The sequence below is a fragment of the Adiantum capillus-veneris genome, chromosome 19 (assembly GCF_014529385.1).
Source record: "Adiantum capillus-veneris isolate H3 chromosome 19, ASM1452938v2, whole genome shotgun sequence".
NCBI lineage: Eukaryota > Viridiplantae > Streptophyta > Polypodiopsida > Polypodiales > Pteridaceae > Adiantum > Adiantum capillus-veneris.
In genome coordinates, this window is record NC_140949.1 from 65,834,507 (window position 1) to 65,978,685 (window position 144,179).

The window sequence follows — 144,179 nt, forward strand, 5'->3', positions numbered from 1 at the left end:
TTTCTTGCATTTGAGGGTCATTCACGACCATAGTAACCTTCTTGCCTACATCCATCTTACTAACATCATCATCTTTGACACAAAGGGTGACATCAAACTGCTTAAACAACAAAGATGACATACAATGAGTATTGTTCTTGATCTTACTATGAATGTAACATTCTTCTTTCACATTATCAAGAGAATGAGAAACACGGAGGTCTTCATTGCATACATTGTCCATATTTATATATAAAACATGAGATACATTTTCCTTCACATCTTGTTGCAATTCAAATTGCCTCACTCTCTCTAGCTTCCCTTCCTTATGCTTTGTAACCTTTACCGCATCCTCAAAAGTCTTTGTCCTTTTGAGCTCAACCTTCAACCTCAAATTAGACCTTAAGTTGTTACATAAGCTTCTAGTGATGGTGTTGACCTAAGTTGCTAGGAGGGAATGTCATAAGCATAATCACTATCGTTGCTATCCTCAGTAAGGTTGCATTCTAGCACTTTCCCTTTGTGGCTTGACTGGTTATGGAAAGTTACTGTTTTCTTGCTCTTGGGTTTTTGTTTCTGGGATGACTTTTCTATCCACTTGATTAGCATGTTGTTAGCTCGTTGACATGGTTGTGTTCTTCTTGGTTGAGTTTTTTCTTCATATATAGGAGCCACATATGAGAATTCTTGTTGCAATTGTGTTTCCACCGAGGATTTGAAGTACTTTTGATGCACTTTATTTTTGTAGCGATGGCATTGGTTCCTGGGTCTTTGATCTGGACAATCATAAAACCATGCATTTGTTAAAGTGTTGTTCAAGTCACCTGATGGGTTGTATGGATTTCCATTGTCGGCATCTTCTTGAAGTTCCAAGTGTTCTATGAATCATAGAACTTGTCTTCTTCTTCGGCTTACACTCACTGCAAAATGAGGAAGGACATCATAGCCATCTTTATCAACTTTTCTGTTGGACCGTCTTGAATACCACACACATCTAGAGTAGCCGAGATGAGTTCCCATTCAAGTGGCTCTAATGCTTCCTCAAGAAAGGGTTCTGGGATATAATCCTTATCTTCAATTTCCCTTTCTAGGATGTATTTCTCTCACTTTAAGCTTTTGCATTGCAAAGATCCACACATCCACATTTCTTTAGGCTTACCCAACCATGTTGGAAGTTATGATCCTGCTACAATAGCAAAATCAAACTCCTCCATAGGTGTTCTCATCACATCCTTGTAACTATGGTCCTTCAAGTTTATCCTTGTCATGGTTTCCATATTTCTCAGGTAGATATGGTCATAACCCAGTCCTGAACCATTTTCAATTGTCGTATGAATAGTCTTCCTAGAATGATATCATAGTTGTTCTTCTTATCAAAGTTAACAATAGCAAAGGTTTTCTCATATTCAATGCCACAAGGAGTAACAACTACTTTTTCTAGCAGTCCCCTGGGCCTTTCCATGTGTCCATCTACAAGCTACACTTTCATATTAGTAGCCCTCACTACTGGTTTTCTCCATTTTTTTCCAGATCTCTTTTGTTGCAATGGCAACGCCAGCTTCGCCGTCAAAGATTATGGTTTTTACACCTTGGGATTCCATTCTCAGCAACTCGGCTAACGTTATCGTACAAGTGAATGATGTTGACAAAATGTCTATCAATCCTTTTGAATCAATGACCTTGTTGAAAGACAGTCTCTGTGATGGGACTGGAATGACATCTAACTTGGCCTCGTGCTCTCCCGTATAGGACGGTAGTGTTCTTAGTGAATGAGGTTGACTGTCCATAGAATGTATAGATCCTTTGTCTCCCCAATATGATTCCACTTTTAGATTCATTTGAGATCTGGCCTCAAATTCCTCTATTGCTGGAAGAGAATCTCCTCTTCCATCACTATTTTGGTTTACTCGTCTACTTAGCTCACTCGCTTCATTGGCCTATGTGACGTGTTTCCACAATTTGTCAAGACCATCTATTTCTTTACAACTCTTATGTATAGCTAGGTTAAATCCCTTGGAAGAGTTATCTGTGGTATTCAACACTATCCTTGGCTCTAGTGAGGGGCCCTTGAGCTTTGGTCTGTGATCGTGACTGGAATCTAGCTCTTTTCATTTCTGGTTTGGTGAAACTACTGGTGTAGGTGGGACAAGGATCACGCAATTTTTCCAACTGGTGGTTCTAGTAAAACTTGGGATGTTTAAATCATTTTTTGGCACATTTCAAACATGTCGTTTTCTAGTTCCGCTTATGGATATTTCATCCACCTCTATTCTTGTGTTTGTTTGTTTTTGAGTCGTGTTTCATAGGCTTTTAGGAGGGTGTCTAATGGCTCATTAACCTTATTGACCAACATTGATCCTCCTGAACTAGCACTTCTTGGTTTCTCATCTGTGGATGTTTCTTTTGGCGGTTGAGACATCTGCATAAGAGAAGGTGCAACCTTTCCTCATGTTGTCTTATCTCCTCTTTAGCTTGGGTAAGATAGACTCAGCTAGGGTTTCTGCTCTTGTTCCCTACGTGCTTTCATCCTAGCATTTTTATATTTCCAACTATTCCAATTGCTCTTAGGGTTTTTGACTAGGTGCATCAGTCTTTGGTTCACTCGTCTCTAGACTCACATCGATTTCCATTTTCTCCGTCTCTATATTCTCATCAGCTTCCTTTTGAGCTTGCACTCTCGTAACTACTTGAGCTGGTACGACATTTTCATTTTCCAAGCTACTGGGCAGCTGAATGATTTTTGAGACATTTGTTGTGATATGTAAAACTTGGTTTGGGTTTTTTGGACAGTTGGGGATCAAGTGAATGATGCCACATTCAATAGAAATTTACTTGTGTAATCTCCGTTTGAGGACATTGTTTGACCAAGTGGTTTCCATGACTTTTGTGATAGTCTATCTTTGGTTGAGAGCTTCTTCTGCAGTTCCTCTTGGCTATAATAGGCTCTGGCTTAGCTAAGCCTCTACTCACAATAAACCGCAATGTCCTTCCGTCCATCTCATACCTTCTTTCTTCATGTCAAAATGCAAGAGGTGGAGGTTGTACCGGCCTCACCACTCCATTTTTTTCTCTCATCTTATGTCGCTTTGAAGGGAAATACATGCTTTGGTTGTTATAATACATTGCAATTGGTACTATTTCTTGTTTATTAGATGCTTCCATCATTGGCATGTATCTCATGTCTACAAGCATTCTAGCACCTGGCAGCAAAGGTTGTTGTCCTAAGGCTGTGGCCTTGAGACTCCTCCTGGTCCTGGTGCACTCCACATAGCGTATCTAGGGGGAGTAGGTGCTACTAAAACAGGTTATACATACCTTTTCCTAGCATATTCCATGCCATAGTAACACTCTTCTCTCGTATGGTTTGTCCATTTTCTCTCAATTTTGCACCACTTAAGCTCCCTTAGATCATCATTTACAAGAGGAGCTAACCTCTTGACCATTTCGTCAATAAATGTTTCTTGATCGATAGGTGCCGCTAGTTTTGCAATGGACTCACTCATTCGTGAATCACTATGCTGAGAGGATGTGTTGTCCTCTTGACTCTTACAATCATTTCTTTATATTTCTCACAGTTATCCACCAAATAAAGATCTTCTTTGACCAATTCAATAAGTGTCAAGCTCCTTATCATCTGCATATCCTTCTAAAGACTCACATGCCTCATTCCCTGGGTAAAGATTAACATCAACCATGCTTGCGTAGGTAGTTCAGCTCTTGGATAGAACTTGACATGTCTTTTGAGCCGTAATTCCACTTTGCGAACTGATTCATCCTCTTTTTGTTTGAATCTTGCATTTGTGAGACCGTATTGTGAGATGTGCCAGTCTGCAAGAATTCTTCGATGAACTCCTCAAACAGATCATCTAAAGTCTGAAAATCCCGTCTTTCCCCTAAGTCAAACCATGTAGCCGTGTCATCTTCAAGATTTAGTCCGAATCTAGTAAATTGTGTTGCAAAATCCAAAACTTCCTCTGATATAACTACTCTTTTAAAATCCGCTACATTATCTCTCGGATCTTTATCTTCGGTTTATTTTTTGTTTACCCATTTTTGGATCTGGGATGGTCTAACTGGCCGATTGTTTACAAATCTAACCATAGACTATCCCAATCCTTCTCTTGCTTCAGTTATTCTACTATGCTTAGGTTCTTCTTCAAAGGGATTAGTCATTATGTTGGAGATTGGTCCTTGAGAAAAAGGCATGTCTTCCATCTTTGTAATCACTTCATCTCTCATAATCGCTTTGAAATCTAGGTGGCTCCCTTTTTGGAATTTGCGTAGGATTTCTCATGTTTGGTGGAGGTATTTATGGTCCTTTATTGACCAAATATCCACCTATTTCTAATGTAGTCCGTGGGTTTGTGCTTTCTATAGCTCTGTATTCTCGTCCATACTTGTCAACAACTATAGACTTCCATTGATGGTCGACTTCGTATGTATACACATAGAAGATCTTGTAATTTGTCAGCTCTTCTAGGTATGACTCTAAGCACCTTTAAAGGTTGACCTCACTATCGAAATGGCCAAGAATGTCAACTCACAATGGCCTAGCACTATCACCAAAGTCATCCACCACACTATGGTTGCTTCAAGGATCAATTTCTAACAAGGAGTGAGAAGAAATTTCAAGCCCATGGAAAACAAGGATCAAAATGAAGCTAAAGGGAAGAGCAATGCTCACAACTCTTCCCAAGGCAACACCAACACCAACAACAACAAGGCCAAGGATAAAGGAGCTTACAGAGATAAAAATAAGCTCTCTCCCAAAGAATTAGAGGTTTTTTTTTGTAAAGACCATAAATGCTTTAAGTGTGGGGAGCAAGAACATGGTTATCGTTCTTGCCCCAAAATAAATGTACACAATGACACTCCGAGAGCTTCCATGGTTGAAGCTCCAAAAGAAGATGCTCATTGCAAAGGCTCATCACTCTCCTATGCTTCGGAAAAAGGGAGCATGATGCCTTAATCTTGTTTGACCCTGGCTCTACTCACAACTTCATATCAACAGAGTTGGCCACCAAGTTGGGCATTCAAGATTTTGAGATGGGAGATACTGTAATTGCTTACTCAACTTTCAAGGGATAGCAAGCCTCTGTTACTCCCTTGATTGGGAATTTGAGGCTTCATGTCCAAATCTACGTCAACAAAGAAGATGTTTTTTTTTAAATATCTCTCCTCTCAACATGAGGATGTTATCCTAGGGGCACCATGGTTCAATTGCATGGTTGCCAACATGAAGTCCCTTGAAAGGAGAATCTATTTCACCTACAAGGAAAAAAGCATGTACATAGATGCTAATGATTCGGGAAACACTATATCCTTGGTAAATAGGCTTGCTTTTGATAAGTCAATAAAAAGCCCTATTTTTGCCTATATGATTTTTGTTAGAGAATCTGTAAATGATTCTAATTTTTTCACAAGTATTGATAAAGGGAATCAAGAGGAATTAGAGTTGTCTAATTTCCTAAATGGATTCCAAGATGTTTTCATTGATGACATCCCTAGTGAGCTACCTCCAAAACGAGGGGATGATGACCATGCAATAGAGCTTCTACTAGGAAGCTCACCTCCTAATAAACCTTATTATTGAGTTTCACAAGCTCAACAAGAGGAGATCATGAGGCAAGTACATGAATTGGTGGAAAAACAAATGGGGAGGCCTATCTCCTCTCCATTCTGTTCACCAGTACTTTTAGTGCAAAAGAAAGATGACACATATCACGTGTGTTGACTATAGAGCACTAAATACGATCACTGACAAATGCTCCAGCTGCATTCACACTTACGATGGACAAAAATCTTTAGGCCACTCAAATTCTCTTGAGGAGTACAAGTGACACCTCCAGGTAATCTTTCAAGTTGTGAGAGAGAATACGCTTTTCATTATCAAAAGAAAAGTGAATTTTTCCTACAAGAGATTCAATATTTAGGTCGCATTCTTTCTCAAGATGGTATATGTATGAATCCATAAAAGTTGGCCTAATCCAAGGAATCTACATGAGCTAAGGATTTTTGTTGGTATGTGTGAATACTATAGACGCTTCATAGCATGATTCTCTCAAATAGCAGGAGCATTGCATGAATTAACAAGGAAGAACGTTAAGTACTCATGGATTGCTAAAGAAAAAAAATGCTTTTGACAAGCTCAAAGAGAAGCTTACCTCTCAACCATTCCTTATGCTTTCGGATCTCTCAAAGACATTTGAGGTCCAATGTGATGCTTGTGGTGATTGCCTTGGAGCAGTTTTGGAAGGGCATGCCATAGCATATGAGAGTCAAAGGCTCAATGTGAATAAACGGGTCTTGGGTATATACGAAAAAGAGCTTTTACCTGTTCGACTACATGCCCTAGACACATGGAGGCACTATCTCTTCGGGGATATATTCATCCTACGAATGGATCACAAAGTCTCAAGAACTTCATGACAAAAACCAAGCTTTTCGACAAACCAATGAAGTGGGCAAATTTTCTTTTGCAATTTAAATTTCATATTGCTCACATTGTTGGCAAGCACAATCAAGTGGTCGATGCACTTTTACAACAGCCAAGGGTAAATGTGGTGTCTATAGAAACTCACAATGATCTATCTTTTATGATAGATGAGTATGCTACTGACCAAAGTTTAAGTAGATAATTATAGCCTTTTTATTAGGGAACAAAAAAATAACTATTCACCTTGAAGGATGGCTATCTTCCAAACGGCAATAGGCTATGTGCTACTCACCCATACAATAAGAAAGTCATGTATGAATCCCATGCTTCTTCTTATATGGGGCAAAGAAGGATTCCATAATCTACTCTTCGAGGAGTAGAAATGTATTTCTGCTGGTCTACCATGAAAATTAAACATACAAGAGTATGTTTCAATATGTGTGGTATACCAAAAATTGAACTTTGATCAAGGGAAGCAAATTGGATTATTTTAGTGGACAGGCTTAGCAAGAAAACAGACTCTATGCCTGTCAGAAAGACTATTAAGGCACATCAAATGGTAACCCTCTCTAGATATCAATTTTTTCAAGTATCATGGCTTGCCAATATACATAGTTTCAGAAAACTTTCCTAGAATGACCAGTAATTTCTAGAAGGGTCTCTTTGAGAATCTAGGAAGTAGATTAAATTTCTCTTTCGGCCTATAATCCACAAACGGATGACCAAAGTGAAAAAACTAACGATTCTTGAATCTACTGAGGGCAAGCTTTTTGAAATGGGGCCTCTAAACCCAAACCAATATGCCTTCCCTCACAAAATGTTCGTAAAGAGGTACGCACACTACTTGGGGCACCAGCTTCTTTTGGGAGTGGAGAAGGAAACCAATCAAAATAACACTTGCACTCACCCACTCAAGCAGCACACTTTGAAAACCCCCTTAATCTATATACACTTTGGACACTTGAACACCATCAACGATTATGCAACCCAATGCCGTGCATCAAAATGAAATATGCAATTTGTGGAATAGCATTCACCTTCTCCCCATAAGAATACCCTTAATACATCCAAACTCTTCCTCTCTCAAGCACTCATCAAAAAAATCATGCGCACAAGACTTGCCTCTCAAACACACAAGAGAATCACTTACATCAAACTAACACACTTTGCATAGAGAGCTCATCTCCATCTATGCAATGCCGTGACACAAATAAAATCACCATGAGAGGTAGCCGCATGCATATGTAATGAAGCAAAAGAGAGTTGGAGTGAGAAATTTCTTTAGACCAATTGAATAAGTGTGGAGAAACAAACCAATGGTAAATTGAGAATAGAACACTTACTTGATTTCTCGCACACCTTTTAAGGGAAGGACAGACGCTGGCTAACCATCACGAATTGCGACACTTGAAAGTTTTGAAGATGATTTCATGATCATTAACATAACCATCAACGAGATCATGATGTATTTACAAGTTATTGAGGTGCTACAAATGATTTATTGGGTTGATGGAGTAAGAGATGGTAGAATGGAAAGAGTGGAGAATAGAGTTGCACTTCCTCCAAAGAGGAGGGTTAGGAGGGAGGATGTGAAAGAGGGAGAGTTGGGGTTTTCTCTACTATTGATCAAGAAACAACATGAAGTTGAAAATATAGGTGTGTGTCCTTGAGTCTCTCCAAGGGGGGCTATTTATAGTTGTGTAGGAGTGGGATTATGCTACACTTAATTAGAGTAAGTGATTAGACCTAATTAAGTGTCCTTTGACCACTCATTGAATTTTGGACATAAAAGGGACTATTTATTCACCAAAAATATCATTTTAGACCGTGAAGGCTCCATAGGGGTGCATAATGTAGGTGGGCCCCACCATGAGGCCCTACGGATGGCTCCTGCGGGGTATCTCAACTTGTCTGTCTTGGCATTTAGAAAGCATCTTTAGGTTGGTCCCATCACATGCAAGTGACCTTGAACACTCATTGCTATTCTAGAAGATGAGTCGGGGAAAAATAGGATCTCACCCTCTTGATTTACTTGATTTACAGTTCCCTTTTGCTGCGAATCTGACAGATTTACACTATTTTGACCATAACTTTTTACCTGTAGCTCGGAATGACATGCTTCAAAAGGCAAAATTGACCTTCTCAATATGTTTGATATGAATTTGGACTATTCTTCATGCCCATGCACCAAGGAATTCGGTTTGGAAGGTCCACACTAGGCTAGGGGACCTTTTGCTTCCAAGTCTTCTTGTATGGGCCCTTTGCTTGTATGCATCCAACGGGAATCATGCTTTTTCAAAAGGCTATGATGCTTAAAAAAATAGAGGAGGGCCCAATATTATTTGCTTGTGAAAATAATATACAATTGGAGTCGTTTTGAAAGGAGAGAAACTATATGTATATTCTTAAGAGATATTGGGCCACCTATGTAGGGGGCATAGAAGACTTGTAGAGAGGGACCATAATCTTTGGTAAAGACAAGTGGAGAGTTGATTTCCATGGGAATTTATCTATATGGGGTGGAAGATGGATATATTATTTTTCTACTACTAATTCACAAGAGGTAAGAAAGTTTGGGGGTATATAGTTGGTTATTGTATGCTTATTCTATTTACAAAGCAAAAAAGAAAAGGGTGGTAATATAAATATATGACTAAGGTGACATTTCTGGGAAGATTATAATGTATGTGTCGCCACAAAGGTTAAACGAAGAGGGGAAATTTACTCTAGATAACTTAATAGAGTAGAAAAATATATACACATATGAAGAAGAGGACGTTGAGTAGGCTGACAAATGTTGCAAAAAGATGGTTACCATTTTATGCCACTCATATTAGCCCTCCCCCAAGCCTAGAGATATTCATATCTTTAGGAGGACGGTGTTGCTTCTTTTTCTTCTTTTTTTTTCTCTTTTTTTTGTCATTTTTCCTTTTCCACTTTTTTTTTTCAATAGGAGGAGTGTCATGCACTCTTTTACTCCATTAGACCTGCTTTTCATTACCTCAATCCCATAAATCGGAGATGGGAGGGTTGCCTTGGGTATGTTCAGATTCCAAGGCTGGTTCTTCTTTGCATATCAAAGCTTTAAAAATAGGTGGAGCATTTGCCAAGCCGAAGGGAGCCATGTCAATTTGGAGCTTAGACGATGTAGGCAGGTGACTGCCTATCAACGGATTGATACGTTGAAAGTAGGGCTTTAATCTCCATCCATTGACTCTGGTCTTGTGAAGTTTTCCTGATAAATCTGCTAATTTGTAACTACCATTCCCAAACTTTGTTTTTATCATGAAAGGTCCCTCCCATCTTTGCAAAAACGTTTTTGTCAAGTCGAGTATCAAGTCGGTTATCATAGCGAAGAACCAACATACCTTCCTTCAATCCTTTCCCCTTGAGCTTCTTGTTGATTTTATCCCTTTGGCTTGTCGCTTTGGTGATGTAGTGATCAATGGACTCGTCTCTATCTAGCTCAAGTCGTTGGAGATCTAAGATCCTTTCATGTAGAACCTCTTTTGGTTTTTTTGCCACTCTTGCAAGAACGCGCAAGCTTGAGAGCTCTACCTCAATGGGGAGAAGTGCTTCCTGTCCATAAACTAGATGAAAAGGGGTGAATTGGGTAGATACCATGAAAGCTGTCCTATACGCCCAAAGAGCAGCCGTCAATGGCAATCCCAATCATTAGGCCGGTCCACAAACTGCTTAGAAATGATCTTACATATCATTCCATTCACTTTTTCCACCAATCCATTGCATTGAGGATAGTAGGGTGTGGAATGCAGGTGTTTCATTTTTAACCTCCTCAAGACATCATTCAGAAGGTCAGCCCTAAAACCCGGGCCTCGATCTGATAAGATTTCTAGGGGTGTTACAAGCCTACTACAAATATGATCAAAAATAAACTTTGATACCTCTTCAGCTGTGATTCGGGTTGTGCTTGTTGCTTCCGCCCATCGTGTCATGTAGTCAACACCCATGATGATGAAAACCTTCCCTGTAGAAGTACGAGGTAGGGGACCTATTGCATCCACACCCCACTTTTCAAAAGGGCCATAAGATATTATTGGGACTCGAGGCTCATATGTTAGTCGTCTATCCCCAGCAATTTGGCATGGCTTACATGCCTTACACCAATATTGGACATCACGATGTAAGCTCGGCCAAATAAACCCTGCTTGTAAAATCTTCCTACTTGTAATATCTTGAGAAAAGTGACCACCACAGACATCATCATGACATGAAAGAAGAATTTTCTCTGTCTCTTGCACACTTGGTACTCTCCTCAAGACCAAATCTTTCCCTTTGTGATATAAGTCATCCCCGATCAACTGGTAAGGTGTGGCCTTCTTAACTAGTCTATGTCTTTGCACCTTGTCTAAGTGTTTGGGACACTCACCTGCTTGTAGAGAGAAGATAATGTCTTTTAGCTCCTCTTGACCTTGGTATTTGGGTTCATATAGTTTCACACCTCCTACCGCCATTTGAAGCTTTTCATTTGCGAGTAAGTTTGCTTCCTTGTTATGAGTTCTCACAATGTGTTGTACCTGTGTTGCTTTAAAACCCTTCATCAAAGCTCTTACACTACCAATCCACTCAAACAATGTACGATTCTTGCACCTCCAAGTCCCTTGGATTTGCCTGACCACTAGCAAAGAATCACCTTTTATAATAAGTCTTTGTATGCCTAATTCTTTGCATTCTTCTAACCCAAGGGTTAGAGCAGCATACTCAGCCTCATTGTTAGAGTGAACACTGGGTAGAGTGATACCTTTTCTAACCATTACCTCCTTTTGTGGGTTCAAAATGATGATTCCCCCTGCTGCTTTGTCTTGTTGGCGTTGATAAGCTCCGTCAAAGCATAAAGTATGGGCATTATCAATCTCCTTTACTTTGAACTGTTTTGAGCCTTCCTCTCTTTGTAGTCATGATCCTTCCCTTTCTCTCACTTTGTAGGTGAGAATGTGTGCAAGTCCTGCTCTTGTGCTATCTTCTACAAGGAAAGTGTATTCAAATTCTTGGAGTTTAAGCACCCACTTTGCTATTCTAGATGAGAGGCTCATGTGTTGTACTACATATGGTAGATTGTGCTCTAAGGTGAGAAAAACAAATGGCATAGGGAGAAGATACGATCGAAACTTCCTTACCGCAAACAAGATTGCAAAGACCACTTTCTCCATTTCAGTGTATCCCTTCTCGGCCGGAGTCGTCACCTTGCTTGCAAAATAGATCGGCCTCATGTATGATGTTTTAGGATCTTTTTGCATCAAAACAACACCAATTGCTTCGAAACCTACACTTGGAGTGACATAGTAGGTCTCCTTTGGATCTAGTTGCATTAGGATTGGGAGAGAGCTAAGAATGCCCTTCACTTCCTCAAAACATTTTGCATGTTCCCTCCCCCATTCAAATGTAGATTGGCTTGCCAACCTATGCAAAGGGGCGATAGATTCTGCTAGGAGATGGATGAAGCGAGACATGTACCTCACTTTGTGGTTGAAGGTCATTAGCTCCTTAGTTGTTGTTGGTGGAGATAATGACAAAAGGGCCTCTACTTTAGAGGGATCCACTTGAATTCCTTGTGAAGAAACCACATGGCCTAGCAAAACCACCTGAGATTCATCGATATGACACTTCTCTGGGTTGAGTTGTCCCCCAAATTGATGGAGCCTCTTAAGCCCCTCTTCAACCTTTTGGCAATGAAGTGATCTACAACTATAAATACAGAAATCATCCATAAAGACTCTTATCGATTTTCCAAAGAATGGCTGAAATACAAATATTTTGAATCTCATGAAGGTGCTAGGAGCATTGGTGAGCCCAAAAGGCATTACTCTGAATGCAAAACATCCCCAAGGTGTGATGAAGGTGGTTTTTGGCTGGTCTTCTTCTGCTATTCTAATTTGAAAATATCTTGAATACCCATCACACACCGTGTAGCATTCATGACCTGCTACTTCATTCAAAATTTCATCTTGGAAAGGGAGAGGGAAGTGGCCCCTCTTTGTTGTAGCGTTGAGGGGTTTGTAATCCACGCAGACCCTCCACTTACCATTTTTCTTGGGAGTGACTACAATAGGTGATACCCATTCGGAGTTGGATACTGGATAGATGAAGCCAGCCTTCAAGAGTCGATTCAGTTCCTGTAGGAGAGCCTTTTGTTACACAGATCCTAGTCGCCTTAACTTTTGAGCCATGGGTTTGGTCCCTAGTTTCAATTCAATTCGATGCTCTATTACATCTACACCTCTTATTTGTGAGTAGTCAGTGATAAACAAATTGGGATACCTCCTTAACATATTGATGTAGGACCTCTTCTCCTCACAAGTAAGATCTTTTGCAAGCATCTTCTCAACTCCTTCTTCAAGGTGGTGGCATCTTTCATCCCCTCATGTGTGATTGTCTATTGGCTTTTCTTCTACTGGAACATCTTGAGTGTTGGCGTTGAATACAATTCCCATTACCTCCAAAGAAGACTCCGCTTCACTGGTTGATGCACTGGTTGATGCTTCCTCGTCACTTGAGTAAGGACTCTCCTCCTCGCTCTCTTCATCTTCCGTGGTTTCATAGTTGATATCTAGTTGCTTTCCTTCTCGCCAATCATACACCACCGGTTGACCCTTCTTAAGAATCAAACGACCACTTCCCCATTTTTGATCTGCATTCACAGCAATGAGCCAAGGCCTCCCTAGGATGATGGGATAGCCCTCCCCCTTAGCTGGCATGACATACATATCCACTCGTGCATCTATGTTACATACAGATACTTTTACATTTTCAATGATCCCCAAACACTTCACACTTGAGTTGTTGGCTAGCCTAGCTTGACAATTAGAGGACTTTGTAATTTCAAGCCCTAACCTGTTCATTGATTTTTCCGTGATCACACACATTTGAGCTCCACCATCAACATATACATTAAACACCTGTTTACCCCTTATGTAAGCATCCACAATGGGTTCCACATCTTTTTGTAGCTTTGAGGCCACAACCTTAATGGAAAGATTTGCTTTCTTTTTTGGAATTCTTGTACTTACCAACTTTGGCCATTGCCTTCTTACTTTGGCTGACAGGTGTAGAAGTTGAGGCCATGAAATGTTTGGCTTTTGGGTTTGTAAATCCTCCAGGATGTTGTAGGGCTCTAGCTCCTTTCCCAATGGGAAGTTGTTGATACCAATTTCCCTTCCCCTTGATCTTTTCTTCCTGCTACTTTCAGCTTCTTCCATCTTTGACTTCTTCTTCTTGTCCCTTCTGGCTGAATTTGTTCCTTCACTTCTCATGTCTTCATCCTTATCATGTGCTCTTGTGCGTTTTTCTGCCGGCATAACATCAAAGTTTAGAGTATGCTCATCTATTACCTCTTCTAGCTTGATGATGTTGACTCCTCTTTCTTCTTCCTCATGTGGGACGGGAGGTATATTTGTTGGTGGTGGTGGTCGACGAAGGATTTGTGGACCTTGAGCTTGTTCTTGCTGCACAGTGAGAGGAGGCGGTCTGGGGGGATATATGTCTCCCGAAAGTCGCCTTGGATGTGGACAATTGTACATGCCATGGCCCATTTCATTGCAATTCCAACATCGCAACTCTTGAGCTTGTCTTCGTTGATTTCGATTCCCTTCTCTTGGTTGTCGTTGTTGAGGTAGGCCTTGTACTAGATTCAGAGTGAGGTTCTCAAGCTGTTGAGTTGGCCTTTGTAAAACCTCTTGTTGAGAGTTATCTCCTATTTGTGAAGATTGTGCAAGAGGGGCCCTAATTGGTGCTTCCATGGTTTATGAAGACTCCCTCTCACTCGCTTCATTCAAACCCCTTGCTCTATGTGCTTGGAAGTGTAGTTTTCTAAACTTGATGATGGCTACCTCACGTGCTTCTTCGAAGGTGGATGGGAATTTTAGCTCTACTTTAGCCTTTAAAAGTGGATACAAGCCAACCATGAATCTCTCTTTTTTTAGAAAGTTAGGTGCACCACCATGATTTTCTAATGTAGCCTCCCACCTACCCCATAGATTGACAAAGGTTGCTTCATAAGAGGGATAGTCTTCAAGTGATACCTGCTTATGTCCAATAAGACATTTCCATAGTCCTTCAGAAGTATCACCTTGCCCGAACTTGGAGAGGAAGCTTGCTCGCAGTCTCTCCCAATTGGACTTGATTTGGGGTTGCAAGGTCTCATACCATGCTTTAGCTTCTACTTTTAGAACCAACGGGAAGGCTCGTAGCTTTACTTCCTCTTCATCTCTCCCAGATATGAGATGTGCCATCTCCAAGTTGTCAAGAAACTCTTGCGCATCTTCCCCACTTCTTGCATAGAACGTGGGAAAAGAACTTGACATTTTGTTTAGACTTTTTGAAATCTCTTTTTTTAAAAGAAACTTTTCTCTTACGGGCCGCACAAGATTATTGACACTATAAATCTAATTACATTAAAATGAAGATGTACACATCCATTGTTAATTCGTACTTTATCATAGGTAGAATAAATGGATTAATTGAAGCATTGATTTCATTGAGGCGAGTGGATCCAAATATCCTCCTTATGATAGATTGAAACATAAACTTAGTTGCAATGATTATATGAATGGATTGCCGAGCAATAGGCCTAAAAGGCTTGAGGTGATTTTTATGCTTAAATGACTAATTTTTTGAGATGTTAAATTTAAAGATAAATTCTCAAGAGGCATGAACTTTCCATGCCTTATTGACTAAGGCTTGAAGTATTCAATTCAAAACAAATGGCTTAAGAAGCATAAAAGACACATACTTCATGGATTGACTAAGTCCTTGAAGCATTTAATTCAACCAAATGACTTAATAAGCATAAAAGACACAGGTTCAAATGATCCTCCACATATGGCCCTCATGATGTGCTTGAATGCTATTAGATAGGTTTTTAAGGGGTCAAATGAGAATTTACACACATAAAAATAAATAATTAAGTTCTTTCTCTCAAAGAGAAAAAAGAGGACACATGTCCAAATGAAATAATAAGAGAAAGAGAGAGAGAGAGAGAGAGAGAGAGAGAGAGAGAGAGAGAGAGGTGGACCAAGCATGAGAGGGGGTTATACTCTCCCACACACACACATTCTCTCATTGTGTTGAGTGCAAAGGAAAGAGCTCCATCTCCTTCTCAAGCTTGTTGAGAAGTGGAGAGCTTACACCAACACTCTTGGCTATGGAATGCAAATCCAACCAAGAGCCATGCTTCAATGCTTAATCTTGCGATCTTCTTCATCTTCATTACTATGCTATTATGCTACACTAAGCAAGAAAAGTGATGATAAGTGAGAAACTATTTCTTTCTCCTATGGAATGTTTCTTCTTCCTCTTCCCTACCCTCATTCCCCGCTAGCTCTCTCCACCTTCAAAGGTGTTTGAGGCCTTGGGACTGAGGCTTGGGATAGTTAATGTTTTTTGCAAAGTTTATGTTAAGCTCGTGATGCATGAAGCTTTCCATATTCATAGCATCACCAAGATCACAAGGAACACAAAGATTGTATTGTAACAAATTCCCTTTCTTGATAGGAGAATCTATAATACAAACGTCTTTTGGAGGGGGGACCGGATCCAAGTAAATCTGGTCCTCAACTATTGTCATGTTCTCTAATACTCTCTCTCTCTCTCTCTCTTGCAAAAGTGTTGTTCCTTCCAAGTTAATTAAGTACTATGTTTATGTTGCTACCATCAATTAAGTTCACCCTCTATGTTCTCAAAGTAAACTCAAAAAAATGCTCACTCTAATTCTCTTAATTCCGTTATTCTCAAAGTTCATAGGCCATTTCCATTTCATAATATAACAAAGAAAACATAAAAATGGGTCCCTAAAGCTTCTTTAGCGGCCATTTTTGACACTAAAGAACAAAAGCCTTGTAAGAGACACCCCACTCGCTCCAAGAAATGTAAGAAAACATTGCGTTGGATTCCTAAATGACTATGGAATCCCAAGGCTACTATGAAGGGAATGATCAAATCTGGGTGCCTAAATGTAAATTGTGTTCTTACATGTCACCTATAAACCATGTGAGTCAAATCTTGTAACGATAAAGCCGATTGAAGATCGTGGGAAGGGAAAGATCATAGAATACTATACGTCCAATCTAGAGCTAGTTTGGATACCCAAGCAAGAACAAATTGTATCGCTCGGCTCAAACATAGAAAAAACAAATGAAGCTTCTTACTCTTCATGTAGTCCTTCTACAGAAACACAAACCTCTTCACATCCTCCACCTACCACCAAAAATGTACAAAAAACAAGGAAAGAATAGCACCTCCCATTGAAAATTCATCACCTAAAACAACGTTTCAAGTAAAATCATGGGAGAGTATCTTACCACCCTTGCAACTAGATGAAACTCCTAGGGTGGTGAAAAACTATTGGTCAAAGTCTTCACCCATTACAACTTGGAACAATTGGTTTCAAAAGGTGACGACATCATTCCAAAAGGTATGATCTACCCAAGGAAGGGGGGACTGTTTGCTGACATCCATCATTCACTTGCTTCCCTCTTAACCTTCCTCCCTGATCTCTCAATCTCCCAATCTTAGAAAATGTATACATATAGCCCTATACGCAAGAAAACAAAAATAAAAAAGTAAAAGAGCAAGAGACACCAAACAAAAATCTTGAAACCTACAACTTCTAGTACATGACCCAAAATCATAATAACACATTATGCACAAGGACACGATATTTTGACATGACCCTTATAATATTTTTACACTAGCCAAAATCTATTTGTGTGTACAGATATGGCTAGTATGCTAGAGTCATCCACTCCTACCTTGGGTGAGAGGTACCCTCTTTATTTTTCACGAGTATTTCACATAGTCTACTCGGTGCTTGTATGTGAAGGGGACTTGGTAGATACACTAGCGTGTGAGAAAATTTTTGAGGAATTAGAAGGGCCGATATGTCTCTTGACCACGACTGATCCCTGCTTAGTAGAGAACGTCTCTCTGCTTGCACAAGCTTACCCTTTTAAGCAAGATGACTATATACGCCTAGTGACATTCTTAGTGAACATATGTGCATCTAATGATGAGGAAGATTTACATGATTACATGGATGGCACGTATGGTCTCACTGATGATGACTTTATTTTTCTTGATGATGACGGGGATAGGGATTTAGACTTAGAGCTACCTGCCCATCTATGCAATATCCTATTCCCTTAACCCTCTAGGAGGGTTCAAATACTTAGGATAGGGTTTTTTATGTTGTTTTGATTGTGTTCAATAAAGGTTGGTTCCTCTTCCCACTGATCTGCCTCTTAGAGGTCTTCATTGTGTTTTCTAGTGTGTACATGAACGCATTGTAGTTGTTGGAATTTTGAACTTCATGCAATCGTTGTCTAGTTCACTCTTCGAATCGAGCGCGATCATCAACACGAATAGGTGTTTCTTGTCCATTATCATTGCCTCTTGTCTTTTTTAGCATCTGTTGTCTGCTTGAACTGTGATTGGTAGCACACTATTCAACACATTTTCTTAGTATTAAACATTAGATTCAATATAATTTTATGTCATAGTCCCTTGTCTAGTATGACTAAGCTAGTTTGACCAAGATAGACATTAGAGATATTCTGTTAATACTATGGGAAATGATTTCCTAATTGTCAATGGTTACTTAGGTTCTTAATTCGATATTCTAAAGCATTGTGTCCAATATACTAGTGCTTTCTAGTGGGCTTAATCCCTCTTGACCTTAAGCTTAAGTATTATAAAGTTAGTTTACTATTGTGATGAGCCTGGGGAGGGTAACAATGTCTATATGATCCTCCAAAATTACAAAATTGAAATATAGTGAAAAAAAAAGTGCCAAAAATGTAAAATCTTAAGTTGGAAGAGAAATCCCAGCTTGATTTGGTACTTCACTCACATGTATTGCCTATGGTACTAGAGCCCTAAAGGTTCCTAGTGTGAGCGCTTTTCCTTCAAAAGAAAAAAGCCCAAGGAATACAAAATAAGTGCACATGTCAAAAATCAAATCAATGTGGAAAACACTTTGGGGGATCAAAGAAGGGAATAATTCAGGTGATGATTTCATATGCAATTCCTTTTATTGTAGCTTAACTAGAAGGTCTTCTAGGTATAGCCTCTCGTCAGCCCTCGAACATGAAATACTTTGCTCTCACGATTAAACAGCTTAATTGACCAGAGAGAATTGAGAAGCTTGCGCATGGTATTAATAGTTACCTCTAGTGCCTCTCCATCGTTAAATTAGCGACCCTAGATTTGTCTTTTTTTTAACCTTTACAAATGCTTATGCGTTTGATTATATTATAGTTTAATGTTTACTACTAAAAATTTATTTAATATTCTTTTACCAATCAGTCTATGTGCCTATTCATTGCATATGATTTTTAATTATATAGGTTCTATGAGAATGTAATTGTTGTGCCATTTTTTGTTTATTTTGTAGTGTTTGAAGAAAGCTAAAGAGATTCAATCTCATATGCTCTTCCACCTCCAAGAACGGGCTTCACCGCACTAGCTTCAGAGGACGGAATCTACATCAGGAAGGGGGGCATGTTAACCGCTTAGGAACACCCTATCACCTTTGATAGACACCTTATCATTTGAGTCATGGACCGGGCTTGTCGATCGTGTAAGTGAGTAGGTGATCGTTGATGAGAGGTGCACCACTTCTCATTTTTACATTATTTTTGCTATGACCGACCACTATGGGCGCCCATGTGTGAATGGGTCATATTCATATAAAAGATCCATTTTGACCTAAAATCCTCATTCTTGAGGTGCATTCTAAAGAAGTGCTCTTGCTCTACCTCTACCTTCTTCTCCATCGTGTTCTCACACACGTGTGTGTGTGTGCTCACACACGTGTATGTGTGTGTGTGCTTGAGAGAGAGAGAGAGAGAGAGAGAGAGAGAGAGAGAGAGAGAGAGAGAGAGAGAGAGAGCATTGTGGCAGCATTAGCGACGAAGGCTCCCTCTTCTTTGCGGCACGGAATCCTTCATGACGGAAAGCATAGAGCGGTGAGTGGCACACCCTTTCCCCCTTTGAGCTTACTAGGATAGTCTGGTTGTGTGCTTACAGCCATTCGTGGCTCGCACACAGTGTTCGGCAAGTCCCCAATCTCCGACACCTACAGTAGAAGCACACATCGCTCATTTAGTGAAGAGAGAAAAAATCCTTAACACTTGCTCCAAATAGGTAACTTCTCTAGACACTTAGCATAAGATTAGCAAAGCAGCTTGCTAAGCCTCAAAATATGGACACCTAAAAAATAAAAAGGGATATTTACAAAATTAATGAACCTAGTAATAACTAAATGAGACTTACAATAAGCTCTGACACAACTTTGTTAAGGATAAATTAAGCAAATAATTATGAGTAAAAGACTTTGTTAAGCTCTGACACCACTTTGTTAAGGATAAATTAAGCAAATAATTATGAGTAAAATTTATACTAACTAGCAATAAAGTCAATTAATACCAAATCAAGAGTGAACACCAAAGGATTTACAAAAGATACAAATAGATTAGATTCATGAGGTGTGAAAATTGTACAATGATATGTGACTATATAGCACTATGGGATGTGGGTGGCACAGTGTAGCATCAAGCCTAGATTATTTAGGTGGCACACATATAGGATAGGATGTAGGTGGAACATTGATAGGATGCAAGGTGTAGAGGGGTTTTACGTAGGTGAAGGTAGGGTTAGACCTAACAAGCAAAGCCACTACAAAAGATAGCAAGGCCAATGGGCAACCTTGGAGAACTAATCTAAAGAGATTAAAGGGATCTAAGATCAATCCGTTCAAGGTTCTCCTTACTCTAGAATTGCCTAAAAGTGTTTTGATCATTCTCAAAAGTCTTTGCCTAAACCCCATGGCTTCGGGAAGGGCCACTCCATTCAATTGTATGCTTTGTTGAAGTTGACTTACAAATTTTATCTTGTCAAAAATAAAATCTTGACCAAATTCCTGAGCATGTTCTATTCCCTCCCATATGGATATGATCACCTTCATAAGTTTTCTTTCATTGAGAAAACCCTTCTACTCCAAAGAGATCCAATGCATGAGGTGGGTGGAGATTCTATTGGTTATAGATTTGGAAAAGATTTTGTATCTAGTATGTAGCATTGTGAGTCATCTCCAAATGTTTCCGTCACCTTTTGCCCCTTTTTGTGAAGGATTTTGATAGTTTCCATGTTGATATCAAAAGAGAGGACTCCACGAAAGAACTACTCCTCCCACATTTTGACAAGGAAGGGAATAAGGGTGTCTACAAAAAAACTGGAAGAACTCATCTTAGAGGCCATCAAGATCTGAGGCCTTCTTGGACTTCAACCATTCTGGCAATTTTGATGCCAAATTCAACCCGAGTGATAACCTCTCAAGTAATTACACTTATCCTTGCTTCCATAACCACTTGCCTATTTTTGGGGGAATGACCCGTGATTAGTTCAAGAGGGCTAAACATTGCGAGTCAAAGTTCTCTTTGACATGTTTTAGATTTTTATTGAGTGGGCCTAGCCCTAAGGAATCTAGAAGAGGGGGTCTATTCCCAAACATTTTTCTTTCTTAGCAACAAAACATGTCTTTACTAGGGCAATCAATCTTTCCCGCCCGTCACTTTGCTCATGATGCCCCCAACCTTAGTTTTTCTCACCAAGGTGCCAACAGTTTGTCATGAATCCCTATTTCCTTCCAAGGGCCCCATTGAGAGGAGAGCTTTGATTTGGTAATCATGTACCCTACCATAATGGCCCACGCCTAGTCTTGTTTGGCTTGTGCAACCAAAAATTTAGCACATTAATCCTTAACATGCACTTCAAGCAAGGATTTCATCTTCACGTGATCCCGTGTTTTTTTTTGTGATCACACTGTTAATTAACAAAAATCTCAATTCACAAGTCTTCACATTCACAGAAAATGACATGGTGACTTGAAGGGAGCCTGGGGGGCCGACGGCATTCGCCCACCGGGCGACATGCCTAGCCCAACAGGCCGCTGCCGAGCAGGCCCAATGCGTAGACCGGTGAGCCGCTTAGGAATATATATATATATATATATATATATATATATATATATATATATATATATAGGGTCCCTAGGGACCCCCATTTTCTTCACAATTCCCTTGCCCTCCTTCTCACAGCTTCCTAGGTATCCTAAGATCTTCCAAGCTTTCCAAAGCCCTCACAAGCAAGGCAAAAATTTACAGTATAAAATGTTAGCCTAATCTCATAAGTTCTTTATTTTCTTTGTATTTAAGTTGGTATTCTCTTTTTTAATAATTTTTTTTCTAGATTTACAAGTATGCAGATCTTATTTTTCACATCAACATCAGTCCTATTATTGGACTGGAAGTGTCGTTGTGAAATGCTAGACTAGCAGGCATTGTTTTACAACGTGCTTACTATGCTCATTTTGGTATCGGTTCTATTTTGCACCAAAAGTGTCATTGTTGAACATGGTTGGTTATATTCAATCTATAAGTAGCTCTATTAGTCTTATCTTCAGCATCATCAGTTCTATTATTGGACTTGGAGTGTCATTGTCCAAGTTAGTAGGCTACTTTCTATGTTTTGTGTGTTATATACATGCTTTTAGGCTAGTTTGGTGTTGCTTTCGGCATCAACTCTACTATTGGGGTGGAGGTGTTGTTAGTTTCATCGAATGATTTCCTAGTTTTTAGGCTGGTTCAATGTTGCTTTCAACATCAACTCTACTATTGGGTTGGAGATGTCATTAGTCTCATTGAATGATGCTCTACTTTTTAGGCTAGTTTGGTGTTGCTTTCAGTATCAGGTCTACCATTGGGCTAGAGGTGTCGTTAGTTTCATCAAATGATGTCTTTCTTTTTTGGCTTAGTTCAGTGTTGCTATCGGCATCAACTCTACTATTGGCTGGAGGAGTTGTTAGTTGCATCAAATGAGGCCCTGCCTTTTTAGGCTAGTTCAGTGGTGCTCTTGGGCATCAACTCTACTACTAGGCTGAAGGTGTCGTTAGTCCCATCGAATGATGCTCTACTCTTTAAGCTAGTGTTGTAATTAGTTTCAATGAATGAAGTTTATATTTGATATAAAATTTCAAGTTATGTTGTCTTTATTAATCAAAAAATATGTTATCATTGTAGTATAGATGGATCTTGTGGAAACAAAGCAGTTAGAAACAAAGATCATAACTCTCATGGTCACATATATATGCCCTAGCCATGAAGGAGATCACCTCTACATTGGAGAGTGAGACACGAAGAGAGTGTTTCCTTGATGTCATAATTGAAGCAGTTTGGATACACTTCTCATATTACAATCCAAAGGCTGTCCATAGGCTAATGGGTAGTGTTGTGGGCAATATGACATAGTGATTAAGAGACTTGGGTTTTGATGTATCATCTGATGCAGATCCATCAAAGCTACAACATTTGACTAATGTATGGCATGAAAAGAGAATCCAATATTGATGTGCAAGATGCCCATAGTCACAAAGCTAGAACCATGTGTTTTTTGGCAGCTCCTCTCAAGATGCAATAGTGGGAAGGTTTGGTGCACAAGCTGGGGTGGACCACGAGCATTTAGTGTGCACCCTCTTTATGTACCAGTGTGCCATTGATGTTTACCTCACACCCAAAGCTATCAAGCGTGGTACAAATCTCAGTAAAGGATGATACAAATTTGTGTCACAGTGCACCATCAAAGGAGTGTTGGACGGATACGCCGCGACGGACGTCAGCACAGAGAGAACTCACCTAACATGTAATGTAAGCTAAGGACGAAGCTCAAACCGCAAGCGCGTGGAAGCAAGCATAAGGTGTCAACCTACACTCGACCGACTCCTAACCAATTCCTACAGAGGTCTCTACCAATTGTCTAAGTCACAACCTTTAAGAGTGCAAAAGAGGAAACTTCCTACAACGCTTTCTAGAGCCGAATACCCATCAAACAATCTCGAAACACCATAGACTTTGAAGGAGACCCTACTAATACCAATAGGCGCAAAATCACGACCCAAAACACCCGGTGCAGAAACACGTAGGATGTCAGGCCGAAATCTGCAGGTCTTCGTTTTCGAAATCTAAAGTGCCTAATGTGTAGTTCTACTCAATGTGAACACGTGGATATGCTGGAATGCAAAATCGGACAACGTATGCTCACCCAAACAACTGATGAAGCTCGTAGAAGGAGCTCACAAAGCCTGACCGTACACGTGCAATGTTGGTATCGGTGTTTAGCTCTAGTCGGGGGCGACACGCTGCACTTCTCCGCACTCGATTCTGACCACCGTAGCACACGTAGCGTCAAGATGAAGCTCACACTCTCTCTCTCGTACACAGTACGCTCACTCACAGACTTCAAACTTGTTTTAAAATGACAAAAGGTTTTTCATTAAGGTCAAAAAGTGGTATATATACCTTACAATTTCTCAAACCCTAAAGTTCCAAAATCAACCATCTACTCAATCTAACTATCAAAACTGGGATACAATCTGGAAACTTCTGTAAGTCCCAATATTTACAAGGTGAAAAATCGGGTTTTCCTCAATGAATGAATAATTACAAAAATAATAGTCCTCCGAGTAGTTAGATACCGTAGGGTGTGTCCAGCTTCTAACCCCCCCCCCCCCCTCCTTGTTCATGTCGTTCCCGACATGACCTTGATCAGCTGTGTCATCTTATCGTTTCTCACATCTTTAGCAGTGATTCGTACCTGGCATGTAGGTTCAGCATTGTTGGGCCAAAGATATCTGTATTCATGGTGAAGAACCCCGTATAGAATGCCTCTTCAAAAGCCTGGAGGTGATATGATGGTAGAAACATGATTCTTTGATACAGCGCATGTATCACCTCCTTGGAAGGCTGACCTGACAGATCATAAGCACATCTGTATGTATCTTTGAAGTAGAATATGCTGTCATTCACCTGGCCTGGCTTGAAGGTCTCGAACACTGCTAGGATGGTTCTGCAGATTTTTCTCATCATAATGCATGTAAGGTCAGGTGAGCCAGTGAACAACTTTATGGCGCCCTTTAGGGTTTTCACCATGTATTGGACACTTATTCTCTCACCTGCCTTCACGCCCGGCAGCTTTGGGTAATTCAGTCAAGTGGGTTGGATTCTTTGAAAAATTTCTTGTGCCTTCCATGTCCTAACCCTTGGTAGAGGACAGAAGCTGAGGTTGTCCCGGATATGTTTAGGTGCTTCTACCAAGTGGATTAGGTATTGTGGGTACTTGGTAAGCCAAGCCTTCCTCCACTTTGGTTGAGAATCCACTATGAGCTTAACTCCTTCTGGCCTCGAGGTGTCTGCATTGTAGAGAGGTTCCGTTGGCTCTTCTCTGATCTGCTTGTTGATTGTTGCTACCTAATATTTCAGCAATGGATATGGGAGAGAGGGTTGAAGCCACTCACGCCTAAGATTGCTAGCGTCGATCTTCTGAATTGTCATAGATTTGAAGACACTCTGCTCCCATTCCAAGGCTTCCTTTGTGCTTTCTCTTAGCTCTGACTCTATTGCCTTACTCAATTTTTCCTCCTCTTCTTGTGTTAGATCCTGCGGCTCTTGAGAGGATCCTGCTATGCTTTCCTCTTGCATGGGTGTGTCCACAGGATCTGCCATGTTTTTGAGGTCAATGCCCTCATTTGCGGCTAGCCCTGAGCTATCTGCCTCTGCTTTTTGCTGGTCTTTTAACTCCTCAATTTTCCTGAGGAGTGTTTGCTTTTCCGCTTCAGCTTCTCCGCTCATATTTACGAGAAGGTCATTAAGTTCAACATTTACTATTTCCGCCTCCTCGAGCTTTTTCTTTATGCTCTCCACTTCTTCTTGTAGGGCTTTTTGGCTGTCCTCCATTCTGGTTTGCATTACGATAGAACCTTCAGCCATCATTAACCTCTACTTTTTCTCGAGATTCGGCTCCTTCTGAAGTTCCTACATTTGCTCTTCATATATCTGACTCTCAGAAATGATTTGAGTCGAGCTCGTAGCTCTAACTCTAGCAGGTGATTCTCGTAGCCTCTGGATGGTTTGATCTTTGACTTTTAATTGGTCCTTGAGCTCAAGGACTTCATCCAAGCTTGCTTCTTGTTCTATCTCCGCTTTTTCCTTGGCATTTCTCATGGCCTCTACTTCTTTTGATTCTTCGGCCAGCTGTAGTGTTAGATTATCCCTTTCTCTTTCGGCATCTCGCAATGACTTATTGTGAGCTGCAGACACTCTTCTTCCGCTGCTTGTATTCTTGTTGATGCTGCCTCATTTGCTTCTTCCATTGCTTGGAAGTTTTGTAGAGCCATTGCCAAGCCGGCCTGCAGGTCATCTTCTCTCTTTTTTTGCCTTTGGCTTTGTGCCTGCAGAGAATCCACTTCCTTTTTTATATGTTCTTTAGTGGCTTTGAGAGTCATCATTTCCTCTTCTGAAGCCATGGATTGTGCTCGCAACTTGGCTAGCTTTGTCATTACCACGTCCTATTCATTAGAGGGCGGGTGCACGTCTACAGTGTCTGTAGCAATTTCTTTAAGTTCCACTAGCCGGATGCCTTGCATCTGTTCTTTATGCCCTGTCCTCGCCAAGTCGAATGCGACTATGGCGGCTTCTTCCTTTGTGTAGCCTGCAGCTAGCAGGTCCAAAAATGCATAATAGGCCAATCTAATCCTTTTTGCTCAGACACAGGCTTGGCCTCTTCCTTTGGCTCAGGTTCCTGCCTTTGCTCTTTATTCTCAGCTTGCCTTTCGTCTTGTTTCTCCTCAGCCTCTTTATCTTCTGGTGGAGGGCTGGTAGGAGGTGGTGATGGTTGCGGGCTAGGTTTAGGGCTATTTGGTAAAGCTGCCGGTTTGCCCTTTAGGTCCCTGTGTGCTTTTGTTTTCCTTTCCCTTTCTTGGCTTTCTTGTTCATCTAGCAGTGTCTGCCTTATCTGCTCCACTTCCTCCTCGGTGAAAGGGACATGGGGAATGTTTTCCGCTGTAGCATCAAGAATCTCAAAATCCTTGATATAATCTTCAAAGCTGTCCCTTTGCATTCTTCTGGATGATCCGGACATAGACTCGAGAGATGGCTTCCAGAGTTCGTTTAAATCACCCTTGAGGGCTCTTTCTGCTCGGAAACTCTCCATCAGCCTCTCGAGTCTTGCCGCTTTCTGAGACCTGGTTTCTCTGGCCGGCACTTGAGCAAACTCTTTCTTTCCTTTCTTCTGCTCGGGTTGCTCCTCTTCAACTGGCTCTAGCCGTCTCTTCAACCTCGTAGCCACCCTTGGTGCTCTTTGTGGCTCATCTTCCTTCTCTTCTTTTACCCTTAGCCAATCATTCTGAGATGGGGAGTCAGGCCACCTTCCTTTAGCGTGTAGTGCTACATAAACCACCTTGGTTATCAGTTCTCCTGGCACTATGTAGGTTGGCTTTTTGTTGCCCATCTTTAACAAGCTGTCATGTATGTATGCCGCATAGTTGATTATCTTTTGGGTGCCTGCTGTCATTGCCCAAGTAAACGTTGTGGCAATTGCACCTGGCGGCATCCTGTACTTCTGTGGCCTCTTCGTGCACATGTGGAAGTATTGGTTGTACAATTGGCACATAATTGCCACTTTTGGGTTGGCAATAGTCTTCAAAGGTGTAATTGGCCTTCTTCTCCTTGTACACCTTGACTTCGTCCCTTCTTTTTGTTACACTGTCTCCTTGATTGGAGAGGTCTAGTGCATGGGCTACAACCCGCTCCGTGATTATGATCTCTGTATCTAGTCTGCCCTGTAAATCTGTCACATTGGCCACTCCATCCTCTTTGATGCTTGTTACAAACTCCCATACTCTTTTGATGTCCACCCCTGCTGGTATTGCTTCGAAGTAGTTATGGAGGTCAATTTTCTCCAAGTAGCTGACCATTTTGCTTCGTACAAATTCATTGAGCTCTCTTGGCAGCATTGGTAGCTCTATTACACTGCCTTCATTGTCCTTAAACACTCCCTGGTAGATCTTTAGGTCATTGGACTCTAACAGATCCTCTTGTATCCAGGTGCTGGTGGTCTTTAATATTCCTTCTGGAATGACAAAGGGTTCCACCTTGTCCAGATAATCTTTGATTGTCATTCTTTTCTTCTTTGCCGGTGACTTCGAGGTTGCCATAGATCCTGTTGCACTCAGTAGTCAAAGTTAGCGTTTTTTTTCATATTAGCTGCGAAAATGAGTTTTACTTATCCAAATGACTTGAAAATTGAAATTAAAGCTTAAAAGGAACTTGTGAAGCTGTGCATGTGCTCATAGTATAGATCTGGCCAAAAATTTCCATCTAGACATCCTACGCGTAGGATGTCTTTTTCATCAGAATTGGTTCATACTTGACATGCAGGTAGGGTAAGGCTCATGGAACATAGCTATATGCTTGGATTTGAATTTGGATATCAAAAAGTGGATTTTTGGGCTGATTCAGGCTTTAGGTCACAATTTGGGTAGAATGTCCATCATAGGTAGCAATTGATGTCCAAATGGGTTGAAAATTGGTATATGGGCTCAATGCACCATGGTATTGGCTCCCATGATGTCATTCCTTGCACAAAAGGCTAAATTTATGTTGGAGACATCCTACGCGTAGGATGTCTTTTTCATCAGAATGACATGAAACTTGTTCTGTGGGTTGTCCTTGGCCTATGGAACATGGCCATGTTCTTGGATTTGAATTTGGACAAGATTTGATGCTTGTAGGACTCTACGAGGTGTTTTAGGGCTTAAAAAGTGTATCTTGAAGGTGTTGGGGGTCAAAAGTGATTAGAATGGCTTCAAACTTGACATATGGGCTCTTGATGATGAGGTAATTAGATTTGGAATGATAAAACATCCCTTCCATGTCAAAAAGGTCCATTAGACATCCTATGCGTAGGATGTCTATTTCATCCTTTTTCCTCCCTGACAACACAGATTGTTTGCTGATGTGTTGGTGAAAGCAAGTTTCATGGGATTTGGATAAGATTTGGTAGGTATTTGGTCCATTATTGCCTCTATGTTGTAACTTTGCGTTTTTCCATGCATATGAGGTCAAATCTGGTCCAAATGTGATGAAACTTGGTGTATGGCTTGTAAATATCATTCAGAACATGTGCATGACAAAAAATGTTGAGGTTTGTGCCAAAAAGTGCCCTTGAGACATCCTACGTGTAGGATGTCTATTGGTGATTTTTTCAGTGCTAGTGCTTCCAGTGCTTGCCCTTTGCCCCCCTAAGTCCCTTTTGAGCCTAATTTCAACAAAAAAATCAAATGGATAGAGTATAACTCCCTATGTGGACTTCAGAGCCTCTGAGCTGTTTTCTGACTGTTGGAGTGCTTTTCGGCGATGAAATTTCTCGATGTTGGTCTCCATAGCTTCCCAATCCCTTGGGGATCCTTGCCGTATGGTTTTTGTTGATTTTGGCTTCACCGGAGCTCCATTTGGCAATTTGTCGCTCTAGAAGCACCCTTGGTTGCGTTTACATACCTTTGATGATTTGTGGTGGTCTACCACCATAGGACTTGGTTGTTGATGGTTTAGGAAAGCCGCTCCTGAAGTTTGGTGGCAAACGGACTTGCGGTTTGGCCGCAAGTGCATTTTGACGCTTTGTGTGTCTGATGCCATTTCCGAGTTTTAGTGCTGCTTCGGGTCACTTTTTGGTTATGCGGGTCATATAGACTTGTCGAACATGTCGAGATGCTCCTACCCATGAATTTTGGTAGCATTTGGTCGCCGTTTCGCCGATTTCCCATTGGGTGGCCTCTTGCGGGTTTCTAGGAATTAGGGTTTTTTTCGATGGTTTCCCGCTGCCTTTGTTTATCCAGGACTGGTCTTCTAGACTAGTGTAAGCTTCCGATGAAGTCTTGTTGCTTTCGGGTTAGCCGTTAGGCCGCCGTCTCTACTTGCAGGTCTCTACCACTCGCTTTGTGTGTGACCCATACGCTAGTTTTCGCGACATACTGACAAACATGCGCGAAAAACTCAAGGTGGTGAGCCTACCTCTCATGTCTGGAGCTGGTGGGGTAGTCGTGCGCATCGTAGAAGCTGCTGGAAGGTCGATCCGCTTTAGGTGGCAGAAGCTCTCTCCACAAGGTCAATAGTGAAAATGAGTTAAACATGGGGTGAAAATTTCTTATAATGGAGGTCCCCAAACCACTTTTCAAGAAATTTGACATGTGCTCCTATCTTCTTGTGAGATGCGGTTTAGGCTCAAAAATTGCTTGATTTGGACTCCATTTGCTCTGTTTACCAGAAATTTGGCATTTTGGTCAAAACCTCGCCAAAACACGCTTTTCGCTCCAGTCTCATAATTGCACCCCTACTGTACCATAGGTTGTCCTTTAGTCACTAGTCATCCCCATATTTTTTGTTTCTCATTACGACTGTTTTTCACCTGCTTTTTGTATTTTTGAAGTTTTTCTGCCGAAAATTAGCAAAATTAAAAGGAAAATAGCAAATCAAACCCAAAAAATCCCCAAAAATCAGAATAGATCACAAACATCGCCGCAACACATTATATACACTCACATGCAATTTTAATGGCTCGATTTCTCCATTTTACCAATATTTTGCCTGAAAAATGGCTATTTCTACTTATGTACACACACCTAGGGGCTTGATTTGGCGTTTGGCCCCATATACTTGTAGATTCATGCTGTATAAGGACATATGTATTTGGGTTACTCCAGAAAATTTCGCAATCAAACAACAACCCTTAAAATAGTCGAAAATCATGCCCTTTTTTGCTGTTTTCTGTCATTGGTTCCACATTTGAGAGTGCCTCTAGAATGCTTCCCCCCCTCCTAGCCGGAGTCCTCCCGGACGACAAGGTTTCTCCTCGGAGTATGTGATGTGAATAGGTTGAAAAAGTTGTGATAATGCCTGGCCGATTAATGTGGCCCTATTTTATGCATACTCGGTCAATGCATGGCAAAATTAATGATGTGCAAGAGAAGGGTATAAGCAAGATGCTTATTGGCATTTGCCGTCAAGGTTTCCTTCTTTCTTTGCAAGTAACATCTGTAACTCTACTGCTCTCTGTTTAATTGTCTTTTTGGCAAGAAGCAATTGCTTTGCCGACACTGTTGATGGAGTCGTAGTTATGTCTAAGGATAGAATTGGTGGGGATGTAATGGCTATGGGCCTTATGACCTTGGCTATCCATTGGTATTTTGTTGCTTCTTTTTTGTGTAGATGTTTTGGCTCTTTCTTTTTTGCCACTGGTTTGTCTTTCATCATCCTCCACATATGTCGGTTCTCCTTTTTGAAATGCAGTTGTCTGCTATCCATTGGTGCTTGTACTATAGGTAGTTGCTTTTGCTTTGGTATCCAAATGTGAGTGACATTTGTTTTATGGCTAAGGATTTTCTTTGGGATCCACATTCGTTTTATGCCCTTGGTTTGGGGTTGAACCGTTTGCTTTGTTGGAATCCGTTTGTTACATTGTTGTTTTTCCGCCATTGCATTTCTATCCTTCCGCATCCATACTTGTTTACCTTGTTTTGGTAGCCTAGATTTTTGCATTGTGGCCGGTGACTTCATCTGTCTGTAATTAGCATGGTTGGCTTTTACCTGATTGTTGGTCTTGGATTTCTTGTTGTTCTTTGATGGAATTTGTGCTTTTGGCTTTGTTTCCAGTGATTGCATAGCTTGCAATTGATCATGAAGGTATTGCTGAGCAAAATCTATCACCTGTTGGTTGTGTTCATGTTGAATTTTGACCGCCTTTGCTTTCCAATCTATCTGCACATTGTATGCTTTTTGCCAAGGTTGCCCTAGCATCATTGGGTGTTGTGTGCTTTCATCTGTCACCAGATAGAATTTGTGTGGATAAATATATTGATGTATCTGTACATGCAATACAGTCCATCCCAATGTTTTTAATGGGTGTGATGTGCTACTTTCCAACACTTGGGGAGTAGGATGAAGTTGATCTGTGACTTTGAGCTCTTGGTATAATCCGTAAGAGATCAAATTTGCTTGAGCACCCGAATCAAGCAATGCTGTTGATTCAACTTGATTGCTGCCCACTTTGACTGTAATTATTGGCCCCACTGTTTCCTCTTCCAACAATGTCAGTCGAATGGCATTGATTCTCAATGGTGGTCCACTTTGTTGTTGTTGTTGCAGGAGCCTTCTTTTTGCAATGCGTTCTTGTGCTTCGGCTTGAGCTTCCTCCCGTACTCTCTGTTTTTCCTTCATTCTTTGTTTTCCTTGATGAATTTGTTGGAGCATCTCCTGTGTGAGTGGTAGATGATACCTCCTCAATTGACATCCACTAATCCAGTTTGGCATTTCTTCACCTGCTAATGTAGCAAGCTTGACAACTCCACTTTGTGATAGATCACTAATCACAAATGGTCCCATCCCTCGCTTTTTAAATTTCTTGGCATGTTGCTTCAAGGTATAGACAAGTACGTAATCACCTGTTTTAAACTCTTTGATACGCACATGTTTGTCAAAAAATTCCTTTTGTCTTCTCTTTTTAGCATAGATTGAAGCAACACCTCGAAAGCGGAGTTCATCTAGCTTTTCAAGATCATCAATCCTTGAAGAGAGTTCATGCCCTGTCCATTCCAAACTTGTTGCTACTTGTAGAGTTGGGATTAAAAACTCTATGGGTAGTATAGCATGTAGCCCAAATACCATGTTGTATGGTGTTGTTCCTATTGATGTTTTGTAAGCTACCCTGTATGCCCATAGTGTTGAGTGTAGCTGCTAATCCCAATCTGTTTGTGATTCTGACACTATTTTAGTGAGAACCGTTGGTGCAGCCAAAGTATGTCGACTCTAGAAGGTGACATGGGCAGGTGTATACAGGCAAGCAGGTGCATGGCAAAGGGATGGAGCAGCTAGGAAGGTCACGGGATGACAGGTAGCAGCGGAAGTGTATGCATGATGCGGCTTATAGGCCAAGAAAGGATACATAAGGGGCTAATTGAGGTAGCAGGTGAAAGAGATGCAAAGTGCAGCCTTAGGGTCCAGAAATGAAGAGCTTGGAGTGCTGAAGGAGCAGGTCTAGACGGCTCATCAAACCGAGCTACGGAGCCCAAGTTATTGAAGGTTAAAGTTTTGGCGGTTTACAGATTCTTGCCGGACAGGGCAGCTGGAGACAGGTGGTTCAAGTGGAGCTTCAGGTACAGGTGTGTAGAGCTCGATTTATGGAGCCTACCCGTCTTTTCGGATGGTGGATCGGAGCCACGATTTGCAAGATATGATCATTTGAAGTTTTTTCGGGGGCCGGGTCTTAGCCCACTTGGCCGACATGGAATGACATCACATTTTTTCTTTTTTGAGATTTCTAGACACACCCCTATAAAAGGGTGTTTATGTTCATTTTTGAGGGTCTTTTGGGACCAGTGTCTTTTGACCAAGGAGGATTTTTTGGCCAAGGCTTTTGGAGCTCTTGTTTTGTTTGCGGAGGTTCATGCCGCAGTGTGTTGGTTGTACATGACATTGCCTATGCTAGAAGACTATTCCCTACGGTTCCAGGCATCATTCCCCCTTCTCTTCTCTGCTTGTGTGCATGTGTTTCCCGGCGTGTGTAGGCGTGTGTGCCCCCCGAGGTTGGTCGTGCAAAGAGAGATAGAGATAGGTTGACTGAGTGTGGAAGGCTGTGAATTGAGCGGAGCAGAGTGGTTGAGTCTGTCTGATGCATTGCAGGGCATATGTGCGTATGGTTGTGTGAAATCAATGGTTTGCTTGTGGATAGTTTTGAGTTTTGAAGGTGAACTCTAGTGGATTCGGGCGCTGTGTATACCTTGGGCTATAGTGAGGCATTGTGTTGTGTGCTGGGTGTGTTCCCCTTTCCCCCTCTCCATCTTCTGGTGCACCCACTGAGGAGCTATCTGATGCTCCAATGCGATTGAAAGTGGTGTTTTTTAGCCAACGAAGCGGTTGGCTGTTGGTCGAGATGTTTGATGGTCAAGGTTGAAGCTCATAGAGATGGTGGAGCCAGGTTTTGGCTCCATATTTACGGGCGTCGAAGATCCCGAGGATTGGTTAGCAGATTTTGAATTATGGTTGCTATCGATGCGTATGTCGATGGATGCACAAAGATTACAGACGGTGCCGTTGTTGATACGAGGGCAAGCCAAGGTGTGGTTTGATGGTTTAGAGAGCAGTGATCGAGAAACATGGCAAAGGTTGCAGAGTGTGTTTCTGGAGCGGTTTCGAGAGGAGATTACGACGGAGAAAGCTGGTGCAAGGCTGAAGGCAGTACGCCAGGATGTATGTAAAGATTTCTCTCTTTTCATTGAGCAGTTTGAAGCTTGTTGGAAGCAGTTAGAGATTGCGACTGGGGTCAAAAGCAATCAATCTTTGAAGTTGTCAAAGCTGTTAGAGTGCTTGCATCCGAGGATTAGAGAAAAGGTCGAAGATGGTGCCGACACCTATGAAGACATGGTCTATTTGGCAAAGATAAAGAGCAGAAAGGTGAAGCGGAAGTTGGAATTGGGAATGCTAAAGCCAGGCGATTATATGCCGGTTGTTGCGGAGGTGGTGAAGTGCTCTTGGGTCGAACCAAAGGTGATTCCAGTTGTGCAAAATGCAAGGCCTGTGGACGTAAGACCTACTATTGGTTATGCTCCTTGGAGGTTTCTAGTTTGTGATGTGCATGTGTCGACGGTGGAAGAGCTTTTCAACAAGGTTAAGCTCCGTGTAGAGGTGAACCAAGATGAAAAAGCGGTAGCAGATGTGGAGGTTTCAGTACGGATTGAAGAGGTAAAGCATGGTCTTGTTGAAAGTTTGCATGGAAAGGTAGCAGAATGCAATCGAGATGCCGATACCAAGGGTTCAGAAGTTGATGAAGAAAGTTTGCAAAGGGGTGAAGATGGTCAAGCTTTTGTGGAGCAGCAAGTGGATGCAGATGCTTATACGGAGTCGGTATATGATGCCGTTGCCGATAATGATACAGGCTCAATTTGCTGGGAGACAAGCGAGGAGAATAGTGCCAATGAGTATACATCCTATGACGAGGAGACGGAATCTCATAAACCTGAACTGGTAAAGGTAAAGCTACCCTCTTATATGTTTGATGATATGGTAGTAGCCCATGTACAATAAGAGCAGGGAACAGAGCAAGCCGAAGTAGTTGATGAAAGCCGAAAGGTGCGGTCTAGACCTACAGAGGATGGAATGCAGGTGAAGGTAGTGTGTGGTGCCATGCTAATGGCCGTGATGATGAAAGTAGCGGTGGAGTGTGCCATGGTGGTGCAGCATGTGCAGACTTTTGATAAAGCGGCCGTGTCCATGGAAGAACTTGAGACGGATGCGGTAGAGAACAAGTTTCTCTTTTCCTTGGAGGAGCATGATGCAGCGGTAGAAGAAGTTATTGAAGAGCAGGGGACTGAAGCTGGGCAGAAGGAAGTGCTGAGCGACCTTGAAGGGCCAATCAATGATGAAGGGCTTGATGACAGTATAAGTGAGTTCGAAGAGGAGGTGCAAGAGAGCATGAAGCCAGTGCAAGAGATGTGTTCTATGGCATATGGAGGAGATTCCCAGCATGTGTCCAAGATTTCAAAAGAGGTATGCAACCCATGGTTGAAAGGTATGCTTGTAAGTGCAACTATGCAGTATGTTATCCGTCAGGTACGGGGTTCCTTTGAGAGGAGCTCTGCGTTACATGGCTGGGAGGGAGGGTCATATGTCTTGGTTCATACAGATGATGTGTTTGCAGAGCCATATAGGTTGATGAGGGAAGATGATGTTCGAAGAGGTGCTAAAGTGCTATGGGCCTTTTGTGTGCATGGATGGCTACGCGCTTGGGTAGGGCACTATTGGAGGTTGTTAGAGATGGATGAAAGTGGATAGAGCAAGGTGTTTGATCCAGGCAGAAGCTATCTTATGCAGGGGGTGGGGCAACCCACTTGAAGGTTTGGCAATAGGGTATAATAAAACAATGTACATATGGTTCCAGTTTTCGCATAGTGTGTGCTAGGCTTTGCAGTTTATAGTGGAATAAAGCTTTTATGTGGTTGAGCATAAATGCTTAATAGGGGGGTGGGCAATGATGGTGCAACCAAAGTATGTCGACTCTAGAAGGTGACATGGGCAGGTGTATACAGGCAAGCAGACGCATGGCAAAGGGATGGAGCAGCTAGGAAGGTCACGGGATGATAGGTAGCAGCGGAAGTGTATGCATGATGCGGCTTATAGGCCAAGAAAGGCTACATAAGGGGCTAATTGGGGTAGCAGGTGAAAGAGATGCAAAGTGCAGCCTTAGGGTCCAAAAATGAAGAGCTTGGAGTGTTGAAGGAGCAGGTCCAGACGGCTCATCAAACCGAGCTACGGAGCCCAAGTTATTGAAGGTTAAAGTTTTGGTGTTTTGCAGATTCTTGCCGAGGAGGGCAGCTTGAGACAGGTGCTCCAAGTGGAACTTAAGGTATAGATGTGTAGAGTTCGATTTATGGAGACTACCCGTCTTTTCGGATGGTGGATCGGAGCCACGGTTTGCAATATATGATCATTTGAAGTTTTTTCGGGGGCCGGGTCTGAGCCCACTTGGCCGCATTGGAGTACGTGCCATCTGGCATCTTCTGAGCCTCGACCAAGTTTTAAAGCTGGGTGTAAGTCATACAAAGCCAGCAGGAAGTGACTGCACGCTAAATGGAGTCCAGGGCGAGAATCTGTTATGGCAGTCGGAAAACTAGGAATCTTTGCCCAAAATTGTTTGCAGATGATTTTTTCCATTTTTGAAAGCTTTGGTTTGAGGATGCCGAGGGGTTAAAGTGCAGATACAGATAGGGTAGTAGGAGCCAGAAAAGTGGGGATTCACTCAGGATTTGCGGCTCGGCAACAGAAGGTGGGAGCACAGAATGGGGGCTGGACCAAGGAGGACCAAAAAGTTGGCATAAAATGGAATTTTTTTACAATTCTCTCATGAAAAAGGATGTTGTTGGAGGCAGCTCATGGGCAAATGCCACGTGGTCGGGATTCACTCAGGCTTTGCGACTCAGCAACAGAAGGTGGGAGCACAGAATGGGAGCTGGACCAAGGAGGACCAAGAAGTTGGCATAAAATGGAATTTTTTTACAATTCTCTCATGAAAAAGGATGTTGTTGGAGGCAGCTCATGGGCAGATGCCACGTGGCCTGTCGAAGTTAACCCACATGCGGGCGCGGTGTGCCTGAGGCCGGGCTATAAATGCTGGGCTCCATAAGTATCCAAGGAGAGAGAGTGGAGCTCTCTTGGGTGCAGCTCTGGCGTCCACGCGTGGGGCGCTGCAAGTGGTGCTGGAGTGGTGTCTGGCGGAAATTTTTCGCGCAAAGCCGGTGGTGCAAGGTGATGGCGCGCCCGCGGGCGGCCGCACGGCGGTGGTTGACTTAGGGATGACGTGGCAGGAGGTAGGGGCTATGTCCGCGCCCGTAAGCGGCAAAACATTTTTGAGGGGAAAGCCCCCCCCCCCCCCACCCCCCCCCCAATAGCGACGTCGCTATTGCCTTGGAGGGGAGGGGTCCCACTGCAAGGAGAAGCCGACAAGGACAATGGAAGTGCAAGGCCAAGCATTCTCAAAGGCCAAGAAAGGGACGAACCGGCCGGCCAAAAAAATAAAAAGGACAAAGGGCAAGAGGTGAAGCATGCAAGGCTTTCCAAAATAAGTAGGCCAGGTGTTGGCAATGCATAAAACTTCTAAATAGAACTCCAAAGGGAGTGCACGACATGGAATGACATCACATTTTTTCTTTTTGGAGATTTCTAGACACACCCCTATAAAAGGGTGTTTATGTTCATTTTTGAGGGTCTTTCCGGACCAGTGTCTTTTGACCAAGGACGATTTTTTGGCAACCTTTTTTGGAGCTCTTCTTTTTGTTTTCCGAGGTTCATGCCGGCAGTGTGTAGGTTGTACACGACATTGCCTATGCTAGAAGACTATTCCCTACGGTTCCAGGCGTCATTCCCCCTTCTCTTCTCTGCTTGTGTGCGTGTGTTTCCGGACGTGTGTAGGCGTGTGTGCCCCCCGAGGTTGGTCGTGCAAAGAGTGCTAGAGATAGGTTGAGTGAGTGTGGAAGGCTGTGAATTGAGCAGAGCAGAGTGGTTGAGTCTGTCTGATGCATTGCAGGGCATATGTGCGTATGGTTGTGTGAAAGCAATGGTCTGCTTGTGGATAGTTTTGAGCTTTGAAGGTGAACTCTAGTGGATTCGGGCGCTGTGTATACCTTGGGCTATAGTGAGGCATTGTGTTGTGTGCTGGGTGTGTTTCCCTTTCCCCCTCTCCATCTTCTCGTGCCCCCACTCAGGAGCTATCTGATGCTCCAATTCGGTTGAAAGTGGTGTTTTTTAGCCGACGAAGCGGTTGGTTGTTGGTCGAGATGTTTGATGGTCAAGGCTGAAGCTCACAGAGATGGTGGAGCCAGGTTTTGGCCCCATATTTACGAGCGTCGAAGATCCCGAGGATTGGTTAGCAAATTTTGAATTATGGTTGTTGTCGATGCGTATGTTGACGGATGCACAAAGAGTACAGGCGGTGCCGTTGTTGATGCGAGGGCGAGCCAAGGTGTGGTGTGATGGTTTAGAAAGCAGTGATCGAGAAACATGGCAAAGGTTGCAGAGCCAGTTTCTGGAGCGGCTTTGAGAGGTGATTACGACAGAAAAAGCTGGTGCAAGGCTGAAGGCGGTACGCCAGGATGTATGTAAACATTTCTCTCTTTTCATTGAGCAGTTTGAAGCTTGTTGGAAGCAGTTAGAGATTGCGACTGGGGTCCAAAGCAATCAATCTTTGAAGTTGTCAAAGCTGTTAGAGTGCTTGCATCCGAGGATTAGAGAAAAGGTCGAAGATGGTGCCGACACCTATGAAGACATGGTCTATTTAGCAAAGATAAAGAGCAGAAAGGTGAAGCGGAAGTTGGAGTTGGGAATGCTAAAGCCAGGCGATTATATGCCGGTTGTTGCGGAGGTGGTGAAGTGCTCTTGGTTCCAACCAAAGGTGATTCCAGTTGTGCAAAATGCAAGGCCTGTGAAGGTAATACCTACTATGGTTATGCTCCTTGGAGGTTTCTAGTTTGTGATGTGCATGTGCCGAGGGTGGAAGATCTTGTCAACGAGGGTAAGCTCCATGAAGAGGTGAACCAAGATGCAAAAGCGGTAGCAGATGTGGAGGTTCCGGTACGGATTGAAGAGGTAAAGCATGGTCTTGTTGAAAGTTTGCATGGAAAGGTAGCAGAATGCAATCGAGATGCCGATACCAAGGGTTCAGAAGCTGATGAAGAAAGTTTGCAAAGGGGTGAAGATGGTCAAGCTTTTGTGGAGTAGCAAGTGGATGCAGATGCTGATACGGAGTCGGTATATGATGTCGTTGCCGATAATGATACAGGCTCAATTTGCTGGGAGAAAAGCGAGGAGAATAGAGCCAATGAGTATACATCCTATGACGAGGAATCTGATAAACCCGAACTGGTAAAGGTAAAGCTACCCTCTTATATGTTTGATGATATGGTAGTAGCCCATGTACAAGAAGAGCAAGGAACAGAGCAAGCCAAAGTGGTTGATGAAAGCCGAAAGGTGCGGTCTAGACCTACAGATGATGGAATGCAGGTGAAGGTAGTGTGTGGTGCCATGCTAATGGCCATGATGATGAAAGTAGCGGTGGAGTGTGCCATGGTGGTGCAACATGTGCAGACTTTTGATAAAGAGGCCGTGTCCATGGAAGAACTTGAGACAGAGGCAGTATGTTATCCGCCACGTACGAAGTTCCTTTGAGAGGAGCTCTGCGTTACATGGCTGGGAGGGAGGGTCATATGTCTTGGTTCATACAGATGATGTGTTTGCAGAGCCATATAGGTTGATGAGGGAAGATGATGTTCGAAGAGGTGCTAAAGTGCTATGGGCCTTTTGTGTGCATGGATGGCTACGTGCTTGGGTAGGGCACTATTGGAGGTTGTTAGAGATGGATGAAAGTGGATAGAGCCAGGTGTTTGATCCAGGCAGAAGCTATGTTATGCAGCGGGTAGGGCAACCCACTTGAAGGTTTGGCAATAGGGTATAATAAAACAATGTACATATGGTTTCAGTTTTCGCATAGTGTGTGCCAGGTTTTGCAGTTTATAGTGGAATAAAGCTTTTATGTGGTTGAGCATAAATGCCTAATAGGGGGGTGGGCAATGATGGTGCAACCAAAGTATGTCGACTCTAGAAGGTGACATGGGCAGGTGTATACAGGCAAGCAGACGCATGGCAAAGGGATGGAGCAGCTAGGAAGGTCACGCGATGATAGGTAGCAGCGGAAGTGTATGCATGATGCGGCTTATAGGCCAAGAAAGGCTACATAAGGGGCTAATTGGGGTAGCAGGTGAAAGAGATGCAAAGTGCAGCCTTAGGGTCCAAAAATGAAGAGCTTGGAGTGTTGAAGGAGCAGGTCCAGACGGCTCATCAAACCGAGCTACGGAGCCCAAGTTATTGAAGGTTAAAGTTTTGGTGTTTTGCAAATTCTTGCCGAACAGGGCAGCTGGAGACAGGTGGTCCAAGTGGAACTTAAGGTACCGATGTGTAGAGTTCAATTTATGGAGCCTACCCGTCTTTTTGGATGGTGGATCGGAGCCACGATTTGCAAGATATGATCATTTGAAGTTTTTTCGGGGGCCGAGTCTGAGCCCACTTGGCCGCATTGGAGTACGTGCCATCTGGCATCTTCTGAGCCTCGACCAAGTTTTAAAGCTGGGTGTAAGTCATACAAAGCCAGCAGGAAGTGACTGCACGCTAAATGGAGTCCAGGGCGAGAATCTGTTATGGCAGTCGGAAAACTAGGAATCTTTGCCCAAAATTGTTTGCAGATGATTTTTTCCATTTTTGAAAGCTTTGGTTTGAGGATGCCGAGGGGTTAAAGTGCAGATACAGATAGGGTAGTAGGAGCCGAAAAAGTGGGGATTCACTCAGGCTTTGCAGCTCAGCAACAGAAGGTGGGAGCACAGAATGGGAGCTGGACCAAGGAGGACGAAAATGTTGGCATAAAATGGAAATTTTTTACAATTCTCTCATGAAAACGGATGTTGTTGGAGGCAGCTCATGGGCAGATGCCACGTGTCCTGTCGGAGTTAACCCACATGCAGGCGCGGTGTGCCTGAGGCCGGGCTATAAAGGCTGGGCCGTGGGCTCTTCATAAGTATCCAAGGAGAGAGAGTGGAGCTCTCTTGGCCGCAGCTATGGCGTCCGTGCGTGGGGCGCTGCGAGCGGCGCTGCAGTGGAGTTTGGTGGCGATTTTTGGCGCGAAGCCGGTGGTGCAAGGTGATGGCGCACCCGCGGGTGGCCGCACGGCAGTGGTTGACTCACGGATGACGTGGCAGGAGGTACGGGCTATGCTCGTGCCCGTAAGCGGCAAAACATTTTTGAAGGGAAAGCCCCCTCCCCCCCCCAATAGCGACGTCGCTATTTCCTTGGAGGGGAGGGGTCCCACTGCAAGGAGAAGCCGACAAGCACAGTGGAAGTGCAAGGCGAAGCATTCTCAAAGGCCAAGAAAGGGACGAACCGACCGGCCAAAAAAATGAAAAGGACAAAGGGCAAGAGGTGAAGCATGCAAGGCTTTCCAAAATAAGTAGGCCAGGTGTTGGCAATGCATAAAACTTCTAAATAGAACTCCAAAGGGAGTGCACGACATGGAATGACATCACATTTTTTCTTTTTGGAGATTTCTAGACACACCCCTATAAAAGGGTGTTTATGTTCATTTTTGAGGGTCTTTCGGGACCAGTGTCTTTTGACCAAGGAGGATTTTTTGGCCAACATTTTTGGAGCTCTTGTTTTTGTTTGCCGAGGTTCATGCCGGCAGTGTGTTGGTTGTACACGACATTGCCTATGCTAGAAGACTATTCCCTACGGTTCCAAGCGTCATTCCCCCTTCTCTTCTCTGCTTGTGTGCATGTGTTTCCGGCCGTGTGTGCCCCTCGAGGTTGGTCGTGCAAAGAGAGATAGAGATAGGTTGAGTGAGTGTGGAAGGCTGTGAATTGAGCGGAGCAGAGTGGTTGAGTCTGTCTGATGCATTGTATGGCATATGTGCGTATGGTTGTGTGAAAGCAATGGTTTGCTTGCGGATAGTTTTGAGTTTTGAAGGTGATCTTTAGTGCATTGGGGCGCTGAGTATACCATGGGCTATAGTGAGGCATTGTGTTGTGTGCTGGGTGTGTTCCCCTTTCCCCCTCTCCACCGTGCATAGTGTTTTATTTGTGGCCTCAGCTTGCCCATTGGCATGTGGATGGTATGGTGCGGATTTTCTATGTATGGCCATGGATTCCTCTAGCAGATATTCAATGACTTCATTGAGAAAATGTGTTCCACGGTCATTAACAATTTCTATGGGTAACCCGTAACGTACAAAAACATTCTCATACAAAAATTGTGCCGTGGTGCGTGCATCAGCTTTTTGTGTTGCTTTGGCTTCGACCCATTTTGTGATGGGTGCGATATGTAGGGGGTGATATAGGTCCCACAAAATCAATGCCCCACTTTGCAAATTCTCTTGCTCCCATCATTGGCCGTAATGGCATCTCATCTCTTTTTATTGGTATCTTTGTGCGTTGACATGCATCACAACGCTTTACAAACTCTTCAGCATCCATGTGCAATGTAGGCCACCAAATTCCTGCGGTTAAGACAATTTTTTCCGTCTTATCTCCCGAAAAATGGCCTCCACTTATTCCGCTATGTGCATGTTCTAGAATCAGCAGGTATTCACTTTCACTTGCACAGATTCTAAGTTGATTGTCCTTTCCCCGCTTATAGAGTTGATTCCCAATTAACTGAAAGTCACAAGCTTCCAGCTCTATAGCTTTTTCTCGTGCTCTTGTGATGTTCTCATGGAACGTTCTGGTGGTTAAGAAGTCAATGATATATTGACTCCATGCAGGTGCTATGTTTACCTAAAACAAAGTTGCGTGATCTACTGGTCGTTTGGCACTACATATAGTACAATTGGTAACATGGGAATGTGTGTCCGCATACATAGTTGGCCAATAAACCCCTAACTGTTTCAGTCTCTGGTGTGTTTTCACTGTTGAACAATGAAATTCACAACCCTGTACATGTGCCTCTTCAAGGTAGCATTCGAATTATTCCGGATTTATACATAGTTGTAGGATTAGGTCCGATCCAAGATGATACAGTCGTCCTGCTATCAACTGGAAGTTTTTTTTTTGTCGAGTTGTTTGCTGTTTGGATCTGCATTCCGTATTATCAAACTCACTTCCGAAGGAAAGAATGCTAACAATTTCCTGAGACCATTTGGATACCATTTCAATGTTGAAAAGGTAAGCATCTGGTATGTCATCATCTACTCCTTCAGGAGCTTCCCCGTGGTGTATTCTAGAAATATGACCCGCTCGTAGATGGGTTTTACCCTTTTTGACCACCACTGTGAAGTCAAATTCTAGAAATATAATAAACCAACGTACGATTCTCCCTGTATTGCAAGGTTTATTTACTAGGTACAAAAGAGCTTGATGATCTGTGAAGAACACAAATTTGTTTGCAAGCAAATAATTCCGAAATTTCTTTACAACATAAATCATTCCTAACCCTTCCCTCTCGGTAGTTGTGTAGTTCTTTTCTGCACTGTTTAATTGTCGGCTCGCATAGCAAACCGGAAAATCCATTGTTCCATTTCCAGGTTGAGCTAGAATACTTCCAATGGCATATGTTGAAGCATCAATGTGCACATGGAATATCTTTTCCCAATCTGGTGCCTTTAGTACAGGTGCTGATATAAGGTTTTCCTTCAGCTTTTGCAATGAAGTTTCACACTCCTCGGCCCACTCAAAATTGACTAGAAAACGATATAGAGGTTGTGCGATAAGCGCATACATGTATATGAATCTTCGATAATATCTGCAGTGTCCCATGAAGGATTGCACTTGTTTTGCATTAGTAGGCCTGGGCAGGTCTACAATGACTTTGACTTTGTCTAGGTCTGTGGTTATGACATTTCTTGAGACAATGTGTCCTAAGATTCGTCCTTGCTTAACCATAAATACACACTTTTCCGGGTTAAGGCAGATTCGATATGTCCTGCACTTTTCAAAGACCTTTTGCAAATGGTCTATATGTTCCTCTCGCAGAAGAGAGTGTACGCACAGGTCATCCATGTAAATTTCTAAGAATATTCTTAGGTATTCCTTGAATGCGTGAGTCATTAACCTCTGGAAAGTGGCTGGTGCATTAGTTAAGCCAAATAGCATAACTCGATACGCATAAATCCCCAATTCTGTGGAAAACGCTTTTTTGTGTTGATCTTCCCTTGCTATTGCCAGTTGGTTGTATCCTGAAAACCCATCCAGACAGGAATAAGCCCGTTTCCCAGCCACTCGCTCAAGGACATGTTCTGTGATTGGCAAGGGATAATTATCCCTTATGGTTGCTGCATTCACCTTCTTGAGGTTTACACACACTCGCAGTTTTCCATTCTTTTTGGGAACTACCACAATGGGTGACACCCAATCTGTATGTTTGATTTCATAGATGAATTCAGCTTCCATCAGTTTATAAATTTCCTCTTTGATTCGTTTAGCAAATGTATCATTATATGTATAAGGACGTTGTTTGCTAGGTTTTGCATCCGATTTCAAAGGAATTGTATGTTGGCATATCAATGGATCAACTCCTTTGAGGTCTTTATAGGACCAAGCGAACACATCTTTATACTTCTTGAGAAGTTGTGTTAGTTGCACTTCCTCCTCAGGCTCTAAATCGTTAGCTATATATACCGGCTGAGGCTTTTCACCTAGTTCTACGAGGTCTATCGTTTTTGCATTTTCAGGCCCATTGTAAGATTCTTGGTTGGTTCTCTCCCTGATTGGTGGTGTCATGATGATTTTTCTGTCCTGGATAGTAAACTTCCGATAGTGTGATGGTACGTTCATGTTCCCCTTTTCTGACTCCACTTTACCATCACTATCTTCTTCAGTAGTCCATATCTCTCTCAGAGACCGTTTCAGTTCTTGGTATTTCTGTTTACGCTCCAGTTTGGTCCACTCTTGGTCTTTTGTTGTTTCTCTTTTTGATTTTTCAGATTCTTGTGATTTTGTTTCGGTTTTAGCTTTTCATACCTGTTTTGTTTCCTCTCGCGTTCTTTCTTTTTGATTTTTTGAGAATTTTCCTGATATTTGATCTTTCACACAATCCTCTGCTTTTACTAGCATCAAATAGTGAGTTTTACCTTTTATCCTGGGCATCAGGTTCTCTCTCGCTTTGTTTCCTGCTCGTTTCCTCCTATAGCGTTCTTGGCGTCTAGGGTGTTGGTTAGCAAAATCATAAAACTTGATATTCTCGGCTTCATGTCCATGCTCACTTGAGGTGTCTGAACACTCATTATCTGCATCATCAATTACTTCCAAATGTTTAGAGAAGTTGTAAAAATCTTCTTGTTCTGGAGGTTCTACAGTCTCTTTTTCTGGTACAACGCTTACCATGTAATAGAGTAGCACATCATAGCCATCCTTATCGCAAAATTTTGTTGTTGGACTATCAGTAATGGTACAGACATCCAATGTTGCCAGTATGTGTTCCCATTCTAGAGGTTCCAAGGCATCTTCAGGGAAAGGTTCCAGAATGTACTCCTTGTCCTCAATTTCTCTTTCCAAGACACAATCCTCTCTTCTTAAGCTTCCACAATGTGACGCTCAACACATCCATAGCTCTTTTGGTTACCCTAACCATGCTGGTAGTTCTGATCCTGCTATTGTAGCCGAATCAAACTCTTCCACAGGTGTTTGGTTTACATCTTTGTAACTATGGTCTTTCAGGTGTATTTTAGTTGTTGTCTCGCCATGTCTGAGGTATATGTGGTCATAACCCCAGTCTTGGACCATCTTCAGTTGTCACATGAATGGTCGTCCCAAGATGATCTCATAATTGTTCTTTTTGTCGAAATCGACTATTGCAAATGTATGCTCATACTCGATTCCGCACGAAGTGAAAATTACTTTTTCTAAGAGTCCTAGAGGCTTTTCCATGAACCCATCTGCCAATTGCAGTTTCATTATGGTAGCCCTCAGAGCTGGTTTTCCCCATTTTTTCCAGATTTCTTTGGTGGCGATTGCAACTCCTGCTCCACTGTCAAGAATAGCTTTGGAAACTACTCCTTGGAATTCTACTGGTAGCGTAGTGTTTCCGTCTTCTCCCTCGCAATATTCTCCAACCTTATTCAATGGTACTGGCCTAGTGTTTAGATTAGGCCTGTCCAACTCTCTGATCCCTTCTTGTAGCTTCAAGTTGGGGTATTTCACTCCAAATTTTTCTAGGCATTTTCCTATTGTGGTCCACATGTTTGGCCTTAACCTTAGGAGTTCTGCCAACGTGATTGTGCATGCCACCGGAGTGGATAACAACTCAATCAATCCTTGCGAATCCATCACCTTGCTAGAAGAAAGTCTTTGAGATGGGATTGCTCTCACTTCCGACTTAGCTTCGTACTCTCCCAGGTAAGAGGGTAAAGTTCTCAAGGAGTCTGGTTGGTTGTGCCCCGAACTAATAGATCCTTGGTCTCCCCCTTGTGAATGTATCTCAAAGTCCATCTGCGATCTTGCTTCAAATTCTTCAATAGGAGGTAAGATCAGATTCTTTTCTTTTCTCGTGCTATTCATGTGGTTACTCGTCCTATCAGCCTCGTTGGCCTCACGGATTTGCTTCCACAGATCATCTAGATAGTTACCGTCCTTACCCATTTCTGCTAATATTTTAGGCTGGAACCCGTCACTTGCCCCATCGGTGGTATTTGGCACTATGATAGGCTCTCCTCTGGACTCATAGTCATTAGTGAGTCTTTTCTTTGTTTCCTCATGTTTCTCTAATGTTGGTTGGATAGGGGTTGGAGCTGGTGCTTTGTGACAATTTGCAGGTTTACCCAGCGGTTTATCCATCAATGATTGAGCCGTCTCGATCATCTTTCTACACATATCCAACCTCTGTTTTTCTATTTCTGCATATGGATAAGTCATCCACCTTTGCTCCTGGGTTTGGTTCTTTTTAAGTCGAGATTCATAAGCTTTTAGCAGTGCATCCAACTGCTCGTTTACCTTGTCTGCCAGTATCGATCCTCCTGATCCTGCACTTTTGGGCTCTGCTATTTCCTTGGGTGCTATGACTGTTGTGGTGTGTGATCTTAAACTAGCTAGATCCTCTAACCGCTCCAATCTGTTCTTTGTATGTTTCAACTCCTCGGATAGGGCTATTTGCTCTCGTTCTTTCCTGGCTTTCCTACGCGCCTTTCTAGCTTTCCAAGTGCTTCTCTGATTTTTCGTTCCTGAACTTTGGGCATCGGTTTTTGGTTCTTCTACTATGGGTTCGTTCGTCCTTCTTTTGGCTTGGGCCCGTGTTACCGCCAGGATAGGTATGATTGTTTCATTTTCCGATCCTCCACTGGAAGGCATTGTTTCTAACATGTTCAAGGTGGTTTTTGCTCCTTTGCTCGGGTTTTTAGGGAAAACAGGAATCAAATGAGTAATTCCACATTCTAGGCAATATGCATTGACTCTAATGATTTCATCATGAGGGCAATCTCTCAGCCAATGGTCTCCTCCACACTTGTAGCAGGGTCCCTTAGGTTGTTGAGGTGCTCCTTGAGCTCCTCTTTGCTGGTAAGCATGTCTCTGTCCACCCATGCCTCCATTGGCTATGAACATCAGTGTTCGTTCATCTAAGCTATATCTTCCTTCTCCTGCAGCCTATGCAGCAGTTGGTGGTCCTTGATTCCCTATCATGCTCCATGGTTCTAGTGTCGAGGGTTCTTCCAGTGGATAATCGACACGGTTTGCCGCATATCCATTGGGATCTTCATAATACGCATGCATAGGCACCAAAGCCTTTTCTTCTGATTTGGTTACTGTTGGTGTGTATCTTAGACCAACTGGTCGTAATGCTGCTGGTAGGGGTGGTTGTTGCCCCAACACTAGTTGTGGTCTTTCTACACCTACAAGTCCTGGTAAGTTGCCTGCTTGATATCTCGGATTCGGTGGAACTTGAGGGGAAGCAACTGGAGCTTGGGGAGCGTAAGGTCTCTCTCTCACATATCCCTTGTTATAATAACATTCCTCAGTCCCATGGTTTGTCCATTTTTGTTCAATAGCACACCACTTGGGCTGTTTAGCCTGGGGTTTGGCATACAAGTTGATCTTTTTTACCACTTCATCTACGAGTTGCTCCTGGTTTACCGCTACTTCTCCTTTCGGTGCTGTCTTAGAAGACCTACTTCCACTTTGCTGTGAAGATGAATCGTCATCAAGGTCCTTGAACTCCCCTTCTTTGTAGACCACACAATTGTCCACAAGGTACAGAGCCTCCTTGGTCAACTCATTCAATGTCATGCTCCTCTTCATATGTAAGTCTTTCTGGAGATCTTCATTCCTTAGTCCTTGGATGAATATCAGCATAAGTCTAGACTGAGTTGGCAGTTCTTCAACAGGACAGAACTTAACATATCGTTTTAGTCTTAGGGCTGCCTTTCGTACAGATTCTCCATATTTTTGTTTGAATTTGTGGATCTGTGAGACGATATTATGAGCTATTCCCCTTTGAGAGCATTCGTCAATAAACTCATCAAACACTTCCTCCATCGACTCAAAGTCTCTACGCTCTACAGAGTCAAACCAAGTGGCAGCATCATCCTCTAAGGTTAGTCCAAACCCTGCAAATTGGGTGGAAAAATATAACACCTCCTCGGCTCTAATTACACGCACAAAGGTTGCTACATGATCTCTTGGGTCTCTGTTTCCTGTGTATTTCTTGTTTACCCATTTTTGCACTTGGGAGGTCTAATTCTTCGATGGTCTACAAATCTCATCATTGGATCGCCCCGTCTTAGTTGATACACCTCCTCAGGCCTTCTATAATAGGCTGGTTCCTCTCCCAAAGGTGCTCCCAAGCCATAATTTCTAACAGTTCTCGCTAGAGGTGGTTCTTCTCTTCGAACTCGTTCTATGGGTGGTCCTCCAGGCTCTGTCGACCCTTGTGTCTTTGGATTACTCTCTGCTTAATACCTTGAATAGTGTGGTGGTTCTTGCAAATCCCTGAGTCCTCGTGGAGCTTGATAACCATCTCGGTTTCGGTCTGGTTCCATTGTTGCACTCTCTCGAAGCCATGCCTGCAATGATGGCTGGTTTGCTGGTTGGTCTTGGTTGTTGAATGCTTGCGGTTGGGTGGAATGTGAGGTAGTGTCATACTCATCTGAAAAAGGATTCGTTGATTTGCTTGGGGTGTGGGCAGCTCTTGGCACTTCCTCAGGGGCATATGCTGATGCTCCTGGACCTGTCTCTCTTTCTACTTCCTCAGGGGCATATGCTGATGCTCCTGGACCTGTCGCTCTTTCTACTTCCTCAGGGAGAATACGTTGGTATTCTTGCCCGTATCTATCAACAAAAACTATGCCCTTCCCCGTAGCAATTTCATAAGAGAATAAGTAAAGAATCTTGTCTTTGCTTAGTTCGTTTACGTATGGTTCTTTGCTGCGAAAGTAAGAGACAATACCCTCACTCTCATGCTTGTGGATTCCCACGTTCTCATTATAAGCTGGAACCCCGGTTGCTTTCTTATCATACATAAAAATAGCTCCGGGCCAATCAATGTTTGGTGGCGGTTCTTGAGCTTCTGAAACCATTTTCCCTTTCGCCACGTTATCTCCATATATTTTGTAATCTTCAGGGTTACTAATTATTAAATAGTTGTTCCCCTTTTCGTCTCGAAATCTATCTCCATCATCATACACTCGGATTATCTCCAATCTTTGAGCTGGCCTCTCTTCGATACAAATGCACTTGCGGCCTCGATAGTCAGAATAGACTAGGGCTCCTCTCGAGTTTGTTTCCTCTAAGAAGATCATCGTGAGCCTGGACTCATTCAAAGGATTTTGGGAGGTGCTTCCTCCTCGCATAGGTCCGTCATAGGTGAACCCTCCTAGCTGTTGACTACCCATCATGAAGAAAGATTTGTCTGACGAAGTGTCAGTATCACTCCCTTCCTCAATAATCGGTGCTAGTGGATCTAGCCTTGCCTGAGTTACACTCTCTTCGGTGGACACTAAGCTACCTTGGTCACCTCCACTTTCTGGTCTCTAACAATGTATCTTCTTGATCTTAAATTCATCAAACTTATGAATGCAATTTATCACAATTTCAACCACTCACCTTGCAATGGGTCAGTTTCTGCACAACTTCTTGCTTTGTGGCTGAATATACCTGTAATAAGCGTTTTAATTTCGGCAATTGAATCAAAGCATTTATCTGCTAGAGGTTATCTTAGTAATGATTGGTATAACTGGAGAGTTAATCTCAACCACTACTGTATTTTATACATTGTTGATGTTCTGGATTAGGTTTGCTAATCTGAAACAGTACTTCCCTCTGATGATGGTCAATTTATGCGAAAAAGTACGTATTCAGTCTTTGCTTAGTCAAATGGGCAAACAAGGTCCAAATTCACTTCTGAAAGAAGTTCTAGAACCCTTAAGCCAAATGAAATCTCACGGTCTATGCCAGGTCAAGTTTTCCTTGCAGTATGCCCCAATAGACATCCTACGCGTAGGATGTCTCCTGCTGTGTTTTGCCTGGATTTTTGCACTGTTGTTTCCCTTTGTGGTGTTGAGCTTACAGCTGCTTTTACTTTTTGATTTGGACACCTATTAGCTGGTCAATGAGTTAGAAATTTGCTCCGACGGCCTGTTGATGGTATTGATCAGATGAATCAACTCCAAATTGGACCAAAATTGACTAGGAGGCTTGCTTTAGGCTATATAACACCTTAATATGCTCAAAGTCAAATTCTGGCTTCATTTTCTTGCATTAGACATCCTACGCGTAGGATGTCTTTTTCATCAGAATGGCTTCAAACTCAAATCCCAAGCTCCTCTTGAGTTGCTGATCACTTTGATATACTCAGAATTCAGTTTGGAGTCCAAAATCACTCAGAAGACATCCTACACGTAGGATGTCTTTTTGGCGTGTTTGACCCCAGAGTTGTCCCACAGCTTCCCCTTGATGTTAGTAACCCAGTGGTATGCTTAGATTTTGGTTTGGATGTCAAAAGTCCAAAATTTCAGTTGTTTTTTCTTTTTCAGTCAAAAGTGCTAAAGTCCGCTTTGAACCCAATTTTCTTACCCAAATGAGGTGAAACCCCTTTCAGTCACTCAATATATCATGCAAGACATGCTCATGCATCCATCTTAGGGTTTTGGTCTCAAAATAATGTTTTCGCACTATTTGGGTAGGATGTCTGGCAATTTCAGTCTATCTGGCCTTAGCCTGTCGAGATATGGCCAAATTTCCACTTTCCAGTTGAAACTAGGGTAAACCCTACCTCCTGAACACACTGGTCAACTCAAAATCCCAAAATTCCTTGCAGATTGGCCTGTAGACATCCTACGCATAGGATGTCTCCTGGCTTCAAATTAAAGATTTTTTCTGACAGGAATTCTCCTGATGCTCTGTAGATCTATCAGAAACACTCACAGTAATTTTTGGACTTCAATTAGGCTTTCAAACACACTTTTGCTTCTTTTACAAACTTGTAATGATTCTACCAAGCAAGTGTACATGCATGAGATGCTCTAGATCCTGAATCATGATGTCCTACTTACTCTACTCCTACCTATCATGAAGAAATGGTGATAATGGTGTTTTTGGTTGCTTTTTGGCCTCTCCGGACTATCAAGCTCTCCTCTCACCACTTCTACCACTCCAACTGCTACTCTAGAACTCGACTACTACCTAAGTCTACCTCCTCTACCTAAGTCGAAGGATCTAGGCCAGGCACACGCTTCCTAGACTCCCTCTAAGACCTAGAGAGTCCTCCACCCTCTGATCCTATCTAAATGTAAAGCGAGACTCTTGGCAAGCCAAAAATCCCAATCCTCAAGGACTAGTCTCGGTCACCTACCTAAGGTTTTCGTCCCCGACAGTGGCGCCAATGTTGGACGGATACGCCGCGATGGACGTCAGCACAGCAAGAACTCACCTAGCATGTAATGTCAGCTAAGGACGAAGCTCGACCCGTAGGCGCATGGAAGCAAGCATAAAGTGTCAACCTACACTCGATCGACTCCTAACTAATTCCTATAGAGGTCTCTACCAATTGCCTAAGTCATGGCCTTTAAGAGTGCAAAAGAGGAAACTTCCTACAATGCTTTCTAGAGCTGAACACCCATCAAACAATCTCGAAACACCATAGAATTTGAAGGAGACCCTATTAATACCAATAGGCCACTCTCCCAAAGGTCTATGAACCAAAATCACGACCCAAAACACCCGGTGCAGAAACACGTAGGATGTCTGGCCGAAATCTGCAGGTCTTCGTTTCCGAAATCAAAAGTGCCTAATGTGTAGTTCTACTCAATGTGAATGCATGGATATGCTGCAATGCAAAATCGAACAACGTATGCTTACCCAAACAACCGATGAAGCTCGTAGAAGGAGCTCACAAAGCCGGACCGTACACGCGCAATGTTGGTATCGGTCTGTAGCTCTAGTCGGGGGCAACACACTGCACTTCTCCGCACTCGATTCCAACCACCGTAGCACACGTAGCGTCAAGATGAAGCTCACTCTCTCTCTCTCTCTCTCTCTCTCTCTCTCTCTCTCTCTCTCTCTCTCTCTCTCTCTCTCTCTCTCTCTCTCTCTCTCGTACACAGTATTCTCACTCACAGACTTCAAACTTGTTTTAAAATGACAAAAGGTTTTTCATTAAGGTCAAAAAGTGGTATATATACCTTACAATGTCTCAAACCCTAAAGTTCCAAAATCAACCATCTACTCAATCTAACTATCAAAACTGGGATACAATCTGGAAACTTCTGTAAGTCCCAATATTTACAAGGTGAAAAATCGGGTTTTCCTCAATGAATGAATAATTACAAAAATAATAGTCCTCCGAGTAGTTAGATGCCGTGGGGTGTGTCTAGCTTCTAACAAGGAGTCACTTAGTTGCCACCGGAAGTGCAATATGTGGTCAAAGACTTCAAAGGAGATGCAACACAGAGCCGTCAATCTTTCACTCTAGTGGCGAGTGTGCAGTTGTTTCACATGGGCATCGTAAGGTGCATAGCATAAACACACCAAGAGACATGGTCCCTTATCTTTCCTTGTTTTAATGGAATGGATATGGGCGACATGTTAGAGTGTGTTCCACCACCTAAAGGAATACTTTTTAACATACTTGCGGCGGCGAGAAAGAGCTAGAGATGTGAAAGCATATGCTTAATTTGGTGCGTTATTTTATGGATACCCTAGTGAAGACCATGGCACATACACATAGCAAAGGAATTTTTCACTACGACTTGCACCCATGGAACATCATACTGATTTTACCAAGGAGGGTGTGCCACATGTGGGTGTCTTTGATTGGGGATGGCCATTGCGAGTGGACATTGAGAAGCAAGCAACAAACATTAAGGACTCCATAGAGCATGCCCTACATCCTTGAGGGCCCTGGAGCTTTGCAACCCAAAATCTACATGCCCATATTCTAAATCCATTGACACCTATGCAATTGCTTTTTGCATTGAGAAACTTTGTGATTGATGTAAATATTTTTTAGAGCATTACAACGTGCCTTGGCAAAAGCAAAAGCAAATTGATTGCATCATGATTGTCAGTAGTATAATGTGCAAAAACTATTTAAAGCAACCACCCAGGCAAAGAAAGACAGTACAAAATATAAGTGAGCATTTGGATATGTTAGAACTCAACTAAGAGGTGTGTTTGCATCCGCTTAGTGCAATGATGTCTAGATTCTAGTTTATTCTATTCACTTTTGTAGACAACGGTCTTATTCACACATTGTGATCGGAATTGTACAGATCGGGCAATAAATGGAATTTTTTGTATGGGCATGGACCATGGAGTTAAATTGTATCTCTCTCACTTCTACACTCTCTCATTACTTATGGAACATGGTGCAAAGTGTTTTAGTTCATCATATGGTGTGTTGCAAAATTTATGATGATTTCTAGACACTAGAGTAGCAAATGAATTTTTTTGTATAGTGATGGACCATGGTGCAAAGTGATCAATACAATATGTGGTTTGTTTTGATAATTTGTCTCGATATCTAGCCATTAGATTTGCAGGTAAAGTTTTTATTTACGATGATGGACTCATGGAGAAAAGCAATTCAATACAGTATGTGGTGTGTTGTGATAGATTTTGCTGAATTTTGGACATTGGATTTTCAAGTAAAGTCTTTTTATAATGATGGACATGGCACAAGGTGATCAATACAGAATGTGGTGTGTTGTGATTATTGAAATAAATTTATACTAGTGGGTTTGCAAATGTAAATGTGTTTCTATGGTGTAAACACAAAGTTTTTATCACACATTGAAGACATTGTAAATGTATTTTTTCCACACATAGATGAACGTGAGAAATCCAAAAAATCATATGATCGCTTGCATGCACTTGCAGATGCAACTAGTGTAAACGACCAAGCAAGAGTTGTTGTGCAGACCAGTGAGTGGGCACCAAAAAATGGCAAGCAATGGAAAGACATCAACAAAGATGTCACAATAGAGATGGTCAAGGAAGCGTTGCTGACTATTAAATTCTCCATCCGCAAGGGGAGATTGAAGCTAGAAAAATGTGTTGTGCCAAAAATTTGCATGCATGCTGAGGCTATATACCTTGCATGCACAAGGATTACTAAACCACACAGATTATCCCTTGTGGTTTGTAAAGATGCTATACGTGAAATATGTTCAAAATGAGCCAGTGGACTTCAACAACAGGGCCCCCAATAAGAGCATAGTGGATATCCAAAGTGAGGTAGTTACAATATCACAAGAGGAGCTAAGATATGCATTGGCGGATTTCTCTATACAAACACATGACATTGTGGATGAATTCAAAACAAAGATCTGTACATCCACACAGATGATGGGGGAAGGGGACACAAGTAAGTCCAAAGAGTTACAGAGAGACATCAAGCTCCTCAAGAATGACCTTCGTGAAATGGAGGAACGGTGTCAACAACAATCGATCATGACTATGATAAAGTATCTCAACACATTGCGGACACCTCCAGCTTACACAGAAGATGCAATGGATCCTTTCTCGGTTTGCGAGCACTTTTTCCACAGTTGGAGTGGTCATTACATAATAGCTTGCGGTCACATGTACAATTTTCCATGTCTCATGCAAAACATGGTAAATAAAAAAGAGTTCCATATTTGCAAGGCTCCGATTGGCGAGCTTATCTATTTTATGTTCAAAATGGAGAAAGACTATCAACACTTAGCGGTGGCCACTAGGGAGAGAGACTCTATTTTGGATAACCTGAATTTATCTTTGTAAATGTCATAACCTAGAGTGGATTGTAGTGACTTTTTGATCATTTTATATGCCTTCTTGCATTGAAAGTTGAAGCCTTGTTAAACATGTAGTGACTTTTTGAATCATGGTGTCCCCTTGCAATTAACATTGAAGCAAATTGTCTTGTAACCAAATGTGGATAAATTGATTTGTGAATGTTTTGATAGTCTTACTTGGTGTATAAAGTAATCTTATAAATGAAAAGTGTATAAAGCCGCCCATTGATTCTAGAAAACAAAACTTATGTGATTTCTAGACACCAGAATAGTCATATATAACAAATGTATAAAGCCTCTAATTGATTCAAGCAAACAAACTTTTTTGAGTTCATAAATGACAATACTCAGACTCTTGTGTTGAAAGACAATAAAATAGTAATTGTGGTATTTCCCTTGGCCCACAAGCCACACGTCACAAAAAAAGAGTTTACATAACTTCCAATTGTTCTGCACCCCAGTAAAGTGTTAACCTACAATGTTATCTATGCTTACATCACTGCTCTGAAATATGCTTCTTTACCAAGTAGGGGGACAATCATCCACCTCAAGATCCACACTCAATTCAAGGAAAGTACATCCACCAAGATCACAATATTTGAGTTCTTTGACTATCACCTCTTCCCCTTGCTCTTGGTCATCTTCATTGATATCCACAGTCCACCATGGTCTATCTTCTTCATACCTTTATGATTGAATATTACTTAGAAACCTATGATTGTAATATAGGTATACCAATTTCTTGGCACAATTACTGAGAAGCCAATTACAAATAGTTGAGTGTACATAGCTGTAGGTACTCCAATTTCACTCGAAACTTGAATTGGTGGCACACTGTGCAAGAATCCCAACAGCGGATTTGTATCATGTAGGTGCCAAATCATTGTTCATGAGCTCCCATCTCCATGGTGGCTGCTCCAATGCAAGGCTCTACAAAACTCTAAACTTAAAAGGCCATCATTTAACCTATACTTTGCTAGGTCAGCGACTACCTAGGCTTGATCATATGGATTGCTGTAGAAATTACTGACCATGTCATATGAGTCTTCAATCACCTCTTCAGCTAATTCATCAAAATTCATGTTCTAGTACTCTGGATCAAGTAGAAAAGAAACACTATGCAGTGGACTATGCGCATTGATCCATCAAGCATGTACATTATTATCTAAGATATCCCTTTTTGATTTATTAAAAGGTGCTATCCAAGGCTTAATCAAACAACTTGCAGGCTTTGAAGGAGAGTTCAAACTCTCATGAACATTATACCAACCCTTGTACACCTTCCCTATATTGGGTAACTTAAGATCAAGCTGATGCAAGGATATCATCACATGCATCATTACCAAGTATGTGTCACCAAGGTTAGACCAAAAGTATCTATCGTCAATAAGAACTTTCAAGGACCACCTTTTATTTTACTCTTTCTAGTTGCTCCTCTTCCCACTCATAGAATCTAGCACAAACAAATGTCTCCAAACAACCTTTTTATTTTGCAAAAGAATTTCGGAAGTGTACAAGTTAGTGCAAAATATTGTTTCACATGGTAGCTTCAATATTGTGGACATACGTTGTTGATACATGTCTAGCACACATTTTCTCTTCAAAATAAACTTCGCCACCTTCCTTGCTTTATCTATAATGCTTTTCAATTAATCAGTGTCATCTTTTTTATACTAGTCCTGCAACACAAGATTCAAGCTATGCGCATTGCAACCAAATGTGTGCAAGCTAGGAAAGCACTCCTCCAAGAGCTGACCAGTTGTTCTGTAATTTTGGCATTGTCCATGATCACCTGTACTACATTGGGGACACCTAGTTGATGAGTTGTCTATGTTATTATATCATGTATATAGCTTGCTAACTTTATCTGACCCAAGATGTCAACTGCTTCAATAAAGAACTCCCCTCGATGACTGAACAACATCATATCAATTAGTGGCCTACGTTGGACATTTGACCATCCATCACTAAGTATAGTGCATCCTATTTGATCAATTGATTTCAAGATGAATCTATCAATTTCTTTGGGTGTCTACAAAGCATTTATCCAAGAACGTTGTGCGCACCTGGTGATATGATAGAGAAGGAAAACCAACACCATACTCACCAATATTTTCCCATGCATGATTCCATTGCTCTCATGTGACCATAAACATAGAACCACCTGTACAATCGATATCTTGTCTAAGAGCAGCCTGTGCCTCTTCAAGAGCAGTCGGTCAAAAGGTTTTCTCAAGCCTTGCTTCATTCTTTGCATTCCAAAATGGTACTCGAGCGATCCATCTTGAGTGCTAGCTCTTTGTGTGTGTATGATGGCCGGCATGGAGGGTGCAGCACTATTTTGTTCGCCTTGTGTTGAGGAACACTGCCTTGGTGCTTTGAAGCCAACCGGGGTCGTGCCACTCCGCTTCCATGACAAGAAAATGAGCAAAGAAATGCCAATCAGGTTTATTTGAATCTTATAGGATTATTCTGCAGTAATAAGGGCTTGCTAACAAGCCAACTTTAAGATAAAAGTATGCCAGATGCGGCTCTAAGAAACAAAAGATGTCTTGGTAATGCTAAACAATGAGTATGCTTGAAGTGGTCATAGATGGGATTTTATTAATCGAAGTTGAATTACTCCAAGTGCTCTACAGGCCTGTCTTTACGACTCCTCAATCGGAGCTACGGATAAGAAGTTATGACAGTTTTAAGTTGAGTCAGTAGCAGATCCGTACCGGATTGGGCAACTACAACTGAAGGGATAAAAATAAAGTGAATTCACGGACCTAAAGTGCTCACTTTGTGGAGCGCGTCGGTCTTTTCAGATCGGTGATTGGATTTACAGTTGCCAAGTTATTGACCGTTTAAGATTTATCGGGGGCCGGTTCCGCACTAGTCCAGTCCACTCGATTAGAGTGCCATCTTGGAGTTTTTGGCTCTCAACCGGATTTTGGAATGCAATGATTGCAGAATTAACCCAACAGAGGTAGGGTCATGAAGCTGGCTATTTTTGACAAATGCCAAGACGGGACAACTCTCCAAAAGCAATCACTTAAACTTGCTTCTTGCAGGCATGTAGCACTATTGAAGATTTTTACGACATCAAAATTCACCATGATATTGTTAATCGATGGCGACTGGAGAAAGATGTTGTGCTTGACGATGCTTGCCCAACATATATGCAAAATGTATGCCCAAATGGGGTGCTCTTGAAGTAGGGGACTGCCCATGGCCAAGGGCCCAATCTTTGAAGTCAAGAAGGCCGCCCAATTAAAGAGCATGGCGGGCAACAACAGCCGAAGGTGCAGGAAGGAGAAGATTCACTTGCGCGGGCTGGCTTGGGCCTCAGCCGGTGTAGGGGAAGAAGGAAAAATGGAGAAGAACTCCCCATGCTTCGTTTCGGTCCAAGCCGCACCGGATTTCATGCTGGTCCAAAATCTTGCCTGCCACGTCATAGGGTGGCTACCCATTAGCGACTTCGCTAATGGGTAGGCCAAATTTAGAAATGTGCATGCAACCTATAAGGAAAGAGGATGACTCCCTCTTAAGCTCTCTCCTCTTTTCATTAAACACTCTCTCATTTCTTTTGGAGGGGTCTTCTCTTCTCAGGAACTCTCTCTCCGGGGAGAAAAAGCCTAAACCCAAATTTCTTAAGCTCTCCTTAAGCCGAGCTAATCTTAATCTCCTTAAACCAAGCCAAAATTCTTAATTTTCATTAAGCATGAGCTCGAACCTCTTAATCCCACAAGCCATAATCTTTAACTCTCATTAGCCAAGCTTGATCTCTCCCTCCTAGCCAAACCTTCTCGGATCAACTCACACTCTCTCTCTCTTATCCAAATCCTCACCCCTCCCTCTCTCTCACAATCTCTCTCTCTCTCTCAGCTCAGCGCGGACCCGCTCTCTCTCTCTCTCTCTCTCTCTCTCTCTCTCTCTCTCTCTCTCTCTCTCTCTCTCTCTCTCTCTCTCTCTCTCACACACACACACACACACACACACACACACACACACACACCCGGGTGCTTAGGCCATGCAAAGGAAAATCCTCTCTCTCTCTCTCTCTCTCCTTCTCACGGACAGCGTCAATAGGACCACCCTCTCTCTCTCTCTCTCTCTCTCTCTCTCTCTCTCTCTCTCTCTCTCTCTCTCTCTCTCTCTCTCTCTCTCTCTCTCTCTCTCTCTCTCTCTCTCTCTCTCACCATACACACAATCACCCCCCCTGCCCTCCCCTCTCTCCCCTTCAGCGTTGTGGGCCAAAGCCTAATATCGCTCTCTAAGCCATAATCCTCGACACTCATAAGGCATCAAAACCTTAACCCGGATTATCATAAGCTCTCTAAAGCAAGCCAGCTTAATCCCAAACTCTAAACCAAGCCATAAATCCTAAGCCGAAGCTCCCACATCCATAGCGGGAAGAACATCAATTCTCTTTCAACCTTGAAGCAGCAGAAGGAAAATGAAGCAGATCAAGGCAGTCTTAGCATACCAATTAAGGCGAAAGGATCGTATTTGGTACTGTTATCATTGGATTAGACTTTAGAATCATTACTGAAGCTTGATTTTCTTAATTAGCACTTGGATTAAGGCAAGTTAAACCTTGTAAGAAGAATAAACTCCTCTATTAACATTTGATTAAGCAGGGATACTGTTGGTTATTTGTTTTGAGTTATCAAGCTTCGGAATCTGGATCAAGCTGTCTGTTTTAATCTCTATCTCCATTAATTGTGTCTGCTACAACTCTCTTCCTTGCACCTCTCACAGCTAGGGGCCTCGTGCCTTCCCATCTCACCTTTCGACCACAAATCCCCCGACATAATTGGTGAACCTGACGTGAAACGATCCGGGGAGGGAGGTAAAAGATGGAGATTCTAGCAGAGTTGAAGCAGTTTATTGAAGATTACAACCTCAATAGATTTGATAAAAATCTAGTAGTAGCAGATCTGTCAAAAATGTTGGGCTTTGTTTAGAGATGTTTGCAAGAAGTAAAAGCTATGAAGATAAGAGAGCAGATTGATGATGCAGTGCAGATGGCACTTCATGCCGTACATGAACAATATGGACTTTTTCAAGGACATAATCCAAGTGGACTCCTTGCATGTTATAAAGCGGAGATGAAGAGCCGAGGAATTCTAGAAGATCGGATGATTTCAACCTTTGAAGAAGTTGTAACCTCCGAGTTTAAAGATAAGATACGAGAACTGGCCAAAACATATCCCACGCAGTGGGACTATTTTGCAGATGGGTTTGTTCACGAAAGTTCAAAGATTATCGAGTTTGGCAATGAAGGAGATTAATGAACGAAGCTAGATTGTTTTTTATAAAGAAGAAGGGGATCATATGCAGTTCCTTAATTATGATAAATTTTGGGAACATATTTCTGCAACAAGTAAAGCCAAGGCAAATACAGCTTTGAAAGAAGCAGATTCAACTTCAAAGGACCATATTTTGAGCAACCGAGCAAAGGTACATAATGAATTTACTGCTAAAACACAAATATATGATTTTTTTTCAAAGATAGCTTGTATGGAAGTTACCTCAGATAATGGTTCTAGTGAAGAGCTAGACTGTACACCAAAAATTTTACAAGCTACTGATCTTGCCATGGGATGCGCTCAAAAATTCTATCAAGAAGATGAGCCACTACAGGCTTCTAATGGATCTATCGGCACTATAGCTGAGCAAGGCAGTAGTTTTACTACAGATGATTGTATAAATAAAGCTATTATATATACAATAGCTGATGAAGTGACCAAGATTGTGGACCGAACACAAGATGAGCCTGAAGATTCCAAAGAACCTATGGTTGCGCCTAGCAATATGCTTGCTAATTCTATTATCAGAGAAGAAGATTCCATAATTAAAGGTTTTTTGGCCCAATCTGAAGGAGAAGGTTATAACAGTATAGGAAATCTTTGTGATGCATGTACCCCCTGATGAACCTTTTTCAAGTTATAATGGCTTGCTAAGTAGCATGGATGCAGGTAAGGAAGTAGAGGACAATATTGAAGTTTGCCTACATCATGTTGATTGTGAACAGGATATTGACATGGATTTTACATCTATGCTTATATGTGGGCTGCAAGAGGAGCCAACTCCTATGGCTTTAATGAATGTTGAAACTTCCAAGGGTGATTTTCCCAAGGATGCTATGGAGGAAGATCTTCAGGATAAAGCTATTCTCCATTATCAAATTCAAAACCCTGGTAAAAATCTCTCTGATGATATAGGTCCAGAAAGTCCTAAGGTTTTTCATAATGGCTATGAAGCTAGAGGGGGTGATAATGCTAAATCATCCTTGATACTACATAAGGTGCACACGGTTTCTCATTTTCTTGGACAATGTGCCAAATGTGGTTGGGTTTGGATATTATTCCTAATTCTTTTGTTAGTGATGTCCTGGCTACCAGTAAAAGGGAGTCAGAATGCTTTGATTTTTGTTGGTAACGACCTTAAGTTACCAGAATTTTATGAGATGTGGGTGCTGCAATATGCGTCAAGTGAAGCTCTAGTATATTGCGGAGCCCATCAGTGCTATGTGATCTTAATGGCATTTGATCTAGGTGAATCGACAGATCTTCAAAAGCAAGTTCACTATGGATGGGTATTTTTGAGTATATATTGTGGTTTCTTTCTCCTAGATCCTGGAATAGCATATTTGGAGCAGAAATGCTTGAAGTTGATTGCAGGATATGTATGCTCATGTGGATATTATGCTGCTCCACTATTGGGGCAATTTCTTATTATCCCATTTGATCCTGGGAGCTATTGAAGAGCAACTTGCAGATTCAAAGATATCATTTATTTTCCTATAGCAGGTTAATTGGTAGTAGATTTGTTTTTGTATGTATGCTAAGACATAAGTGTTTTTGGTTATATGATCAATAAGCTTACATGGCTAGCTTCCAGTTGACATCTTGGACAATTGTTATAGTATCTTCACATATTTTGCGATGGTTTTGCTACCAAAACTTGAAGTAAAGGACTTGATGACCATTCCGTGTGTGCAAACAGAGTAAGGCATACTTGAGCTTGACAGGGTTCCCTAAAGCGAGTTGATGGTCAAGCCGTGTGAATAAGTAATTGGAGCACTTGAGTTTGGCGGGGTTCACTAAACAGATTTTTCATAATTGAATGCTTTGAAGATACGACCACTATGGTTCAAAGATTTGTGATGGGACAGCTACCAGATAATTGAGCTAGACTATTGATGCTATGATTCAAGACTTATTTTGTTTTACATGTCCTTACTAATTACGTGAGCTTGATGACAAATAGCTTAAGGTGTATAGTAGATGCAGCTTGACAAACCAATTGGCACAGATCGGAGGCTATGCAGGTTCAAAGGGGGTGGATGTCCTGCCGCTCCGCTTCCATGACAATAAAATGAGCAAAGGAATGCCAATCAGGTGTATTTGAATCCTACATGAGTATTCAACAGTTATGAGGGCTTGGTAACAAGCCAATTTTTAAGCTGAAAGCGTGCCAGATGCAGCTTTAAGGGCCAAAAGATGTCTTGGTAATGCTAAACAGTGAGTATGCTTGAAGTCGTCATGGCCTGTCTTTACGGCTTGTCAATCGGAGCTATAGATAGGAAGTTATGTCAGTTTGAAGATGAGTCAGTAGCAGATCCGTACCGGGTTGAGCAACTCCAGCTGAGGAGACAAAATTGAAATGAATGCTTTCGACTAAAGTGCTCACTTTGTGGAGCGTGTCAGTATTTTCAGATTGGTGGTTGGATTCACGATTGCCAAGTTATTGACCGTTAAAGATTTATCGGGGGCCGGTTCCACACTAGTCCGGTTCACTCGGTTAGAGTACCATCTCGGAGTTTTTGGCTCTCGAATGGATTTTAGTATGCAATGATTGCAGAATTAACCCAACAAAGGCAGGGTCATGAAGCTGGCTATTTTTGACAAATGCCAAGACAGGACAACTCTCCAAAAGCAATCACTTACACTTACATCTTGCAGGCATGTAGCACTATTGAAGATTTTTACGACATCAAAATTCACGATGATATTGTTAATTGATGGCGGCTGGAGAAAGATGTTGTGCTTGACGATGCTTGCCCAACATTTATGCAAAATGTATGCCTAAATGGGGTGCTCTTGAAGTAGGCGGCCTCCCATGGCCAAGGGCCCAATCTTTGAAGTCAAAAAGGCCGCCCAATGGAGAAGCCTGGCAAAGCCTCGGCCGATAGGTATGCCAAATGTGATGCCCTTCAATGGTGCCCAAAGACAACCAAGTCAAAAAACTGGCCACCCAATTAAAGGGAATGGCCAATGGCCGCCCAAAAGGTAGGTTGGCTGCCCGGCCGTTATAGAAAAAAACACATTATACATAGTGTGAAGGGAAAAAACCCATGGCGGGCAGCAGTACCCGAGGGTGCAAAGAAGAAAGAAGGGGCTTGCACCAGTCAAGGCGGGCCTCAAATGACTTCGCCGTAAAGCTCCTCACGCACAGGTTCGGCAACACCCGCGTCATTTTTTATGAAGGCCGGATTTTGACAGTGCCACGTCACCATGAGGCTGTGCCCATTAGCGATATCGCTATTCGGTTAGCCAGAAATAGAAGGGGGAAAGTTTCACATGCAACCTATAAAGGGAAGGTGGTGGTTCTCTTGGACTCTAATGTGTGTTTATTTTCCTATCCCTTCTCAAATTTTAAGCGCTCTCTAAGAGAAAGCACTTAACCTGGGATTTATTTCCTAAGCTCATACTCTTAAACTCTTTCATTGGATTATCATAAGCTCTTAGCCTAATCTCTTGAGCCGAGCAAAACCTAAGCGAAGCTAATCCTAATCCTTTTGAGCTCCAAGCCTAATCTCAAGCTCCTAATTCTAAGCCTAATCTCTTAAGCCAAGACTAAGCTTTCATTAACCAAGCATGAGCTCGGAACCTCTTAATCCCTCAAGCCATAATCCTTAACTCTCATTAGCCAAGCTTGATCTCACCCTCCTAGCTGAACCTTCTCGGATCAACTTAAGCCAAAGCCTAATCTCGCTCTCTAAACTAGAATCCTCGACACTCATAAGGCATTAAGCCCCTTGAACTGGAATTAAGCGGGTAACCTTGAACTGGAATTAAGCCAGTAATCATAAACTGGATCGGACCACCCAAGGCATTGGAAGCTGAAGACAGAAGACAGTCCAAGGTAGTTACTACTGATTGTCTTGATTAGCACCTAGATTAAGACAGGTTAAACTTTGTAAACTGCATAAACGTTTCCATTATTATTTGACTGAAACAGAGATACTGTGGCTTATTTGGTGTTAAGAGAACTTACTGTTTTGATCTCTGTTTCCGTTAATTGTGTCTGCTGCATCTCTTTTCCCCACACCTCTCACAGCCAGGGGCCTAGTGCCTTCCAAACTCACCTTTCGAATACAAATCCCCCGACATTCTTAGTGAACCCGACACGAAACGAGCCGGGGTGGGAGGTCAGGATGGAAATTCCAACAGAGTTGATACAGTTTATTGAAGACTACAATTTCAATAGATTTGTAAAAGTCTAGCGACTGCAGATCTGTCAAAAATGTTGGACATAGTTCAGAGATGTTTGCAATAAGTAAAACCTATGAAGATGAAAGAGCAGATTGATGTAGTGGAGATGGCACTTGATGTCATACATGAACAATATGGAATTTTTCAAGGACATGATCCATATGGACTCCTTGCATGTTATAAAGCGGAGATGAAGAGCCAGGAAATTCCAGAAGATCGGATGATTTTGACCTTTGAAGAAGTTGTAACCTCTGAGTTTAAAGATAAGGTACGAGAACTAGCCAAAACATATCCCACGCAGTGGGACTATTTTGCAGATGGGTTTGCTCACGAAAGTTCAAAGATTATCAAGTTGGCAATAAAGGAGATTACTGAATGAAGCCAGATTTTTTTCTATAAAGAAGAAGGGGATCATATGCAGTTCCTTAATTATGATCAATTTTGGGAACATATTTCTGCAAGAAGTAAAGCCAAGGTAAATACAGCTTTGAAAGAAGCAGATTCAACTTCAAAGGAGAATATTTTGAGCAACCGACCAAAGGTACATAATGAATTTACTGCTGAAACACAAATACATGATTTTTTTTTCAAAGATAGCTTGTATGGAAGTTACCTCAGATAGTGGTTCTAGTGAAGAGCTAGACAATACAACAAAAATTTTACAAGCTATTGAACTTTGCATGGGATGCTGTCAAAACGTCTATCAAGAAGATGAGCCACTACAGGCTTCTAATGGATCTATCGGCACTATAGCTGAGCAGGGTAGTAGATTTACTACAGATGATTGTATAAATAAAGCTATTATATATACAATAGCTGATGAAGTGACCGAGATTGTGGACCGAACACAAGATGAGCCTGAAGATTCCACAGAACCTATGGTTGCTCCTAGCAATATGCTTGTTAATTCTATTATCACAGAAGAAGATTCCATAATTGAAGGTTTTTTGGCCCAATCTGAAGGATAAGGTTATAGCAGTATAGGAAAGCTCTGTGATGCATGTACCCCTTCAAAGGGGGTGCCTGATGAGCCTTTTTCAAGTCATAATGGCTTGCTAAGTAGCATGGATGCAGATGAGAAAGCAGAGGACGATATTGAATATTGTCTAGATCATGCTGATTGCGAACAAGATATTGACATGGATTGTACATCTATGCTTATATACGGGTTGCAAGAGGAGCCAACTCCTATAGTTTTGATGAATGTTGAAACTTCCAAGGGTGATTTTTCCAAGGATGCTATGGATGAAGATCTTCAAGATAAAGCTATTCTCCATTATCAAACTCAAAACCCAGGTAAAAATATCTCTGATGATACAGGTCCAGAAAGTCCTAAGGTTTTTTGTGATGGCTATGAAGCTAGAGGGGGTGATAATGCTAAATCATCCTTGATATTGCATAAGGTGCACATGGTTTTTCATTTTCTTGGACAATGTGCCAAATGTGGCTGGGTTTGGATATTATTCCTAATTTTTATGTCAGTGATGTCCTGGCTACCAATAAGAGGGAGTCAGAATTCTTTAATTCTTGCTGGTAATGACCTTAAGTTACCAAAATTTTATGAAATGTGGCTGCTGCACTATGCTTCAGGTGAAGCTCTAGTATATTGAGGAGGCCATCAATGCTATGTGATCTTAATGGTATTTGATCTAGGTGATTCAAAAGATCCTCAAAAGCATGTTCACTATGGATGGGTATTTTTGGGTCTACATTGTGGTTTCTTTCTGCTAGATCCAGGAATAGCATATCTGGAGTAGAATTGCCTGAAGTTGATCGATACAAGATATGTATGCTCATGTGGATATTATGTTGCGCCATTATTGGGGCAATTTCTTATTATCCCATTTGATCCTGGGAGCTATTGAAAAGCAACTTGCAGATTCAAAGATATCATTATTTTCCTCTAGTAGCAGGCTACTTGACAGTAGGTTTGTTTTTGGATGTATGCTAAGACAGAAGTGTTTTTGGTTATATGGTCAATAAGCTTACATGGCTAGCTTCCACTTGACATCTTGGACAATTGTTATAGTATCTTCACATCTTTTGAGATGCTTTTGCTACCAGAACTTGAAGTAGAGGACTTGATGGTCATTCCGTGTGCAGACACAGGAAGGCATACTTGAGCTTGACAGGGTTCCCTTAAGCGAGCTGATGGTCAAGCCGTGTCCATAAGTAACTGGAGCACTTGAGTCTGGCGGGGTTCACTAAACAGATTTATTTTAACTTGAATGCTTTGGAGATACGACCACTACGGCTCAAAGATTTGTGATGGGACAACTACCAGATAATTGAGCTAGACTATTGATGCTATGATTTAAAGCTTCTTTTGTTTTACATGCCTTTACCACCAATGTGAGCTTGATGACAAGTAGCTTAAGGTTTTTATAGAAGATGCAGCCTATAAGGAAAGAGGATGACTCCCTCTTAAGCTCTCTCCTCTTTTCATTAAACACTCTCTCATTTCTTTTGGAGGGTCTTCTCTTCTCAGGAACTCTCTCTCCGGGGAGAAAAAGCCTAAACCCGAATTTCTTAAGCTCTCCTTAAGCCGAGCTAATCTTAATCTCCTTAAACCAAGCCAAAATTCTTAACTTTCATTAACCAAGCATGAGCTCGAACCTCTTAATCCCACAAGCCATAATCCTTAACTCTCATTAGCCAAGCTTGATCTCGCCCTCCTAGCTGAACCTTCTTGGATCAACTTAAGTCGAAGCCTAATCTCACTCTCTAAGCCATAATCCTTGACAGTCATAAGGCATCAAAACCTTAACTCGGATTATCATGAGCTCTCTAAAGCAAGCTAGCTTAATCCCAAACTCTAAACCAAGCCATAAATCCTAAGCCGAAGCTCCCACAGCCATAGCGGGAAGAACATCAATTCTCTTTCAACCTTGAAGCAGCAGAAGGGAAATGAAGCAGATCAAGGCAGTCTTGGCAGACCAATTAAGGCGAAAGGATCGTATTTGGTACTGTTATCATCGGATTAGACTTTAGCATCATTATTGAAGCTTGATTTTCTTAATTAGCACTTGGATTAAGGCAGGTTAAACCTTGTAAGGAGCATAAATTCCTCTATTAACATTTGATTAAACAGGGATACTGTTGGTTATTTGTTTTGAGTTATCAAGCTTTGGAATTTGGATCAATCTGTTTGTTTTAATCTCTGTCTCCATTAATTGTGTCTGCTGCAACTCTCTTCCTCGCACCTCTCACAGCCAGGGGCCCCGTGCCTTCCCGGCTCACCTTTCGGCCACAAATCCCCCAACACCGGCTTGGAGCCAGGAATCTAGGTTGCTTTGCATTGGATACACCTCCTAATAACTCTCTCAAGTGTTTCGTAGCACTCTCATGACTACGCCATTACATCTGTCTCCAATAACCTTATTAATTATTCCATTCCTTGATCCAAGGAAGTGTTCCCTAATATGAGGTGCACCTCCTGGCTTTTCTTTGCCACATAATTTGTAGCACCAATCTATAAACGATCTTACGTTCTCACCAAATCTCCACTCAGCCCTTGGCACCTTACCACCATCCTTGCACTTCCCTTTATTGGAAGCTCCATTGTTTGATCCTACACCACCAGTTGATGGGCGACTAGAAGTAGTTGCATAGAAGTTTTGGGAGCAAGCATTAGCATCCATTATAAGTTCACAAGCCACATATGTATTCATACAATCACAAGAATGTTAGTTGTTTTTAAAAAAAAGATTTAATTGAAAATTTCTATAATAAAATAAAATAATATGCATATAGAATAAAACAAAAAGACATAAAATTAATGGTAATGAGGAGCGCTCCATTCCAACAATAGAAATGGATAGACAAGTATGCCGGTGTACTGATGAGTAGTGCTCCATTCCAAACATAGAAATGAGCCCCATACACTTGCACCATCTAAACCCTTCACGAGTATGCTCCCTATCCAAAGCTATTTCCAGACGGATAGACACCTAGGGAAGGTAACTAAACGTAACAAACAAGTAAGTCAGTGTAGTGATAAGGAGCACTCAAGTCCAACAATAGAAATGAGCCCCATGCACTTGCACCATCTAAAACCTTCACAAGGATTCTCCCTATCCAAACCTATTTCTAAGCGGATAGACACCCAAGGGAGATAACTAAACGTAAAAGACAAGTACACTAGTGTGGTGATAAGGAGCACTCCATTCTAGCTATAGAAATGATCTCCAGGCGAACTAGCTCCACCGAAATCCTCCACGAGGATGCTCCCTACCCAAACCTATTTCTAGGCGGATTGACATCCAAGGGAGGTAGCTAAACGTAATAAACCAGTACGTAGGTGTAGTGATATTGAGCGCTCCATTCCAGCCATAGAAATGAATCCCAAGCAATTGCACCACCTAAACCATCCACGAGGATGCTCCCCACCCAAACTTGTTTCCGAGCAGCGGATAGACACCCTAGGAAAAGGAATTGTTTGTGGATTTTAAAAAATATAGGGATCAAAGCTACCTAATGAAAGCCAACAGGTAAACCTCAACTAAATTTTCTAGTGGAAGCTTTGCAAAGTGTGCAAAAATGGAGGGCTAGAAGTATGGGACAATGTTTATATAGCCATCTCCAGACATGGGGGGTGGGAAGAGGATATAGTCAAGCCTGTTGGGCATCCCTCCTCACCCGACGGGCCACGAGGGATGCTAGACAAGCTAACAGGAAGGCTTAGTTCTAGCCAGTCATTACAAATTTGATGTTATTTTTGAGTCCTTGGGCTATGGTGGTGCCACCGAGGAGCCATGGCGGCTGTGGAGGAGCGCGCAGAGGTGACGAGCGAGAGAAACTGTAGAAGAGAGAGAGAGAGAGAGAGAGAGAGAGAGAGAGAGAGAGAGAGAGAGAGAGAGAGAGAGAGAGAGAGAGAGAGAGAGAGAGAGAGAGAGAGAGAGAGTTAGCGACAAGCTAACACGGACACCGCGGGTACCATTTTTTGGGGCTCTCATTGTAAAAACACTTATTATTTTGATAAATCAGGGATATTGTAACTTATATTTTTTGGACAAACCTTGTAATTGATGAGCTGGGGCTACAAGCTTCTAGATTGTATCAACCTCTCATTACCTATCTTTAGTTAGAGCTCGCAAATAATTTTGACCACCAAAAACCTTGGCTAAGGTATAAAAGAAAATTTTTGTAAGTTATTGTTAAGTTTTGGATAATGAAATACACAGTGTGAGCTAACGGTGCTCACTTCTCTCCTTCTCACGCTTCCTACTCCCTCCCCATTTGTCACATTGTAGTTGCGTTTGTTGCATTGCAACCGCAGGTAAGAGCTCTACGCATTGACATAAACACATCATAGTATTTCATAGCTTTTGGCATTGCCGACCCGCGGCCTAATTTCATCATAAGTAGGAATTTACACTTCAAATCAAAAATTAAGCATAGGCAGGGTATTGGGGCAGCATTGCTAAGCATTTAGATGCAGTTTGGGTTGAAAACGACTAGGTCAAAAATCCACTACTCTTAATAATCATGATTTTGACACTTGACCTAAAGTGGGGTTTGAGACCATAAGCATGTGTGCTTAGATCTTATAAACTTTTCCTAGAAGTTTCGTTACGTTTGGATCTGCATATGTGTGAGGTTATGGTTTATGGTTGGCCTAAAGGTCGAAGTTGTTTTGCATCATGATTATGGTGTTGGAATGTTATCATATGATGTATGGGAACTCGTGGATTGATGTGGATGCCTCATATGCATGGTTATGACTGCTTTCCACCTTTGTAGGTTAAAAGTGCGGATGTGATGTATCAACTTTGCATGGTTGGATGTTGTCAAAATTGGATTTTTATATCATGATTAGTCCCTGGTCGGACTCTTTTTATGCATGAAAGAATCACATCTTAAGGGTCACATGTGGGTAGACTCCGATTGATTACAGGGGATATGTCAAACTCCAAGTGTGGGAGTTGGTGCAGCGTGATTATGATTTATGGTTAAGGGCTGAGATTCCCTCATGGATTATGGTTGATATTTTATGGTGGAAGCCGGTGTGGCTTATGGTTTTTTTTCTAGATTGAGTTATGCTGCCGAAATGTTTTGTAGCCATGTTATGTTTTAAAGTGGTTATGCAGGATTGGTCGTACCTCACCCAAGTAGGGTAGAGAGCTCACCCATGTGATGTGATTGGATTATGGTTTATGATTTATGGGTTTTGGATTGAATCATGAAGTGATCAAGATGGTTTATGGTAGACGTGTGAGGGTAGAGACCCTGTACAGTCTAAGTGTTTGGAAAAGGAATTGTTTGTACATCTGGGAAGTACTATTGTGATTGGACTCATGTGTTATGTTTCTCATGGCAGCATTGCTACAAGACTAGGATCACCTACATCGCTTAGCCTTAGACTAAAGAGTCGTTGACCAGGGGCTTTGCTGGATATGGGGTGTTGCCTAGGTCTTCTTCTTTTCGTTAGGCTCATCTACAGGTTAGTGCATCGGGGGTTGAATGACCTACACGGCTAACACGTAGGGGATCTTGCCTTGGCTTGGCCTAAACACCCGATGCTGGGCATCGAAGAGGTGTGGTGCCTAAACTGGTATGGTTGGTGTTGATATCCTACCACCTGCTGGTATTTGGGATCCTTTCAGAGCTCGGGTTCATGGAGGGAGGCGAAGCAGCCTCACCTATGTCTGGCTCAGGTAGGATGGAGGTGTTCTGGCTCACTCCCGGAGAAGTGAAATTCTCTCTATCCATAGTAGAGCGGAAGTGGATGGGTGGACCGGTCGATCCCTACACAAGGTCCGGTGCTCTGCTAGTTATTTTGTCATAAATTTTTTCATGTTATGGTATACCCAGATTTTGTCATTGCATTAATACATGGTTGCTTGTTCCATTTAGATGGGCATTTTAAGATTCTTTGTTGTCAATTTCTCATGTCTTTGTGCACTCTATTTCACCCTCCACTATATTCTCTCTCTCTCTCTCTCTCTCTCTCTCTCTCTCTCTCTCTCTCTCTCTCTCTCTCTCTCTCTCTCTCTCTCTCTCTCTCCGCAACGCGGTGTACACATATATTCACCCTCCACAATGTTATATTTTTTCTTGAGTACGCTTTCATTCATAACACCCATTCAGGGGTAGCACTAGTCGCTAGGTACCTCTGGATGCAGTCCGGCTCATGGCCTAAACTCCATGCTTGGTTGGGCGTTGAGAACTCCTCCCCTATACAAATGCTTCCGCAACTCTGATGTATATTCAAAATTGTATAAAGGTGTAAATTGTATATTATGTGCATAGACCCCTAGGGAGGGGTATCTCTCAGAAACTAAAGGAAGCCAAATTTATTTACGAAATTGAACACACAGATTGGGTGTCTCTAATTGTGGTAGTACCCAAGAAGAATGGAAAATTACGAGTGTGTGCCAACTTCAAAAAAGTGAATGCAGCTACCATTAGAGACAACTTTCCTCTTCCAATCATTGAACATGTGCTAGAACGAGTTGCAGGAAAAGAAGCTTCTTAGATGGGTTTTCGAGATACAATCAACTTTTGGTTGACCCAAAGGATCAGCATAAAACTGCTTTTGCAACAGAATGGGGTATTTTTGCCTATCGGGTTATGCCTTTTGGGTTAACTAATGCTCCTGCCACCTTTCAAATATTGATGAGCCATGCTTTTAAATAATAGCTAAGGAAAGTCTTGAAAGTATATATGGATAATCTATGTGCACATTCATCAATTCGAGGTGATCGTTTTGAACACTTCAAAAAGGTATTCAAAAAATGTAGAATTTATAGGATTTGCTTAAATCCTGAAAAGGGCACATTCATGGGTAGACAAGGAAAAATTATTGGACATATAGTGTCTAAAAATGGCATAGCTACTGATATGGATAAAATTTATGTTCTTTTTTATTTGCTGAGACCAACAATAGTCAAGTGGGTTCAAGCCTTCATGGGGCATTGTGGATATTACAGGTGGTTCATTTACATGTACGCTATAACTGCAAAACCCATGTATAGCTTGATTACACACTTTGAATGGACCGAGGAATGTGAAGGATCCTTCATGAAGCTTAAACAAGCTCTCACCTTAGGTCCAATATTGAAAGCACCAGATTGCAATAAGATATTCCACATACATGTAGATGCTTCCAATTTTTCCATAGGTTGTTACTACCTCAACCAGGAGACGGAAAAATCGATTTTTCTATTTCTTATGCTAGCCGACAGTTGAACATGGCAAAAAATAATTACACTAACAAAGAAAGGGAAGGATTAGGAATGATCTATGCAGTTAAAAAGTATAGACATTACCTATTACCCAACAAGTTTGTGTTCTTTGTGGACCACCAAGCTTTGTTCTACTTGGTCAACAAGCCATGCAGCACAGGAAGAATAGTGAGATGGTTCATCATTCTTCTGGAATTTGATTTCACTGTGGTTGTAAAAAAGGGAACTACACATCAAAGAGCAGATCATTTTTCAAGGATTATTTCAAGAGAATCATCTAAAGGGGTAGACGATGATCTACCAGATGCCTATCTGTTCTCCATGGAAATGATACCTCAATGGTCGAAAAACACGCTGTCATTGATGACAATAGCTCAAGTGGATTCACAAATACCACTTCCTATTACAATCGCATTAATGGAGCAATCGGCTATGTATCAATTACTAGCTGGTAGTCTATACAAAAAGAGTTGAACGGAATATTGCTCTTATGCAGTAATTCTGAAGAGAAAGACCAGTACCTAAGTCAAGCACATATTACCATAGTAGGACTTCACTTTGTGGAAGACCAAACTATGCGACGAATTTTGAAACTTGGAGTATTTTGGCCGACTATGAGGAGTGATGTTCGCTCTTTTGTAAATGATTGTCCTCAATGTCAAACACACACCCATACCTCACGTGACGTTGTTGCAAATGTCGCCTGTTCCTAAATGGAGTAACTACCTAGTTACTTACTTATCAAGCCAAGCATTTGTTGAGTATATGAGTAAACGTCATCAAAGAGAAATTGAAATTGAAGCAAGAGGCTATGCTCTTATTGGAAACCAATTGTATCGGAGAGGTAAGGATCAACATTTACGTCTTTGTGCAAATGAAGACAAGTATATTCCAGTTATAAAACAAGCATATGCTGGATTAGATGGAGGCCACTTTTCTAGTGAGACCACCGCAAGAGCAATCTTAATGGCAGGCATATGGTGGCCAACACTTTTTGCAGATGCCAAAAAATATGTTCGAAGATGTGATGCTTGTCAACGAGCAAAAATGCCAACACATATAGATAGCATGCCCTTAAGACCAATGATGGGGGCTAGAGCTTTCGCAAAATGGGGTATAGGTTTTGTTGGGCCAATACAACCACCTGCTTATAGAACCCAAGCTCAATATATTATTGTAGCCATAGATTATCTGTCTAAGTGGACTGAGGCTAAAGCAACTCAAAAGAATGATGCCAGAACCACTCTCGCATTCTTATATGAGTATGTATTCACGAGATATGGACTACCAATAGAAATTGTCAGTGACAGGGGAACTCATTTCCTCAATGAGGTAAATGAGTATTTGCTTAATGAATTTATGGTCATCCATAACAAATCAGCCCCCTATCACCCACAAGCAAACGGACAAGCTGAGCATACGAATAAGATTCTTAACTCGATATTGACTAAAGTGGTTAGTTCAAGAAGGACAGAGACTGGGAAATGAATCTCCATGCTACTCTATGGGCTTATCGAGTTTCATTCAAAATAGCTTTAAATGCCCGGGGGATTCACCATGGAAAACTTACCGCATCACGTTAGTGCAGAGGAGGGGGATTTTTTAGAGGTTACATAAGTGTATAAGTTAGGGGCAGGCCCCCAATAATTTATCTCCCAAGCTGAAAAATAAGGGAGGGGGTATCATATTTATGGGGGAGGGAGGGGGGACCTGACTCGGGTTGATTACTTGTAACGATTAGTCATCGATGTACACTAGAACTCGGATGAATTTGGGGAAAGTTTTTTATCAGGTCACACATCAAATTTTACATCAAGTGGGTCATAGATAAGGGATGATTTGGAGAAGGTCAAGGGTTGATTTACACCAGCTTTGAATGGGTCAGAATTGGAGAGTAGCTAGAGTGTAGACTGATCAGGCACATATTTTTAAAGTCAAACTAAGACACATTGCGGGTACATCTAGTTATCAATAGAAGTGGTTCTTGTCACTATGCTACACACTCTTTGACTAGTTTTACTCCATTAGATCATGTGAGACCTAAATTTTATATGTAAGATAGGGGTATGATAGTTTTCTTCATTGATTGTCTTATAAGTGTAGAAAGGGGGTTATGTTACCTAATATGAGTCGTATATATGGGTTTTATCAAAGTTGTTCGCTCGTAGGTGGCGTCCCATTTTGTATATAGAGTGAATTCCCCGGGTTTATATGCTACACCCTTTAACCTTGTTTATGCTCTTGATGCCATACTGCCAATAGAATTTCTATTGCCGACAATAAGGGTAGCAAAGAATCTTGAGTGGACCGGACATGAATTGTCAAAAGGACTAGAAGATTTAGAAAAGCTAGATGAGCAAAGGCTAACTGCCGTAGCTCACATCTATGCACAAAAGCGAAAACAAAAATAGTATTTTGATTCTCATCTAATCACAAAAATCTTCAAGAAAGGGGACTTAGTTTTAGTCTATTCTCTTAAGCAACACATTTCCAAGTTTAAGAAAAAAGGGAACGGACCGTTTATCATTGAAGATGTGTCTCCAAGTGGAGCAGTTAAGCTATCCACCCTAGATGGTGAACCAATGGCTAATTGGATTAGTGGATGTCGTTTAAGGAAATACAATTTTCCGCTAACCAATGAATTGCTAGAAAGAATGCATGCAGCCAAGCAAAGGAGGATTAAATGGCATCACGTTATTGATGAAGCCTAAGAGGAAGCTCGGCTTCGGGTACTCAAACAAAAAGCTGCTCTCAAGAATCAATAGATACCGATTCCCATCAACACTCTGAAAATAGAGGACCGACAATGGGAATTGCTGAAAGATGCAGTATCAACAGATGAGGAATGGTTAGATGGAATGGACCTTTGCATCAAAGTACAACTCAACAATCATAGCACAAATGCATTGGTCAATACAGGAGCTCGAGTAAATGCAGTCAGTTTTTCCACATACAAGAAAGCAACAAGTCAGTCTTTGACAACAGGATTAGCGACTATCAAAGGATGCAACAAGAACCCAACACCAACATTGGGAGTAGTCAACTTGAATGTGATGGTAGATGGATGTTCATGCCCTCATCAGTTTGTATGCTTACTAGATGAACACATGAATGAGACAATGATTCTAGGAATTCCATGGATATGGACATACAAGGAAGTACCAGATTGGGATATGAATCAGCTCAGGCTATCACCTAAAAGCGGACAACTCATTGTTCCAATTGCACCAAGGAAGGAGGGATGGAAAGGCAATTATCAGCAAAGAAAACCAATAAGCAATCAATCTTCTCGACCCTCTTGACAAGCAAATGCTACAAGTAGCATGCAAGGAGTCATGCTAATTTGGGTACCAAAAGCACACCTTAAGGATAAGCCGATTCAAATCTGGGTGCCCAAAACATCATCGACAAAACCAAAGACGGTTCCAAAGGTCAAAACACAGAGACGAGCATCTCCGAGCAAGTAACTTTACATGAAGTGGGTTTGGAAGAAAAAAGAGCACTTATATTCTCCGCAAATGGGAAAACCAATCAAGCAATGGAGAGTTAAGTCTCAAAAACCTCAACCACACTATTTTGACCAAGAAAAACCAAGGTATCAATGGCGAGTAAAAGCTCGACAACAGCCATTATTGGTACCTAAAGCCCAGGACATGAGCGTGCTAAAGCATCCTGATGGTACAATCAAGCAAAGAGCACATAAGCTACAAAATTGTCTCTTTGGAAGACATCAACAACAAGCCTCGGCATCAGAAACCTTGAGTTAATTACTCAAGACCCACCTCTTGCACAACATAATGGTTTGAACTGCATTGATCTTCAAATCATGGTAGATCCAACCAAGGCTATGCATAGACATGATTGTTCAACCCATGCACACAGTCGTCCCGGAGTACGCCATCTAGGAGGGGTGGAAGGGTACTAAGTAATTAAGGGCAATGTTTGAAGAGGGAGGAAAAAAGTTTGATGTTAACATGTGACTTTTTGCAAAATTACCTAATAATGTCCTTATAATTCATCAACGGGAAAAAATTCACTGATAATATCTTTTCGATGAGTGTAAATAGTGTATAACTATCAAAAAATAATCCTTTTTGGTAATTTTTCATCATTTTTCTCGATATTAAGACTTAAAAATGGAGAAATCCAATAAAAACCAATAAAGCTATATTTTTGAATGGATTTTCTTAATTATTGGATTTACACTTTGCTTTTCTAGTGCATTTTGTTATTTTCTTTGATTTTTTTAATAAACAGGTCAAAAATTAATAATAAATAGCACAAGTGCTCAGATGGAAAAATTGAGGACATGGTGCTGATCATGAAGACAAGGCGGACAAGTACAAAAATTTTCAATGAAATCGGAAGATGGAAGCGGGAAGCCTAAATTAGGCGGCCATACCTACTTTTGCAAAATTCTTGCAGAATGAGCTACACAAATCTGATTGGGAAAATTTTTGAGTCTTAACATAGATTTCACGGCGTAGTAGGACTAACAAGGGAATCTAAGAAAAAATGGTTCGGGAAGTCCGAGTATAGATACCCAAGGTAGGCTAAAATCACCTCATTTCCACTTGTTGCCCTTGGAGAGAGAGCATTTCGACTTCTTCGCGCGTACTTTCTAGAGTCTACAGCTTTCAGCGCTGTCTCACACGAGACATGAGAGGGGTAAGTTCTTTACTCATCAATGATCCATTTTGTACGGCCGGTAGCTAGTCTAAACCCCTAGAAAAAACCCTAGAATCCACGCAGTGCACGAAGACCTACGACCAAAAACTGACCATAGCATCCTGTCAACTCAACCAAATCAGATGGGATTTGAATTGTAGCATGCCCTAACATAATAGAAACTTTCTATATCATCAGTTGACCATTCGGCAGGGGTCGAGGGGGTCCCCAGTAGAAAAGCTAGGTTTTTGGCAGATGCCAAAATTCGGTTCTGACTCCATAGACAGCTTGCCTGCGAGGTTTATATAAAATGTATATGATTGGTTTTGTGAAATCAATCAAGCAAAGCCCTCGAAAAGTAAAAAATAGCTCAAAGGCTACAAAGCGTCAAAATCGACATACAAGGTCAAACTGACTCCAGATGGGCCAAAATTGGATGAGTTGCTTCACGACTATTTTGCGGACAAGTCCAAAGCCTTAAAAGTGACTGACCAACTCAACAAGTAGTGTAGTCACAGAAATTGGTGATTTCAAAGTCGACAAAGCACAAAGTGATGTCGGCAAGACCAAACTTTAACAAATTCAATTTAGGACTTGTTTTAGGTGTATAGAATGTGTTTAGGTCAAAAATTTTAAGTTTTGCAAGAAAAATGTGACTGCTGCAAATAATCACGATTATTACTTTTGCATTATTTTTGCTTGAAAATTGTATCATCACCTCACCTATCACTTGTACACACCTAATACATGCCAAAATTCAAGTATGAGCCAAAATGATCACATATAACTTGGAAAATTGCCAAAATGAAACGCAAAGAAGTCTTTGAAAGCCAAATTCTGAGTTATGAGCCACATTTCTTGATCCAAATCATCTCATCTCCCATACAAAAGATCTATACAATGCTTAGAACCACATTGTACAAAAAAAATATTGATTTTGGTAGAAAAGTTAATAATCATGATTATTTACTTTCATGCCAAAATGGGACAATTTTGCTATTTTGCCATCATGGGACCAAAGTACATGATGACCTAAGCCCATTAGCCAAGTTTGAACCAATTTGGAGTTCAAAATCTCAAATTTCTTTTATATCTATTGTTTTAGAGACCTAAAGCCAAAATCTGGTACCATTTTCATCCTAAGCATCCACATGAGCCCATATCTCACTCAGAGTATCTATTTGGTATATACTTCAAGCCTGTAATGCCAAGTTTGCAAAAAGTTGAAGAAATTACTCAGTTGTAAAAAATCGCGATTATTTACTTTTGTTGCAATTTTTTGTTTGGACTTTATAATTTTGTTCCTTACATGTTTTTATGCATCTATGCTTGTTCAAAAATTGATTTGAAGCAAATTGGACCAAAATTGTCAGCATTTTAAACTGAAGGACATTTCAGAGAAAAATATATCAAATCTGCTAACTTTGACACTCTATTCACTAAACAAGAGCTATACAAGCAGCAGAGAGGGCCAAGAAGAAGCTCAACCAAAAAGAAAAGTTGCAAAAGCTACCAACATATCAACTAGGCCCCGATTCAATCAAGAATGCAAAAGCGACCTATCTCTCAAAGGGACAACTTGAAGAGCACAACACCAGAGTGTTCTCATCGGTAGATTCAAGAGCAAGGAAGTACATCAGGTAGAGCTGCAACTTCTACCCAAAGAAGTATATGATGTCGCCACAAAGCCCGAAACCAAAGAAGCCAACAGAAGGCTAGGACTCAGAGATTTCTATGAACAAGAGCCGTGTGGGGTGGACTTCCAAAAGGCTTACCAGCTTTTGTCCATGATCAAAGAAGATTGAACTGCACAGATCTTTTATCCACAAGGGAATAAGGTTGAAGTGGTAATTACCAAGGAGATAGTGGCAGAAGCACTCAGACTACCCATAGAAGGAATGACAATGAGGGCAAGAGATAGGAAGATGGCTGGAACTTTCACCAAAGAAACCACCGTAGCCACATTTGCAAACCTCATTCACAAATAGGTGGAAGAGACCGCAAGGTTATACCACCAGCCCTTCCATTTCCTTGCTAAGAGGCCACCGAGGTATATGACACCGAAACATGCGGTTGCCACAACCTTTATGCAAGTCCTCACATCAACAACCAAGCAGCCAATTGACGACGCACAATTGTCCTAGAAGTTTTGTTACATTTGGATGTCATTTGATACTGTAACGGATGTGATTTGTTTGCCGATGAGTGATTGGCTTTTGGTGATTTCAGTCACTTGAGTGTAGCTTAAGTTAGATGCGAGTTGTTAGTTGTTTTTCGAGAGATTGACAACCTCTTGTAGCCTCTATGCACTAGAAAAGTCAGCTTCATCCCATGGATTGACAATTTAATCTTGGTTCTTGCTAAAACTGCAATAAGATAGGATAGTGAGGTTAGACACGCGTCCCATAGAGAGAGAGAGAGAGAGAGAGAGAGAGTACAGTATTACAAAAAATAACCCTATGCGTTTGTATTGGTAAAACTTTGTAAACATTCCTTACAATATAAAAGCCAAAATCGCCATCCACAACTTCAACTCCAACTGAAGCTACCTGCATGCTTCATAAAGGGGAGTTTCTCAAAGGGTAGACGCACACTGAGCTTGCATACCCAACAACCCCCCCTCAAGCCCAAACCACTGACTATGGACTTGATACAGACCATGGTAGAGTCCATTCACCTGAAACCATGAGTAGAAGTCCCCCCCTTGACTATATCATAGGTATGTATGTATACTTCCCTCAAACAACCATCAGTGTGAGAAAAACCAGAACTCGACCAAACAACAAAATGATGGTCTTACCACTTGTTATGTGGCAGTGTCTATAACCCGTACAATTTTGGCATGATAACAATTGACAATCGAAAAAAAAACTTTAAATGACCTATGACTACATAAAGAAATGACAAAATGTGACTTTTGGCTAGGACAATAAGACCGAAAAGTGTCTGAAGAAGACCGCCAAAAAATCCAAAAACGAGCTGAAAGCGACCAATCCAAATTTGATGCCCTTCATTTGTATTAGGCTAGATTTGGATCCCAAGCCCTCGACAATTTGCTGAATATCATCGTGCACCATGTTGAGAAACCAACCTCCTTCACTTGCCGGCTAGATGCTGCAAACATGGTTTTGAGAAGCTTGAAGTCGTAGGCTTGTAGTGTTCTAGAACGCGTACAAAATCACTTTTGCTAGCTATGCCTTGGAGATGCATAAATAACATTGTGAACCAGCTTCACAATCTTGACCGATCTTTGGGTGGTAGGAAGACCTTCTAGGTCAAGATATCTGCGACATTCCAATACAAGGTATTCTTTGTATGAATAACCCCTTACACAGGGCAAATAAGGTGTTCACCTTTTCAAACTAGTGTGAAATCACAAAAAAAAACTTATGCAATAGCGACTTGCAAAGTTTCACCTGGTCGAGTTCCCTCTAGTTGGAGATGAAGGCAGAACAGGGGGTGGTTATGGTCAGCACTTGTTTTGTGTTGTCCTGTGAAATCGACCACTTGCAGATACTAGTTGTTTGCAGCTTATGGCCACCTTCATCAGGTATTGTTTTCTTATGGCTAAGCTTTGCCACCCTATTTGGTGCTTCTTTTAGGGGCTGGCCACCGGCAAAACTGCCGCCTGTGGTTACGCACTAGAGTTATGCACAGTGGCTAAGCATCCACGGGTTGCTACCTTCTTCCCGATCTCCTTCTCACTCCAAGTCTCCATAGAACAAAACCAGGATCTTGACAGTTATTGCGAGGCTCTTCGACCGCAGGCCCTTATGGCTCTGATACCAGATGTTGAGACCTTGGGCTATGGTGGGTGCCACCGAGGACCCATGGCGGCTGTGCAGGAGCGTGCAGAGGTGACGAGTGAGAGAAGATGTAGAAGTGAGAGAGAGAGAGACAGAGAGAGAGAGAGAGAGAGAGAGAGAGAGAGAGAGAGAGAGAGAGAGAGAGAGAGAGAGAGAGAGAGAGAGAGACTCGGTACAGTATTACAAAAAATAACGCTATGCTTTTGTATTGAGAACACTTTGTAAACATTCCTTACAATCTAAAAGCCAAAATTTCCATGTACAACATGAACTCCAACTGAAGCTACCTGCATGCTTCATAAAGGGGAGTTTCCCACAGGCTAGACGCACACTGGGCTTGCATACCCAACAGCTATTAACACTCCCATGGAGTGCTAATAATATGAGTTATTACCACTTCACACTTCACGTGAAGACGTGTTTGAAATCCCTAACTCCAAGCTTGAAGATCCCAATGCCACCTTGCTCCTTAGGTCACAACTATTTCCCATTCAGCCCATTGCCAGGATATTGAAGCTTTGGTGAAATTCTTCCACATAAATTTCTCCTATGGTTTCAAAAATTCCTCTCAATTGCATTTAGCCATTTTCAAGAGAGGACCCGTGAAGGAGATGAACACAATCATAAACAAATCAATCACCTCTATTGGACCTTGGAAGGGGAGGAACACATACTCGCACACCAACACATCTTATGCTTCTCTATGTCATCCTGGCTCATTTTTTGAGCATGGAGGTGCTGTGAATTCCTTTTTCTATTATCTATACTATATATAAAGGGGGATCTCGGTCCCTTCCTTAGACCATGTGTCACAAGCTCCTTAGCCTAATGATGTGCTCTGCACGAGAGAGAGAGAGAGAGAGAGAGAGAGAGAGAGAGAGAGAGAGAGAGAGAGAGAGAGAGAGAGAGAGAAAGAGAGAGAGACTCGGTACAGTATTACAAAAAATAACGCTATGCATTTGTATTGAAAAAACTTTGTAAACATTCCTTACAATATAAAAGACAAAATTGCCATGCACAACTTGAACTCCAAATGAAGCTACTGGCATGCTTCATAAAGGGGAGTTTCCCACAGGCTAGATGCACACTGGGCTTGCATAACCAACAGTATTAACACTCCCATGGAGTGCTAATAATATGAGTTATTACCACTTCACACTTCAAGTGAAGACGTATTTGAAATCCCTGACTTCAAGCTTGAAGATCCCAATGCCGCCTTGCTCCTTAGGTCTCGCAACATTTCCCATTCGGCCCACTGCCAGGATATTGAAGCTTTGGTGAAATTCTTCCACATAAATGTTTCCTCTGGTTTCAAGAATTCCTCTCAGTTGCATTTAGCTATTTTCAAGAGAGGACCCGTGAAGGAGATGTACAAGATAACCAGATCAATCACCTCTATTCTACCTTGGAAGGGGAGGAACACATACTCCCACACCAACATATCTTATGCTTCTCTATGTCATCCATGGCTCATTTTTTGAGCATGGAGGTGTTGTGAATTCCTTTTGCTATTATCTATACTATATATGAAGTGGAAAGGGTTCTCGGTCCCTTCTCTAGACCACGTGTCACAAGCTCCTCAGTCTAATGATGTGCTCTGCACAAGAGAGAGAGAGAGAGAGAGAGAGAGAGAGAGAGAGAGAGAGGGTACATCCCGCCGTCGGAGGTGGCATCTATGTACTAGAGCTAATCAATATTCTCTCCACTTTATGAGTGTGCATAATAAACAAGGTGAGGACTCACGATGGCCTGTTGAAGGTAAGGGGAGAGGAAACATTTATCCAAAGTAGGTCTTAATCAGTGTTGCAGTTGTATTGTTTTAATATAAAATTGTATTGTCTATATACAGGTGAAATAAAAAGATCCATTTAATATTATAAAATTTAAATAACATTTAAGGTAAGTCTCAATCAGGCCATTTCTTTATTTTCTTCTAGTCAGTACTCGCTACTACTCGCAAATGGCTTATATATTATGAAGGGACCCCAATAATAAGGTAAATGGTGCACATTGCACATTAATATTTTGAAACAAAAGGAAAACAAAAAGGAAGTAAAATAAAAATACACATTAAAAATCAAAACAAAAGGATATTTTAATGCTTTCAAATAAGCATAGACAATAATTAAACAACTTAGTGGTGATTTTTTTTTGAGATCCTCAAATGAGAGAATCGTTTATCAATACCTCAATGTCCGAGAAAGGTGTATCTGAGCTTAGGCTTAAGCCGATTGAAAATCAAGATTAATCGGTTGCAAAGGATGGCAAAGGAGAAAAAGCCCGATAAAATATACTAGAAAATAGTTCGAATATTTTGCAAATTTGAAAATTTCTACTAGTGGTTCCATTTTGTATTTGTAAATGGAGGAAACTTGCCACTTGCCACTTGCCACTTAGACAAAAAGACTTTCTTGAAGACTGCATCATAAGATCAAAGTCCTATGAATATTTTGTTTAATATTTTGATTCTAAAGTCATTTTCAAGGATGCGGACAAAGTAAATGTTGCCTTAGAGAATGGCTTTCTATTCCAAAGTTTTAGCTTTCTATTCACAAGACTTTTGAATCCCCTAGGGACACTTTTCTCGCAAAGAAGGTGATGTAAGAAAACAAAACGGACAATAAAGTTATTTTATAAAGACCCTTGCCATGTAGCGCTCATCCAGCCAAAGAATCCAACGGCCTCAGTGTTGCAAAAACCTTGCACAATGAACCCTGTGGCCTTCCACATGCCAAAAATACAAGGTGAAAGTTCATCATGGCCTACATTTGGCATAAGGCTATTGAGAGGACTTTAATAATAGAAGGCTTCTTTGTGAGAGGGAAAACTAAGAAAGTGATTAGTTGTTTAAAACATTTGTTGTCACAGTAAAGTATTGAGTTTTTTGAAAACAGGTGTAACAATGAACAATGGGACCTAATAATTATAATTATTCTCTCTACTTTCAATCTATTACCCAAAATCTACTCAGATGCCAATTGGTTGGAGCCTACCCTTGAAGGCTCAGGCTCAAAATTCCACCAATGGTGTCAAATTTGAACTCTGATGCATCCAAGCGAATGACATCACAACTATTGGGATAATCCAACCGTGCGATCACCCACATTGTAACTTTTTTTTTTTTAAATACCAATGTCTGTCTCACACTACTGCCTCCTAGCTTCCACCTGTGTGCATCAAAGTTGCTCCCACATGCACTACAAAATCTGCTGCTATCATCTCTCACTTGCCCTCACATCTCCTAGCTTTCACCTATCCGCCTCGGCTTGCCTTTCTTGGATCACATGATAGCTAGCAACTTATCCCTTCCATTTAACCCTTCATGACAACTTTTTGAAGCGGAATCTTTTTGAATTGCATGGAAAAGATTGTGTGTGACATCAATGCCCCTCTTTAAAGTGGGATGGAAATAAATGTCAACACTCTTTCACAATGGCCTACAAAAAAGAGTTGAAAAGAAAGTTTATCATCATTAACTTGCCATATGGCACTAATTAGTAAGATTTATCCAATGGTCCACAATAGGGCTAGAAAAATACATTTTTCCTAGCCGAAGAAAATAAGGGAAAGCTTGAAATTCTCCCGGTTTTTAGGTCAAAATTTAAAGCTTTTACCGGTAATTACACTAAAATTTGTGCAAACTTCCCGGTTTTCTTCAAGGCAAGCTCAAATCTAACCGGGATTTTAGGATTTCAACCGGTTAAAATACATTGGACCCCGATTTTTTTCTAACACTGGTCCACAATTGCTTTCAAAATGCAACCCTCTTGTAAGGACTTATGGAGTCTAAAAAAAAGCCTTAAGATTACTTCTATAATTCTATGACTCCCTGCCCTCTCAGGACTAAAGGGCACAGGGTCTTTAATGAAGACCTCGTGATGGGATCTATGACAGGGAGCTAGGCATGCATGATGCAAGGCGGGCTTGGCTGCCGGATTTCATCGGACATATCCGAATATACCTTTTTTGTCCTAGTTTACTTTTTCCCCTATCCAAGTTTATCTATCATGCATTTGTTTCCCACCATGGGCACCACATGCACACGGGAGTTGCATAGGCCATAAGACTCACATGGAGCCCCCCTAGGGTTTAATTCTCGCAACCGGCCTCAATTGCCCAATTTTTTGAGGCCCCCAATGTCCTCGAGATTCACATGTGTAGCCCCTCACCATTGATCCCACCGCTCCCCCTTCATTTAATACCATGTGCCCGTTATGATGCTCTTTGGTCTTCATCCACCAGGGTAACCAACACAAAAGTTTTTGTTTTTTACAAAGCTCACAAATAGTGAGTGATATTAAATGTATTAAATCCAAAAAATTTACAAAGCACACCATGCTCACACCGAGCCATGGCACCCAAAATTACCATAATAACATTCCATACCACAACACACAAAAAGTTCAGACACAAAGATGCCTTAAGGTTTCTACAAAAGCCCATGGGAATGCCACCCCCAAAGGACAACCCCCTCAAGGGAGAAAGAGTTCCATCATACATCAATACGAACTAGAGAACACCTGGCTAAATAAGGGGGCCACCCTGCAAAACTTAGAAACTATATAGCATAGCAATCCGCATAAGGGGGGACCTTGGCAGGTCCATCATCTCACACATAGTCTTTGACATCTACCAAAACCCTTGTCATAAAATCTAATATCTAAACGGGAACAAGGGTTAGAATATAGACATGTGTTTATGGATCTGTGTCAACACGAGGCCAAGGTTAAAAGGGGTCCAAATGAGAGATGGTATGTTAAAGAGTAATGCTACCTAATGGAGCTTAACACTAGTTTGGTACCAAAACAAAACACTTGTGTCCTCTTTTACAAATATCAATTAAATGCTACTTGCATTAGATGGTGTACTTAATAAAACCCTATTGATATGCTTAAATATGCTAGCTAGAGGGTCTTTTAAAAATATAACCTTGCATTTTGTAAGCTACCATGATCAAGAACTATACTCATCAAGTTGACCCTTGAGAGTGCGATTGATGCTTTGAAGAAATCGACTTTATAAGCTTAAGAAAAAATGAAGTGACTTTGTAGAAAATTTTGTGTGATTTTTTCACAAGTGTGCTATAGATAATTAAAAGTTTCATGTGCAAAAAAAATCACTTGAGAGTATATTAAATAATGAAAATCTCTATGGATTCGATATGATCATTTCAAGCATATCATTGTATACATTGTTTTTTATGTATTTGTGAGTATTAGAAAGTGACACATTGCTTACCTTTTACATTGAGGACTCAAGGTGGCAAGTAGAAGGGCTTTGATATGCAACAATTATTGGATGATTTTAAATATTCAAAATTGTGCAAGAGAAAACTTTGATATTTTAGTTCTTCAGAAATAAGCATTCAAAACCTCAAAAGACATCAAGCTTTCCACGTACATCAACTAAATGTATCAAAATACGTGTCGAATTGAGCTCCTATCAAGAAGCTCACCACTCCTCTCCCTTTTGTTCTCCAGTCCTTTTAGTGCAAAAGAAAGATGGTACATACCGCATGTGGGTGTGGACTATCGCGCACTAAACCATATCACTATCAAAAATAGATTTTCTGTACCTCAGGTAGAAGGTCTGTTTAATAAGTTACAAGGCTCTACCTACTTCAGTAGGATTGACCTTGACAGTGGCTATCATCAAATAAGGATAGTGGAGAAAGATATCCTAAAAACCGCATTTTGTACAACGTTTGGTCTTTATGAATATCTAGTCATGCCTTTTGGCTTGACCAATGCACCTGCCACATTCAATCGTTTGATGGAGAAAATATTTAGACCCTACCGCAAGTTCACTGGAGTATTCTTTGATGATATCATCATCTACTCCAAGTCCTTGGAGGAACATAAGCAACATCTCCAAGTGATTTTTCAAGCATTGAGGGAGAACAAGTATTTTCTCAACCAAAAGAAAAGCAAATTTTTCCTTCAAGAGATTCAATACTTAGGTCATATTATCTCTCAAGATGGTATCCGTATGGATCCATCAATAGAGGTAATAAAAGCATGGCCTAATCCAGGGAATCTACATGAGCTAAGAAGTTTTATTGGTATGTGTGCATACTATAGACGCTTCATAACAAAATTTTCTCAAATAGTAGGATCATTACATGACTTAACAAAGAAGAACGTTAAGTATTCATGAACTGCTAAGGAGCAAAAAGCTTTTGACAAAGCTCAAAGCGAAGCTTATCTCTCAACCAGTCCTCATGCTTCCGAATCTCTCAAAGCCACTTGAGGTCCAATGTGATGCTTGTGGTGATTGCCTTGGAGCAGTCTTACTTCAAGAAGGGCATGCCATAGCATATGAGAGCCTAAGGCTCAATACGGATGAATAGGTCTTGGGCATTTATGAGAAAGATATTTTAGATGTTCTATATGCCCTAGACACATGGAAGCACTATTTATTGGGGACTCCATTCATTTTGCAAATAGAACATCAAAGTCTCAAGTATTTCATGATGCAAACAAAGCTTTCCGACAAACAAATGAGGTGGGCAAATTTTCTTTCGCAATTTAATTTTCATATTGCTCACATTGCTGGTAAGCACAATCAAGTGCCGATGCACTATAACGATGACCAAAAGTTAATGTTGTGTCTATAGCAACTCACAATGATCTATCTGCTATGATAGATGAGTATGCTATTGACCTTGACTTTAAAGACATAATGTCATCCCTTGCTTTGGGGAAGAAAGAGGAACCATTCACCTTACAGGATGGTTATCTTCTCCATGGAAATAGGCTATGTGTTACCCACTCCCTTCGTGAGAAAGTCATGTATGAATCTCATGCTCCTTCCTATGGGGAGCATAGAGGCATTTAACCTACTCTTCGAGGAGTAGAGACGTATTTCTATTGGCCTACCATGAAAGTGGACATACAAGAGTATGTTTTAAAATGTGTGGTATGCCAAAAGACTAAGTATGATAGAGGGAAGAAACCTGGATTACTCCAGTCATTGCCCATCCCTAATTCACCATGGGAGAGTATATTCATGGATTTTATCTTTGGATTACCCAAGTCTATCCATGGGAATACGGAAATATGGACAATAGCCGACAGGTTTAGCAAGCAAGCACACTTTATTCCTGTCAAAAAGACTATTAAGGCACACCAAATGGCAACCATCTTCATATCTCAAATTTTCAAACACCATGGATTACCAACATCCATCGTGTCAGATAGAGATCCTAGAATGACCAGTAATTTTTGGAAAGGTCTCTTTGAAAATCTAGGTACAAGATTGAATTTCTCTTCGGCTTACCATCCACAAACGGATGGCCAAAGTGAGATAGCCAATCTTACGATACTCGATCTACTAAAGACTTATGTTACAAAAGTAGATCAACGATCACAATGGGAGAAGTACTTACCCCTTGTAGAGTATGTATACAATAATAGTGTCCATACTACTACAGGAAAAGAACCTTTTGAGATGATAGAGGGAAGACCTAAAAGTCCCTTGCTACTTAAAGTACATGGGAAGATCTTCGTTGCTGATGAGTATAGCCATGACCTACAAGAATCTTTTCAAAAGGTTAAGGAGGCTATATCCATCTCTCAACAAAGGCAAAAAGCTATTGCTGACAAGCATAGAGGGGCCTTAACATTCAAAGAGAATGATTGGGTCTTACTTAAGTTTCCTAAGGCTCGATTGAGGTAAACGATGGAAAAAAATCCTACGGGCCATCAAAAGTATTATGCTAAATTATCAAAAAGATACTATGGTCCTTTTCAAATCTTGAAGCCAATCAATGACATGGCTTATCAACTCAAGTTTCCCAATCATTGGCTCATACAAGAGGTGCTACAACCCAAAGCTATCCTTCAGCATGAAGACAAGGTACTACGGCATGGTAAGATTACCCGACGATATCTTATTAAATTTAAAAACTATCCATCTGAAGATGCTACATGGATGCAAGGAATACAGCTTAAGGATAGTATGGACCTTGTCAATGCATACAATGCTGCACTAGATTAAGCAAATGTAAATTCTTTGTTAATGAACAATGTTTTTGTCTTATAAGACTAATCCTCTTTTGTGCACAAATTTAAATAGTATGCATGCTTAGAATCATGTTTGTGATGACGATGTCACTCAAACACCAAGTAGAATTTGTCACTCTACTTTGAGAGTATGATATGGACTAAAGAGCCGACATGCTTGGGGCAGCTACGTCTTCCAAGCACCAAATGGACTAGTCATCCATTTTGGAATGATGTTGTAGGGTAGAAAGGGATCCTCTACCCGCTAAGAAACGTAGACTAATGACTAAGACTTTATCTCTTCTACCTCATAGTCGAGGACGACTATGATTTTAAGAGAGAGGTAATGTCATAAAATCTAATATCTAACCAACCCAAATGATTTTCTCATATTAAACTGATCATTTAATGTGGGAGAATAAACAAGAACAAGGGTTAGAATATATTGTCAAGGCTAGGGACTTGCTACGCGCCGTGTGCGAGCCACAAAGGCTCCTAGCACATAGTCATACAACAGACAAGCTCACAAGGAAGAATGGTGTGTCACTCACCTTCCTGCGTAGTTGCGAATGAAGGATTCCCGCGCCGCGAAGAAGAGGGAGACGCCGCTACGCCGCGCTCAACCGCCTCGCCGCCGTCGTGCCGCCGCAACGCTCGATCACACACACACTCTCACACTCTCTCTCTCTCACACACGTACACACACACACACACAAGGAGATGCTGAAGGAGAAGGTGGAGATGGAGCAAGAGCAGCTTCTATTGCACAATGAGAGAATGAGTAAAAATTAGGTTTAGTGGCTTTTATATGAGCTCACCCCATTCACACTTGGGCGCCCATACTTAGCCAACTAACTCCTTGAATATTCCAGTTAGAGTGCGCCTGTCATCGGCGATCACCCTTACCCTGTTCCTATTGGTCCGACAAGCCCGGTACCTGACTCTAAATAATACAATGTTTATAGATCATAGGGTGTCCGTGTGCCGTGAGGGTTAACATGCCCCCCTTCCTGATGTAGATTCCGTCCTCGGAAGCTATCCAGTTGAAGCTCGTTCATCGAGATGGAAGAGTAGTCGACATGGATGTGCGTAGCCTTCTTCAATCACTGCAAAATCAAACAACATTGCCACAGTAATTGCATTCTCATATACAATTAAAAATCATATGCAATAGACAGACAAAGTGATTGGTAACAGAATTTTAGACAATTTTTCAGCAATAAACATTAAATTGCAATATAATCAAATGCATAAACAGATGTAAAGGTAAAAAATTAAACAAGTCCGGGGTCGCTAATTTAACGGTCAAAAGGAATTAGAGCTCGACTATTAATACCATGGGTAACTTCTCAATTTTTTCGGGTCAATTAAGTTGTTTAATCGCGAGAGCCAAGTATTTGATGTTCGAGGGCTGACTAGAGGCTATACCTAGAAGACCTTGTAGTTAAGCTACGATAAAAGGAATTTCTCATGAAATCATCGCCTGACTGATTACCTTTTCTTTGACCCCCCAAAGTCTTTTCACATTGATTCAATTTTGATGTGTGTGCTTATTTTGTATGCCTTGGGTTTTTTGCTTTTCAAGGAAAAGCGCCCACACTGGGAACCTATAGGTCTCTAGTACCATAGGCGATACATGTGAGTGAAGTACCAATTTAAGCAGGGATTTCTCTTCTAGCTTAAAATTTTACATTGTGGCACTTTGATTTTTTGTTTGTTCATTTTCAGCATTTTAATTTTGTAACTTTGGGGGGTCATATAACACTGTTACCCTCCCCAGGCTCATCACATTAGTAAACTCCCTTTATAATACTTAAGCTAAAGGTCAATAGGGTTAAGCCCACTAGAAAGCCCTAGTACATTTCACACAATGCTGCCTAAATCGGATTAAGAACCTAAGTAACCATTGCTTATTAGGAAGGCATTCCCCATGGTATTAAGAGAAGATTTCTAATACCTAGTTTGGTCAAACTAGCTTAGTCGGACTGCTTGATTTTTAAACCTAGACAAGTGATTATGACAAAACATTACATTGAATTAAATGTTTGATACTAAGCAAATGCGCTGAATATTATGCTACCAATCACAATCAAAGCAGACAAACATGGATGCAAAAAGATAAGGGCAATGCTGATGGACATAAAACACCTGTTTGTGTTGATGGTCGTGCTTGATTTGAAGTGTGAACGAGAGAAAGGTTCCATGAAGGTCCAAATCCTATCAATAGCAACACGCTCCTGTACACACTAGGAAACAAAAGGAATACCTCCAGAAGGCACATTAGTGGGAAAAGGTACCAACACTTATTGAACACAACAAAAAACATAAGGAACCCTAACCTAATTATTTGCACTCCCCCTAAAGAGTCAAGGGAATAGGATATTGTAGAGGTTGGGGGGAAACCCTAAAGCTAAACCCCTATCCTCGTCGTCGAGATAAACAAAGTCATCATCCATGAGACCATATGTGCCATCCGTGTAGTCATGTAAATTTTCTTCTTCATCATAGGTGCCCATGTTTACTAAAAAGGTCACTAGACGCCTATAGTCATCTTGGTCAAAAGGGTAGGCTTGTGCAATGGGAGAAACGCTCTCTACTAAGTATGGATCAGACGTGGTCAAGAGACGTATCAGCCATTCTAACTCCTCAAAATTCCTCTCACATGCTAGCGTACCTATCAAATCCCATTCACATGCAAGCACTGGAAAGACCATGTGAAATATTTGTGAAAAGTAACGAGGGTACCTCTAACCCAAGGCAGGAGTGGATGACTCTAGCGTACTAGCCATATCTGTACACGCAAATAGATGATGGTTATAGTGCAAATATTACAAGGGTCGTGTTTTTGTGCATAATTTGTTTTTATGATTTGTGTGATGGCTCTTGCTCTTTTACTTTTTTATATTGTTTTTGTGAGTATAAGGCTTTATATATACATTCCCTAAGATCGGAGATTAAGAGGTGAGGGAGAAAGGTTGAGAGGGAAGCAAGTGAATGATGGATGTCCACAAACACTCCCCCCTTCCTTGGGTAGATCATACCGTTTGAAATGAGCTTGTCACCCTTTGAAACCAATTGTTCCAATTGGTAATAGGTGAGGATTTTTGCCAGTAGTTTTCTATTACCCTAGGTGCCTCGTCAAGTTGCAAGGGTGGTAAGGTACTCTCCCAGGATCGAACTTGAAGTGGTTTATCAAGCGATTCTTGAACACTGGGAGGTGTGGATTCTTTTGTAGCTTCATTGAAGTCCATTACTATAGATGGAGGCTGTGTAGAAGCTTTTACCTCTATGGATGTATTACATGAGGAGCTAGAAGCTTCATGGAACTCCCCCCTTCCTGAGCTAGGTGGAATAAATTGGGTTTGCCTTGGAGCCCAAACTAGCTCTGGACTAGGTGTGTAGCATTCTGTGATCTTTCCCTTCCCACGGTCTGCCATTGGCTTTAGCGTTACACTGATTGACTCGTATGGGTTTGTTGTCGATAGGGAAGGACACATTTTACGTTTAGGTACCCAAATTTTCTCATTTCCATCATAGTATCCTTGGGCTTTTAATAGTCGTTTAGGAATCCAACGCCACGTTTTCTTACATTTCTTGGAGCGAGTGGGACGTTTCTTACGAGGCTTCCGTTTTTTACCATCAGCCATGGTTACTAAAGAAGCTTTAGGGACCCACTTGTATGCTTTCTTTGTTATATTAGGATGGTTCTTGTGTGTCTCAAGCTTTCTTTCAACTACATCAGTTGAAGATCTAGAGAGTTGGGCTATGGGGACGTATGGTTCAACCTCCTGGACATGCAATGTCTTGGGTTTTATTTCCTTAGGCAATATCTCAGGGACTATGGCTTGAGTGGTAGGGATAAGAGTTGGTTTTTGCGTTGTGACACCCCCACTCCCCCAATCAATAGTGCATTTGGTGGTTATCATCCACGTGCATCCTAGGTTTATATTACCCTCCATAGTTCCAGTAGGCATGACCAAAAAGTCTTGAGCTATAATTCCATTGTCATAACTGACAGAAGTGTGCCAGATTCCAAAAACCGTAGTTTTTTTCTTGTTGATACCCTTGACTTGGATAATACTCTCAGATAGAGGTGGCTTCCCTAACTGACACCACACCCCATAGGATAGCAGATTATATTTAGCACCCGTGTCCAATAAGGCGTTATATAGCACTTTTCCATAGGCACTATTTAACTCAATAGGGTATCGTAGAGGTGTGTCAGAGTCCAACCAATCCTCTTCGATTTCCACGTGGAATGCATTTGTGATTCCAAGGTTAGCCTCTCGTTTTTGTCTTATACGTCGTTGTCGCTCCTTAGCCTCATCTTGAGCTTGTATCTTCTTTAACTCGGTTTGTGCTTTGGCGGCCTTCTTTTGATGAATGGCCCGTAGTTCTTCTTGGCTTAAAGGATCATAATATCTTTTGAATTTACTCCCATTGAGGAATCCAATGGTTTCAACTCCATCAAGAGTTTCCACATGAAGGGTACCTTGTGGGGTAATTTCACATACTCTATATGGTCCTTTACCAGCATATTTCAACTTTTTCTTCTCTTTACGTACTCCATACATAAGAACTTTATCACCAACTTTGATGTCCTTGTCCTTCACATGGCGATCAAACCACTTCTTTCTCCTATCCTTTTCCACAAGAGCATTTTGCACAGCCAACTGTCTCTCTTCGTCTAGTTTTTCTAAGATATACAAACGCTCGGTTAAGGGGTTACCAATCCATCCTTCTTGCGAAGCTAGCCTAAGACTAGGAATGACAAACTCCCAAGGCATAACAGCTTCTTGGCCGTATACCATTTTGAATGGCGTACAATTAATAGCCACTTTATAAGCAGTACGATAAGCCCATAGAGCAGATGTCAACTTCAAATCCCAATCAGTGCGATGAGCTTCTACCGTCTTGGTTAAAATAGAGATTAGAGTCTTGTTGGTGCTCTCGGATTGTCCATTAGCTTGCGGGTAATAAGGTGTAGACTTATGGTGGGATATCATAAAGGTCGTGGTAAGCTCTCTTATTACCTCATTTATAAAATGGGTACCATTATCACTAACAATTTCAAAAGGGCAACCAAATCTTGTGATAATGTTCTCAAAAAGAAACTTAGCTGTTGTCCTCGCGTCAGCTTTTTGTGAAGCCTTAGCTTCAGCCCACTTTGTTACATAGTCCGTAGCAACTAGAATATATCGAGATTGAGTGTTGCGAGCTGCGGGACTAATTGGACCTACAAAGTCTAAGCCCCATTTTTCAAATGGTTGGGTTACTTTAATAGGATGTAAGGGCATTCTGTCTTTGCGCTGTGTGGTCTTGTAACGTTGGCACTCGTCACACCCTTTTGTAAAAAGTGATGCATCCTTAAATAAAGTTGGCCACCAATAGCCTGATTGCAGCACCTTTCTAGCAGTCAGGTCTCCTGAAAAATGTCCTCCTGCTATGCCCATATGTGCTTCTTACAAGATATACAAATATTCATCCTCGTGGGCACAACGCCTAAGAATATCGTCCTTGCCTAGTCTATACAGAGTTCCGGCAATCAAACAATAGGGTTCACATTCTTTTACTAGCCTTCGAGCGATATCCTTACGAAGTTCCTTGGGTGGAAAACCATTAACTAAAAAGTTAACAATGTTCTCACTCCATTCAGGCATAGTTTCAACTATGAATAGGGAAGTATCGGGTAATTCATCATCAACTCCTGTAGGGGCTTCACCATTGGGTATGCAAGACAAATGATCAGCCATGACGTGCCTTTTACCGGGTCTCACTACAATCGTGAAATCAAACTCCAGAAGAATTAACAACCATCGTGTGATTCTTCCTGTGGAGCATGTCTTGTTTACCAGATACAGCAACGCTTGGTGATCCACCTAAAATACAAACTTGTTTGCCAGAAGGTAGTAGCAAAATTTCTTTACTGCATAAACCATTGCCAAACCTTCTCGCTCTGTAGTGGTGTAGTTCCTTTCAACATCGTTCAATTGACGGCTTGCAAAGCTAATGGGATAGTCCAATTTATGTTCTCCTGGTTGAGTGAGAACACACCCAATAGCAAAGTTTGATGCATCAATATGCACATGGAAAATGACATCCCAGTTAGGTGTCCTTAAAATCGGAGCACTTGCTAGTGTTTTCTTCAATTGTTCATAGGCCTGGTCACACTCTTCAGTCCATTTAAATTCAATGAGAAGCTTGTACAAAGGACGTGCTATCTCAGCGAAAAATAAAATAAACCGTCGATAATAACCCACGTGTCCCATGAACCTTTGAACTCCCTTGTAATTGGTTGGTGGTGGTAACTCTAGAATCATTTTAATTTTGCTCTCATCGGTTGAGATACCATTCTTAGATACTATATGCCCTAAAATAACTCCATGCTTGACCCAAAATTGGCATTTGAACGGGTTCAATGAGATACGATATAACCTACACTTTTCAAACACCTTCTGCAAACATGATAGATGTTCTTTCCAAGAAGAGTAAACACAAAGGTCGTCTAAGAAAGCTTCACAAAACTCTCTCAAATATTCTTTAAAAGCAGTATTTATTAATCGTTAGAATGTACCAGGGGCATTTGTTAAGCCAAAAGCCATCACACGAAATACAAACACGCCAAATTCTGTGATGAAGTCAGTTTTAGCTTGGTCCTCTAGCGCTATCGTGATTTGGTTGTAGCCTGAGTACCCATCTAGAAAGCTATAAGCTTCCTTGCCTGCAACTCTTTCGAGTACATGTTCGGAATATGGTAGGGGGTAATTGTCTCTTCTAGTAGCTGCATTAACTTTTTTGAGGTCCACGCACACCCTGAGTTTCCCATTCTTTTTTGGCACGATAACTATTGGAGACACCCATTCAGAGTGTTCAATAGGATATATGAACCCACATTTGATAAGATTTTCTAGTTCTTCTTGAATGATCTTTGCGTACTTAGGATTCATCGGGTAGGGTCTTTGTTGTACGGGCTTCACAGTGCTAATCATAGGGATTGTATGTTGGACCACAGAAGGTGGAACACCTTTCATATCATGGTATGTCCAAGCGAATATGTCCTTGAATTCCTTGAGAAGCTCTTTGAGGACCGCCTCTTCAACTTCTGTGAGGCCTTAGGCAATAAAAACAGGTTTTGATTCTTCACCGGGGTCGGCTATTCTATTTCTTTAACTATTGCCGGACCATCATAGATTCCATTATTCCCATCGATAGGTATTCTTTGGGCTTTTGTGTACACAACCTTTGCTTCCCCCGTGGTGTAAGATTTGAAATGTTCTGGTGCAAGATGAAAGTCTGTGGATTCTGGTTGTGCTTTGGTCTGTGCTTCCATTTCTGCTTTCTTGTGTTGTCGAGCTAACTCTTGGTTTTGACGCCTCCTTGCAGTGCGGCTCAACTTTGGCTTGTCTATGATCTCTAATTGGGCTATGTCATGGGGTCGTGGTCTACACCACATAACATTTTGGAGATATTCACCCCAATCGTCTACCAATTTACGATGAGCATCACATGCTCCTATATAACTGAGCCATTCTGCTGAGGATCTCTTCTTTTTTATCCTAGCACGTACATTGGCTCGATATCGACGCCTCTTAAAGTTTTTCTTTTTCTTATTTGAGACCTGATTTTGATTTGCATTTAGATCTGGCTCACTAAAGGAGTCCTAGTTGGTGTCCTCTTCACTCTCGGAGGAGCTATCATCGGTTGATGTGCTCGGTCCTTCCGAATGTTTTGACTCTGAACTTGCTCCACTCTCTAATTCATGAGATTCAGAATCCGTTTCACTCTGGGAGTCAGTGTCTGAGTCGTGTTGGTCAAAGTCTTCTATTGAGCTATCGGTGTCACTGTCAAATTGGTCTACAATTGCCTTGCCCTTAGAAGATGCATGTATGGCACTTATCATGTTCAGAGGTGCAGTTTGTGGTACCTCTTCCCCCTCTGGTGTGACCCAAGTGGTTCCTCTATTTCCCCAGGTATCTATGGTTGCAGCTAGGTGTACCCAGTCTACGTTGTCTGACTCCGTCATACCCGGTAACACATCCATGTAAGGAGAATCTTGGCCAATGTCTGTATCCTTCTTACAAGTGTAACAATATTGTAGTGGGGCCGAGTCAACTGTGGTGTCAAAGCGATGATCAATAATGGTTTTACTCCCTAAGGGGTGTACTTTACCAGTCACCAAATCCACTCTAAGGACAGAGTCTTGGAATTGCAAATAGACATGATTTTTAGACCAATCATGAACCATTTGTGCTTCCCTCATGAATGGTCGTCCTAAAATCATTTCATATGACATAAGGTGTTTAGATAAATCCATTACAATGAACGTATGTCGTAACTTGTGTCCTAGAACTTTGATCCTAAGATCCTTGAGCATCCCCATAGGTTTGGCTATGGTACCATTTGCCATCTTTACCACAATGTTAGTAACACTGAGGCGGGGTTTTCCCATGGATTCCCAACAATCTTTTGTAACGATGCTAACTCCCGCACCACCATCAAGAATTCCCTTTATAGTTAATCCCTTGGTAGTGATGGGTAGGGTCGCATTAGACTCGTCGCCTTCAAAATACTTCCCTAATTCGTTAATGGGTACCTCGATCACAGACTCGTGTCCATCTAAGTCAAGTGATTGCACATGATTTTCCTCATCAATCATAATCGAGTCAGGCCTATTTGGTTGCGCAAACTGCGGTAATCCCGTTCGTAGCTCTCCGTTAAGGAATGCTCGAAGTGCAAGGAATAACTCAGGATCTCCATACAGCTTTGCTATGATCGTGGTTCGAACCTCTGCAGACATGAAGTCCACTAGTTTGGCAACATTCATTGGCATTTTGCAGGGTGTAGGTCCTTGACTAGGAACTGGTGAGGATGGAATCTCATATTCCTCAATGGGATCAGGTATTCCTTCGTTAAACATCCTTTCCAACAAGAAAGGTGTATGCTCACTTTCTGATGTCCCGTCCTCACTCCCTTCTTGGATGATACTAGATATGGCTAACAGTCTATGGTTCATGTGGGGTGGATGAACTTGCGTGGGAAACATTGTGTCATGAATTTTGACATGCATGGGTTCTGGTTCTAGTTTCCTTTGAGTCTCCTCCACTAAACCTCTTAGATGTTTCACCTTCTCAATCTCGTCTACTGGGTTTGGGTACGTCCCAATCTTCTTTTTACGATCTTCCCTTTTTGCCCCTGTGGTTTATCTTGGGGGTCTTGGATTGGATTTGGAAACACTTGTGGTGTTTTCAGAGGCTCTTTATGGTTTTCTCTTATTCGGTTTTCATTTGGTTCCATGTTACGGTTTTCTTTGTCGGTCTTTCCCTTTGTGGTATTGGTTCTAGTCTCCATTGTCTCGATTGAATCTGAATCATCCTCGAGGTCATTCATATACACGGGGTCATCTCCTGTTCCTATGTTTGTTTTGGAACTTGGCTTTGAATTTCCCGTATTCTGCGACCTCTTCCTTCATGTCTTCTTTTTCTTTGCTTGGATAACTGATGCGGTATCTCTCTCTTCGAGGATATGGCCTGGCCCTTGAAGCATGGACCGTGTAATCGCATAAGCGGGTGCGACGGGTGGTATTGGCGATGTCACACTAGCAATTTCGACCAAATTTAGGGGTGTGATTTTAGGCGCATTTGGGTTATAGGGGCATTGGGCAATCAAGTGATCTATGCCACAACGATTACATGTGAGTATTGGCATTGCAGACGTGCTCCCTTGATTCATTTGCATCTGTGAAGCATTCTTTTGCAGCCTAATAGGGCACTCCGCTGCCCGATGTGGTCCACCACACTCGTAGCATTGAAGAGGTGTCCTCTTAGCCTGGGTGTTGATATTTTGACCTCTGGATGCGAGAGCAGCAGCTTGATAAACCGGCTTGACTTGTCCCCAACAATCTTCCATGTAGTATATAGGACACTCTTCCAATGTATCAAGTCCGTAGGCAATACTAGTGTCTATTTCCTCCTCACAGCCATATGCATAAGCATTAGATGGCTCGCAACTCACTTGGTTCATAGGGGCGACTCTTGGATGCGGGGGCTGCGGTCCTAGCACAGGAGGTGGTAGCGGTGTAGCTTGTACAACATTTTGAGATCTAGGGACCATGTGTTGCGGTAGTTGCTCAACAGGTGGAGCAGGCATCAATACAGGAGCTCGAGGTGCATCCGTCCAGGCTACAGGTGTTCTATTTGCCATCATACGTTTGATCATTAAACAATCCTTAGCTTGGTGACCATACCTACCACATGCGTTGCAAGTTCCATTAAATTTTACTATAAACGTAGGGCACTCACTAGTGCTATGTGGACCTAAGCAAATGGAACACCATTGTTGCTCCCTTCTTGGATAGATGTGACTATTTTGAGGGGGTCGATTATCCTTAAGAGACTCTTGGATTGCCTTGGTGAGGTCTGTCAAGAATGTCTCAAATACCTTTGGCTCATTGGCAATGGACTTTGCAGTCATGGGTTCATACTCAATGGCTTGTGAGCTAGTGGATCTCGTGTCAGTAGACACCCTCATGCTTGCTATCATCAAGTTGTCCTCTAATTGGATTTCATTGGCAGTGACATCTTCCCAGGTTGTGATACCTCTAATCACTAGTCCATTATAGATTCCTTCATTCCTCAACCCTCGGATGACTCGATCAAGCAGTTGGTTATTGTTGAAGCGCTCATTTACAGGGCAGCGAGAGTTTAAGTGCTTTAGACGACTAATGAAGTCCCTTACTGACTCTCCTTCCTTACGTTCGGCCTTCTGTAGCTGAGATGCTACACCCCAAAGCACACCTTCTCGTATGTACTCCTTTAGAAACAACCTTCAAAGGGTAGGGTAGATTGTTTTCTCGTCCACCCTTAGGGTTCTATACCAATCTCCAGCCTTCCCACTTAATGCCAAGCTTAAGGCATTGCACTTATGTAGTTCGTTGCGTTCCCCTAAGGAATCACATACTTGTTCAAACACTTCAATGTGTTTACTAGCATCTTCGTCCCCATTGAATTTTTGCGTGAGTTTGGCAATTTGTACTGCATTACTACGACACTAGGTAGTGGCACTGCGCTAACCGTAGATGTCATCGGTACATTCTCTTTCAGGCCTATCCCTGGAGTGAGCACTGTGTTTTCCTTAATAGAGGGTTGAGCCGAGTTAGGGAAGCTAAAGTTGTCGCTCGGAGGCTCAGATTGCATAGAGACCCCAGGTGAAATGACGTAAGATGGGTCCATGGGGCTCATTAGAGGAGTCTCCATTTGTGATAGAGTAGGCTGGTGAGCCTTGCTCGTATCCAGAAATCTCATGGGGCCAGTTGAGAGTATATTTACCCCTCGGTTTTGCCTTTCTAATTGAATAATGCCATGGATAACATTACAGATCATTTTCTGTTGATCTTCGATGCTCGTGGCACTAGAGGTGGATTGTACAATCTCTATCCATCCTACATGGTAGGCGTGGCCAGAGTGTAGATCCGTCAACACCTCAGTGTGGAGGTCGTATGTCCAATGATCATTAATGAACAATCCTTCTAGAGTCGACGTGTTAACGGTTTCTTGTGAGGTAGAAGCAATGTTGCTCCCCGTGGTTTTACTTGTCACCAACGGTACTCTAGAGGGAACTTCTGAAGGAGGCATCTCAACAGGGCCTTCTTGGTAAGAAGTTGGCAGGATATCCACATGGACACTCTTTGGGGATGTGGGATCCACGTGCGATGTGAAAGGAGAGTCCACTTCCCCACCCCCTTCGTGTGCTTCATTTGCATCAGGTTCCGAGCGAGTAGCTCTACCTAATGTTTCCATGAAACGGCTAAACATACTAGTACTAGGCTGTGGAGCTTCAGGAGGTGCATGGCCTTCTCTCTCAGTGTTTTGGGTAGGGTATGCTTCCATGATTTCTGAGTCGGAGGAGGAATCACTAGCGGCTATTTTAGGGTCTTGGGTGGTGCTACCTTGTGTCCCCGTTGAGGGTCTAGAGCCTATCGTGGATGGGTAATGGGTGTCCGTATGAACAGAGGCACCCTCAATATGCTCGTGTTCTAGCACCCGCCCAGAGCGTAAGTGCATGTGCTTTTGATACCCTAAGGTGTCAAAAAGCTGCTCTAGGAGGCCTTGTGACTAGTTTTTTGCGTGTTTTTTGTTTGCTTTTTTGCTATATTTTTTAGAGCGTGTCGTGGAATGGGCCGTGTGATAGCTCGAAACGAGCGTATCGCTAGGAGGGACGCGCTGTGCTTTACAGCCCACCGTTTGGTTCTATTTTGCTCCAGAAAAGCCCGAAACAGTCTTTTCCTAGCTAGGGAACTAGGCTCCAAATAGCAAGTCTAAGGGTGCAAGTGGGAAGAGAAGGGAGGAGAGTGGAGGACTTGCCCCACATGCTCTCATTCCCTCTTGAGGAGGTAGGGTATATATATAAGAGTGAGTCTAGTATATATCATAGGACTGAGGCCTGAGGCTTGGGCTTGGGCTTGGGCTTGGGGAAATGATCCCGATCCCGATCAAAATTTTAGTGATCCCCCCAGTCACTCATGCTTAAATATTTTCGATTTTTTTATAACCTCCCCCTCACTCACGTTTTTATTTTTCGGTTTTTTTTTTCGAATATATATATATATATATATTGGATATTATTTGGTACGCGTTTTGGTGCGCGTTGACCTCACCTAACTATTTACTGTCCCACCTACCTACTGACCTGCTAATCAGTGGTTCACCTAATTACTAACCCCGATCCCGATCAAAATTTTAGTGATCCCCCTAGTCACTCACGCTTAAATATTTTCGATTTTTTTATAACCTCCCCCTCACTCACGTTTTTATTTTTCGGTTTTTTTTTTTGATATTATTTGGTACGCGTTTTGGTGCGCATTGACCTCACCTAACTATTTACTGTCCCATCTACCTACTGGCCTACTAATCAGTGGTTCACCTAATTACTAACCTACTTAATTAACTAACTGTGCGCCTAACTGTGCACAAATCAGAAAATGCAGAAAATTGAAACTTGACAGAACTGTGCAGTGCAAACCAGAAAATGCAAAAAACGCAGAAACGCAAGAAATGCTAACTGTGTAAGCTGAAATCTGAGCTTAATAGAACTAACAAAACAGAGCTTTACAGAACACAGAAAACTTGAATGCAGTCAACAACATTGTGTCTTTCTCTACTGTTTTTGCATAACAACAATGATCAAACTTAAGCCGCGCCTTTCCTACATAAAAAATAGCTTCAATACAATTTACAGGTCGCCATTGGAGCTTCACACGCAGCAGCTCCCCGGCAGCGGCCCCAAAAATGTCACGGCTAGGGCCTTGCTACGCGTCGTGTGCAAGCCACAAAGGCTCCTAGCACATAGTCATACAACAGACAAGCTCACAAGGAAGAATGGTGTGTCACTCACCTTTCTGCGTAGTTGCGAATGAAGGATTCCCGCGCCGCGAATAAGAGGGAGACGCCGCTACGCCGCGCTCAACCGCCTCGCCGCCGTCGTGCCGCCGCAACGCTCGATCACACACACACTCTCACACTCTCTCTCTCTCTCTCACGTACACACACACACACACACACACACACACACACACACACAAGGAGATGGTGAAGGAGAAGGTGGAGATGGAGCAAGAGCAGCTTCTATTGCACAATGAGAGAATGAGTAAAAATTAGGTTTAGTGGCTTTTATATGAGCTCACCCCATTCACACTTGGGTGCCCATACTTAGCCAACTAACTCCTTGAATATTCCAGTTAGAGTGCGCCTGTCATCGGCGATCACCCTTACCCTGTTCCTATTGGTCCGACAAGTCCGGTACCTGACTCTAAATAATACAACGTTTATAGATCATAGGGTGTCCGTGTGCCGTGAGGGTTAACATATGTACATGTGTTTATGGATCTGTCGCAACATGAGGCAAAGGTTAAAAGGGGTCCAAATGAGAGATGGTATGTTAAAGAGCAATGCTACCTAATGGAGCTTAAAGACCGTAGGGTTAGCTTCATTAAAGACCTCCAAAAGTTAGTGTTCAAAAGTCCTTTGACCTTAGGCAAGCTAGGACTGACCTTGACGTGGAATCCTATCCAAGTATGTGGTGCTTGTTGGCTTGTTAAATGTTAGTGGAAACCTTACCCAAAAGCTTGAGGTTATTCTACTTAAATGGCTAAAGTTCTTGAAGTATTCAATTCAAAGATAACTTTCAAGAGGCATGAAAGTTTCCATGCTTGACTAAACTAAGTCCTTGAAGTATTCCATTCAACCAAATGACTTAATAAACAGAAAAGGCACATGTTCAAATGATCCTCCACATGTGGCTCTCATGATGTGTTTGAATGCTATTGGATAGGTTTTAAAGGGGTCCAATGAGAATTTAGATACATAAAAATAAATAAATAAGTTCTTTCTCTCAAAGAGGAAAAAGAGGACACATGTCCAAATGAAATAATAAAATAATACGAGAGAGAGAGAGAGAGAGGTGGACAAAGCATGAGAGGGTGGGTATACTCACACCCACAAACACACACACACACATACACACATTCTCTCATTGTGTGGAATGCAAAGTGCAAGAGCTCCATCTCCTTCTGGAAGCTTGTTAAGAAGTGGAGAGCTTACACCAACAATCTTGGCTATGGAATGCAAATCCAACCAAGAACCATGCTTCAATGCTTGAGCTTGTCATCTTCTTCATCTTCATTACTATTTTATTATGCTATAATAAGCAAGAAGAGTGATGATAAGTGAGGAACTATTTCTTTCTTACCCTCATTCCCCGCTAGCTCTCTCCACCTTCGAAGGTGTTTGAGGCCTTGGGACTGAGGCTTGTGATAGTTAATTCTTTTTGTAAAGTTTATGTTAAGCTCGTGATGCATGAAGCTTTCCATCTTCATAGCATCACCAAGGTCACAAGGAACATAAAGATTGTATTGTAACAAGTCTCTCTTGATGGGAGAATCTATAATACAAACGCCTTTTGGAGGCGGACCGCGGCTCCAAGTAAATCCGGTCCTCAACTATTGTCATGTTCTCTAATATACTCTCTCTTGCAAAAGTATTGTTCATGCCAAGTTAATTAAGTACTATGTTTATGTTGCTACCATCAATTAAGTTCACCCTCCATGTTCTCAAAGTAATCTCACAAAAATGCTCACTCTAATTCTCTTAATTCCACTATTCTCAAAGTTCATAGGCCATCACCATTACAACCCTAGAGGACCATGGTAGCAGGTAGGAAGCGACGAACCTTGCATAGACATCATGATCGAAGACGTCAGAAAAGACTAGATGTACCACAATAGATCCGAATCATGCCCTCCACCAAGGCAAGCATGAGTGACAGAGGTGCCACCAGGTACCCACAACTACCACCTCGAGATGCATGCCCTTGACACTTAGAGCCAGCCCAATCGCCAAGGTTGTGGATGAGAGAACTTCTTGACCATCGTGGTGTGCAGATTTGCTCCAAGAGGTAGTTGGGCCGCTGTCTAGCCCTTGATGCAAAAATAATGCCCAACCTGAGATCGCAAGAGCACAACCCTACAAGCAAGGGCAGCCGACGAGAAGCCACACTTGCAGGGGAGCATTGTACTACATGCAAGTCCGTCGAACCACTGTGCTGAGACAAATCGGCCCACCTATGAGGCCCCCTCTTGATGTAGGCCCGCCAAATCAGCCTCTCCCTCCTAGCAACAGCGCGTTCCCTCCCTTGCTCCTTGCTTAGAGATTTAACTAATCAATTTCTTTTGAATGTGTTTGAAATAGACCTCTTGTCGAAAGGGTGTTGTCCTTAAGGTGAGGGCTTTTAGGCACACCTACTATGGCTCAACCCCTGGGGACATGAGGTGTGGGTGAGTGGGTGCAACCCCGTAAAAACTAGTTGTGCAAGCGAAACGAAAAAAAAAAAGTAAAGATAATTTTACTCAATATAATCTTGAAAGAAGTGTTTCCTCCCAAGGAAAGAAAGTCAATTTTTAGAAGAAAAAGAGGTGAAAAATACAAAAGTCAAATTTTTAAACATATACTATATTAAAGGGGGGAGGGACTCAGGTCCATCCCCATCAACCTCTCATGCATCTGGTGAGTGTTCACTGAGCAAGTGGCAGCCCGATGAAGAGAGAGAGAGAGAGAGAGAGAGAGAGAGAGAGAAGTACAACGATGGTGCCTTTGTACTAGTGTAGAATAAAAGATAAGTACGATAATGAGGACTCGAGCCCACACGCTTACCATATTCAAGCGTACACAATTGGTCGAGCATTCACTGATTACTTTGAATAGTAGTTGTTGATGTGTTGCTAATCCTTCGCAGGTTTTTTTTCTTTTTTTTGTTTTTTTTTTGGGGGGGGCGGGGGGGCTTTTTTCAATAACTACATCTCGTGCATGATCATGTGTGCACTAGCTATTTGTCTTATGTGCAACTAATGCAGTCTCCTTGTAACTTTTCCGATTGTGGCATAGTTACACCAATTATATATTATTGATAACTGGTTAGCGCATGACAACATCCTAATCCTTCGTGATTAGGCAGGGGAAAAAAAATTACATTGAGAGAACTTTCGTCGAAATGGACTTGACTTTGATAGGATTCCGCAAAATCAAAAGAGATTAGTCATGATTCATGAAATGAGAAGGTGGCGCCTAATAAGCAACCCCACAAAAAGTGGGAAAAGATTTTGAAGATTTGACAGTGAAGGCAATATGTACAAGTCTTCTCAAGAGCTTTTCTTATCAAACGTGACCTGTAGTATATATCTCTCCAAAGTTAACTTTAGTCAAAAGTAAGATGTAACAAAGATTGTGTCGAAGGCTGATTCTTCCCACGTTTTCACCTTTTACAACGCGTGCTGTATGTTTGTATGATGAGCAACACGGCTCTACAATTGAGCCTATAAATGCTAACGTTGAGCTCACTCAATCCATTGCCAATAATCAATCTCTCTCTCTCTCTCTCACACACACTCTCTTTTGAGTTGAAGACTTCTCGAGTAGAAGTCTATTGGTATTCTTTCTAGGCTACAACATTGAGTTCAAGACTTCTTGGCTACTTTCGCCGAAACGATGAACCACCACTTGGTCTAGAGCGATTGAACTATTTTCAGACACTCCCCAAAGACTTCTCGGCTAGAAGTCTATTGATATTCCTTCTAAGCTACACCATCTCTCTCTCTCTCTCTCTCTCTCTCTCTCTCTCTCTCACATTCTCTCACAAAATTTAGCTTGCCCATTATGGAGCAAGCTAACAATTGCAGTAGCAACAACCAAAAGAATTCCAACATGGTCGAAAAGCTGAAGAACGCATGCTCTATGCGACGACTACGTGATCTTTATGTGGACTCTATGATGGCAATTGGATCTAGTAGCAAATTGCGAGGGACATTCCCACTTGGTCACCATGGTGTTGTTACATACCAGCGATAGTTTACAACATAAGATATCTTCTGCTTACCATACTCCTTTCTAATTTTGGTGATTTTCCAATGTACCATATCTCACATCACGTTTTTAAACCATATCTCTCATAGTTCAAGCTAGGTTGCTTGTCAGATTCATTAACATCGATAACTTTTGGTTGTAACTTGTGACATTCCAACTTTCAATAAGTGCATTTTGCAAACATATGTTGTATTCTGAAAACAAACCTATGAGTCATGAGGGTTATATGTCTTTGTAAATTGAAGGCCTATAGCGCTCTCTCTCTCTCTCTCTCTCTCTCTCTCTCTCTCTCTCTCTCTCTCTCTCTCTCTCTCTCTCTCTCGTGAAATGGTTGGGGAAGGTTAGTGTAGAATACTTGGTGTCTACATACATCTGTAAAAGTGTAGGTGCAAGAGCTTCGTGAGCTCGATAGGTAGGCAAATGCGCTAGCATGTGTAAGCAGACAAACTATGGTGATGAGGGTGGTGATGTGCTACCCTAGGATCTGCATAATTGGGCAACATGGAGCTTTAACCCTTGGCATGGAAGTATTAACAAATGCCTCTCTCTCTCTCTCTCTCTCTCTCTCTCTCTCTCTCTCTCTCTCTCTCTCTCTCTCTCTGTGTGTGCTACTCAAAATGCAGGCCGAAATCTACTTTTCGATAACAAGACCGAGGACTGTATAAAATCAGTTTCTAGCGATGGTGGCCATTTCCAGGCAAGGTGATGCTTGTTTTGCTCGCCATGTTGCAACTAAATAAGAGCAGAGGGACCAAGGATGCAAGAGTGAGGGTGGCTCTATGTGGGGGAGCTATGATAGTCGACTATGTGGCCTAGGGCTTTCACCTTTCAAAAACACCTATAGCATGTACGTTCAAGAGGTATTTATGAAACCCCTCTATACACACTTCACCATGAATTTAATGACTTTTCTTCCTTCATAAACCTGTAATTTTCTTTTTCCACTTCTAAACCCCCTTTCATACATGTAGTTTTGTCACTCTTCGAAATATAAAATACCCCTCTAGACAAACTCACATGCTACACTTACATATTTTGAGGTGGATCCTTAAGTGTGTGGAGGTAGGATAGGTATTGTGTGAAGGCCAACTAGGGTTTGTGAAGGGTGGGGATGGAGGAAGAGAGGAAACTCTACAAGAAATAAATTGGATAAAGGCAATATAACAGAGGGTTCAAAGCCAGACAAGTAATCACAAGGAAATTAGTTAAGCACATTCCTATATAAGAAATTTAGAACCAACTAGTAGAATGTTTTGGCTTTGGTAGTTAAAAATAGCTAGAATATGCCTCTTGTGACGGATCGACAGGCATGCTTGGGTGGGGTGACAACTCCCTAGGTATGGCAGAATCCCCGTGTTCGTTTGGTTCCATTTTCTTTTGATTTTTCTCCATAAGGTGGCTCCCTTGTTAGGTGAACTGAATGTCTTTATGCTCTATGGATGCTATGGCTCAGTTGGAGCATGGCTTATTATGTAATTTTTTTGTTGTTGAATATATTCTATTAATGATTTGTGAGTATTGGAAAAAAAAAACGTTCTTAGAAAAGGTGAGGCTTTAAGCCTAGTTATTTTGACATACTAATGAAACTTAGAAAAGCCATAGGTGAAGGTCAGCACCCCAAAGGGCGTAAGAAGCTACTGCCTATATGAGCACACGTGTGCACAGGCCCTCTCTTCAAATGCATGACCAAAAAGGCCTTGAGCAAGCAAGGTAAAGATGTCAATTTGGATAACCCTAAAGCTTGGGATTCCTTTACTAGGAGCATGTTAAAAGTGGTTAAAACCATAGGCCCTAGATTGAAGAAGGCTCGGGCGGAGAGCAGAAGATGAAGTAGAGTGGCTGACAATTAAATAACGCAAAGAGACTTCCTCCAAAGCTGAGCACAAAAGGTGGTTGGAAGCAAAAACTGATTTGGCCAAACAACATTTAGAGGAACTCAGGAAGGCCATATTATTATCTAGGGAAACTTACCTGCAACCTGAGGCGGCTAATCAATCACATTTTCTCAGAGCCTTAAAATTCAAGAGAGGTCAATGGCTGATCCACTTGCTAGCAAATGGGGAGGGGAATGAAGTGAAAGACTAGGACGAAACGGCTATGCTAAATCCTGATGCTAGATCACCTATGCCAAATTACCTATGCCAAATCATAGGCTAGCTTCAGGCCCGCTCATCTGAAGTGAATGAAGCTAGGGCTAATTTATTGAGGAGCGTCAAGAAGACGATATCACAATCGGAAACCAACCTCCTGGAGAAGGACTTTTCTGAGGAGGAATGCTCCTATGCTCTAAAGGCTTTAGGCAAAGAGGACTCCCATGGGTGGGATGGTTTGACTACGAAGTTCTTCAAAGAATTTTGGGAGGATCTCAAGTCCCCAATTACGCATATGGCTAACCAAGTAGTTATCAATGGAGTCATTGCCTCAAGCATTAATAACCATGACGTCAGTGGCATACAAAAGATTATTGCCAAAACTGTAGCCCTAAGGCCCCCCTAAGGCTTTCTCCCATTTTGGATAAATCCATTACTCCTCATCATGGTTTCATCGAAGGAAAATATATGATAACATCCTAGTAGCAATGGTCTCCATTGAACACTTACCATTCACCAAGAAACAATATATCTTGCTACAGATTTATCTTCAAAAAGTTTATGAAAAAATTACATGGTCGTTCATTGAGGATGTCATTAAATCTCTTGGCTTTGGGCCATGATTGTGTCGATTAGTTTTCACCCTTAGTGCAGGAAGCCATTCTGAGATGATGTTTAATGATTGAATTGTGGGTGCATTTGAAGTCAAAAGATCAATCAAGCAAAGATGCCCGCTTTCCACTTTTCCCTTTTCCATTAGCTCACAATGATTGTTGGTTAGCATGATGGAAGACAATGCTACAAGAGGGGAGATCCAAGGGTTGTCTTTGCCTCTAAAAATGACCAACTCCTAGAAAATCTCTTTGCGGATGACTCCCTTATCTTCCTCGAAGCTCTCCCTCACATAGTTCAAAAGGCTATGAATATTTTGCAAACGTTTTTCATAGCCTCTAGATCAAAATGTAGTATTGAAATTTCTGACTATTTACATGTCTTTCACCCACTTCAAGTCCTCATACTTTGTAAAAGTGATAGATCCACAGTTTGTTAATCCTTAAAAAATTGTAGAAAACATCTCCTTTGCATATACACCATGTGAGAACTTTTCCCTTCTTGTACCACTGCAATTCTGCTCTACAATGGTACATTGCCAAAACCCCTCATATCCATGTAGTCCTTGAATTCTTTGTTTGTCTTTGGCAGGGTTTCTCTCTAAGAATTTCATGGTTCCTTTCATGGCCCATACAAACAATAAGGAATTGGACTGCACGTTTCCCATCCCTGCTCCTTACCCTAGCATAAGTTGAACCATCATCCATCACCTTTGTTTCCATACGAGTAGCAGTGATGTATGGTTTCCCAAGGATAAGAGGGTACATAGACATTTCCTAGACAAAGAAACTTTGGCCATCTTTCACATCCCCTATAGTCACCGTTTTTTTTTAGACAAGCTCCATACAACTCCCTTACTGAGTTGTTTGCTACACGGAGCATCCATTCATGATTTATATCAGTTGGCCATTTTAATTTTTGATAAGGACTCTTTGATGTTTGTTAGCAGCAAGCTAACACGGACACCATTTTTCGGAGTTCTCTTTGTAAAACATTTATTATTTTGATAAATCGGGAATATTGTAACTCCTATTTTCTCGGATAAACTCTATAATCAATGAGCCGGTGCTACAAGCTTCCAAATTGTATCAGCCAGTCATTTCCCAGCTTTGGTAGAACTCCAGATTATTAGTTTTGACCACCCAAAAACCTTGGCTAAGGTATAAAAGCCAATTTTTGTAAGTTTTTGGATAAGAAATACACAGCCTGAGTTAATGACGCTCACTCCTCTCCTTCTCGCGCTTCCTACTCCCTCACCGGTTGTCACATTGCAATTGCGTTTGTTGCATTGCAACTGCAGGTAAGAGCTCTACGCATTGACGTAAGCAGTTCACAGTATTTCGTAGCTTCTGGCGTCGTCGACCCACAGCCTAATTTCATAATAACTAGAAATTTACACTTTCAAATCAAAAATTAAGCATAGGCGGGGTATTGGGACATCATTGCCAAGCATTTAGATACATTCTGGGTCAAAAACGACTAGGTCAAAAATCCATTGTTGTTAGTAATCGCGATTTTGAAACTTGACCTAAAGTGGGATTTGAGACCATAAGCATGTGTGCTTAGTTCTTATAAACTTGTCCTAGAAGTTTCGTTACGTTTGGATGTCATTTGATGCTATAACGGATGTGATTTATTTGTCGATGAGGGATTGGCTTTTGGTGATTTCATTCACTTGAGTGTAGTGCGAGTTGTTAGTTTTTTTCCGAGAGATTGACAACCTCTTGTAGCCTCTATGCACTAGTGGAGTCAACTTCGTCCCATGGTTTGACAAATTAATCATGGTTCTCACTAATACTGCAATAAGATATGATGGTGAGGTTAGACATGCGTCCCACATTTGGCGCCGCTACCGGGGATCGAAGAGATCTAAATTAGGAAAAAACACGAGCATTTTGTGAAGTTATCCTTTAACTTCCTCTAAGTTCGCTTAGAGTTCAAAACTTTCTTTTAGAAATCGCATAGCTTAAGATTGTCGTCTTTTGTTGTGTAGAGGTAGCTTGGAAGTAATCATACTTGCTGAGTGCCTTTAGGATTGTAGGATTGTAGAAATAGATTAGGATTTTGAGAATTATTGGTAGATGAGACAAGTCTTAAGATCAATGCTCTGAAAACCATAAAAAACAAGAAAACAAGTGTTTATGGACACTTTCCATAACCCCATTGCATGAGAATCTAGGAGTAGGGTAAGTAGGATCCGACGTGGATTTCAGAACATTGCTCTCTCTGAAAGAATCAATTATGAGTTGGTATTAGAAGTTGCAGGATTTCTGGTCTACGGCTAGAAATAGCTCAAAAAGACTCGAAACCACTCAATCCGCCTGGAGAGTAAGCTTAAGAGTTGTCTGAACCAGTTGATAAGCTCAAAGACACTTGGAGGTAAAAATTTCAAGAGTTGGCAAAAACTCACATTATTTACTTTTTCTTGATATTTTAGGCCAAATTAAGTTTTGACTTTATTCATAGGCTTAAAATAGCTCATGTAAAGACTATCTTTGAAAAAATTGCAAAAAAGTGTTCACTTCAAGCATAAAGTTAATAATTGCGATTATTAACTTTCTGCTCTAAATTGACCAAGGTTCATGCCATTGACTCATTGCATGTGTACAAACAACTTTTGTAAAGGCCCAAGAGATTTGGATCACTAAACTGACAAAAAACTGGGTAAAAACTAAAGTTTGTATTGACTTTTTCAATCTTGAGTGTAAATTGGGGAAAGTTTTTCCAAACTTGTTGAAAATTGATTCATAGGCTATATTGATGTGATAAACATGTATACATGCTCAATTGACCAAAAAGATGTAAAAATTTGTCAGTAGTAAATAATCGCGATTATTTACATCTGACCCATTTTTCAACTCTTTTGACCGAGTCAGCATACCACTAGTTTTAACATGTTGTAATAAGCCCAAAACCCAAATTTGGTAAGATTTGGATCACTGGAGTGAAAATTGTGACTAAAATTGCAAATTTAGTATGCAGATAGATAATTGATGACCATTTGACCAAAAATTGTCCAAACTTGATGAAACTTGGCTAGTGACCTTAACTTAAGGTACTTAACAGATCTTTGTCAAAGTTGGGGCAAAAAGTTGCAAAAATATAATTGGAGTAAATAATCACGATTATTTACATCTGCTTCAAAACTTGAGAAATTTGCAAGTTTGAGTATACCACAAGGTCAAGCATACCAAGTGGACCACACAAATCCATTTTGGTGAAACTTGGATCCCAAAAGTGAGACTTAAGCCAGATTCTCGAAATCAGAGTTTGCGAACACAAAACAGTTGATAAACTTGATCTGATTTTGTCCGAACATGTTGAAACTTGTCCAGATACTTTAACAAGTTGTATTCTTGCCAAACCAATAAAAAAAGTGCAAAAAACTGACAAAACTAAATAATCACGATTATTTACTTCTGCTATCCAGAGACATCGGAGCTTATACAGTGTTAGACTAACTTAATATAAAGCCACAGGGAAATTTTGGATTCAATCGGATCAAAATTGGTACATGTTCACTCAGTTTCCAGATTGCAGATCAAACCTTTGAATTTTTACTAAAGTCTATTCTAAAAGTCAAATTTTGACTCCCATAGATCAGTTTGAAGTGATACACAGAGACAAATCACGAGAGTAGCAAAAACTCTACTATCTTTATAGAAGAATAGCTAACTTGATCAAATTTGTACACGAAGTAGGTTGCAGACGAGGAATCAGTGGCTTGACAGAAAGTCGCAATCGAATTAAGTGGAAATTGACGACAAGTCAATCCAAAGGTGATTACTCTATCCAGGGTTTCATAAGTCTATATGAACCTTAGATCTGGTCGTGTACTAGGAAATCAGGGCATACTCGGAGAAACATCCAGTAGAGTATCCACCAAAGAAAGCGTGAATCAAGGCAATTTCTTGCACACAATTCCTGAAGAAGTCTCAGATACTTTTTCAGATTCAACATCCGAAATGTCTTCTTCCTCGACTCACACCTTTTACAAGACTAACCGTCATGGTCTCAGATACTTTTTCAGATTCAACATCCAAAATGTCTTCTTCCTCGACTCACTCAGAAACCGGAATGACATTGCGCTATAAGAATATACTATCCTTTTATAAGAATATACTATCCTTTTACAAGACTAACCGTCATGGAGCCCAAGTTTACTTGGACCCTAATGAGGAGTTTGCTATTTGCATTGATGACCATGGTATTGAGTTCGAAGAAGAGGTTAGGCCAAACAAACAAGGAAAAATGTACATGGATAGAAATGGAATTCAGTATTTACAAGTCAAAAACCCTGACGTGATAGAAAAATGGGGGTTACAACACCATAATCCCAGATATGTCAGCAAAAGAAGGACCACCAACTTTAGAATTCGAGGGATACGATCAAGTAGATTTGAAGCCTTTGAAATGGCTTAGTACGGATAATCCTAGGATCGGAGTCTATTGTTAGGAAGAGAAACATAAAAGATCTTTTGTGGACTTCTCATGCCAAACCAAGACAACTAACGGCCATGAAGATCATCTATATCTTCAAGATCAAAGATAAGGGATCCGGGGACCTACCAACCTACCTGTTTAGGGATTGTTATAACAACAACTTTGTTATGATGACTCTTGAGGAGGTAGAACAAACCAAATACCAAGGGTATTCCATACGGGATTGGATATTGGGGCAAGGACCAGAAACAATTCCAAGAGATGAACACCGTGAGAGATCGTATGAGAGTAATGTAAAGAAACTAGAAACCACCTCATCACGTAGAAAACTGGGTGACACTAAGGCCAGTCCAGGGCTACATGAGTCACTATTTCCAACAGACTGGTTTGAAGGACTCGGAACAGGACCAACTGCCAGAAGACAAGGAGTTGAACCAAACAGACGCGTCAGACCAGCTGATTTTCAAAAATGGGTCAAAAAATACAATGGATCAAGGGATTCATATGACCACTTAGTAAGCTTTAAGCAAGTGCTAAGAGCAGAACGAATATTTGATTTCCATACTCAATTCGAGGGGTTTGGAATGACATTAAAAGGAAAAGCATTGATATGGTTCCAAAACATTCCACCAAGGTCAATCATGGTCTTGAACACATTATCTCAAGGATTTGTAGCTTCTTGTTCCAAAAAGGGGATCAAACATAATACGGTAGCTCAAATCTACAGCTTTAAACAGAAACATGGTGAGTCTGTTAGGGATTGTGCAACTCGAATGAAACAATACATTGCCAGATGCCCAGAGCTGGAGATACCTACAGAAGAACGACTTGTATCTTTGTTACTGGAGGGACTACTAAACAAAGAACTTCATGCTATACTCTATAGTAAAAAGCATATAACCCTAGAAGCGTGTGTGTGTTGGCGGATACGCGGCGACGGACGTCAGCACAGCGAGAACTCACCTAACAAGATTTGTCAGCTAAGGACGAAGCTCAACCCGCAGGCGCGTGGAAGCAATCATAGGGTGTCAATCTACACTCGACTGACTCTCAACTAATTCCTACAGAGGTTTCTATCCAATGTCTAAGCTACAGCCTTCAGGAGTGCATAAGAGGAGATTTCCTACAATGCTTCCAAGAGCCAAATACCCATCAAACGGTCTCGAAACGCCATAGAACTTGAAGGAGACCCTACTAACACCAATAGGTCGCTCTCCCTAAGGTCCATGAACCAAAATCCCAACCCTAAACACCTGGTGCAAAATCACATAGGATGTCTGGCCAAAATTTGCAGGTTGTTGTTCCCAAAAACTAAAGTACCTAATGTGTAGCTCTACTCAATGCGAACGCATGGATATGCTGAAATGCAAAAACGGATAACGTATGCTCATCGAATCACCAGATGAAGCTCGTGGGTCGAGCTCGCAAGACCAGACCGTACACCCGCAATGTAGATATTGGCGCGTAGCTCTCGTTGTTGGCAACACGCTACACTTCTTCGCACTCAATTCCGACCACCGGTGCGCGCGTAGCGTCAAGATGAAACTCTCACTCTCTCTCGTACACAATACGCTCACTCACAGACATAACTTTTTAAAATGACAAAGGTGTTTTCATTAAGGTCAAAAAGTGGTATAAATACCTTACAATCTCAAACCCTAATGTTCCAATTTAACCATCTACTCAATCTAAATGTCAAAAACGAATACAATCTGGAAACTTCTGTAAGCCCCAATATTTACAAAGGTGAAATGTCGATTTTTCTCAAAGAATAGTTACAAAAAATAATATTCAGCCGAGCAGTCATTTTCCGTAGGGTGTGTCCTGCTGCTAACACTCCCCCCCTCCTTGTTCATGTCTTCCCCGACATGGCTGTTGAGTTGCTTCTTCAGCGTAGGCTTTCTCTCATCTTGAGAAGGGACTCATATCTCGCATGCTGAGCCAGTAGTGTCGGGCCGAATATATATGTGCTGATGGTGAAGAAGCCGGTGTAGAAGGCTTCTTCAAAGGCCTGGAGGTGATAAGATGGCAAAAACATAATCCTTTGATACAATGCATGTATCACTTTGTGAGAAGGCTGACCAAACAGATCGTATGCACATCTGTATGTATCTTGAAAGAAGAAGATACTGTTTGTCACCTGGCCTGGTTTGAAGGTCTCGAAGACTGCCAAAAGTGCTTTACATATCTTTCTCATCATGATGCAAGATAGGTCAGGCAAGCTAGTGAACAGTTTGATGGCGTCCGTTAGGGTTTTCACCATGTATTGCTCACTTATTCTCTTGCCTGCCTTCGAGCTTGGCAGCTTCCGGTAATTGAGCCAAGTGGGTTGGCTTCTCTGCAGCAGCTCGTGGGCTTTCCATGTCCTCATCGTTGGTAGAGGGCAGAAACTGAGGTTATCTCTGTCACTTTAGGTGCCTCTACCATATGAATTAGATATTGAGGATACTTTGTCAACCATGCCTTTCTCCACCTGTGCTGAGAGTCCACTATCAACTTGACTCCTTCAAGTTTGGAGATATCTGCTTTGTACAATGGCACTGTTGGCTCCTCTTTTATTTGTTTGTTGATCGTGGCAGCTTCATATTTTAGCAGAGGATATGGGAGAGATGGTTGTATCCATTCACGCCGAAGGTTACTGGCATCTATCTTCTGAATAGTCATTGATTTGAACACTCTCTACTCCCACTCCAATTTCTTCTTTGGCTGTGTCTTTCACTGCCGCTTCTATGGCCTTCTACAGCTTCTCTTCTTCTTCTTGTGTCAGATCTTGTGGCTCTTGTGAGGGTCCTACCAGGATTTCCTCTTGCATGGTGGTGTCCACTGGATCTGACACATTCTCTATGTCGATTCCTTCCATGGCTGCTGGCCCGGTGCTAAACTTCTGCTCTTTCGTTTGCTGTTGGCCTCTCAGCTCTTCTCTTTGCTTCTGAAGTGTCTTCTTTTCCTCTTCTGCTTGCTCTCCCATGTTTACTAGGAGGTCATTTAGATCTGCATTTATTTTCTCCACCTCCTTGAGCTTTCTCTTGATGGCTTCTAGCTCATTCTTCATGGCCTAATTTTCTTCTTCTAGGCAGTTTTGCATTACCATAGATCCTCCGGCTAGCATCAGCCTTTTCCTCTTCTCCAATGTTAACTCCTTTTGGAGTTCCTTCATTTGTTCTTCATATAAATCAGTCTCTGAAGTCGTGTGAGTCGAGCTAGTAGCTCTGACTCTGGCAAGAGATGCCCTTAGCCGTTGGATGGTTTGATCTTTGACTTTAATTGGATCTTTCAGCTTGCTTACCTCATCTTGGCTCGCCTCATGCTCTATCTCTACCTTTTCCTTGGTATTCCTCAGTGTTTTCACTTCTTTGGATTCTTCAGCAAGTTGTAGAGTTAGGTTGTCCCTTTCTCTCTCTGCATCTGTCAATGACTTGCCGATTTTCTTGTATTCTTCCTCTGCTCTTTGAAGTCTTTGTTCTGCTGCCTGGTTCTCTCGTTCCATCTCCTGGCATCTTTGTAATGTCGTGGCTAGACTGGCTTGTAGCTCTGTTTGTTTCTCTATATTTTCTTGGCTTTGTTTTTGTAGTGTGTCTACTTCAGCCTTGATCTGAACTTCATTGGCTTTGAGATTATTAATCTCACTTTCCGTGGCCATTGATTTTGCCCTGAGCTCGGTTAGATTTTGCATCACCACATCCCAGTCATTGGTCGGTGGCTGTAGGTACACTGTATCAGTGGCCATCTCTTTCGGTTCTACTAACCGCAGGCTCTTCATGTGTTCCTTGGGCCTTGTGCTTGCCAACTCAAAGGCCACATTGGATGCCTCTTCTCGTGAATAACCCGCAGCTAGTAGATCAAGAAATATTCTAAAATTCTTTTCTTGTGGATCTAGCTTCTCCTCTTTTGGTTCAGCTTCTGCTTTCTGCTCTTTCTCTTGGCTCTTCTTTTGCTTTGAATCTTCTTGTTCATCCTCCTTTTGTTGGGTTTGTGGAGGGCTAAGAGGAGGTGGTGATGGGGCTGGGCTGGATTTCGGGCTTGATGGTGGAGTCGGTGGCTTCTTCTTGAAATCCCGGTCCTTGGTCTTTCTCTCTCTTTCTTGGCCTTCCTTCTCTTCTAGCAGTTACCATCTTACTTCATCCACTTCTTCTTCTATAAATGGGATATTCGGGATATTTTTTATTGTAGCATCTAAAATCTCAATCTTCAAACCGATCTCTGTGCACCCTTCGAGATGATCCCGACATGGCTTCCAAGGATGGATTCCACAACTCACTCAAATCTCCCTTGAGTGCTCTTTCTCGGCTCTAAAGCTTCCCATTAATCTTTCTAGCCGTGCTGTTTTTAGTGACTTGGTTTCTTGAGTGCTCTTTCTCGGCACTTGTAGACTTTCTTTCTTTCCTTTCTTCGGCTCTGGCGGCTCTTCTAGCAGGGTCTTTAACCGGCGCTTCAACCTTGTGGCTACTCTGGGTGCCTTGGGCGGTTCTTCTTCTTTATCTTCTTCAGCTTTAGCCAATCATTCTGTGAAGGAGGTTCTAGCCAGTTTCCCTTGGCATGTAGTGCTCCATAAACCACTTTTGTTATTAGCTCACCAGGTACAATGTAGGTGGGATTTTTGTTCCCCATCTTCACCAGGTTGTCATGGATGTAGGCAGCATAATTGATCACTTTTGGCTTGCTCTTCTGCATTGCCCAGGTGAAGGTGGTGATGATGGCTTCAAGTGGCATTCTGTACTTTTGTGGCTTCTTTGTACACATGTGGAAGTATTGGTTGTAGAGATGGCTCATGATAGCCACTTTTGGGTTTTCAATGTCTTCAAAAGTGTAGTTGTTCTTCTTTTCGGAGTACACCTTGACTTCATCTCGGTGCTTTGTCACACTATCTCCCTTGTTGGAAATGTCAAGAGCGGCTGCCACCACCCTCTCTATGATGACAATCATGGTGTCCGGCTTGCCTTGCAGATCAGTAACTCTGGCCACTCCATCTTTTTTGATAGTGGTTACAAATTCCCACACTCTTTTGATGTCAATCCCCACTAGCAAAGCTTCAAAGTAGTTATGGAGATCTATCTTCTCTAGGTAATCTCCCATCTTGCTTCTGACAAACTCATTGAGCTCCCATGGTATCATGGGTAGCTCCACTGCATTTCCTTCAGGATCTTTGAACACGCCTTGGTAGATCTTCAAATCAATGGACTCTAGTAAATCATCCTGAATCCATGTGTTGGTTGGCTTCAGGGTTCCTTCTGGGATGACAAATGGCTCTACTTCTTCCAAGTAGTCTTTTATTGTCATTCTCTTCTTCTTTGCCGGTGATTTTGCGACTGCCATGGATCCTGTTGCACTCAGTAGTCCGAAGTTAGCGTTTTTTTCCATATCAACTGATAAACTGAGTTTTGACTATCCAAATGACTTGAAAATTGAAAATAAAACTTAAAAGGAACTAGGAAAAATGTGCATGTGCTCACAGTATCATTCTGGCCAAAATTTATCATTTAGACATTCTACGCGTAGGATGTCTATTTCCACAGTTTTTGGTGAAACTTGGTAGCTTGGTGGCCCTTAGCCTGTGCAACATGGCTATGTGATTGGAATTGGGTTTGGGCATCAAAAGGTGCATTTTTGGGTAGATTCAGGCTTTAGGCTCACAAATTGGATAGGATGTCCACAACAGGTGGCAAATGATATTCAAATGGGTTGAAAGTTGATATACAGGCTCCTTGCACCATGTTAATGGCCCCTATGAAGTCAGTTCTTGCACAGTAGGTCAAAATCATGCTAGAGACATCCTACGCGTAGGATGTCTATTTCATCTAAATACCTTGAAGTTGGTCCTACGGGTAGCTCTTGGCATGTGGAACATGGCCCTGCTCTTGGATTTTGATTTGGACAAGAATTGGTGTTGGTAAGAGCATGTGTAGTGTTTTTGGGCTCAAAATGTGCATCTTGGAGGTGTTGGGGGCCAAATGTGATGGGAATGTCTTGAAACTTGATATATGGGCTTATGAAAGTGTCATAAAGAGATCTGGAACTGAAAAATGTCAGTTGGGGGCCAATTTGGTCATTGAGACATCCTACGCGTAGGATGTCTATTTCATCATTTTTCATTTGTGACCCCACAGATAGCTTGGCAATGTCCTCATGAGTGTATTGTGCAACTTTCATTTGATTTGGACAAGTTTTGGTAGGTCTATGGCCCATTATTGCCTCTATGCTCTGACTTTGCGTTTTTTGATGCATATGAGGTCAATTTTTGTCCAAATGTGATGAAACTTGGTGGCTAGCATGTACAAGCTATTCAGAAGCTGTGTGTGATGAGAAATGTTAGGTTTGGTGCCCAAATTTGGCCTTGAGACATCCTACGTGTAGGATGTCTCCTAATGAAATTTTCATTGGAAGTACTACCGGTGCCTGCCTTGAGCCCCCTGAGTCCCTTTTAAGCATTATTTCAACAAAAAAATCAAATTGATAGAAAGAAACTCCCTGTGTGGATTTCAGAGCCACCAAGCCATTTTCTGACTTTTGGAGTGCTTTTCGGCGATGAAATTTCTTGATGTTGGTCTCCATAGCTTCACGATCCCTTGGGGATCCTTGCCATATGGTTTTTGTCAACTTTGGCTTCATCGGAGCTTCGTTTGGAAATTTGTCGCTCTGGAAGTACCCGTGGTTTCGTTTTCATGTCTTCGATGACTTGTGGTGATCTACCACCATAGGACTTGGTTGTTGATGGTCTAGGAAAGCCGCTCGTGAAGTTTGGTGGCAAACGGACATGCGGTTTGGCCGCGAGAGCTATTTGACGCTTTGTGTGTCTGATGTTGTTTCCGAAGTTTAGTGCCGCTTCGGGTCACCGTATGGCCATGTGGCTATATAGACTTGTCGAGCATGTCGAGATGCTCCTACCCATGAGTTTTGGTAGCATTTGGGCGCCTTTCCGCCGATTTCCCATTTGGTGGCCTCTTGCGGGGCTCTAGGAATTAGGGTTTTTCCCAATGGTTTTCTACTGCCTTTGGTCATCCAAAAGTGGTCTCCTATGCTAGGGTAAGCCGTCGATGAAGGCTCATTGCTTTTGGGTTAGCCGTTAGGTGGTCACTTCTACCTGTAGGTCTCTACTACCCTCTTCCCGTGTGAACCCTACGCTAGTTTTCGCGACAAAACAACAAACATGTGCGAAAAGCTCAAGGTGGTGAGCCTAGCTCTCATGTCTAGAGCCTGTCAGGTGGTCGTGTGCGTCATAGAAGCTGCTAGAAGTCCCGTTCGCTATAGGTGGCAGGAGATCTCTCTCAAAAGTCAATAGTAGAAATGAGTTTAAAATGAAGTGAAAATTTCTTATAATGGGGGTCCCCGAACTACTTTCCATGAAATTTGACATGTGCTCCCAAGTTCTTGCGAGATGCGCTCTAGGCTCAAAAATTTCTCGATTTGGACTCCATTTACACAGTTTACGAGAAATTTGACGTTTCGGTCAAAATCTGACCAAAACACGCTTTCCACTCCATTCACATAATTGCACCCCCATTGTACCATAGGTTGTCCTATAGTCACTGATCATCCCCATATTTGTTTTTTCATTATGGCCGTTTTTCACCTGCTTTTTCTATTTTTGAAGTTTTTTTTGTCAATAATAAGTAAAATTAAAAGGAAAATAGAAAATTAAACCCAAAGAATCCCCAAAAATCATAATCAATAAAAAACATCACCGAAAAACACTATATAAACTCACATGCAATTTTTATGGCCGGATTTCTTTGTTTTACCAATATTTTGCGCGAAAAATGGCTATTTTTACTTATATACACACACCTAGGGGCTTGATTTGGCGTTTGGCCCCATATACTTGTCTATTCATGCTGTATAAGGGCATATGTACTTGGGATAGTCCAGAAAATTTCGCAATCAAACGACAACCCTTAAAAATAGTCAAAAAACATGCCCTTTTTTTCTCTTTCTGCCATTGGGTCCGTATTTGAGAATGCCTCCCCCCCTCCTAGCCGGAGTCCTCTCGGACGACAAGGTATCGCCTCGGTGTATGTGCCGTGTATGGGTGAAAACTCGTGCTAATGCTCGGCCGTGTAATGTGGCCCTATATAATGTATACTCGGTCAATGCATGGAAAAAATTAATGTTGTGCAAGAGGAGGTAATAAGCAAGATGCTTATTGACATGCGCCGTTGAGGTTTCCTGTTTGTTGTTGATTTGGTCGGCAGATTTTCTTTGCAAGTAAAAGTTGTAACTCTACCTCTCTTTGTTTGATTATCTTTCTTGCAAAAGCCGCTTGGTTTGCCGCTATTGACGATATGGCCGTAGTCGTCTCCTTGGAGAGAATTTTCGTGGCGGAATTGGCCATAGACTTTGTCTCTTTTGCTTTCCATTTGTAGCTTTGCTTTGGAGGTTTTGTAGGTTTATTGATACTTCCGCGGTTGTCATTGTTTGGCTCCTGATTGGCACCCACATAGATCGGATTACTGGTTTCATATGTAGTGTGTGTCTGTATGACGATTTTGCTTGTACAAAAGGGAGTTCCATTTGCTTCGGTTTCGGGATCCAAATGCGAGTCGCACTTAAGTTGTTGTCGAGCATTTTATTTGGGTTCCATATATGTTTTATTCCCTTGGTTTTTGGTTGAACTCTTTTCTCCTTTTGACTCATGCTGTTGTGTTGTGGTTTGTCCGTCATGTCATCTCTATCCTTCCGCACCCATACTTGTTTTTCACGTGTTGCTAACTTTGATCTTTTCACTACGGTCAGTGTTGTTTTATTTTTGTAGTGAACATGGTTAGCAGTTCCCTGTTTGTTCACCCTGGGTATCGTGTGGTTCTTTAGTGGCACCCATCCTTTTGGTTCTTTATCCAGTGACTGTGTTGCTGGCAGCTGATCCTTCCGGGGTTGCTGAGCAAAGGCTACCACTTGTTGTTCTTGTGTATGCTAAATTTTGACTGCATTCGTATTCCAATCTATCTGCACATTATACTCTTTTTGCCAAGGTTTTCCCAACAACATGGGGTGTTGTGTGCTTTCATCCTCAACCACATAGAACTTGTGTGGGTAAATATATTGATATAGTTGTACATACAATATAATCCAGCCCAATGTTTTTAGCGAATGTGATGTACTACTTTCCAGCACTTGTGGAGTAGGATGTAGTTGACCTGTGGGCTTGAGCTGTTTGTATAATCTGTAAGAGATTAGATTTTCTTGAGCTCCAGAATCAAGCAATGCCGTCGATTCAACTTGATTGCTACCCACTTTGACTGCAATTATTGGCTCCACTGTGTCTTCATCAAATTCGTTAGTCGAATGGCATTGATTTGCAACGGTGAGCCACCCTGTTGTTATTGTCGTAGAAGCCGTCTTTTTGTAATGCGTTCTTTTGCTTCTGCTTGAGATTCTTCCCGTACCCTCTGTTTCTCCTTCGTCCGTTGTTTTTCTTGATGGATTTGTTGAAGCATATCCTGTGTTAGTGGTAAATGATATTTTTTTAATCGGCACCCACTAATCCAATTTGGTATTTCTTCACCTGCTAATGTAGCAAGCTTGACAGCTCCACTTTGTGATAAGTCACTAATCACAAAGGGTCCCATCCCTCGCTTTTTGAGTTTCTTGGCATGTTGTTTCAAGGTATAAACAAGTACATAATCACCTGTTTTGAACTCTTTCGTGCGCACATGCTTGTCAAAAAATTCCTTTTGTCTTCTGTTTTTAGCATAGATTGAAGCTATAGCTCTCAATCGAAATTCATCTAGCTTTTCAGGATCATCTATTCTTGAAGAGAGCTCATGATCTGTCCATTCTAAGCGTTTCGCTACTCGTAGAGTTGGAATTAACAACTCTATGGACAATATAGCATTTAGACCAAACACCATGTTGTACGGTGTTGTTCCTATTGATGTTTTGTATGCTACCTTGTATGCCCATAGCGTTGAGTGTAGCTGCTGATCCCAATATGTTCTTGACTCTGATACAATTTTAGTCAAAACAGTGCATAGTGTTTCATTCGTGGCCTCAGCTTGTCCATTTGCCTGTGGATGATATGGAGCAGATTTTCTATGTATGACCATGAATTCCTCTAGCAAATTTTCAATGACTTCATTAAGAAAATGTGTTCCTCGATCACTGACAATTTCTATTGGTAATCCGTATCATACAAAGACATTCTCATACAAAAATTGTGCAATGGTTCTTGCATCTGCTTTTTGTGTTGCCTTGGCTTCCGCCCATTTTGTGAGATAGTCCGTAGTCACAATGATATATTCGGTATGGGTGCGATATGCAGGGGGTGAAATAGGCCCCACAAAATCAATTCCCCATTTTTCAAATGCCCGTGCTCCCATCATTGGCCGTAGTGGCATCTCATCTCTCTTTATCGGCACCTTGGTGCGCTGACATGTGTCACAACGCTTTACAAATTCCTTAGCATCCATATGCAATGTAGGCCACCATATTCCTGCAATTAAGACAATTTTTGCCGTCTTATCAACTGAAAAATGGCCTCCACTTATTACTCCATGTCCGTGTTCTAGAATCAACAGATATTCACTTTCACTTGCATAGATTCTAAGTTGATTGTCCTTTCCTCGCTTATAGAGTTGGTTCCCAATTAAATTATAGTCGCGAGCCTCCATCTCTATAGCCCTTTTCCGTGCTCTTGTTATGTTTTCATTGAAACATCCTTGTGGTTAAGAAATCAATGATCCATGCAGGTGCAATGTTTACCTGAAACAATGTCACGTGATCCACTGGTTGTTTGGCACTACATATAGTACAATTGTTAACATAAGCATGTGTGTCAGCATACATAGTTGGCCAATAAATCCCTAATTGTTTCAGTCTCTGGTGTGTTTTCATTGTTGAACAATGAAATTTACAATCCTGGACGTGTTTATACATAATTGTAGAATTTGGTCCAAGCCTAGGTGATATAGTCGTCCTGCAATCAACTGGAAGTTTTTTGTTTGTCAAATTGTTTGTTGTTTGGATCTTTCTTCCTTGTTATCAAATCTACCTCCAAAGGAAAGAATGCTAACAATTTCCTGAGACCATTTGGGTATCGTTTCAATATTGAAAAGATACGCATCAGGTATGTCATCATCTACTCCTTCAGGAGCTTCCCCGTTTTGCAGTCTTGAAAGATGATCCACCCGTAGATGAGTTTTACCATTTTTGACCACCACTGTGAAATCAAACTCTAACAATATAATAAACCATTCTCCTAGTATTGCATGGTTTATTTACCAGATACAAAAGAGCTTGATGATTTGTGAAGAACACAAATTTATTTGCGAGCAAATAATGCCGAAATTTCTTTACAGCATAAATCATTCCTAACCCCTCTCTTTCGGTGGTTGTGTAGTTCTTTTTTGCGCTGTTTAACTATCGGCTTGCATAACAAATTGGGAAATCCATTGTTCCGTCTCCAGGTTGAGCCAGAATACTCCCGATTGCATATGCAGATGCATCAATGTGAACATGGAATATCTTTTCCCAATCTGGTGCTTTAAGTACAGGTGCTGACACAAGGTTTTCCTTAAGATTTTGGAATGAAGTTTCACACTCCTCAATCCAGTCAAAACTGACTAAAAAACGATACAGAGGTTGTGCAATGACTGCATACATATATATGAATCTTCGATAATATCCACAGTGTCCCATGAAGGATTGCACTTATTTCGCATTAGTAGGCCTGGGCAGGTCTACTAGCGGCCTTGCCTAACCATAGAAATGCACTTTTCCGGGTTAAGACAGATTCAATATGTTCTGCATTTCTCAAATACCTTTTGTAAATGGTCTATATGTTCTTCTCGTAGAAGAGAGTGTACACAAAGATCATCCATGTATATTTCTAAGAATATTCTCAGGTATTCTTTCAACGCATGCGTCATTAACCTCTGAAAGGTAGCTGGGGCATTAGTTAAGCCGAAAGGAATAACTCTATATGCATAGATTCCCCATTCTGTGGCGAACGCTGTTTTGTGTTGATCCTCTATTGAAATTGCCAGTTGGTTATACCCTGAAAACCCATCTAGAAAGGAATAAGCTCGTTTCCCGGCCACCCTCTCAAGTACATGTTCTGTGATCGGCAAGGGATAATTATCCCTTATGGTGGTTGCATTTACCTTTTTGAGGTTCACACACACTCGTAGCTTTCCATTCTTTTTGGGGACAACCACAATGAGTGACACCCAATCTGTATGCTCGATTTCATAGATGAATTCAGCATCCATCAGCTTGTCAATCTCCTCTTTGATTCGTTTAGCAAATGTATCATCATATGTATAAGGACGCTGTTTGCTAGGTTTGGCATCTGATTTCAAAGAAATTGTATGTTGGCATATCGATGGGTCAACTCCTTTGAGGTCTTTGTAGGACCATGCAAACACATCTTTATACTTCTTGAGAAGTTGTGTTAGCAGTTCTTCTTCTTCAGGCTCTAAATCAGTTGCGATATAGACAGGCTGAGGCTTTTCACCTGGTTCAGCGAGGTCTATTTGCTTTGCATTTTCCGGCCCATCATAAGATTCTTGGTTTATTCTTTCCCTGACTGGTGGTGTCATTATGATTTTTATGTCCTGGATGGTGAATTTCTGATAGTGTGATGATACATTCATGTTTCCTTTTTTTGACTCCTCCTTACCATCACTTTCTCCCTCAGTAGTCCATACCTCTCGTAAAGACCGTTTTAGTTCTTGGTATTTCTTTTTACGCTCCAATTTGGTCCACTCTGGGTCTTTTGTTTTTTCTTGTTTTGATTCTTGAGATTTTTTAATTTTGTTTCTGTTTTAGTCTTCCGTACTTGTTTTATTTCCTCTTGCATCCATTCGCTTCGCACTCTTGAGAATCTTCATAATATTTGGTCTTTTACACAATCCTTTTCTTTGACAAGCATTAGATAGTGAGTTTTTTCTTTTATCCTGGGCATCTGATTCTCTCTCTTTTTTTTCCTACTGATTTTCTCCTATAGCGTTCCTAGCGTCTAGGATGCTGATTGGCAAAATCATAAAACTTGATATTCGTTGTTTTCTCCCCACGCTGGCTTGAGCTGTCTGAACACTCGGTTTTCTGCATCGTTATTTACCTCCAGATGCTTAGAGGAGTTATAAAACTCTTCTTGTTCAGGTGGTTCTACAATCTCATCTCCTCCTCATATAAGGCTTACCATGTAATAGGGTAGCACATCATAGCCATCCTTATCACAAAATTTTGTCACTGGACTATCTGTAACGGTACAGACATCCAACATTGCTAGTATGTGTTCCCATTCCAGAGGTTCCGAGGCATCTTCAGGAAAAGGTTCCGGAATATAATCCTTGTCCTCAATAGCCCTTTCTAAGACGCATTCCTCTCTTTTTAAGCTCCCACAATGTGAAGCTCCGCACATCCATAGCTCCTTTTGTTGCCCTAACCATGCTGGGAGTTCGGACCCTGCCAATGTAGCTGAATCATACTCTTCCACTAGTGTCTGGTTCACATCTTTGTACCTATGGTCTTTCAGGTGTATTTTGGTTGTATCTCGCCATGTCTAAGGTATATGTGGTCGTAACCCCAATCCTGGACCATCTTTAATTGTCTCATGAATGGTCTTCCCAAGATGATCTCGCGATTGTTCTTTTTGTCGAAATCGACTATTGCAAATGTATGCTCATACTTGCTTCCGCAAGAGGTGACAATTAATTTTTCTAAGAGTCCTAGAGGCTTTTCCATGAACCCATCTGCCAATTGCAATTTCCTTCTAGTAGCTCTCAAAGCCGGTTTTCCCCATTTTTTTACAGATTTCCTTGGTGGCAATAGCGACTCCTGCTCCACTATCAAGAATAGCTTTGGAAACTACTCCTTGGAATTCTACTGGTAGCGTGGTGTTTCCATCTTCTCCCTCGCAATATTCTCCAACCTTGTTTAAAGGTACTGGCCTTGTCCAATTCTCTGATCCCTTCTTGAAGCTTCGAGCTGGGGTCTTTCACTCCAAATTTTTCTAAGCATTTGCCTAGAATGGTCCACATGTTTGGCCTTAACCTCAGGAGTTTGGCTAATGTGATTGTGCATGCCACCGGGGTGGACAATAACTCAATCAACCCTTGTGAATCCATCACTCTGTTAGAAGAAAGTCTTTGAGATGGGATTGCTCTCACCTCAGACGTGGCTTCATACTCTCCTAGGTAAGAGGGTAGAGTTTCTAGCGAGTCTGGTTGGCTTTGCCCCGAACTAATTGATCTATGGTCTCCTCCTTGTGAATGTATATCAAAGTTCATTTGTGATCTTGCCTCAAATTCTTAAATAGGAGGTAAGATCTCATTTTTCTCTTTTCTCGTACTATTCATGTGGTAACTCACCCTGTTAGCTTCGTTGGCATCACGGATTTGCTTCCACAGGTCATCTAGACCGTTGCAATCCCTACCCATTTATACCAATGTTTTAGGTTGGAACCCATCACTTGTCTCATCTATTGTATTTGGCACTATGATAGGTACTCTCCTAGACTCAGAGGCATTCGTGAGTCTCTCCTTCGTTTCTACTTGTTTGTCTAAATTTGGTTTGATAGGGGTTGGAGCTGGTACTTCATGCCAACTTGCAGGTTTACCAAGCAGATTTTCTATCAGGGATTGAGCTGTTTCAATCATCTTTTGACACATTTCCAACCTCTGTTTTTCTATTTGAGCATATGGATAAGTCATCCATCTTTGCTCTTGGGTTTGGTTGTTTTTTAGTCTGGTTTTGTATGCTTTTAAAAGTGCGTCTAACTGCTCATTTACCTTTTCTGCCAACACTGATCCTCCTGATCCTGCACTTTTGGGCTCTGCTATTTCCTTGGGTGCTATGGTTGCCGCAGTGTGTGAGCTTAGACTAGCTAGATCCTCTAACCGCTCTAATCTATCCTTTGTGTGTTTTAACTCCTCAGATAGAACCATTTGCTCTCGTTCTCTCCTCGCTTTCATACGCGCCTTTCTAACTTTCCAAGTGCTTCTCTGATTCTTCACTTCTGAACTTGGGGCATCGATTTTTGGCTCTTCACTTATGGGTTCGTTTGTCATTCTTTGAGCTTGGGCTCATGTCACTGCCTAAATAGGTATTATTGTCTCATTTTCTGACCCTCCACTAGAAGGCACTGCTTCAAGCATGTTGAAGGTAGTTTTTGCTCCTTTGCTCGGGTTCTCAGGGCAATCAGGAATTAAATGAGTAATTCCACACTCGGTGCAATATGTGTTAACTCTAATGATTTCATCATGAGGAAAATATCTTAGCCAATGGTCTCCACCACATTTGTAGCAGGTTCCCTTAGGCTGTTGAGGTGCTCCTTGAGCTCCTCTTTGTTGGTATGTCTGTCTCTACCTGCCCATGCCTATGTTGTCTATGAACAACAATGTTCATTCATCCAAGCTATATCTTCCTTCTCCTGCTACATGTGCAGTTGTTGGTGGTCCTACACTTCCTATCATGCTCCATGGTTCTGGCGTTGAGGGTTCTTTGGGTGGATAATAGGCAGGATTTGCAGCATATCCATTGGGATCTTTGTAATATGCATGCATAGGTACCAAAGCCTTCTCTTCTAGTTCAGTTAGTGTTGGCGTGTATCTTATGCCGACTGGTCATAATCCTGGTAGGGGTGGTTGCTGCCCCAACACTGGTTGTTGTCTTTCTACACCTATAGGTCTTGGTAGGTTGCCTGCTTGATACCTAGGCATCGGTGGAAGTTGAGGAGATGCTACCTGATCCTGGGGAGCATAAGGTCGTTCTCTCACATATCTCTTGTTATAATAACATTCCACCGTCCCATGGTTTATCCATTGTTGTTCAATAGCACACCACTTTGGCTGTTTAACATGTGGCTTGGAATACAAGTTAATCTTTTTCAGCACTTCCTCTACAAGCTGCTCCTAGCTTACAGCTACTTCTCCTTTCGGTGTTGTCTTAGCGGACTTGCTTCCAGTTTGTTGTGAGGATGAATCGTCATCAAGATCCTTGAATTCACCCTCTTTGTAGACCTCACAATTGTCTACAAGGTAAAGAGCCTCCTTAGTTAACTCGTTTAACGTCGTGCTCTTCTTCATATGTAAGTCCTTCTGGAGATCTGCATTCCTCAGTCCTTGGATAAATATAAGCGTAATTCTGGACTGAGTTGGCAGTTCTTCCACAGGGTAGAACTTAACATATCTTTTTAGTCGTAGGGCTGCCTTTCGCACAATTTTCCCATCTTTCTATTTGAATTTATGGATTTGTGAGACTGTATTATGAGCTATCCCCCTTTGTGAGAATTCCTCACAAACACCTCCTCCATAGACTCAAAGTCTCTACGCTCCACAGAGTCAAACCAAGTAGCAGCATCCTCCTTTAGGGTTAGTCCAAACCCTGCAAATTGGGTAGGGAAGTCTAACACCTCTTCGGCTCTAATTACAAGCACAAAGGCTGCTTCATGATCTCTAGGATCTCTGTTTCCCGTGTATTTCTAGTTTACCCATTTTTGCACTTGAGAAGGTCTAATTCTACGATGGTCTACAAATCTCATCATTGGATCTCCTCGTCCTAATTGATATACCTCCTCTGGCCTTTGGTAGTGGGAGGGTTCCTCTCCCAGTGGTGCTCCTAAGCCATAATTTCTAATGGTTTTTGCAAGAGATGGTTCTCTTCGAACTCGCTCTATGGGTGGTCTTCCAGGCTCTGTTGACCCTTGAGTTTTTGGCTTACTCTCGCCCTGATACCGTGAATAGAGTGGTGGTTCTTGTAAATCCCTTAGTCCTCGTGCGGCTAGATAACCATCTCGGCTTTGGTATTGTTCGAATGTTGCACTCTGTCAAAGCCATGCCTGCAATGATGGCTGGGTTGCTGGTTGGTTTTGGTAGTTGAATGTTTGCTGTCGGGTAGAATGTGAGGTCGCGTCATACTCTTCTGAAAAGGGATTTGTCGACTTGCTAGGGGTGTAGGTGGCTCTTGGCATTTCTTCGGGGACATATGTTGATGCTTCTGGAACTGTTGCCTTTTCTACCTCCTCTGGGAGAATACGTTTGTATTCTCGCCCGTACCTATCAACAAAACCAATATCCTTCCCCATAGCAATTTCATAAGAGAATAAGTAAAGAACCTTGTCTTTGCTTAATTCGTGTGGGTAGGGTTCTTTGCAATGAAATTAAGAGACTATTCCCTCGCTCCCATGCTTGTAAATTCCCACATTCTCATTATAGGTTGAGACCCTGGTTGTTTTCTTATCATACATAAAAAGAGCTCCAGGTCAATCAATGTTTGGAGGCGGTTCTTGAGTTTTTGAAACCATTTGTCCTTTTGCCACGTTATCTCCATATCTATTGTAATCCTGAGGGTTACTAACTATCAGATAGTGATTCCCCTTTTCGTCTCGAAATCTATCTCCATCATCATAAACTCGAATTATCTCCAGTCTCTGAGCAGGTCTTTCTTCAATACAAAGACACTTGCGTCCTCGATAGTCAGAATAAACTAGGGCTCCCCTCGAGTTTGTTCCTTCTAAGAAGATTATAGTGAACTTGGAATCGTTCAAAGGATTTTGGGAGGTGCTTCCTCCTAGCATTGGTCCTTCATTGGAGAAACCTCCTGGTTGTTGACTACCCATCACGAAGAAGGATTTATCGGATGAAGTGTCAGTATCATTAACCTCTTCAATAATCGATGCTAGTGGATCTAGCCTTGCCTAAGTTACACTCTCCTCGATGGACACTAAGCTACCCTGATCACCTGCCACCTTTTGGTCTCTAAAAATGTGTCTTCCTGATCTTAAATTCATCAAACTTAGCAATGCAACTTAACACAAATCCAACCACTCACCTAGCAAAGGATCAGTTTCCGCACAACTTCTTGCTTTGCCGCTGAATATACCTGTACACAAGCGTTTAATTTTGGCAATCGAATCAAAGCATTTTACCACTAGAGGTGATTTTAGTAATGATTGGTATAACTGGAGAGTTAACCTCAACCACTACTGTATTTTGTACACTTCTCATGTTCTTGATTAGGTCTGCTAATCTGGAACTGTACTTCCCTCGGATGTTGGTCAATTTACCTGAAAATTCTTAATTCTGTCTTTGCTCTATCAAAAGGTCAAACAAGGTCCAAATTCACTTCTGAAAGAAGTTCTAGAACTCTTAAGTCAAATGGAACATCACCCTATTTCTTCAGTCAGCTTTTCTCTTCACTAAGTCTCTGTAGACATCCTACGCGTAGGATGTCTCTTGCTCTGTTTTGCCTAGTTTTTGCACTATAGACTCCCCTTGATGTGCTGAGTCCACATATGTTTTTTACTTTTTGATTTGGACACCTATAAGCTGGTCAATGGATCAGAAATCTGTTCCAGCAGTCTGATGTTGGTCTGACCAGTCAAATCAACTCCAATTTGGACCAAAATTGACTAGGAGGCTTGCATCAGGCTATACAACACCCTGCTATGCCTACAGTCAGTTTCTGGCTTCAATTTCATGCATTAGACATTCTACGTGTAGCATGTCTAATTGCTCAAAATGGATTCAAATGCAAAGCACAGACTCCTCTTGAGATGCTGATCACTTTGGTATGCTCAAATTTGGGTTTGGAGTGCCAAATCACAGAGAACACATCCTACGCGTAGGATGTCTATTTGGCTTGTTTGACCCCAGACTTGAGCCATAGCTTCCCCTTAATGTCAGCAACCCAGTGCTATGCTTAGATTTTGGTTTGGATTTCAAAAGACCCCAATTTTAGCTGTTCTAGATCTTTTCAGTCAAAGATGCTAAAGTCTGCTTAGAACCCAATTTTCTCACCCAATTGAGATGAAACCCTTCTCGGCACTCATGCAGCCACCCTATGGTTTTGGTCTTAAAATAATGCCTTGGCACAATCTGGGTAGGATGTCTGGAAATTTCTATCTATCTGGCCTTATCCTGTCAAGATATGGTCAAACTTCCACTTTCCAGGTGAAATTAGGGTAAAACCTACCTTCTGAACACACGGGTCAACTCAAAATTTCAAAATTCTCACCAGATCAGCCTATAGACATCCTACGTGTAGGATGTCTCCTGGCTTAAAATTTATTTTTTTCCTGACAGAAAATGCTTCTGATGCTCTGCAGCTCTATCAAAAACACTCACAAAAACTTTTGAACTTTACTTCAGCTTCCAACCACTCTTTTCCGTCTTTTACAACCTTGTGATGAACCTAATAAGCAAGTATAACATGCATGAAGTGCTCTAGATCATGAATCATAATGTCCTACTTACCCTACTCCTACTCATCATGTGAAATGGTGATAATGGTGTTTTGGTTGCTTCCTAGCCTCTAGGGACTCTCAAGCTCTCCTTTTGCCACTTCTAACACTCCAACTCCTACTCTCTACACCACAACTTAACTAATACCTAAATCTACCTAAGTTGAAGGATCTAGTTCAAACACATGCTCCCTAGACTCCTCCTAAGACCTAGAGAGTCCTCCACCCTCTAATCCTATCTAAATGTAAAACGAGACTCTAGGAAGCCAAAGAATCCTTATCCTCAAGGACTAGTCTCGGTCACCTACCTAGGGTTTTCGTCCTTGGCAGCGGCTCCAATGTTGGTGGATACGCTGTGACGGACGTCAGCACAGCGAGAACTCACCTAACAAGATTTGTCAGCTAAGGACGAAGCTCGACCCGCAGGCGCGTGGAAGCAAGCATAGGGTGTCAATCTACACTCGACCGACTCTCGACTAATTCCTATAGAGGTTTCTACCCAATGTCTAAGCTACAGCCTTCAGGAGTGCATAAGAGGAGATTTCCTACAACGCTTCCAAGAGCCAAATACCCATCAAACGGTCTCAAAACGCCATAGAACTTGAAGGAGACCCTACTAACACCAATAGGTCGCTCTCCCTAAGGTCCATGAACCAAAATCCCAACCCTAAACACCTGGTGCAAAATCACATAGGATGTCTGGCCAAAAATTGCAGGTCATCATTTTCAAAAACTAAAGTGTCTAATGTGTAGCTCTACTCAATGCGAATGGGTGGATATGCTGAAATGCAAAAACGGATAATGTATGCTCACCGAATTACCATATGAAGCTCGTGGGTCGAGCTCGCAAGACCAGACCGTACACCCACAATGTAGGTATCGGCGCCTAGCTCTCGTCGTGGGCAACACGCTGCACTTCTCCGCACTCGATTTCGACCATCGGTGTGCGTGTAGCGTCAAGATGAAACTCTCACTCTCTCTCGTACACAGTACGCTCACTCACAGACAGAACTTTTTAAAATGACAAAGGTTATTTCATTAAGGTGAAAAAGTGGTATAAATACCTTACAATCTCAAACCCTAATGTTCCAATTTAACCATCTACTCAATCTAAATGTCAAAAATGGGATACAATCTGGAAACTTTTGTAAGCCCCAATGTTTACAAAGGTGAAATGTCGGGTTTTCTAAAAGAATAGTTACAAAAAATAATATTCCGCCGAGCAGTCATTTTCCGTAGGGTGTGTCCAGCTGCTAACAGTGTGTCAGATGCTATTTACTTAGGAGACAATTGCGAAATTTTCAACGAAAAAGATGTCCCAGAGAACAACATCCACTAAACCAGCACAAGTGGGAATGGCTGCTGCAGCACCACTCTCAGCCATAGAAGATATGCTTAAAAGGATGAACGACATGATGAACAACATGCAAAAAACACCTATGAGGGGACCAGGACAAGGGATACCTCCACAGGGACAACCAATCCGATGTCGTGCTATGACACGTCCATAGTGGGAACGCATGCTACAAGATCTATCTTGTAACTTTTTAGATACATAATTATATTTCCTATAATGTACATATGCATATGTAAGTATAACAATAAGCTTTCTATCTCATCCTATTATTTATCTCAAGGGTAACGTATTCTTACTTTACCATCAAAAAGTACTATGGGAAAAAGCGTCAATAGCTCCGCCTCTATAACTTGGGGCAAAAAGTATTGATTTTTTCTTTCTACCATCTCATTATTATCTCACACTCTATCTAGATCCTATATCTAGGGTAATTTCCAATCTATATATACTCTATGTATTTTTCTAATTTTTCTTATATTTCTTTATAAATAGCTACTAGGAGGGAATCAAATCCTAGTGGGACACTAGGTGGCATGATTTCAAAGATACACTTATTTTAATGCATTATTGCAAGCATGATCACAAAGCTTTGTCAAGGAGCAATGTCATGCTTTCATATGGCATGAGGTGTCCTTTGGAATCAAATGAAAGTTTAGGCTAAGGGGACCACAGGAAGACTTTTGCAGCCAGAAATGGACCCTATTTTGATGATTTTTTTACACAAGGTTCCAATCCGAATTGGAAAACAGTTTTAAAATGAAAATCGTAGGTAATGAGCTGAAGTTTCTGCTCATATTTTTACTTTTGTATTTGGAGCCACGGTTGAGGAGATATGATCAAAATAATGGACCCCAGTCTGCCCACATCATGCATGGACAGCTCATTTCCAACTTTTCCAATTTCTGTTCACACTGGCTCCTCTCTTCTTGTGTAAACCCTTGAGGGTTCCCTTCACCTATAAAAGGAGACCTCTTCTTCCTTGAAAACTACTCAAGCATTCAAGCCATTGATGAGAGGAATTCTTGAGGGAGTGATTAGTAATGCCTAATTGTACTTAGCCATTAACATAAGCCCAAGCCTACACTTTCTCCTAGAGGGAGACTAGCCATTCTTGCAACAAGCTAACCTTGGAAGATCAAATATAATCAAAGAAGGTCTTGCACTTGGTATATCAATCAAAGTGGAATTATCCACTCTTCTTCTCTCTCCATCAATAATGGTGCCAAAGGGTTTGTCAAGTAAGATGTGTTCTACATTGATGTTTTCTTCCAAACCCTAGTCTTCATGGCATCTATGGTTTAACTCCTTCATATAGTTTTTGTTGAGTTCTCTCACAAACTCTCACAGCCATAAGCCCGGTGCTTTCCTGGCAAGACCGCAAATTTCTCGACATATTTTTGGTGAACCCGATGCGAATCTGCTAGGGTGAGAGTTTGTGGATAACCATGGGTGATCATGTTGAGAAACAGGGTATGCATTTTGACCCAGTAACAATGCAAATGTTTCAAGCATTTGCAATGTTCATGCAACAACAACATGCTACTGAAAGAAGGGAGATTTCAGCAACGAAGGCTATACAAGCGGTCGTCAACAGAATGGATCAGTTCAATGGCAAAGATGTAACCAAGTACTTACGCGAGTATGTGAAGGAGATGGAGTTGCATCGCGTGTCAGAAGGTGAGATGATTCAAAGCTTTGAGCTAGTTGTTGCTCCAGAAATTAGGGAGCATGTTAGGGCAATTAAAGATGGGCATGGGAGAAATTGGGAAGAACTCAAAGTAGCTTTAAAGGAGGAATATTTCATGGAGGACTCGGAGAGAGTGACCAAAAGGACATTCTTAGAATGGGTAGTCAAGCCAAAGCAAGGACTATCAATAACAGAGCTACTTAGGGAATTTGAGCGGCGCTATGCACAACTCACTAGGACAAAAAGGGCCACACTAGATGCAGAGAAGACAGATCTTTTCTTACAAGCTGCAGGTAAAGAGTTTCAAGAAAATTTGGAGCTTCTTCTTGAAGATAAAGATGTTGAGCAAGTACTAAAGACCGACTGGAATGAGGTTGAAGGTGTTGTCTCACTGCTTGCCAAACGAGAAAGAAGAAGGGACAAGATGGTAGTAAACACTACAAGTCCTTCCACCTCAACTTCTGACAACATGGTAAAGCCTACTTTTATCGCTCCTAAGTTTGATGAGTCCATACTAGATGAGCTTGTGAAGGGAATGCGTGACTTGAAGGTGAAGTTTGCAAAGCTTGAAGAAAAAGGCCAACCATCAGGGCCACTTCCTAGGCAAAGACAACAACCCAAAGAAGGGTTTGTTAATAGATGTATTTGGTGTGATAGTACAGACCATGTAAGAAGGGATTGTGATGATTTTAGTGATGCTTTGTCAAAAGATGTTGTCTTTTTTAAGGATGTAAAATCCACTTAAGAGAGACAGGTCTACCCTTGAGAACTAACTTTGGGAAGGGGGGAATGCAAACCTTAGTTGAAGATATGGCAACCAAGCATGCCACCTCTTTAGTTGAGGCAGCTACTTATGGAGTAAAAATTGAATATTTTTGTGATGAAGAGGTGAGTGACCATCATGGTCAAATATGGCCAAATTTCATGCAATTAGCTAAAAAGGGAAAGCTTACAAAAGAGATTCTACATGAAGCAGGTGATTGCATACGTCTAGAAACAGGATGGAATGATCCAGTGGACTCATTGTCAGTGCATGCCTACATTACAAAATGCCAACAAAATGAGGCAATTGTAGAAGAGAAGCGCAGACGTGAGAATGCTGATGAAGGACCATCAAAAAGAGCTTCTAGAAGTGGGAGAAGAAGCAACTCAATGCCTTCTCAAACACCCTCAACACAAGGAGCATATCCACCTGAAGTACTCATGGAGGATTCTACAACAGGAAAGAAGAAAGAGCCAACGAAAGGTAAGACAAAAGGCCCAACTTATAAACTACAATCTGATATTGAGGTTGCTACAGATTTAAAGAAAGTCTTGGAGGAAAGGATCTTGAATAGCAAGATTGAGTTTACTCTGGGAGAAGTTATTGGCATTGCAAAGCGTGAATTCCATGAGGAGATCATTGACATCATCAAGAGAAAGAGGCAAACCCTTGCTGAAGTTTCTCATCCACAGGTTGAAGGAGAAACCTCAAAGACACAAGGGATGCAACTGCAAAATAAGGAGAATGATGGAGTTGTGGTAGGATGCTACCAATCTAGTGGGAGAGTGAAGCAAGTGTATTTCTCAAATGATGATGAAGAAGTTGAAGATATTCCTAGGAGTCACTATTCACGAAGTCATTGGGCAAGGGCTACTACAGAAACTTTGGTCAAGGTAGGTGATCTTGAAGAGCCATTTGTTGCCTCGATTGACCATGGTTCAGAAATAAACATAATGTCAAAGAGTCTCTACAACAAGTGCAAATGGCCAATGGACACAGATCATGGTTGGATGGTAAACGTGGCAAACAATTCATCCGGTGAATTGTATGCAGCATGTCCAGGTGTGAAGGTGACAATAGGTGATGTAAAGATTGACCAAAACTTCTTTTTTCAGGATACATCTTCATATCATCTCATCCTTGGACAACCCTACATTGTGGGAGTTAGAATGGAAACAAAGGTAATGGACGATGGTTCAGCATATGCTAGGATACGTAGCAAAGATGGTAAACGTGCTGTCCAATTTCTCACAGTTTGTGTAAACCATGAAAGAAATCGTGACAACCTCAGAGAACGTCCTCTACCAAAGGTAAGCAAAGAGTTTCATGATCATAGAGAAATGATAGGTTTTTGCCAAGTACCATTGTAAAGCGGGATTGCAGTGGTACAGAAAGAAAAAGGGTCTCGCCTGATCCAAAAATAGGTGAAACTTTCTCAATGAGCTCCTTGGTAACAAGAAATGGATCAGTATGTTTTACAAAACTTGAAGATTTGAAGAGATATAAGAGGCATTATGTGCATAATGTACAAATAGGCATGAAAAAGAGTGGGTTGCTAAAGCCTACTGAAAATGTTTTGGGCTTGTGTGAACAAGTTTCTTTTGTAGATACTATGGGTGAGCTTGATGCTATAATGAGGTCTAGTTTGCATCTTGAAAATGAAGTTGTGGAAGTTTTCTCTATGGAAATGTATCAAGTAATAGAAGCCTTTAAAGAAAGCCAAACAGTTGGCCCAGAAGTCCATGTTGAAACTAAATACAAGAGTGTAGCAAAGAAGGTGAAACCAGTAGCTTCACCCTTACCACCCAACAACAAGGAAAAGATTGAACAGGCTTCTTTACAACCAAGTTTGCGGAATCCTAAAAAGATCGGGCATACCTTCACAAAGGAGTCCTTTCAAGAGTTGCAGATTGGTTGCGAGGAGTTTCTAACACAGGAGGAGACAAAGTGCTTCAAAGAAATGCTTTCAAAGCATGGTAAGGCTTTTGCATTTGAGCCACATGAGATAGGATGTGTTGATCCTTATATTGTAGCTCCTATGGTAATTTTCACAATACCTCATGTGCCTTGGAATCTGCGGCCTATTCCGGTTCCAAAGGCTCATTTGCCAAAGTTAGTAGAGCTACTGAATGAGAAAATCAAAATGGTAATCTTGGAGCCTTCTTGTGCTCCATACTCAAACAGGTGGTTTACATTTCCAAAGAAGAATGGTTCTCTACACTTCATACAAGATATGCAACCAGTGAACAAGGTGACAATTAGAAATGTAGGAACAGGTCCAATTGTGGATGAATTTGCAGAGGCGTTTGCAGGGAGGGCAATCTACTCAATGGGGGATCTCTACTCAGGGTATGATCAATTTCAACTTGCAATCAAAAGCAGAGACTTGACAACCATGAGGACACCTTTGGGTTTGGTAAGGATGTGTACCTTGCCACAGGGAGCAACCAACTCGGTTGCACATATGATGAATGGGATGAATAAGGTCTTACGTGACTTTATTCCTCAAATCACAATGCCTTTCATTGATGATTTGCCTATCAAAGGATGTGAAGAAAGTGACAAAGATGAAGCTTTGGATCTCAAGGGATGTCGCAGGTTTGTGGTAAATCACATAAATGATTGTGATAAAATTTTGTCTAGGTTGGAAGAAGTGAATCTTACATTGTTAGGGAAAAAGTCTATGTTTGGTGTCAAAGAAGTGCTCATTGTGGGGCACATGTGCGGGCCATATGGTAGGAAACCTTGTCCATCAAAGGTAAATGCCATCCAAAGAATGAAAGAAACATGCAATAGCATCACTGAGGTTAGAAGGTTTCTGGGAGCATGTGTCTTCTATGTTATTTGGATTCCACCTTATGCACATGTAGCTGATCCTCTTTATCAGCTGCTTAGAAAGAATCAAAAGTTTAAATGGACAAAAGCACATGTAAAATCCATGAAAAAGCTAAAGGAGTAACTCCAGTCAGCAACTACTTTGAGAAAGGTAGACTATGAGTGTCAAAGGCCAGTGATTGTGACAGTAGATACCAGTCCTACAGGGATTGGATGGACAATAGGGCAAGATGACAAAGGACATAGATATGTGGTAAGATTTGGAGCAAAGGTACTAAGTGCTCGCCAAAGAAACTATCCACAGATAAAGAGAGAGTTATGGGGTATGGTTACAGCCTTGAAAAGTGGGAAAGAGTACCTAATTGGTGCATGTGTGGTTGTAGAAACATATTGTCTACCACTTTTTGGGATGATTACAAGATGCTCAACACCAAACATTGCTATGTTGCGGTGGATTGCCTACATTAAGTCCTTAAATCCCGAGTTTAAGCACATTGTAGGTAAAGACAATACAGTGGCAGATATGCTATCAAGGGCAAGGTATGAAGATGAGTCACAAATGATTGATGAGGGAGATGATGTAGGCACAAAATTCTATTCTATCTCTCATGTCAAAGGTAACAATGTCTGCATGACTAATTCACTTGAATTGTTCTTGAAAGATCTTTATGAAGGTGATTGGCTTTCTATTGGAAGGTACTTGAGTACTCTAACAAAACAGGATGATTGGTCTGAACAAGAATTCAAGAGGATACGCAGGAAATCATATGGGTACTTTTTAGGGATGGTTACTTGTGGAAGCATCCTAAACAAAAGGGTGCTACACCACAACGGGTTATATGTAAAAAAGAGACCCAAGTAAAGCTCATGCAAGAGTTTCATGAGAGTCTATGGGCTGGACACAGGGGTGTGTGGGCAACCTTCTCCAAGTTGAAAGAAAAATACTGGTGGAAGGGTATGTATAAAGATGTATCTCAGTTTGTAGAGTCATGTGTAACTTGTCAAATGTATTCGAATGTTCGACATCGTGATGGATTGCACCCTACATATCCACTAGCCATGCACTATAAATGGGTTGTGGATCTAGTCACGATGCCTTTAGGACTCTGGCAGATGAGATACTTGGTTCTTGCACGAGAGGACCTAACTAACCAGGTTGAAGGAAGAGCATTAAGAGCTAAAACCATAGAAGCTGTGTGCAAAATCCTTCTTGATGAGGTGATTTGCCGTTATGGTTGTGTGGGAAAAATCACTGCAGATCGAGGTGAACTGGATGCCGAAGAAGCAATGGAGTTCTTTTCTAGATTAGGGATCAAGCTTTCTCTTACTACAGCTTACAACCCTGAAGGCAATGGAAAGAGTGAAAGAGGGCATCCTTCTATCATCAAAGCTTTGGCCAAGGCTTGCGAAGGAAGAGTTGGTGAGTGGCCAAAATTGTTACCATATGCTTTATGGACTGATCGTACAACACATAGCTCAGTAACTGGCTACATGCCTACGGAGCTAATGCATGGTCAAAAGCCAGTGATGCCGATTGAGGATACAATTCTCACATGGAATGTACTACCTTGGGAAGAGGGGCTTAGCAGGGAAGATCTCCTTGCACTGCGTATAAGGCAGCTAGAGAGAAGACCTGGAGACATTGAAGCTGCAAAAGAACGACTCAAAAATGCAAGGTTGAAAAACAAGGACTATTTTGATAAGCGACATCGACTCAGGAGCAAAGCAATTGACAAAGGTAACTGGGTTTTAGTGTATGATAGTAGCCTTGATAACCAGCACACAGTCATGCGTAAGTGAAGATGAATCTTTGGAATCATCGAGTGAACAATAAAGCAAGGAAGATGTACAAGAGGACTGATCTTACAACAAAGAGAAAATTTGGCACATACCGGAGGATGTGCAGGTTTAGAGGGGGTGGACGTAAGTTCTCAAAAAGATAGTTTGGACCGTATGTTGTAAAGCATGTGCATGAAAATGCTACTTACAGCTTGTTTGAACTAGATGGTACAGAAGTAAAGATTCCCATTGTAGGAAAAAGGATCAAAATGTTTAAGAGAAGAGGTGACAATGATTCAGAAAATGTTGACAAGGAGGAAGAGCAAAACACATGTGAAGATGAATCTTTGGAATCATAGAGTGAACAATAAAGCAAGGAAGATGTACAAGAGGACTGATCTTACAACAAAGAGAAAATTTGGCACATACCGGAGGATGTGCAGGTTTAGAGTGGGCGGATGTCGCGCTGTGACACGTCCATAGTGGGAACCCATGCTACAAGATCTATCTTGTAACTTTTAGATACATAATTATATTTCCTATAATGTACATATGCATATGTAATTATAACAATAAGCTTTCTATCTCATCGTATTATTTATCTCAAGGGTAACGTATTCTTACTTTACCATCAAAAAGTACTATGGGAAAAAGCGTCAATAGCTCCGCCTCTTTAACTTGGGGCAAAAAGCATTGATTTTTTCTTTCTACCATCTCATTATTATCTCACACTCTATCTAGATCCTATATCTAGGGTAATTTCCAATCTATATATACTCTATGTATTTTTCTAATTTTTCTTATATTTCTTTATAAATAGCTACTAGGAGGGAATCAAATCCTAGTGGGACACTAGGTGGCATGATTTCAAAGATACACTTATTTTAATGCATTATTGCAAGCATGATCACAAAGCTTTGTCAAGGAGCAATGTCATGTTTTCATATGGCATGAGGTGTCCTTTGGAATCAAATGAAAGTCTAGGCTAAGGGGACCACAGGAAGACTTTTGCAGCCAGAAATGGACCCTATTTTGATGATTTTTTTACACAAGGTTCCAATCCGAATTGGAAAATGGTTTTAAAATGAAAATCGTAGGTAATGAGCTGAAGTTTCTTTTCATATTTTTACTTTTTTATTTGGAGCCACGGTTGAGGAGATATGATCAAAATAATGGACCCCAGTCTGCCCATATCATGCATGGACAGCTCATTTCCAACTTTTCCAATTTCTGTTCACACTGGCTCCTCTCTTCTTGTGTAAACCCTTGAGGGTTCCCTTCACCTATAAAAGGGGACCTCTTCTTCCTTGAAAACTACTCAAGCATTCAAGCCATTGATGAGAGGAATTCTTGAGGGAGTGATTAGTAATGCCTAATTGTACTTAGCCATTAACATAAGCCCAAGCCTACACTTTCTCCTAGAGGGAGACTAGCCATTCTTGCAACAAGCTAACCTTGGAAGATCAAATATAATCAAAGAAGGTCTTGCACTTGGTGTATCAATCAAAGTGGAATTATCCACTCTTCTTCTCTCTCCATCAATAATGGTGCCAAAGGGTTTGTCAAGTAAGATGTGTTCTACATTGATGTTTTCTTAATTTCTTGTTGTTTTCTTTTTCATCTCTAATCCAATATATATATATATATATATATATATATATCTAATATTATCTCCTTAACCAAATCTATCTCTCTCACTCTTAGTAATTCATCGTCTCTACAAATTTTAGGTTCTCTTTGCTACAGGTACATCTCTCCCCGCAGTATCTTTATTGCCTACGGGCAAGAATAGGGCTTGGGAGGGAAACTTCTCTTCTCTTCACTTCTCTCATATCTACATTTCTCACATACTATCCTAGATGAATAACCCACATGATGATCATTTCTATCGCTTTCACTCTGTACGATCTATTAGAATTAACGTATGGATTAGCCATAAAATACACTTTCAACAACGTATAGTGTTTCTCTTCGGCCCTGAAAGGCTCAATGAAATACTTCTATCACCGAATCCCATCATACTACCTCTCATAGACTATAATTTTTCTTTTGATGTAAGCGTAGTTATCTTGCTATGAACCAAGAGGATTTGTACACACAATTAATCCCAATCACTAGACAAAATATCTATATTATGGTAATCACAAAACTACAATTTCAAAGAACAATTCGTAGCCTATTTGGTCAGCCAAGATTGAATGCCATTAACTCATCCATTAACCCTTTCATATTACCCATGATACGATATGACCATAGCCTTGATGTTTTCATCTTCGTATTATTTTAACATTCTCTTTTGCGTTCTTTCTTTGTGTGTGTGTGAGTGCAAGAGAGAAAGAGTGAGTCTTCTTTGATTGCACTTCTTTCCAAACCCTAGTCTTCATGGCATCTATGGTTTAACTCCTTCATATAGTTTTTGTTGAGTTCTCTCACAAACTCTCACAGCCATAAGCCCGGTGCTTTCCTGGCAAGACCGCAAATTTCTCGACACCAGCCACAAAAATGGTGTGCAATCGAGGGTAAATGGACCAACCATGAGACCCACGATTGCTACTTCAAACCAAAGTATGATGGGAATGTTCAGTATGTGCCCATGAGGCCACGAGGACAACCCATGTACAGATATCAGCCTAATATGGCCCAAGCTTAAAGGCCACCAATGGGTATGGAAAGACCTCAACCTATGTTGGGACAACAACCTCCGTATCCAGGACATAATGCATTGCCTCTAAAGTACATTCTCTCTGAAGAATTCAAAGATGAATAAGCATTAGTGCCTGTGACAGCCTATGCAGAGCCTAGTCCATCTATAGTAATGGTAGAAGGAGATTGGTATAATCCACATCCACCACCAATGGAAGAAACAGTGACTTATGATCCACCAGAGCTCGCACCAATGTATTATGTAGCTAATCAAGGTGTCAGACCTCCCATGGTAAGACCCATGATGAAGCCAAGAACAGGAAACTATCATAACTGTGGTGTTGATGATCATTGGAAAAATGAATGTCTGGAGCCTGAAAAAAACCTCAAACCAGTTGAAACCTATTGCATACAATGTTGCAAAAAGGGAGGACACTTTCCAGAAAATTGTCCTAAAAATCCTTTGAACAAGGGTAAAACGATAGTAAACGTAGTCCAAGTGATACCTAGTAGCTCATCAGAGAGTGAACCGATTGTTCCAATCAAGGTAATCACTAGAGCCCAGGCCAAGAAAAAGAAACACAACTCGTCAGATGATTCGAAAAATACAAAAGTTTCTTCTCAACGAATCAAAAGAAGCAA